Consider the following 144,179-nt stretch of genomic DNA (forward strand, 5'->3'; position numbering starts at 1 on the left):
GACCCCTGTCTACTCGCCATCTGGCCACAGGCTTGTAGCAAATGTGTGGATATGAGTGTGTGAGGGCATGTCTCTGGCACATGCCCCGTTTGAGTTGATAGCTTTTGACCTGTCTGTTGAGGGGATGTGTTTGGCTCATACTCAGACATACAAACATTTGAGTTTGTAGCCGACGGCCAGTTTGGCCCTAGCAGCCGTGTTTAATGGGATAACACTGGCTGAATTAAAGCACCCGATGTTGTCAATCTGTCTCCGAGCCAGTTAACAGCCACTGTCCTTTGACATTCTGTTTCTGCTGCTTTTCACTTTTCACCAAAGACATCAAAAGATTGTCCAGAGTGGAAAAAACTGGCAAGAGCAAGATAGGAGGTTTATATCTGTGTTATGTTGTAGAGATGAGGGGTAACTCCCTTTCTTTGTGGACAACTCAACACACCTGGCAGCGGCACACCTGAGACATCAGACAGCAGCTATTGGTGGGTGGCCACCTGCTTAGAGAAAGAATCCCAGAGCGTGAACTCTATTTCGGCCCTACGATGCACAGGGATACGCTTTCCCCCTCACTTCTGAACTGAAACCAGACAACAGCATATACAGCTGGACAAGTTCAGAGCCTGGCTGGAGGGAACACCACACAGCCACGTCCTTGCTATTGGCTCCTTAGTGGAATTCATCTGGAAGTTTGACTGAGAGGTGTGAGTAATCCAAAACCTGCCTAGACAGACAGTTCGTCCCCAACCCTAGATCCGTACACAGCCGGGACTGAATTGTCACAGGGCAGATGTTTAGGCCTATCTTTAAACGTCATCCTCACCTGCAGAAGTTTCACCAGGTCAGTGTTAATATTAGGTTGTGTTACTCAATGGCTGTTCCACAGCGCTTACAAATGGCCAGAATTTTGTCTTTCTTTCTTTCCTTCCTATAAAATTATATTCTTTACAAACACGTTAAAGATGTTATATTTGATGGTGCACTGTAAATCGTTTCTGCGTGTTGTTGCTTTTAACTTCACTGCATATCATTGTTAGCCTGGATGCCAGACGAACTGAGCCTCACCCACAACATTTGAAGTCGGGAAGTTCGGTCTGGAGTCGCTCCGTTGGGGAGAAATTATGCCCGAACAGAAACTGCTCGGACCAATCAGATTGTCAGGGCGGGCTTTATATGATGATGGACAGATGATCAACAGTAACATAATCAACCACATCATCAAAGTGCGCTTGGGTTGAATTTCGTTTTCAACAAACATTCCTTCCGCTGGAGAGCTGAGATGTGTAGATGCTGCCATTGAGTCTGTTCTAGAAGACATCTACAGCGCATTCATTTTGAAAGAGGAACAGAGAACGCGGAGGCGACGAAAAAAATAAAAGTTTTACCTCATAAAATCCACCACCTGAGAGATGATAGATAATGTAATTGGCAGGGCCGGCCCTAGCAAATTTGGCGCTCTAGGCAAGCTTCACTCCTGGCGCCCCCCCCCCCCCCCCCCCCAAAGTAACTTCGAGTAACTTCGAAGTTACTTTGGGGGGGGGGGACACTGCTAGCATGTTCTGACAACACCAAGGAGGTACGTACCTCGATTAATGCCTCATTAGAATACAGCATGAATGCAGCAGCAATAACAACACGGAGCCTTCAGTTCCTCATCCAGACTGCATCTTATTCAAATTAAACACAATTTCAAGTACAAGTATTTCTCTGAGTGAAACTGCATTTTAAGTGCATAAAACATACATTCAATTATTATGGTGTCTATTTCCTCCAAACATCTTAATATACATTATCACTCATAAAGAAATATAAACATTTACAATATAGACCTATTGAACATAAGCTTATAACTGGGCTTTATAAGGCACAATAACAATACATGACTTAATTACAGAGTCTGTGTGTGTCGGAGCTGAACGACACACTGTTAAGTAAACAATATACTATCGCGACGCGCCTGCAAGACGACGCACAGGTAAAATAAACACCTATACAGGCGAATGTAGCCCCGCCCACCTAGTGCGCGAGTGTCTCCCCTCACTGTCCAGCGGAGCTTCTAAGTTATTACCAGTCTAAGTAGAAAATCAAAACAACATCAACACGTCTCAATTACACCCGTGGTGATCAACCGAAGCTTTGGGAGCTAACGTAGGTGACTCTCACCCACTACTAACCTGTAGAATACAGGATGGAAGCAGCAGCAGTAAAGAGATGGAGCATTCAGTTCCTCATCCAGACTGCACCTGACAGTGGTGCCAAACGTTCCACTTGAGTGCTGCGGTCATTCACTGATTTGATTTCTCTAATGAAACTACTTAAATTACTTGGGCCATACCCCATATAGAAGGGGGCGCAAAAAACTCTGCCCAGCAAAAAAAAAATATATATATTTTGTCTTGTTTTATTTTTTATTTTTTTGCTCGGCGCAGTTTTTGGCGCCCCCCTCTGAGTGGCGCCCTAGGCAATCGCCTATGTCGCCTGTAGGAAAGACCAGCCCTGGTAATTGGAAACAGAGAGGGGAATCTGGTAATGCAGGTAACAAACTTGAATGGGCACCAGTTCAGAGAGCCAGAGAGATATGGATGCAGAGTTGGCATGTACTCCTACCTGGTTCAGATCTTTTGGCACTCCTCCAGTCAGTGGGCCACCCCGGCTGCCATCTCTCCTCCCAGTCATCCCAACCAGGCTCAATGCCCCATTTACACCAACACTGGGGACACAACCAGAAAAGCACCAGAAAGAGGAGGACCAGTCACTAATCAGGTCGTCACCACGTCAAACAAAGGAGAAGTTATTGTTGTCAGCTAAAGCTAGGTGCTGATAATGAACAGTTACACAATACATTTCCAACATCGGTGAAAATAATGCAATTTTAGGAACAATTCCTTGAATTTGGGTTGAATCTCATCCAAGCAAGAGATCTAAGCTGAATGTTATCACACCCTGAATGAGCCAATTTCCTCAGAACGAGGTGTTATCTCTGTGGTTTATGGCAAAGTAAACCAGCTTGCACGGCGAATGTTGGTGAAGGTTCTTTGTAGGTTTGCTATCAAAAAGAGAAAAGAGGAGGATAGGAACCTTACTCTGCCAGATGCTAACAACATCTAGCATCAAACGTTACACTTTATTTAACTTGTGTTTGAACTATTGAGTTAAACAGACTCAATTCACTTGAGCTTTACTTTACCATCACTTATTGAAACAAGGTTACTCTTGTAGGCACAGTGACTTTGGCGGATACAGGCTTGATTGGGCCATGACGAATCTAAGGCCTTGCCCAGTGATAGCTTGCTGTTCCTTATAAGGTGTACTTTCTAAAACAAATACAGTAAAACCCTCAGTTGTATTACACAAATAGTAACTTTTTTATTATTATTTGAAATATGACAATGTGTAAAGTGAACAGTATATAGTGTGAACATTCACCTGATTCCAATTTTAGTATTTTCCAACATAAGATATGTTGATATTATACAGGCTTATACAGCATCCTTTGAACATGTATACAACACATACTGAGAGTCTCATCTCGGTTGATTGTACACAATTCAACTGGACACAGAAGCATTTTAAAAGATGAGGTAGAGATACATGTCTAAAACAAAATCTCCTCATTTCTAGACAGAAGGAGAGACATGTCTATTGAAAGACAAAGATATCAGGGGGTTTGTGAATATACACAAATATTACAACATTTTCAATAAATTGTTCAAAGGTAAAATAGGGGACCGCTTTGTTTGCGCAGTTAAACAAGTCCGCCACTGGTGATAGTAAATATAATCATGTAATAAAGTTATAAAAGCTTAGCTATATGATATAAATCATTGAGGCCTTCTACGATAATCAGAGTACGCATGGCTGAATGTAAATGGGAATATTAATGGGATATTCAATTTTATTATCCATGTAAACAGCTTATTAGGAAAATTAGCTACATGGAATAAAGAGAAACATTTAAATATTTTGTACATTTAAATCTAGTGACTGTGACTAAAGCTTTGTAGAAACACTGACATTCTAAAATAAATGTAACAATCAAATCAAAACGCATGTTTATGTTTGCGCATATGCACATGTAAAAGATAATAAGAAGGATTGCAGAAAAGATTAAATACAATACAATTTAATACTCTAATAATATTCCTTTACTTTAGAATTAACCCTTTTTTTTATGCACAAACAAGCTGGGATCCACCTTTCACATTCTTCAGACACAATAACCTTAAAATCTGGTTGAGATCCAAAAGTTCCCATACGTGATATTAAATATCAAACAATGTGGCAGGAGGAGGAGCGACGAATTCCCAAAACTAATCTAGTATAATCAGGGCACTGCCCCAGTGTCCTGAGCCCATATACACTAAGTAACACACACACACACACACACACACATCAGCATGCTCCTGCCTACCCATAACCCCCAGTGTGTGGGTGGTGGTGTTCCCTTGACCCACTTAACACATCTGGGTCAGCTGTATTCAACCACCACACATATGCACACAAACACACACACAGACAAAGAGAGAGAGAGAGAGAGAGAGAGAGAGAGAGATAGAGAGAGAGAGAGAGAGAGAGAGAGATTTGAACACACACACACAATTGAACAATGAGATAAAGCAGATGGGTTTGAATTTCTTTTTTTACTACTTATGTTAGTTGTATTGGAAATATGAAAAAAAAAATGTTATTGCTGATCCACTTCTCATTACTAAAATGCACATCCGTAAATGTTAGTTATATATTATAATTTTCCCTGAAATTAATAGAAACCTAAAGTAATCGACAGTCACTGTTCTCTATTGAGTATTTAACAGGATAAACATAAAAGGTTGCTTTCGGTTTTTCGATGCAAGATATTATTTTGAATGACACAAATGGACAAATATATAAAATATATGAATAACCCTTGACCTAAAATTTTCTTCCACGTCCTTGGAGGCACTCAGCAGTCCACCTCAAAGCGGTCCCGTTTTTTAGTCTCATCCAGTCTGTGCTGAGTTTAAATCTTTAAGGTCCTCATCCTGCTGGAGGAGCCGAGACATGTGACTGAGACAAAGCTCTCTGACACTGAACCGTATGTTTCACTACTAGATATATCAACATCTCTGATGTCATTTGATTTCATTTGATTTCATTTGATTCCAGGCTTCCTGTGCCAGAGAGGTGGCTCCTCCATGGGAAGGGTGATCTTTTTTTGGAAGCCCCTAAGTTGTTAATTTGTCTAAAGGACGGAAGCACATTTGCTTCTCAAAATTCCTCTCAACAAACTCCAGTCAGTTTTTTTTTTCTCCTCCAAAAGTGGGGTCTTCCTCAGTCGTCTTCCATGGATCCGTCTTTCTGTCAAATAGGGACGAATGGCTTCATTGGAAACTGTTGCACTTTGATCTCAGAGGTCAACTTCTATCGCTTGAGGTTTGCCTTGGTTCTGATTCCACCAGTCAAATTTCCTTCTGTTCAATCTCTGGTCAATTTTCCTCCTGTGGCCACATTCATGGAGGTTGGCCATGGTCCTGCAGACCTTAAACCTCTCAAGGATTATAACAGCTGTGTTCAAAGGAAATTCAAGCTGCTCGGAGATGGTCTTGTAGCCTTTACATTAAATACACTTGGCAAATATTTCCTATTTCCTATTTAAAATAACCCGTTATATGAATGAAGATAGTCTGCTTGATATATCACAACACTCCACCTGTGTATCACCACTTCTATGGAGAACCAATCATTATGTGGAATAAGCAATAATCCAGCTCTTTTTGTGGCTTCCTTTTTTTATTCTAAGGCAAATCCAAGGTCAGTGGGTACCCATGACAAAAAAGCATCTAATCTTGACACACTGCAGGAGGAATGGAGCATGGTTTCAATGGGGTTAAAGGCTTACAACTATTTTTGCCATGTCTTAACATTTTCTTATGTGCTATCTATATCTCCCAATCCAGAGTTCACCAGTTATTGTTTTTTAACCCAGTCAAAATACTAACAGACTCCTCTAAAGGCACAGCTTCAGCTGGGGCGGACGCCAAATGCACGGCCCCACTTCACTGTATATAAAGAGCACTGTAAGGCAAACAGATCGGAGAGCCACAAGGTTGTCTCGCTAAGGCACGGTGTTGCCTTTTTGCAGAGGCAGGAAGTGAGTAAAGGGCATATGAAGAGAGCGGTTAGGCTCTTTAAACGAAGGGGTAGTACTGCCGCTTCCAAAAATAAAAATAAAGAAATGAAAGAAAAAAACTTTTTAAGTGTGTTTGTGTTTGAGGCGAAGGAGCAAAGGTGTGCTTTTGCGTTTGAGGCAAAGGCAGGAGTATCTTCTGTGTGTGTGTGTGTGTGTGTGTGTGTGTGTGTGTGTGTGTGTGTGTTTGTGTGTGTGAGGGTTTGTGTGTGTGAGTATGGAAGTCCCTCTTGCCAGTTTTAAAAAACAACCGTAGCCCAGGTAAATGGCATGCTGTCCTCTGCACATGCCCGGTGGCTTTCGCTTTCTCTTCACAGGGAAGAGTTCAGAGGGCCAGTTAGCACCATTCACAGCAGACCCCGAGGCCTTACTGAAACACACACACTCCCGCACACACACTTGCACACACACATGCACACACTCACACGCGCACAAAGATTTCTGTAAGTGCACCAGGCCACAAACACATTCACACATGATCAGCGGCTCTCATAAATTCATGCAGCAGCAGTTGTACACACATACTCACATGTGCACACTCACACACACACTTGGCCCATGGCTACAGTGTTCAAACGGCCGTGATATTGAAATCCAGCAGTAGGGAGAACAGTGGGTTTTGCTGAGGTCCAAAGCAGGTTATTGATCAAGGTTAGTTTACTGTGAAAACTCTGCCTGTGGCCAAAGGCCATTCACACCAGAGGAGAATGTGTGTGTGTGTGTGTGTGTGTGTTTGTGTGTGTGTGTGTGTGTGTGTGTGTGTGTGTGTGTGTGAGTAAGTAGCTAAATGTATTGAAACTGTATGCAACACTGCTGCTGTGCTGCACTAATGTGTTTGAGCTCTGCTTTTCTCAGCTAACAGAGCTGGTTTCGTACAGAAGCTGTTTTTCCTCTTATGTGAGCTTGTCAATACAGGATTATCAAACTTTGATTATATGTAGATACTCAGAGATAATTCACTATTTATGTGGAGCAAATTTAATAGCTACACTTAAATATTTTACAGATGCAAACCTGTCCGCGAGGCGACATCCGTGTCTGCCCATGGTCCCTTCTCCTCTTTCAGCACTGGAGAAAAAGTCACATTGATGGTGATCTGTGTTTGTCCAACGATTGCTTTCCTTTTTAGACTGTAATCAGTCTTATGAACACAGAGCTCCTTTTTTATCTGGAGCATCAGAACCTTTTCTTAGACACTTCCCAGTTTTTTTTTTCTGGTCTACCAGCAGCCTTCTCTGCTGCAGCTGCTTATGTCTTCAGCTATTGCAAATTTGCTGGTTCACATAAAAGGCAATGCTACCGGTTCCATTGTGGGAAGGTTGCCACAGAGAACAGAGTGAAACGTAATACAGAGATCTACAGGTTCTAATCAGCATTTCGTGAATGGCTATAATTTAGTAGATGTTCATTTAATTGTAAAAGTCCCACGCCCCTGTTCTGAAACTTTAGGTAAAATTGTGATGAATTCCAGATGTTTTCTGTTGATAATCAATCTCTTTCTGTACTACCACATACGTAGATAATTAATAACATTATAATAGCTGAAAATTGAAAAATTGTTCATCTGCAGTAGCCCGACTCCAAAAACACAACAACAATGACTATTCAGGCCTCAGATTAGTGGTGTCCTGGGTTTTTTTAAGTCATTTAAAGGTCAGAGGAGTTGAGTGTAGAGAGAGTAAGGAAGTCAGATGTGCATTCCCCTCTCCTAACACATTAGCTGCTGCCAAGATGCCCTCTAGCAAGGCATTTAACCACCAATTGTTCAGTATGAATCAGAAGACAGCTATTCTTCTACAGGGGCAGCTGCCTTTTATTAGCAGGTCAACTGCAATACAATGTTGTGAGTTTAGCAAAACTTGAAGGGGATCTGTTTAAAGACAGTGGGCATGGAGATGCTATTGATGAAGTGTGTTTGTCATGAAAAAGTGGTCTGACACATTTGGACCCATCTAGTTTGTGTTGGTAGGATGCTAAAACATGCAACATGTAATCTAATCTACCAATTCTAATCCTAACAAACAATATTTATTTGCAAAATATGTCACTTTTCTGTTTATATTTACACAACGTAATATCAATGCTCTTTCTCTTGCATTTTCGGCTTTTACCATCGAAATATTGTTTTCCTTAAATAGGGCGGATTTTTTTGTTTTAAAATCCAAATAGATAATGTTTTGTTCATACTGTATATAAAACCTCCTACATGGCGTAGTTGAGTATGCCTCTTTACATAATGTAAGATACAGACACAGTTTAGTCTTTTGTGAAAAAGGCTCTTTAACATAATATAGGTAGGTGATATATATACAGATAAACATCTTTGAGTTACTAAATAAAACCATAAAGAATGGTAGACCTCAGTGTGATTGTTTGCCTCATGATGATAACCTGCTGCAAGTCACTGTGTCTTTCAGTTAATTTGCCACAACACAGTTTCCATATCACAAATGACAAAAGCCCCAATGTGGAAGAAAAGCTTAATGAAACTAAAGTAAAGAAAAACTCAACAATTATCAGATTTTATGTTATGACCAGTCTCAGTGAAGCCTTAGTGAAGCTCTGAGATGACTCCAGCCTTTAGATACGGGGTTCACAAGCAGAGAGGCTGTGGTGGTGTGGGACTACTCAGGAATTGCTTTAATATTCTGCAAAAAACTTCAAAACTTGGCGGCCACTCAGCTAATCACGCTTACATATCGCAAACACATATGCAGACACGAAATGCACACACACGGGTCCACTTTTCTCTTTAGCACTAAGAAAGGTAAGTGTGTGTAATATGTCTGTTACTGTATTTAGGGCCTCAGAGGCCTGGCGTCAAAAACACCTAATCTTGGAAATTCAACACAGTTGAAAACAGTGTAAAATCTCACACATGCTCTCACAATGTTCATACACATTCGCATGCATCACTTTCATATAAGAGCATGTTTGTATGGAGGGTATTTTTCATGCATCTGTGGCTGTTACAGCCAGTTGCCAGTGGCACTGGTATGTCCATCCATTCGTCACCTTCTGGTGAATATCTAAAGAACTCCTGGAGGGAATTTCTTCAAATTTGGTGCAAATGTTCAGTTGGACCCAATTACCAGCAAATTTAGCTTATTTTGATGCTAAAAGGTGAAAGATCAAGGTCGTTGTACCCTCACAAAAATATTTGTTTTGCCTTGTTAACATGATATCTACAAGAACACTTCCAGGTAGTCCTTTTAAATTTGGTACAGTGATTCACTTGGACTCATGGATGAATTAATTCGAATTCAGTGGTCAAGTGTAAAGGGGCCTCACAAAACTCATGAACACATTATTAATTGAATGCCGCTAGATAATCCCTTCAATATGGCAGAAATGTTCACTTAGATTGACTGATTCGTTTTTGGTGGTCAAAGGTCAAGGTCACAGTGGCCTCATAAACCATGTCTTTCGCCTCTCGAACACGATGTCTGACGTCACTTGGACTCATGGTTTAACTGATTGAATTTGAGTGGTTTATGGTAAAGGTCATATCGACTTATTAATTATTAGTTATTCTGAATGCAATATGTCAGGTACACCTGGAGGAACGATTGGGCTGATGGACGCTGACAGTCGTCATGAAGTTGAGCCAACATTGTGATGCCCTGCCCCCCATTCAACACTAACAGAGGGGTGCAGCCTGCCACGCACCAATTATAATTGTAGTGTCTACTACAACATAGAAAAAAAATACTTTTACTTATTTGCCGGGCTTGATGCTCCGCCGATCGAAGATAACTAGCGGCAGAGGTAGAGCCATCAAATCTGTTTTACGCCTGTGGAGAAGCACACATGCAAGGAATGGACAACGCTGCAATTAAACTCAACACTGATGATTATTTTTAATTATACAGGTGTAAGTAATTTAAAATATATAAAAATAAAAAAAAACAGTTCAACCTCCGTTTACTAAATGGGCAACCTAGTTATGTCAGGAGACTCTAGCTTGGTTCTACTCTGTGTTGTGTTCAGGTTTTTTGACAGCATTTGAGAGAGCACCAAAAACAAGAAGATTATGGGTTGAATATGTTACACAACAGCCTTCAAGGTGTTATGCATTTCAAGAGGGGAAAGAGAGAACAAAATGTTTTACAGCAAAATATGCCAGAGGAAAAAAATCAATAAAAATCAATATGATATAGGATTGATGAGCTGTTGTAATCGAGTACGTCAACCTATACACATTTTCATCCAAAGTCTACCGTTATTGGACCAATTCCCTAAAACCTTAGTGAATTTCTTTAACAGTGAAACCACAACTCAACCGCCACACTATAGCAAAAACATTCTCCCTCTGAAGGTCTAACATTCAAAGTAGCTCTCCTGACTCCCAACCCACACGTATTCACGCGCACACACACGCACACACGCACACACACACACACACACACACACACACACACACACACACACCCTGTCTTTCCACTCTCTTCTGTCCGGTCAATGTAATGGATGGTGAATCTGTTGCTTACTCATGCATATAGCTGACAAATTGTCCCTCAGTGATCACAGTCCTGCCGCTGTGTGATTTGTGAAAGATGGGACCCGACAGGATGAGTCGGCAGCTCAGATTGAAAAAGGACATTGAGGATACCCGCAAGCGAGTCCGAAAAGGTACATTTGAAGAAAATTACATATCTGGGGGGCTTACAGGCCTAGAGTGTATAGTGTATATCTGAGTAAAAGTAGATATGTGAGACAATGACCTTGCTGCGTAGTATATGTATATATATATATTTATATATATATGGAGGTATGATTTTGCACAAAAACATTCACCACCAAAGCAGGAAAGGTGTCTGGTACGCTGAGCATGAATATTTTGGACTGGATTTAACTGAGAGATAGTCCACCCAATGTGCAGCAGACCCCATTTAAAGTGTGAATAATAACCCACATAGAGTCCAGCAGTCCCTGGACCTATTATTATAATGTAACCCATATTCTCAATAGCAAATTCCACTTTTACCAGTTACAAGGAGACTTGCATTTACACTGGTAATAAGTGAAGTGAAAGTGAAATGAAAATATCCCTTTAAAAAGACGACAGTGAAATCTGTACGAGGATAAAACACTGAGTTATTCAGTCACCAAATCTCTATAAACAGATTCTGCATGCCATGTGGTTTCCAATTTTGTGGGCAGGTTTTGGTTGCTCGCAGGTAAACAGTCCATGTGAAGAGCAAGAGGTGGAACACATTGACTGAAATGCATCGGCTATCAGCTTTTTGTTTTATCTGCATTCATAGATTAGCCAAAATGTTGTCGCCTACAAAAGTATCGCTGTTTGTGGTTTGTATGGAGAAACATTCTGCCTGTGTGGACTGGTTGGACTGTTTATGGTATACGGCTAACGTAAGATGGACTCTTGGTCTGGATATCCACTATCTTTACCCAAAATATTGTCAGTTGCACCCAGAGTCCAATTCTTCGTCAGACAATAGCATATGAGAGCAACCTATCCCTAAATTTCCACTATAGGCTGGTAAAGAAACCATGCTGTAGGTCATCAACAGATCCACAAACAGTGCTAAAGTGTTCTGTCCATATGTTGAGGCTTGATTTACCTGATTCTCTAACTCTAGGTGTGTTAGTGTCTTCATTGTAAAAGGTTTAAAATGAGTTTCCTCAGAGATCCCAACTGGGGGAGTTCTCTCTATTCTTGTTCCCTATTTGGAGGAAGGGTCAAAGGTCAGTGTTGGCCAACGTCAGCTTATAAAGTTCAAAATCAAAATGTGGAGGAAGAAAAATGTTACACACTATATAGAGAGTGACCTGCGTATTTGCAACAACAAATCCATTAGAAAGTTAGTCAAAGCTTGATATTCTATTTGATCCCTTGGTTTTATTTGAGGGTTCAATAGCAGATGATCACAGTCCTCATGTAGGTACAAAGTCATGGCTCTAGCAGTGCAGTCCATCCATCTAAAAAAGTCAATATAGCAACCACACTTCGCAGACAGTTGAAGGTTTGAAGTATTGAGAATTTAATCAAAAACAGAGCAGCTTCACGTAAATGACAGGGCATGAAAAAAACAATGATCAGGTGGTTTTATTGTTTTAGTGTCTTTGCATCTTAAGAAATTAGGATACAGAAAGTAGGGCAGCACAACACTGACTGAAGCTGTAGAAATAATCACAAACACATAATCTCTCTCTCTCTCTTTCTCTCTTTCACACACACACACACACACACACACACACATGCACTTTTTGAATACCCAGAAACAAGCACATGCGCCTAATGTGATCCTTAAAATCACAGGCCAGCTTTCATAAATTAACCTACTTTATGACAAGCCATTAGCTATTATGAGGAAGTAAAAGGAAACGGAAAAAAAGTATATCAAAGATGAAAAGGGAAGGTACAGAGGGGTGGCTGTGGGGAGGGAAAGAGACCCTTACTATTTCAGAACACTAGACAGAGCATTGTGCCAAGTCTCTCTCCTCTCAACCCCCCAACTTCCTCCCACCCACCCCCCAAACCCTTTGTCTTACATAGGACCAAAGGGAGGCTGCATCTCTCTAGTCATAAACATCTAGTGGGTAGGTTTGCACTGGGCCTGTGCCATGTTACATACTTGCTTATTTGAAAGGGGGGTAAAAAAAAAAAGAGGGCAGTTCTGGCAAAACATCTTCTCTCCCTCCCTCATTCTGTGTCTCATCGTTCCTCGAGGCCAGAGTTGAGGCTGTGATAGAGATTAGGACAGCAGCGTTACTGACAAGCCAGCTAAATCTATGCCGGCTGACAAACCTGGCAGTAGCTGTGTTTGGGGAAGGACTGTTAAAAAAGAAACAGAGAGGGGCTTTGACTAATAACGAGGAGAGAGACGCAGACTGGGGTCAGGAAATGGAGCATTTTGAACGGGGCCAAAATGGTTGATTGGGGAGATTAAAGGCAGATGTGGAGGCAGTATGTGTGTGTGTGTTGGTGTGTGTCTCTGGGTGAGAATATATGTGCGTCCAGAACAGACTATCTGCATATGCATGTATGGCTGTTTAAGGCTGACTACACAATCTGTATACATAAGATGGTGTCAGTGGTGTGCATGCGGCCCTTGGGGACGGTCATCCCTGGCAAAATGCTGAATTCACAACACTTCAAGAGGGACCAGTTTACCACTGCGAAACCACATGATACCAGTCGCCAGTGTCAGACACAAGATGGTGCCCATATGCCTGTGATGGCATCCAGATGAGTCAATTCAAAGGGGAACAACATGGCATGGAGCCATGTTGGGGCTTGTGTGGTTTAAGTCGAGGAGGGATCACTTTAAAGGTAGTCGCACCATTTCTCAAGTCTGGTTTACAACAACAGTCAGGTGCTCATGTGGAAAAACTTTGCTCGCTGCAATTCCTATTAATACTGCCCTTGAGAAAGCCCTTCTTAATGGGCTTCCTTTGTAAGTCACTTGGAAAAAACCACAGACCCCATTCTGTGGCATGTCTGCAGCACTTTATAAGAAGTTAATATGAGGGTTGAGCCGTTCTGATCCGTCATATCGAGTGGTTATGCTTTGGTGGCAATGACTGTATTCAAAGACATGTCAAAAGTATCCTGTGTATGTTGCTGACATAATTTGGACACAGAGTCTGCACAGTAGGAGCAACGGCTTTTAAGGTCCCACTGATACACCTGCTCAGCTGTCAGACATGAAATCTCAGCTCCTTTTTATAGCATCATATAACAATTAAATTTATCAAACAGCTAAATAAAACTAGATTTATCAGAAACATGAACACAGACTCTTATCAGTGTAATAAGAACTAACTCTGGTCCCAATCTTTTTTTTTTACAAACATTTTATTGATTTCACATTTGCAGTAGACAATACAATCAAAGACAGTTTCATTTCCATTTCGTATAACCCCATACCCATCCCACTCATCCCAGAGATCTTCAAACATTTAACAACAGCACAATATACCAGATTGGTTTTAGATAACACGACATACAGAAATAGATAAATAAATAAATAATAAACAATAACAATAATAAAATAATAAGGTAATAAAAAAAAAAAAAAAATAGATAAGGAAGGGGGGTGTTCAGGTCCCAATCTTAAAAGACTTTTGAAAAGCCCTTCGATTGGTCTGCACTAGACGGCTGGAACCTCATTTACCATTTACAACCCTTCACAGCATTATATCTATTTCATAATTTGAGTTAATTTTATTAAATAAATGAAAGCTTGTTTTTGTGTCTGTGGCCCTTCTTTCTGTCACTCATGACAACATTGTATTGAGCAAAATAATACTGAGTCTTGCAAACACATTGTTTCTGTGAACTTGGTTTGTGAGTGGTCAGACAATTAAGCGTTCAGCCAGATAATGTAAACAACATATCTTGAGGTATTTCCAAAATGGGGAAATCCTGCAAACTCAACAAAGAAAGATCCCGGCTATATTACAACTTACACAAGAGGAGCGCAGGAACTGTTTGTTTACATGCCTGTCTTAATCATGGTTTGTTGTACTTTTGATCAAAGTTTCGACCATCAGACCAAAACACACTTGTATCGAAAAGGAATATAAAGGCCTCCATGATTTAATATTAAAATAAAAATGTACTTATGGATCTATGGAATTTCAACCTTAGTGCAGTGCACAATAATAGTTTGACACCTTACTTGAAATTAAAAATAAAAAAAGTTTATAGAAAGAAAATATCTATGTAATGTAATGTCCAAGTGAATAAACAGTTCGTTTAACTTATTTCAGTATTTTAACTTTTTGAGCTTTCAAGTTTAACGTTAAAGTAAACAGAGTTCAGTTTACTGGTTTCATTCAAGGAATTGTACTTTTTTTATTTATTTGAACTGGAAATGATTTACAGAGGAAACCTGCTCAGCATAGTTCAAAAAGCCAGTGACAGTAAATAACCCACAACTAGAGATGAGCAAGATATTTTCCTCAGAAGATGGTAGAGACCAAAAACGGAGCAAATAGAGAGTGAATATTGGAATAACATCCACCAGGGGGCCAGAAACGTGATTACAAAAAGTTAAATTGTTGCCTAGTAGCAATTGTATCTGTAAATATACAACTGTTTGCTAATAAGGTTGCAGAATAAATTTAAAAGGTGATAGTATGTCAATGGTGTGTAGACTTGCTGCCCCCAAGTGGCCTTAACATCAGTTTTGGTAGGTTTTAAATAAATGTGTTATTCCATCATAGGTGCACTTTTGCATTCATGGGATGCTCAACGCTGACAGCATACTTATGCAGAGAGCAAAAAGTGGGGAATCAGCAGCAGGCCTATTTAACATTTTTGTCATTGTGCCCCAAATTCATCTACCCGGCATTACTGCACAGGAGTTATTCAAAGTTGAACAAATGTTGGGCCGTGAAGCGTTCTGAGATCTCAGGACTGAACTTGGGGAAGACAGTGTTAGCATAACTGATAGAAATAAGACACACAATGACCATAAGAGTTCATTCCTGACCTCTGGTAAAGCATTTTGACCAACTTAGAACCATTAATAAGCTTTTTCACCAGTCTTTTGCAGATGAAGATGAACGCCAGCATATGAACTTATTAGCACCAGGGAGTAAAATATTTTTTTACCAATAATGTGGCTTGTGTAAGTGTGGGTCCATGTGTGTTTGTTCTAACCCGAGATTGTGTATTGTAACTGTCTGTCTCTCGTTCTGTCTCTCTGCTTCTCGACACCCACCACCTCATGGTTGCAGATTAGGCCGCTTAGTGCTCACCGCGGGGCGAGCTAATCACCAAGAAAAGCAAGGGGCTGGGGGAGGAGGGGCTATGAGACATGAGAGAGGGAGACAGAAAGAAGGAGAGAGAGAGGAAAGGAAAGGGGAGTGGTACTCAACTGCAACCCCCACCCCGCACCATCCAACCATCCGACCCCCACCAATCCCGCCCCCGTACTGCCCGCGGGGCACCATCATGGTGACAGCAGTATGACAGTAATCTTCCTGTGACACTTTTCGTTTTTTTCTTCTTTTTTTTTCTAATTGGTGTGTGTATCTGTTTTTTTTATTATTTTGGGGAGGGAGGGAGGAGCTGGTGGGTATGAGGGGGGGCACCTGAAGGAACCATGACACTTAGACGATTGCCCCCAGAGAAGGCAACAACACGGCAGCACAATGACGCGCATTGCCTGGCACCGGCACACAGCCAGCCAGCAGCAGCAAGATGCCTTCCCTTTCTCGCCTCTAAAAATACTTGCACACAATGCATCTGATAATAGGTTTATGCAATGATGCACCGGCACACTGGTAATCTATCCACTCCAGCATCACCCACCACCACCTCAGCTGATAATATTACAAATGCACGAAAAACATCTCAACTTATGTCTTAAATATGAGTAATATCCACAATAAGGCTGAAATAAGGATAAAACACATGGTTAGAATTTAAATGGATGAACCTGGTTTTATTCCTGTTGTTTATCTTTTCTATTTTTCTTGTTGTCAGTAAGTCCCTGTGTGGCACTCAACAGCTCAGTAATTTCCTTTACCAACTGAGAACTGTAGTTTATAGTTTTAGGGACTATTTTAAAGTATGGATTCATAAACATTTGCTGCACAGTGACTGACCCAGAATAAACAACATGTCACTGCAATGGCACAATCTAGCTCAGGAGGTTGGTTACAAACACAATGCATGTTAATGGGGTGATTGCATTGTTGGATTTGTTTTTTTTGAATGGCATTTGTCGGCAGTAAGAGAAATCAAGAATATCCCTGCTGTCTGAAGCCGTGAGTACGTGAAGCAAAAAGAGGAAATAAACGAAAGAGGTCACAGGATAGAAGCACAACCTCCAGCCACGCACGGCACGGAATTATGATCACAAAAACCACCTGTTTAGTGTTAAGTTATTCTCTATGCCTATTTGAGCTGGCGCACACGAAAGAATTTTTGTCCTTGTTGAGCACAATGAGGAGCAATGCGTCTACGCATGTGCCCGCAAGCAGAAGGTACTCCAGACAATAGGAAAAGAGCCAGATTTAAGAGGACTGTCGCTCGGTGTGCAGCGCGCATCTTCATAAATCCTAATACACGGTCTTTCCCCGTGGAACACGGCATGAGAAGAAAAAAAAGGCAAAGAAAGGGAGAGAATGAATGCATTTTCTTCTTATCTATCTGTCTTTCACTCTCTTTCCCCACTGAGAGAGACAGAAGGGAATAAATGGCTCCCCTCTCCTCTCCTCGCTCCTTGGTGTGGGCTGACAGCGCGGCAGATGGTGGTTTAAGCAGTGAATTTATGAGTGCCACAGTCTTAATGTTGCAGAAAGAAAAAGAAAAGGACTCGCATCAAACGCCACTGACAAATGCACTTGCTAATATTAATGCACTCCTCATTCATCCAATATGCTGCCTAATTGCTTTTCTGTACACAGTAATATGGCACCTGCTGCTCAAGTCCGGCACTCGCATCAGGAGCGGGGAGATTGGGGAGGTGGGGGGAGGCAGAGGGAGGGAGTGTGTGTGTGTGTGGGGGGGGGGGGGGGGGCATCAGAAAAGGTAAAGATGTGAAAGTAGAGTGAGAGAGAGAGAAAGAGAGATGAGAAACAAAGTGTCTCTCACCCCCCCCCCCCCCCCCCCAAAAGAAAACACCTCTCTTTCTCTTTTTTTCTTTTGTCTTTTTTTTTTTCTTTGCCTGTGATGGATGCAGGGCTGTGGATCATGCGCCAGACCTGTCAGTGTTCCTAATTAAAATTTTATACTTACAGGCTCAGGGAAAAAAAGGGGTGGAAGCACTCAGTAAACAATCAGTTATGAGGGGAGAGGAACGGAGAGGCCATCATGATCGGGTTCTCTTCACAGCCATCAAGCTTAGAAGATTCCTTGACTTTTTTATGGAGCTGAGCGAGGCCGCAGATCGAGCCTCAAATCCATCCGGGCCTTAAAAAAAAATCAGCTAGGCAACCACCTTTGCTGCAAAATGCTCCTTTTTGGGGGGGTGGCTGTTGTACATGTGCAAAGTGCGATAAATGCACGAAGGCTGTCACACTGTGTCCCCTTCATAGTGTCCGTGACAAAAGTCGTTTCGCAGAAATGTGTGACGGAGCCGCAGAGTTCAAATCTACCCTCAGTGTCTTCTGTTTCTAACACTCACTGAACACTCAGGCTCATCATTAAACATTAAAATTAATATTTTGAATCAAAAGCGCAATTAAAAATAATCAATACTGGATGATTGCACATGTATTATGAATTATTCAGAGCGGATATCTTGCACGTAATCCCAATCAGGTTGTAAAAATGCCATCATCTACATTACCAGCTTGTTTTCTCTTTCCTGGTATCAATTTTCTTTTGTGTTATTATTATTCAAGCTTTTCTCCACTGAAATCTGACGTCTTGGAATCAGACAGCTGAACATCGTTTTAGTGCTTTGCATCATGTTCGGGGGTCCATCTGGGGCCTGCGTTCGCCCCCTATAGCCCCACCATTATCTGCCCTCCAGCTGCTGTTAAATGCACCAAATTGTAAAATAATGAGTTTGTAAATTGCACGCAATTACGGATGCAAATTGAATAAATCCTCCAAACTATAGATTGTCCTTTCTCCTCACATCAACATTTAATTGATGCATGTTTGATGGATATACCTTTGATAGAAGGTATTTCTTTGAGTCGCTGAAAAATGCATTTTGCTGTTTCAGGCGTCTGAGACTGGGAAGAGATGAACTGTGGTTTAATGGAACAGAGTATGGCGGTGGTGAAATGAAAGGAAATTAAACCAACAACGGCAACAGGATCTGAAGCTGCAGCTAAAAACACACACTTGACCAAGAACACACACACACACACACACACACACACACACACACACACACAAAATCATAAGCACTGTTGGTCTGCAGTTACCAACCAAGAGGTCAGGAGTCCCCCAGAGGGTCACTCAGGGGTCACCAAAGGATTACTGGGACATAGAGGAGAATAGACACATTTCTACTATATGAATACGTTTTATTTTTAATGTTCTTTTTTCATACGGGAAACAGGTTTGGAAACAGTGTCTGATATTTATCAACACCAAATAACAGATATAATATTTATATCAACCATCAACTATAAATAAGGCAAAAAACAAATAAACAACAAGATTTACAAAATGTAAGAAATTGATATGAAAAATGATCTGGACAAAAATTTGAATCGTATTACACAACAACAATTTGAAAGGTAAAGCAATAATAATAATTATTATAATAATAATAATTATTATTATTATAGTTCATATAATATAATAACAGTGGTAAATTGTTTACACTGGTCTTTATTAACATTGTACTCAAATGAAAAAACACCAATATTGCAGTTAGGTCCATAGTGTTGAAAGTAATTACCAGAAACAGACAAACAAACAATAAAAGCTTGAAGACCTAATGGTTTCTCTGCACATGCAAATGTTCTCTGCACAAATTATTTTTTGGTTTCTCTTTTATAAATACAGTGTAAATGAAGTGCATTTGTAATTTTAATCACATTTTAAAATTATAACTTCTCTCACAAATCGCTGCAAACAATATAGCCTATTATATGTGGGGTACAAACCTTTATATGAAATACAGTAATAGTATTAGAAGTCTGAGTACTGTATGTATGGCGTCCAACACATTCATAGAACAGTACCATCACTGACTCCAAATCACAAACCTGCTATGAGAGTTTTGTTCTCAAATATGATTATTAACTGTATAAATTCTGATCCGGTGGAAACTGATTGCAGTCTTCTCACATTTCTCTTCTCAGCTAAAGGACGATCAGTTACTCATCTGAAAAACAGCATGTGTGAGTTGTAATAATGAAGCAGAAGCCACTGAAACATCAGACACACAGTCAATCACACAGGAGCCACTTTGAGCATCACACACACACACACACACTCACACATGCATGCCTGCTTTTACGTCTCCATCCCCCAGTGTGTCTGTCTATGTGGGTGGATGTTTTGCATGCATTTACCTTGTCCCTGTGTGTGCACGTACCATATGTGTATGTGTGTGTTTGTGTGTGTGTGTGTGTGTGTGAGCTAAGTCTTTTATGCATGAAATGGAGAACACTGTGCACCTGAAGGCACACATCAACACGTCAGGAGCAGCCATCAGCTCAGGACTTCACATCCAGCTGATTCACACACAAACACATGTACTAGAGCATTCTCGGCTGCACGTGTGCATGAACACAAAAACACATTCGACACATATCAAGTTATAAAAAAACAACATGTTATTTTCACCAATGTACTACAACTAAAACAGTCAGCTGTCATCAGTACAACCAGGTTTCATGAAGCATCTGTAGCCGCTGAAAATTACTGGAGTGGGATCAGAGACAAGAGATTAAACAAAAATGCGATATAGATTTGACTTAACAAATTTCTGTTGTGTGTGCCGTTGTGCCATCGTGAGCCTCAGATCCAGCCACTGTGCTCGCTTATCCACCAGCAGCACTGAGGTCACCAGAGCTTCGGCAGTTTTATAGTGTGTGTGTTTAAGAGACAAGAGTGGAAAGAAAAAAAAAAATGAATCACCGGCAATTTGAGGAAAGACCAGAGCATCGCCATCGTCATCATCGTCTTCGCCGTGAAGATATACTACCCACAATTCCTTTCCACGAGCTGACTAATTAGCCACAGAAGGGTCAAGTAAAGTCAGAGTGTGATTAGAAGACAGTGAGAGAGGAGTGGAGGGAAAGGGAGTGAGTGAGAGCGGAGGGGGGAGGAGGGAGGAGGAAACGAGACAGACGAGGAGAAGAAGAAAGAGAAGAAGCTCACATGTATCTAGTTTTGGACGCATGCCAGAACGTCTCGTTTCCTCTTTTCTTTTCTCTTCCTCAGTTTTACTCCACGCCAACTGAGAGCCTTTTTACGAAACAGTGCCTTATATGTTTGGGATAAAATGTTCCCATAAAATCAGCAGTCATTCAAAAAAGAGACGCTGTAGATCGGACAGAGCGGTCGTAATCGGAGGCCCCCAGAATCAACTGCAGGTCCAGGCAGGTTGTGTTTCAGTGAATATTAGTATATTATGTGTGTGTGTGTTTCATGTTGGTTCATACTCATAATTACTTATATTTTTAGGTCACAGATTACTAACCAATTGATGTGTCACTACATAATGCACTGGGTATAAGTACATGCATTTCTTGTTTGTGTGTTTGTCAGGTACATTGTGGTTCTATGGGTGCGCGGTTCAGTGCTAATCCCACTGAACCTCGTACGGTGGTCTTGCCGCAGGCTTCTCCCCTGGCTCAATGCTGAGTCAAAACATCTTCTGGTAAATAAATTATATATGTGTGTGTGTGTGTGTGTGTGTGTGAAGCGGAAAGACAGTGGCAGAATGCGCTCCCCTGTCACAGCAGCGACGTGTAGGATGACAACGCACTGACACGCCGACGCTGCACCTGCTGTGCACTGCCAACCTCTGGGAATTCAGTGGAGTGAGGGGCCCCGATGTACGCTCTGTGTCACATGATGTACAATATGTGTCACTCTCCAGGCGTTTCCAAAGCAACATATGTTTTGTTACACACGAACACGGAACTCACACACACAGGCGACGGCATGGGAAACTTGCTCTTCTACCTGGTCTGGTCTCATCCCTGAGGGGAGTGGTGTTTTAAGACATTCAAACACACTCAAGTGCGCACAAACACACACACACACACTCACAGACTCATGGTATAAATGGACCCACAGACTAATGGAGTTTAATTACTCCCAGCACATCCATCAGGGGTTCCAGTATGGGGAGTGGAGTATTTTATCACCACTTTTAAGGGTTATTAGTACAAATACACTGTCACCCTGCATTACCGCTGCAACGCTTTAGGGTGCCATGCCCCCCCCACCACATTCATTACAATCTCTATCAGTATCTATCACAACTAAATGCTGCCTCTTTCTCCCGCAACCTTCCTCCTTCCACGTCCTCTCCTCATGCACTTGCTGTCATTAAAAGATGAAGACTAACATCACCCATCACCACCGCCCCTAACGCCACCCCCTCCCTCCTCCTCTTCCTCCTCTCTGTGCCTCCATCTCCCGTCACCTGCTTTGACAAGATCCTTGAAAAGTTTCACTCCATTTTTCTCCCGGTGCTTTTTCTGGTGTGATTAAGATTAAGATTAAGATATGTTTATTCATACCAAACACATGCACAGACATGCACAACACACCCATGCAATGGCAGGCAAATTCAACCTCTGCATTTAACCCATCTGTGTGCAGGACACACAGAGCAGTGAGCGACCATGTACGGCGCTCGGGGAGCAGATGTTGGGGGAGTAAGGTGCCTTGCTCAGGGGCACTAGACAGGGTAGGGAGACTCTTGGATTTTTGGAGAGATCAATCCAGGTTCGTCTTTTGTTGTCTCTCCGTGGAGTTGAACCAGAGACGAACCAGAGACCTTCTCTGCCCATAGTCCAAGTTTCTGCCACTAGACCACTGCCTCGAAATGATGGAATTTGGCAGTTGGCAGGGGAGACTACCAAGACGGTGACCTTAAGAGCCCAGTGGTCAAATGAAAAAAAGCTAAATAAATAAAATAAATGACACTATTACCAAGAATACGAAGGTGGGGATCTTAAGAGAGATTTGCTTCCTTTGGCTGTACTTGAGGAAAAGGACGGCTTTCAGTTTGTGGCCCAGGGAGTTGATCAATCAAGCCGTACCTGACACATGAAGTCCATTACTGACTGCTGAGACTGACATTTTGACTAATTCAAAGGGATGTTATTGTTCGGGGGCTGTATTCATAAAGCTTCACAGAATAAAGAGTTGCACCTGGTGACGAAATTCTAAGAGAAGTCTTAGAATTATGACATTTTCAAAAAAAATTCTCCACACAGTGAAGACTAGATCCTGGTGAAGATAAAAGTCCTTCACAAAGCAGCCCAGCTTTGCCCTGAAGAGAGCTCCTGAGGTGAAACACGGTGAGGAGGAGGAGGGAGGAGGACTTTTCAGAGAAGGGAGAATTTCTTAAGCAGAGGAGAGAAAGTCGTTGTTAACGTTATTTCAGATAACTTTGAAAGCAGTTTCAAAAGTGGTACAGCACTCACCTGTGTGTGAAGGATCCCGTATGTGTGCCGCTGTCTCTCCTTTGCTTTTAGACCGCACCACACACACCACACACAACACACAACGACACCACACACACACACCACAATGGTGCAGCACAACCAGAGGGAATGATTCATCTGAAGCTCTGTATTCTCCCACTCCTGCCTCCTGGTTTGTGCTCTATCACAGGGATTGATTTGTGCTCTTAAACTGATTTTTTTAGCTCGTCAACCAATCAGTGGGTCTAATATTGGTGGACTAAACTACTCTGACTCTTTCCCCTGTTGACTGGTTTACAAGAAGAAAGCTGACTCACTGTTCTCCCTTAATATCAAAAAGATGAATTACCAGTGTGTTGGTAATCAGCGTGTGAGCAGGCCACTGCAAGTATAGGCCTTTGTTTTTATACATGTTGTAGTATATTACAGATATAGTGATATTAATAACTTAAAATAGTATATTCATAATAAGCTCAACGAAATATGTTTTGTTTTCACTCCTGTACGTTTATTGTTTGGTTGTTTGTTAGTTTGTTGGTTGTAGCAGGATACACAACTACTGAATGGATTTCCACAAAACTTGGTGGAAGGACACGTGAGAAATGAGTCTGGGAGATAAAATAATTGTTTTTAAGTAAAACGCCAGATTAGACACATTTTGAAAATTTAAAGAAAGAAGTAAACACTGTACTTGCCGTAGTATCCCATTGCTATAAATAATACGCACACAGGGTTATGTGTGCACTCACTTCATTGTCTCACTCGAAATGAAAAATCTTCTGTATGATAGACTGAGCACTCATGTTTCTTCTCTTGCCCCTCTGGATTTCCTTCGGCACACCAATGGTCTGGGCCATTACAATGATGTCATGACTGACACACGCACACACACACACACACACACACACACACACACACACACACACACACACACAGGCTCACACACAGAGACACAGAGAACTTATTGAAATCACTGGATCCACAGCCCCTGACTGATGTTAGTTTTTAGATGTAGATTATTTTGCTTTGGGACAGCTTTGGATCACAGACAAACTCATGTGCAGGGTTATAAAGGGTCCAAATCTGTCTTCTCTCACCTGTGAGCACAAACACTGCAAGATCTGCTTCTCCCCACGTTCACTGTTTTAAATACAGAGGCCTGACACAGCTATGTGGCAGCTGTTAGCCACAGGTTCCACGGCTAGGGGAAGGTTATTTGGAGGTAAAGCCGCACATCTTGGCTTTAAAAAAATGGCACAATTACCGTTCTTACACAGTGTTAACGTCCATGGCACACACCTGGCACAATTGCCTTGGCGCACATTACCATATAAACCAACGTCTAGAAAATGAATCTAAGGCACCAACACACTTCCTCAGAAAACTAAGAGGAACGATTTGGATTTGAGGTTGATATATAGCAGCTAGCTCCAAAGTATGAGGACAAAACATTTTGATTCCACTGCCGAAAGAGGCTTGAAGCGAGCAGCTAATGAGATTTTGAGCAAAAAATCCAGAGTGTGAGTGCTTTGTCTGCATATGTGTGCATCTGCAGCTACATCCAAGCACATACACAGAGAGACATGTAGATTGTCAACCATCACATGAACTGCGCTGCATCTCATCCCCCGCAAACACATTAGAAACTCTTCGGTCATGTTTATAAAGCTTGTCTTTCAACCACCCACCTGACCAGGCGACTGTTTTACTATCATTGAAACATTTCTTCTTCTTCTCTTTTTTTTTCCAGAATCATGAAATAAAAATCCATAATCGGATTCCTCAAGCTCTTGTTATCCAGTTGCACGTATTTTATAGTGAAATAAAAGGGCGGTGTAATGCACACTGGAATGTGACCCTGTGCTGTTCGGGATGCACAAAGGTCAGAGAAATTAATTTTGCCCACTGTTGCAGTGGAAAGAAGGAGAAAAAGGAGCGAGAAAGGAAGAGGTGCCGAAAGGTTGGGAATGCAATAAGACACCCTGTGCAACTGGAACCTTTTAAACCTGCGTTATTCAACAGCTGATGAGTTAGTTCCATGATTCGAATGTTCTCGTGTCGCTCAGTTATTGCTGTGCATACGTTGTGAAATTTGAACCCGTAGCCTCTGAGATATGGAAGTGTCTTTTCGGTGCTCTCTAAATTTAATCTACCTCTAAAAGTGTGGTTAAGAAGAGTGTGTGTGTGTGTGTGTGTGTGTGTGTGTGTGTGTGTGTGTCTGTGTGTCTGTGTGTCTGTGTGTCTGTGTGTCTGTGTGTGCGTGTGTGTGTGCGCATTTCAGTGTGAGTTTGTGAAGCACCCCGAGCGCTGCTGTCATCCTTTTGAGAACAAAACCACTCAGCGTTACGCGTCAGCCCGAGTCGAGTTTTGCCCTGTTATTTATGGAAAATGAGGAATGTATGGATTAAATAGATGATGCCAAGACGAGCAACAACAACAACAACAAAAAAAAAAAGCTATGATTCACTACCCAAACCATGGAAAAGCGCCAAAGGACAAACAAATCAATGGCAGTTTGGATTATATCTTGCCCCCAGCATTAACAGGCCATGGAGCATTGGCATGAATGTTAATGTGTTGTAAAGTGCTGTTTTTATACATCATATATATATATGTATATATCTTTAAGAGGCAGACCAGAGCCTGCTATTATATATGCTATTTTTTACCTGATAACATTGCTCAGGACATGCACTGAAAGCAGTTGTGGAGGTACTAAAGCTTCCGTCAGCTGCGGTGTGATAAATACATATATTTCCCATCCTTCTGAGCAGAGCGGAATAAGCCGAAGAAGTGATGTTGATTATTTTAAGAGACAACAGTGAGATCCATCAAATTAGAAACCAGCCAAAACAATCAAATAATGCACTGGATAAATGATGTCATACTATAAAATCTATGGCTTATTGTCTGGGCACAGGGCCAATTTACATCGCTACACTGGTTATGCAAAACAGTGCGAAGGCTTTGAACGTGAGCTAGTCATCAATATACAGCAGCAACAGCCTGCTTCTGTTTTAGTTCTTTTCTTTCCGGCGTAAATTTGAATGTGTCTTTTGCGCTTGTGGCAGCCCTGTTAAGAAGTCACATGTGAGGGAGGAGGATGAGGAAGAGGGGAGAAGAGGGGAGAAGAGAGGAGGGAGGCAGCAGAGGAGAAGAGACGAGCCCTGGCTGGCTGCCACTCATCTGGGCACCTTCTCTAAGCAGGGCAGAAAATCAAACACGCCAGGAAAGAATTAAAGGAGAAAAGAGAGGGAGAGCGGGAGAGAATGAGAAAAATGATTTTTCTTATAAATAGCATGGCTTGCCAGAAGGCAGAGGAAATGAGAGCAAGTGAGCGCTGGAAAAGAAGGGCTTGAGCTTGACACGGGGCTTAAAATTGAGAGGGGGCGGAAAGAAGGGACCCACTGCGCGAAAATGTCTCCAACCAAAGCAAGGATTAGTGTTCCAACCTCCTCCACCGCCAAGATCCGCCAGTACAACTAATCACCTTCGCAGCTTCTCTCACTCTCCCTCCCCTGTCCTTTTTTTCACTCTTTTCATTCCCCTCTTTTTTTTTTGCCTCCACTCTCCTCTGCTCTTTAAAGTATCATTTCGCCCCTCTCATCATCATTATGCCTAAAATTAAAGCAGAGTATGTTCTGCCAAGCACGATTAGATGCAGCAGCCTAACCGGGTGCAGTTGGGTGCTAGGGTTTTATTTAGTGTAGTCTGGAGTACAGATGCAAAAGGTACAGGAAAACTCTACAAACTTCAAAAGGCATCTACATATATGATGACAAGGGATGTTGCAGATAAACCCCCCCGCCGCCTGCCGGCATCCTCTTCTTTCTTTTTGTCTGGCAAATCCACTCTGTCACTCTATCCCTCACCCCTTTGACCCCCACCAATAACACACACACACACACACACACACACACACACACCACACCACACCTTCTTCATGTGCCAGTCTATCGTTCCTTCCTTCTCCCCCTTTTTATCCTTCTCTCTCCCACCCTGTCGCTGCCATCCATTTCCTCTCCCCTGAAAAGGCTCCTCAAAAATATGGCAATCGCGAGAAGAACGATGGGGCACAAACGTAAACAAGTCAAATTGACCACGCTGAAGATGAGCCTGGTGTTTTTTCTTTACTGACAGGGTCTGTGGCCATGGTGTCATAGGGGCGGCGGGCAGCAGCAATTAAGTTCCTTTCTCTCCCTTCTTTTCTCTCTTTTTCCTGATCTTGATCTGTCTTTTCGTCTTGAGGTGGCGGAAGTGGCGGCGGGGGGGGGGCAGCAGTTGCAGAACCATCCCAGAGAAAGAGCCACTTCATAAGCAGATGCCTGGCATGCGATTGCAGCCGGGGGAGCGTGTGAATTCATTCTCCTCCACTATAAATACACGCCGTGTCTCTGTATAGGTGCAAGCGCAAAATGCAATTAGACGGCGAGGCAGAGAAGCAAGCTGCCTTTCTCTATGTTTGCATATTTTGTCCACAAATAATGTACTACAAAGGCAAAGAGAGGCGAAATCTCTCTTGAATATTCATTTACAAAATAACGGTTTGCTGATGAGGCCAAGGCATGTGATAATCAATTAGCTAAATGTTCTACAAAAACCTGGCAAGAAGGGGGGGTAATAAAAAAAGGCAAAAATAATAAATATGCAAACACGCAGTGTATGGTGGTGAAGCGAAATGACAACGTCAGCAGAAGAGTGAATATCCATACCACATTAGCCTACATAAAACATCACAAAGAGCAAAAAGGGAGCAGGATATGTATTTGTAATGAGTTTGTTTGTTTCAAGTGCTTGTACGATAAGAAAGAGTTTGTTTTACATACAATGTGGGATTAGGAATATTACAGCGGAAGATGCAGATAGTGCAAATAGATTAGAGAGCTGCAGACACAGTGTGTGTGTGTGTGTGTGTGTGTGTGTGTGTGTGTGTGTGTGTTTTTTGGCACACAGGCCAACATGTCAGGACGACACCTGGCATGGTGCTGGGAGTCAATTTTGACGTTTTTTTTGCTCAACAACAAATCAAAATAACACCAAATCACTGAGACAGATAAATGGTAGCAAATCAGCGCTGCACTCCATGGCTCTCACTGACACACACAAACACACACACACACACACACGCACATACAATGAAAATGATCTCTGCAGGGCGGAAGATAACAATTATTTTCATTATTGATTAACAAGACAATTATTTTCTCATTTAAAGAAAAAAACATAAAACTGTAGGAGTATGCAGAGACAAAGATCTTTAGTTTATATTTATATGAAACAGGTCACCATTCTTTTAATCTTCTTTTTTCAGGGAGGTGTCACTGTCTGAACGTCCTGATCACACAACCACACTCTGACCTGGGCACCTCAGTGGTGATATTGAGGGTGAGACAGGCGTCAGTATTCACTCCACTCGCCCAGATATGTCCTCGGCCCTCGGGAGGTGGTTCACTGGGAAATCAAGCCACAGCCACATTTTAAGCGGCTGAAACCAGAAAAAGTTTTTTTTCAATTTGACTTAATCAGTGATCAGAATTCTTATGGATACATTTTCGCAACGTTAAATTGATTCTCTGACTGATAGTTTTACCGTTTGATCTCAGCTCACATGCAGAGATCATTTTCTGCAGAACTCCACAAGTCTTATTGTGCAGGATGTCCAAAGTAATTGAATTGTTCTGCAGGCAGCGCTGCAGTGTTATGCTTTACACTTGCTACCACTACAGTGTTGTTCCATGTGAAACCAATTAGAGTACATGTGATTAGGCCTTGTGCCTATTAGTAACTGGTAACTCATATGAGCTATAGAAAGCTGCTTTTAATCATAACAATAAATGTCACCACCAAGGCTTTTCCTTCCTCCCCTGCAGGCCCCTGTGCCCCTGCGCCCCTGTTCCCATGCAGGACGTGTCGTCCTCTACTGGCCAGAGCGCGATTTAGAGTTGACCCTGCCGCCTGCAGCCGTCCTGGCAGGGAACAAAGAGGCAGCACCGTGCCAAAGAGGCGTAGCACTCCCTCTCTCTCTTCTCTTGGGGGGAGGATAAAGGGGAGTGAGGAATAGGAGGGACGGTTTCTTGCGTGGAGGGGGGAGTATAGGTAGGGTTAAGGGGGCTCTGTTGTGCTCGAGCAATGCAGCTGTGCTCTGTGGTCGACTCCCACCTAGAGCAGCAAACCGTTTCAGTGCGTGTGGGCGGGGTGGGGAGGGGGCGAGGGGGAGTGCTGGCACAGAGGGGTGGGCTGGTAAGACATCTGTCATCCTATCATCAGCGCTGTCACATCATAGAACAAATGGGCTGTGGGATTTTCTTACCGCCCAAAAACAAGGGATGGCAAAAGGTGTCAGCTGGCATGTTATCTCTCACCGCCCGGCCACTGTGCATCACCTCATGAAAGGGCGAGGGAAAAAATGGACGGAAAGCGGTCGGAAGTGATAGAAATCTGACAAATCAACCAAGAGAGAATCCAAATCAACCCAGCGTCATGGGGCTGCTCTGCCCGTGAATATCCTTGGCAGAGGCCCAGTGCCACATTTAGCGGTCTGGAGCCGCCGCGCCTTCGAAGAGAGAGTGGCATATTTAATTTCCCACCATCATGCCCCCATCTCCTCCCCTTTTTGTCATTATGGAGGCAAGGTCCTCCATAATGACACCTTGACTGTGAGGAACTTCATCCACTCACTGCACTATCTCTGGCGCCCGTGTGACAAGACGGCCGGCTTTGTTGCCAGCAGAATAGAAGAGAGCTTTGAGCCGCGGACTGACAGCGTGTCTAGGGGGGGTTGAGAGCGTTCCAGGTGTAAATGTAAATTATTGTTACTTGCACATTTAACCCAGCACCTACAAACCACCCTCCCAATCCTCCACCCGCATTCACCCTACCACTAACATCACCAGCAGCCCTTCTGTACTGGGGACACTGGGCTCCTCTGGAAGGAGGCAGGGGCAGCAGTAGCAGAGGTGGTGAGGGGGGGACAATTCTGACATAATGTTGCCCTCTTCTGGCCGATGTTTGCAACTGCAGCTCACTGTCCCCTCACCGCAGAGACGAAAGCTCGGTCCGTCTGCCTAACAGCAGTAAAGTGATGAGACGCTGATAAAAAATTAGTGCAATGGTGCATTTAACAAGTCTCTCCTCATTATTAGTTTGACACATACGAGTTCAGCTTACCATGTCTGACTACAGGTCAAGGTGGTCGCTCAGATCTCTGTATCTATCACGATGGTACTGAAAGTGTAACGCACAGATTTCAAGCCACCGCTGACAACAGCACAAAAAGTGATTTGTTTCCACCTCGTCTCTGCCAATGGTTTGCCCGCCTTTCATTCATCTCCTTCCTCTCTCTCACACCTCTACGTTATTTGTGTTCAGATGCTTTTCTTTCATTGGGTTGAAGCAGGTAAACGTCTCACAGAGTTAAAAAAAAAACATCTCTTCAAAAGAGAAAGGTAGCATTAGAAAACAGTTAGAGTACAAAGCAACAATGAACAACTGCCACAAGCTCCTCAAGAGGATGACAGATATCCAGTAAAGATCCATGGGTAGGTATGTACGAGAGTCCAAAGCTGATCTAAAATCAGGCATAAAATCATTTTATTTTCTAGAAATCAAAGAGATTTTTTCCTGATCCTCACATAAATAAACCAAAACAAATCTCAAGTGACTTTGTACATTGTTCCAGGTGAAGGAGCTCAAAGGCATTTGTGCATGCAGCTAATTACAGCCTATGGGTTTAAATTGTATTGTTAAGCTTCATCTTTGTGACAGTCATGTGGGACAGATCACCCATTTCTGCACAGGCCTCACATCGACATGTTGACATGGTGACAAAGCCCCTCCACAGGGAGTAAAATAGTAGTAGTATTTTAATTTGACTTATATCATTTTCTTTTTAGCCATGATCATTATTGTTATCATTGTATATTGTTATTGTAACAGGTACTTAAACATAGGAAAAACGTGACCTTTAAAAAAAATATTCAATCCATTATCATGTACATGATTCTTTATTTTCTAAGAGTTTATCTGTGTTTTATTTTCCTTCTGATGTTGGGACATTTTCCCTGATAAGATTGTTTAGGATGGAGGCATTTTTGTTATTTCTGCATGAGTTGGTACATCTATGAACATACATGGTCTCATTGCTGTGGCACATTACGGACAGTTTTGTCAAATCTACAGAATCTTGAAAACTGGGAGGAGATATTTCATTCAGATCATATTCATCGGATAAAGATAAAATGTAGGGATCCTCCATTTTAGATTTATTGTGATATATATTTTGTTGTGTATTTCATTGTCGAATGAACCTAGAGGTTGCATCCAATCACCAAGTCTAATCTTAGCATCAGAGGGCTTTGTTGTGTTTACTTACATGGACTGTAAGTATGACTGTGGATTGAGACTTGTTTTCTGCTGCTGATCTTATTTTGCCACTCAGAGCGCAGAGCTGAGCACACTCGCAGCGGCTGTCGCCAGGCAAAGCTCCAAGCCATTTCCCTTAGCTGCATCTCCACTGAATCAATAGCTCTCTCGCAGCATATCATTAGACATAAGTATTATAATTACTTGTGTTATTAATTTTGCCTTAATACCAGGGATAATATGATATGTAATTCCACCCTGTTGAGGTAAAGGGAAATTAGATAATCACAAATGCATTTCTTATGAAAATCAATATTGAAATGGATATTCCAATAATGCCGAACCACTGCCCCCCTGTTTTTTTATTCCTCATGCATATCAACCAATCATTTTCTGCATTCATCTGGAAAAATATATATAAATATGTCCGACATATTTCACACAGGCGCCCCTGTACGAGGCAAAACAATATGGATTTGTGTTGCCTTGCAAACAATTTTAATAAAAAGCTATTGATCTGGGATCGAGTGGTTAGCCAGTGGGCGCAGAGCATCAGACCCCAGTGGGTCCAGATCGTTAATGTCCTTAACTGCTGGCTTCACTGGTGCAAATTTGTTCAATAAGGGTCTGGCACTCATGCTTCAGGCTTTGATTTTGATACAGCACGTCAAGCTGTTTGTGGCTGTTTCACAGGCCACATTTATGAGACACATTTGTTTAAAGCACATGTTTTTTATTCTTTGTGACTATTACAATAAATTTAAATCTCAAAGAACAAAAGAACAGTGTCAGTGCATGTGCTTTCACATTACTGAATTTCCGCACGTATTATTACTTTTACTCTGACTGAGCACTCCTGGCAAACATCACCTGGAGACCAAGCAGGTCTCGTCAGAGGAATGTGCATAGTAATAAAGGCAATACACACACACACAAACACACACACACACACACACAAACACACTGTAAGACATGTCATCAACAGACATCCTCCTCACAGAAAAAAGTGCAAAACACATTCTCCCATCCTCCGTCAAACCTGACTGAAAATTTGTGCAGCCACAGTATCTCCATCCCGGCAAAAACACACTTGCGTATACTTTCTTGAGCAGGTATCAAAGCCTCGGTGCAGCGCTACAGTTTTAATTACCAGGTACTTTCCTTGTGCTTATGATTTCAATTTCTCCCCGCAAAGCTGGTAATGATATTCAAAATGCCTGCTGGCAACTGCGACTGCTTACTCTCCCCTGTCTTTCCTTTCCCACCACAATGTGAATTCCTGAGTTTATAGGCTTATTTGTCCTCCAGTCACTTTGTAAAATCTTTATTCTGCCGAACATATCTTTTTTTTTTTTTTATGTGAGCCTCGCTGGAAGGAATGGCAATAAAGATGTTGAGGGAGGTGGGGGGATCAATGCAGAATGTATTAGCCTGCACTACTGAGACCGACTTCAATAATAAAAGAATTGATCCTTTAAAGTGAAGCTTATTCTGGGCATGGTAAAGGAGGATGGTCCATTCCAATACTGCCCAGGCCAGATGGAGAATCACAGCAGGCTACCCCCCAACAACACACACACACACACACACACACACACACACACACACACACACACACACACACACACTCAAGTTCACATTAGATTCAGTCACACAATTATTGAGGGAGTCTTGTTGGACTGCATGCATTATGGAGGAGCATGTCCAATAATAACACAGCATATGGCATAACATGTTCAATTGGCACATCTTAAGCTTTTTTCAAGCACTAAAGGAGGTGAGAAAAAGAGAAAGGAAAGATGTGAAGAGAAGAGAATGAGGTTTAATGAGAGCACATTTTTAGATGTGTATTGTATCTGGTATTACTAGAGGGCATGTTGGTTTACAGCTATTTACTTTATTTAGGTAATTCTGAGAATCAGTGTGTGCCACCAAAGATTCCCTGGGCCGCCGTTGCATTTGATTTTCATCCAATCTGCTTTTAAACTTTGTGTTTTCATAACAGGAGGTGCAAACATTTCCCAGCTTCCATTAGTCATCATCGGACACATCAGATCCCGGCACCGTCTCCTCACACAGCCGTCGGTATAGCAAAGCGCCCCGCAGTAATCAAGCGCCAGGGTTGTGAGATATAACAAGCACACTTCACAGTGTGCCTAACAAGCATACTTCACACACTAATCAGCTTGAGTGGACAAGTATTGCATCCACATCCCTGTGTTTAGTTTGTGCCTCGTGGATATGAGCCCTGGCTTAGAAATTATCTTGATAGTATCAATAGATCAGGTTATCAGAGACTCAGCCAAAAGGGATGAGTATATTGAGATATAGTGGGGAGGGATGAGTCCTGTGGTGCCTATTGATAACATAAAGTGCTGAATGCATAGTGAGGTACTGAAGTGATCACAGTGGAAGCACGAACACACACACACACACACACACACACACACACACACACACACACACACACACACACACACACACACACACACACACACACACACACACACACACACACTTCTTTGTCAGCAAGTCCAATGCTAAATGCAATGATATCCCATAGGCCTCTGAGGCCTTATCTTTCCCTCAAAAGGTGTTGCCATTTCATAAATAGAGTTTTGTCAAAATACAGACTGGGAAATAAACTTTATTATAAAATGTCACATACTCTTTTTTTTTCAACTGATGTACACAGTCAGAAACCGTCAAATTTGCTCAAAAAGTTGCATTAAATATCAGTTATTTAATCTGTAACAGCATCAGACTGCTGTGGTCTAATACTGGCACACACACACACTCACACACAATGATCCCTTCAGTTCCACCTACGGGCTGCAGGACGGACACCCTCCTAAAACTCCCATAATCTCATGTCAGACATGCTGGATACGAGCCAGTGAGGTCTCTAATCCACAGCTAAGACTTCACACCCCACACTCCCACTTATCTGGACACACACACACACACACACACACACACACATACTGTGGAGGTAAACACACTCTTAACCACACTTGGATAAAATAAAGAATAGACAGTCTGTGGCTGCTGTTATCAATTTGTGAGGTGATATAATGTTGATAAAGGGGACATAGTAATAAACATGAAAACACTGTTAAGTCAATGTATGGGCTGAATAAAACGCTGCTGTGTTTAAACTGACGCCGAATGCAGTCTGCTCATGAATTGATGCGTTAAAATGTTTTCAAAAGGAGGTGAAATAGATCCTTAAAATACAAACTTACAATAACAAAGAAAAAAAGAAAAAAGAAAGAAAGAAAAATCATAAAACATTGACAGAGTGTCAATACATTTACTTTAGAGATAACATGCAAAATCTATGAGTTTGAATGCATTTCAAGGTTTTTTCCAATAATAAATAAATATAAGATGCAAAAACACAAAATTCTGACAGAAATTGGTTGGGCTAAAAACAACTGATGAAAAGCTAAGAACCCTCTCACAGTAGCTAGAAATCATGCAGTGTTTTTAACTAAATAAAAAGAAAAAAAAGACATGTTCAAAATGGTGCTCAGAGAGGACAAAAGATAATCTAGACCTGGACATGCACAAACTACTGAATGTCTGCCACAAATTTTGCTGTCAAGACATTCAATCAATCTCCAGTCCAGGAAACAATACATCCCATTATCATTCAGATACATGCAAAACACCATGTTAAAAAAAATAAGAAGAGAACAAGAGAGACATAAAAAGGCACATCGGATGAGATGAGGTACCCCTCAGAGAAAGAAGTAGAGAGAGAGAGAGAGAGAGAGAGAGAGAGAGAGAGAGAGAGAGAGAGAGAGAGAGAGAGAGAGAGAGAGAGAGAGAGAGAGAGAGAGAGAGAGAGGCAGGGTGCAGGACCCACACGGTGTAGTTCCAGCCAATTGCATTCCAGAGAAGTGACCATGGCCAGCGATAATCAAAGCAACATAGATCATTCCTCCCTCAAACGGAGACGAGCACTGGAGGCAGCGGAAGGGAGGACGGTCAGACAGAGAGAGAGAGAGAGAGAGAGAGAGAGGGAGGGAGAGAAGCAGACAGAGACAGAAGACGAGCAGAAGAGAATAGAAGAGCTCACCACCTGCATGCATCTGCCCCTCTGCCATCCTCTGGTGCAACATTTTGATGCCCCTTTCTGCAACTGGAGTGCCGTCAGCCGGCCACAGAGCACGCCTGCAGATTTACTCTCTGTGAACACGAGAGTGAGCCAAAGAGAAAGACAGAAAAAGGAGGAGGAGGGCTGCAGCTGCTGCTTTCTCCCACTTCCACAGTGCAGACGCATTGTATAGAAAATAAAACACACCAAGATATCCTTCAATTGTTCCCATTCTCGTAAGAGCACAATAGAAGGGCATTCAGCACTTACCTGCTCCCAGACACAAGAGTCAGATTCAGTGTTCATTTGAGCCCAGTGTGCCTCACAACAGAAACTCAGATATTCCTCCAGAACAGACGTGCAAAGAGGAGCAGTGAGGTTCTCCCTCTTTTGTTTGTGAATCTGCCTGGCTAGGTTTTTTCTCTATTTGCATCAGCCGGCTTTTTATGGCTTTGAAGCAGGTGGATGAAAAAAAACATCAATCTCTCCAGGCACACTGTGTGGCATGCATGCTTTGACACACTCCCCTCAGCGGCTCCGTACAGTATAATCACACATTCCTATTCTCTCTCTCTCTAGCGCGCAGCTCCGCGAATGAATACGGGCTCAGGAGGAAACTGGAAGACAAGTGGCTATTGTTGGAGTGCCCTTCTGTATAATCATGTTGTGATTGGATTAAAATAGGAATTTGCTACATCTCCACAATTCCATTTGCTATATGCCGAGGCAATTTTATGCTGGGAATTGGCTGAGATTTAAGTTTGCAACGGACAATAATAACCATGAGCCAGAGTCAAAAGCCCCTCCTGTTCAAACCACCTTGTAAGATTAATGAACAAGAACATACAGCATGAGCTTATACTAAGTAGCTATGTGATCTAAACACATGTGACCAAACTGGGGTCGAGTCAAGACAGAGAAGAGCATTTAGTAGCTAAAAGAGTTGGTGGAGACCAAAGCAGAGATGGGAAGTAAATGAATGCTGATCTTAAATGTAGTAGCTTGTCCGAAACATGTCTCTGCAGATAATATTGCTCCATAACGGCTGGAAGTGTAAACAGGCAACAGTTTGCTAAAATTGTAGCTATATATTTACATTATATTGTCAAGGTTTCAGCTTGTTCTGCTGCCCCCAGGTGGCCACAAACTATCACTTAATGCAGCTTTAACATATTAAGACATTGTGTAGCTGCTTCTGTAGGAGCTGAAAAAAGATTACATCTGTAGGACACGCTTTTCATGTTAGCTTTTATAAAAGTGCAGCTTAGGTTTTAACATAAAGTAACCACAGAAACAATGCAGAAGCAAACAATGCATGCATTCATTTTACTGTGATTTCCTTGAATAATGTCTTTACCACCAAAACACTGACCTAGGTTATTTATCCATTCATTTCATTGAGAGTCTGTGGTGACTGTCAGATTTAGAAAACTGTCAAATGAGATCTGATCAGAGAGAAAAACTCAATTTAAAGTCTAAACAATCAGGAAAATTTGATGGAATTCGAATGAATCATACCTTTGCAAAATTATTATTGATTTTTATTTATTAATTAAAAATCAACACACTTCACAAATTATCATGAGTTTTTTATTTTGAACCTTCCAGTTGAGTTGAAGCATGATCCTCAAGCATCGGACCTCTCGGCACCATTATCTCTTTGACTAACGTCAGGTAAATGAATCCTGGGATATGTCTGACCAGGACTGGTCTACCCGTTGGAGAATTTGTTTCTAGGGCATGGGGATTCAAATGATGCCTCCGAAGGACGCCTACAAGAACACATCTTCTCTGTTAATTCATGACATTAAATATACATATGGTCTACAAGGAATTATTCTCCACATTTGACTTTATATTTATATAAACTTAATATGGCATTTTAAGCAACTCAACATTATGCAACATTTGTAATTTGCACAAATAAATAAATATCCATTTGTTATTATTACCTCAATTATATTGGAACTTTGTAGCTTTAGGCCACAAGTTGAACACAATGCATTTTATGGCTTATTTTATCAGAATTATTTGTTCTATTCATTTGTCACATAAATTCATCTTTCGATCAAGAACAACAGGAGATAAGCACCTGAGCAGGATAAATAATAAAAGTTATTTCAAAGCTATTTCTGTGTTATTGCTTATGCAAATTTCTAATGAGTCATGCAAGTAAAAGAAAACAGGAGTTCTACGGCAGAAACTGTGATAAATAACTTTAGATACAGATGGTGATTTAACTTTCCTTTTAATTAATGCGACAAACAGTAAACAACTATACTTTAATAAAGTGACCTTTAAACGTCTCGCCAACGTGTGTCTCGGAATTCCGATGTTTTTACTAGGTAGTGAAGGCATCTGCGTGACGTCGCTGTTTATGTTTCATGGAGGGAATGTGTAGTTTTCATTCACTATGCTAATGCTAACGCTGATGCTAGCTTAAAACCTGCTTAAAACCAAGATACATCTGTGCAGCCGGTGTTTTATCTGCATTAGTTGAAATATGTGAACGTACGTGTTGGCTCCGTGTTGCTGAGTCACTTCAAATTCACCGGTGAACTGTGAGGCTGCTGAACTTCAGCTGAGGAGAGACTGTGGCTGGAGGTTGAACGATGGAGTCACTGGTGAAAGACAACCCAATACTTCTGCCCCTCAACTCTGACAGAACTATCTATGACGGATTCATCACCGTCCAGGTAACTTCGGCTTACTCCTGCTAACTTCAGTTAACTCGAGCCAACTTTAACCCACTTTAGTTAATGCTCTGCGAAGAAAGCCTCTCCACTCTGCACTGAGAAATGGATGCATTTAAAGAAATTTAGATGTTCTTGTGTAGTTAATTCGGCCACGGCACTCAAACTTTGGATTTATATTTGAGCAAGTCACCACTAAAAGTAAGGCAGTGCTAGTAGAAGCAAGTTATAGAAAGGACAGAGAGAAAGGGGCTCTAGTTTATTTAGAATGAGAATATTAACTACTTGCTTTTGCTGAATCAAACAGTTGATATCATTGATTCAGACTTGAATAAAAGTGAAGTTCCATATTATAGACTTGTCCTGCTGTACATAGATGAACTTCATATTTTCCAATTTCCCAACAGAGTTCTGTGCTGCCTTCATGAGTCAGTTTTGTTTTTAAGCATTTCTAATGTATGTAGTTAGTTTTTTTGAATGTTGAGCTCTCTGTTTGTATAATACCAGTCTGCTTGTCATTTGTTGTTTTGTAGGAACGAGATTTCAGACTGAGAATAGTGCTGCCACCAGATCACAAGCTCAAACGGGCCAAGTGAGAATTATCATCTATCTTCTTTGATGTTTTATGTTCACATTGTGAAAGATGGTTTAATATTAGTGTGTTGAGCAATACGTCTCATTGTAAATCCCTACTAATTTACAGAATATTGTCTGTTTTTGTGTTGTTTGTAACTGTTCATAACTCTGTATTGTAGGTTGCACTGCAGCTGGCAGTTAAAATACCTGTTGCATGGATATGAGCCCATAGTGAAGCAGGTAAACTCTACACACACACAAACACACACTGAGCATCTTTCTTGTTGCATCGTAACATTTCAGTTGTGTTGTGTCAGTCAGCTTTGATTGTCCTGTGCTTCCTGTATTTATTTATTTATCTGTGTATTTGTCATGTCCTTTTCTTCCGGCTCCTTTGTGTTCGCCAGGCGTCGTTCCTGCGCTCTCTGTCACCCGTAAGGCTTGCCTCAATCAGAAGTAGAGAAAAATATTTTTCACTGTTTAATTAACATCGCCTGGAAAATGTCCCTATTTGTTATGTGGCCCCTCAGGGTTATTTGGATGAGATTGATATTTCACCCCGGGCTGCAAAGTTCATTATTTTCACAGCCTTTAAGCTATCATTAATTATTAAAGCTGGTGGCAGCCCCCATTAATCACAAACGCTGTGTTTGATTTGAATGGCTGGCTAGAGGAAAAAAGTAGACACTGTCACTTCATTATCCTCACATGCAAGGATGCCTTTTTCTGTTTTCTTCCACTTCTCACAGAGGCTGCAGCAGTCGGCCGATCTTGTCACTTTCTTACTGGAGCTGAAGACTGTCTTGGTGAGGAGGAGAGGGACACGCTGTGTTAACACGTTCACCATGACATTGTTGCCATAAGACTAGGTGGTACATGAGAACCTTGAGGCACTATCAATAACCTTGATGGCGAGGCACACATGTACATACTGTATATGTTTTTGATAAATTATTGAAAAGTGTGACAGCCTGTATGTTTGCCGCCAAACAGAGGCATTTGACCTATTGACACTGATTTCATTTTTGTATTCATCTTATCTGCTTTTAGCAGAAACGATGGTGCATGGTTGTTAAGTTGTGCAGTGATCTGCATAGTAATCTGGGCTTAAAATAAGAGGCGCTCTTCTGTGTTGTTGCAGGAAGTGGGTCTGAAGAGCCGACCTGAGTGCAGCTCCATCCCACCGCCTCAGTATTACTCGCAGCTCATCTCTGAGATGGAGACCCTTGGGTGGAACAAGTAAGTGGGCCTCGGTGAGCAATAACACTGCTTCTAAACGGGCATCAGAAACTAAATTGATTAACTGTTGGGAAAGTTGAGACCCCCTTGTCTGCAAAACTTTACATTTGACTTTGAGAGGTGGCTTACCTGTGTCATCTGGGGCTTGCTGGTTCACAGTGGCATCAACCAACTATGAGTGGATCAAATCTTAAAATCATCATGCTGTGGTTATCTGCTAGTAAATTCCTAAAGATGTATTTTTTGATCTACAGTACAAACATAAGTAAGAAAGGCTCATTTCTGGAAATCTTTAATTATTTGTCTGTACATTTAATAATTATAAACTTTGAGTAAACAGGTGACCAGTGCTCTGTAGCTGCATCGATGTAAGTGACATTGTTCAGCATGTTCACCACAAGAGGCGCGTTCACAACTATGAAAAAGACAACTGATTCTCTCCAGTTCAGGGTCAGCTCTTTGTGCAGCACTGATGGCTTCAGGGTTCTGTGGACTGTGCTCAGCAGCAGATCTTCACTTTTCTCCGTTTTCAGTGGGAATGCTTAAAATCTCAGTTTTTAGGGTCTCTCCTTTGCTGGAAGTTAACTGAATTTAAATACACACTTGAAGCATGTTTACTTGCCCTGATTGCAGTCCTGGCAAGTGCTTGTACGATTGTGCTTGTAAGCTTGTATTTTTATCTGCACCGTATTTATTTCTCCTAAACGTATCAGAATAAGCGTCCACTGATAATCCATCTGGTTTTCAAAGTGGTCCTTAAACATAAAAATGTAACTATTATCAGTACGACAACAATAAACTACCTCTGCAGTGCTATTGAATGAATTGCCTCTAAATGCAAACAGTTGTTTAAATTGCCTCACAGCGAGAATCAAGCGATAATGAAATTAAGTTCCCTGTTCCCCTTCCCCACTTACATGGTGCTAGGATTCACTGAAAGTGATTTGCCTCCAGACAAACTTGCAGATGGCGCTTGTTTCATGTTTCATGTTTTTTCCTTTTCTCTGTTCAAGGGAATTCAGCTTCTGCAACCTTGAATATAATGTGGCATTATAAGAACTCTTAAGCCAGAATCAAGGAAATGATTGAAACTGTACCTTACTGATATTATTTCTTTTGCACAAATGTAGGCGTCTATATACTGACAAAACGCCACTGTTTTAATGGTAGTCTGTACATTTATAGCTATTTTCTAGTCTTGTTGAACACTCAAAGCCGTTTACAGCACAGCTTTGCCATCCACCCATTCACACACACACAATCAGCAGCACTTTCTCTATCTTAAATCAATCATACACTGCTAAAAAAGCTGTCAGGAGCAATTTGGGGTTCACTATCTGGCCCAGAATTTTCACCTCACTCTTGTTTATGGTGAACTCCACTGTCTGTATGTCAATATGTATGTAAGTTTACAGTAATGACATTAAGGACACTTTGGCACACAGAATGGGGGAGACTGGGATCTTACTGCCGACCTTTTGGTTTAAGGATGACCTGCTCTACCTTCTAGCGGTGACTTTTTTCTTGCCTGCACTCTAAACTGATTAAGTAGGCGGCAACACAACCACAACAACAGCTCATTGCCCATTTACAAATAACTCTTAGTGACTTTCCTTATTTTTAGTTATTGTGTTATAGTTAAATCAAGGTTACATTTAATGACTCCCAGGCCATGAGCGGTGACAGGCTCAGCTAACGCCGTCGTCTCCACTCATCGGGAGAGGGAGGCGGGGTTGGTGATTGCTATGGAGGAGATACGTGTTCTCCCCCAGTTTGGATTAAGCCTTGACTACTACACTCATTTTCCACTTTCCTATTAATGACCATGGCTACAATTATGATATTAGCGAATGCAAATGGCTCTAATTGAAGAGTCTCAGGTTTTAATAGGAGAAGGGGAGGTGAAGGTATGCTTTATGCTGGAGATGAGATGAACATCATTTTCAGTGTCATGTTGCGGTTACGAGACATTATACACAGTGAACCTCAATCTCCAAGGCCCTCCAGTTTCGTTTGCGTCTTAATTTGTATGGGCCGTGCTAATAGCCGCCAGGGGTTTTCAGCAGTTATGCTTCCTGCTTATTGGGCAAGGTAAGTGAGTCACTCCCTCTCTCTTTCGGCCTCCATTACTGCATTTTAGAGCATGGTCATCTTAATTGGCTGGAGATGGCATACTGTGTATTAATTAAATACAAAAATTAGGTCAAGTAGTTCAGCCGCCATCACTTGGTGACCCCAAACATGGCCCAGGATCTGTCTGGGCTCATTATGGACTGGCACTCTTAGTGCATGTACACAACATGGTCTCCTATTATCACAGTGCTATGTGATGGAAATCTGAAAATAGGAGAGGCTGTAAACAACAAAGTCATCTACGTGTATTTAATAAGGGGCTTTCTGCAGAAAGGATCAACCCACCGAGAGTCCTAAGGATCTCAGAGTGAAGATGGAGAGCAGTCAAATGCAAAGTCCTTATATAGGATGACAAGGCTGTTGGCCTGAGCCAGTTCAGACTGGTTCTGTAGTCATAGTTTTAAGACTGGAACTAAGGCACAGGAATAAATGATTTGCTACATTTCCATTGGGTTCTTTGGACTGTCAATAACTAATGGAAAGGTCAAACAGGTATATAGAAAGGTCATACAGGTTTCAGGTCATAAACAGTTCAGGTCATGTAGTCTTAGACAGGTATGCAAAAAGTTACTCTTCAACTATGAAATAGGTTTCAACCACACTTAGCTATTTTCCACTACACTTAGTTATTTTTCCACTACAGTTATCATCTGGCAATCAATTTATTTAAAGTTTTTATATAATAAATCAATGGTATTACAAACATGACATTTAAATAAGCTTTGGTAAGGTGATGGAGTGGCATTATTGACATGATAGTTTCTAATGATGTGAATGAAGGCAGCCAAAGGCTCTGAAGCTAACTGATTTGTAATTAACTGAAGGAATGAGAGGAGAACCACGATGAGAAAAGTTGAGTATTACTACTTTCTGATGCACTTGTTTCCTAAAAGGTGTGTGAATGTTTTATCTGGTCTGAATCCAGGCTTTATAGTTAAAAGAAAAACCTTAAAATTCTGAAGATTGGACAGAATCAGCTGTAACAAGATGAAATTCCAGCTCGAGCATTCTGAAGGGGCTGAAGACATACTATAGGATGACTAGAGAAAAAGGAATTACAATAATTAAGTCTGGAAGATATGAATAAAAGCATTTTGTTTCCAGCATCACAATGATAGAACAAGACCAATTGTAGCTATATAACAATGCTCTACAGTCTTAATAATCCTCTTGACAAAAGACTGGAATTTCTGAGAGGAATCAAAAGTCACTCCAATGTCTTTGATAGGTGAGCTCTCAAAGCATTCAAATTCTTAAAGAATAACCCCTATTGGCTGGTCCAACAAATAATATATTTGATTTATCAATATTTTACTGCAGAAAATCCATGCTTATCAATATGTTTCATTTTGGATAGACATTTTTTAATTAAGGCGTTTGGAAAGATCAATGAGCTTTACAGGTACAATATAGTCATGTCAGTAAAACAGTGAAAAGTTTCATCATGTTTCCAAACAATGTCTTCAAGGGAAGGAGGGAGATAGCAAAAAGCACAGGCCCCTTGTGTGCAAATTTAAGGATTATATTATTGTAATTTGCAAACTGATATTAAGATCTATGGCAGGCTATGTTGGGCCAAGCAGGCCTTGGCTGAGGGAGTGAAAGGTTTTCAGTTATTAAATTCTTGTTTTTTATATTATTTCAGTCCAAACACAAATGGTATTGGGAGTTAAACAGCTGTACAGGTACACCCAGTAAGTAATTATAATGTCCCAATCAGAAAAGTTTATGCTGTAAACCTGGTCGATGAATAAAGTTATATATGTCTTGTGCATGTCATCACACTCAACTATCTGCTATTGGCAAAACAATACGAATTCCTCATATTTAGTTATTGGGTTATAGTTACAGATCTATTGATATCGGTGGTCATGAATCATTTTTCAACACACACACACACAAATGCAAAGACATGCACACGCGTGCAAGCACAAATGAGCGTGGTGTGCACTGTGTGGAAGCAGATCACTTGGCTGTGGAGTTGTAAATGGGATGCTCTCATCAGTCTTCCCAGCAGGACATCTGACTGTCATGCTGTTTCCATCATGGCCAACTATGGGCGTGAGCTAGTCCCTGATATCCTGGCATAAGACCCCGGAAGAGAGGAAGGATGGAAATGTGTGTATTAGTTATGCACCAATGACTTGTTCACTGTCAATACAGTTGTACAGACCTAAAACTTAAAAGTTGGTTGATACTGAGTACTGGTCTGGGTTGTTTTCAATAATCTCAATAGTTTAAATTTAGATATACAACGTTATACACATTGTCACATGGCTTGTTGACATGGCCCCTAAATAATGGGAAATTTTAAGGCAACATCACAATATATTTATATATTAAAAAATATTTTCAAGTTTCCTCTTAAGCACTTCATAAATGCTTGATGCAACCAATTGACTACAATCACATCAGTGGGATGAATGTAGTAGACAGTATGCGTCTGCTTTAAAGCTTTCTTGTTTAGATTCATAAGTTGTTTCTATTGGATATATTTTGAACTTACAAAATTGGGGGAGACCACAATAAAGTCAATACATTTATTGAAGGTTTGGGGTTGATGTTAGCGACATTTTTAACAAATCAAATATGATTCATTGCATTACATTAAACGTGAGTTTCTGGAAGTCTGAATGCAGCCAAAGTTTTTTGATTGAGTCTCACAGCAACTGTGAGCAAAATGCAGTGTCTTTGTAAGTCAACAAGAACAACAGTAACTCTTCTCTAAAACGGAAAATTGTATTAAGTAAGCTGATTTAATCATTATTGGATTAAATGAAGGGCTGTCTAACTCAAATTTGTTGATACTTAAATGTATACATTGTATAGCATGCCTGTTTTTGGCCTGATAAGCACTGAGATCAGTATCGACACACCCTAACATTTGGGAAGGGTGTCTGTGTGTGGGGCCCACACCCTAGAGATACAGGGTGATGGAGGTGAAACTGAGAGAAATTCTATCTATAAGTTCAAGTTCCAGGAAAACTACACTTTGTCGAATTGGCATGAAGATGATGTCATGTGTATGTAAGTGTAGATGTAAGTGTGCGTATGACACTTCAACTGTCGCCCTTCACAGGCATTTGATTGCAAGCGTATGAACGAGTAGACATTTTTATGAGTTGGGCAAATCTGACACCGTTTCCCATCATTCCATCACTTCCCTAAGTGTGTGCGTGTGTGTGTGTGAGTGTAATTCGTGAGCAAGCCGCTCACATCACACTCCTCTACATCACTCCATAAATCCTCAGCTGATATACAGCGATGTCAGCTTCAACACAGAGCGCCAATCATATTGTACTGTAAATCTGGAGGAGTTCTGTTCAAACCCTTTGTTAAAGATTAGTGTGTTGTCTTCAAGTCTTAGTCGACCAGAGATAGACTTAAGCAGCAGTAAATCTGACAGCAGCGTTGATGCATGCTTAGGCCACATCAGTGTTTTGTCCTTAGCCAGTCGAAACGTTTTTTTCTAATTAGCTTATAATATATAGGGGGGGGGGGGGGCTGATTTACCAGCTGACTCTTGCTTGAAATTGACATCCTACCTGAAGGCCATTTTAAGATTTACATTCACGGGAGCTGGAATATGAATCTTCTTGCTGCTAAAATCCTTGTAGTGTCACTTATTTTAACTTGGTTGCAAATGGATGTTGGACAGGTTTCTTCCTGTTGACAGTCGATTGTCCAGTCCTTTCCTGTCAAGATGTCTATTACCATTTATTTCTCATCTAATTTCTGCCTGCATTATGATTGGATTTTAAGATGGAAATCATATAGCTGGAGCTGGCCGATTTGGAATAATGGGAGGACGTGGCAATGCTTCGTCCATCTTTATTTTGAGTCTAGGGTGTCCACCAACTCCTGAGAAAACATCTAGCTATTGATATGCTAAATGCTTCTGTCTGCTGTTTGGTTCTGGCCAGATAGTCTATGGGAGGTTACCCAAGCCTTTCACTGAAATCATCTGCCTGCTTCTACAAATATCTGGTGCTAATGAGAGTGTGAAGACTGAACGTTAAACTTGCTTGAAACACAGAGTCCAGCAAAAACTGCCTTTTTGGGACTGCTGCCACCAATTTAAAGGAGTTACTCCAACATCAATTTGTTGGTGATACACATGATATATTTATGTGTATTTATATTAAATGTAGCATAAAGTATCTTTTGTCTTTGTTTAAAATGTACATATTTACATATTTTTTACAATTTCAGAAATAAACCAAACTATATTTCCACATTATGTTCTATAAGGAAAAAAATGCAGATATAAGCCAATATCAATTTATCTGTGACTGGGATAGGCCAATATTAGCCAATGAAATTAACCCAAAGATATATCAGGCGTACCATTACCCACAGTAAAGAAATTATAGTAGAGTAAGCCGATGGATTAGTTGAATGGATTCATATTCAGTTAGTTTTAAATAGGCATGTGAGTTGCATGAGGAATATTTCCAATCAAATATGTTTCTGTTCTTCACAATTATTCTAAATTAATCGATGTAGAATAGTGTACAGTTGCATCTTCATCGTATCCTTCCATGAAAGCTGTATTAGAACAATGTATTAGGAAATTGGCTGAAGTGACCTGTGATGACATTTTATTATTGTATTAACATAGTGTTCATACAATCAGTGTGTTTCCACCAGTTTTGTTTGAACGAATTAAATCAACTGTGTTCCTAGTGACTCTGCATGAAATGCTCTCACCCTCAACATGATTTGGTTTGTTATATTCCACATTAAAGCATTAAAAAAGCTCTCGCTGGAGAAGAGTGCTAATCAGAATTTTAGAGGAAAACATCCTGTCGTTAATGTTTTGCTGGATTTGGGTGTGATTGGATGTAACCTGATGTCTCCACTTTTGTACCCAAAGTAATAAATCTGAAGGCAGAGTTGATATCTCAATATGGCTCTCTGCTGCTGTGATTAATGATGGATAATGGCTGTTGTCACTACACAGTGTTGTCGGCACCTTTCTCTGATTTATCGTGTATGAATTGTGTGTGTTTGTGTGTGTGTCCATCTTCAGGCTGCTTTTCATAGACACAGAGTTCCGAACACTGAGACTGAAGGCGCAAGACTCTTCTGGGAGGCAGCACATTCTCACTATCAAACTCAAGTCGAAGGTAGGAGACACATTTGGACACAGATACAGTTTTCTTGGGTTTAATTTGTTTCACAATTATTCATCATCAAAAGGAACACTCCACAGCTTGACTGTCCATAACAATCCAACCAGGTTAACTTTACCAAACATATTTCGGATGTTCAGTTTACCGACAGAAAATGAGTGATTTACATCTGCAAACATAAATCTAGGTCAAACTGGAGATGAGGAGGAAAGATATGATAACTCACCGTGACTGTGATGTAGCACAGAACATCTAAACTCTGTGGACAACATCGTATGGTCAGGTTTCCTAATGTGCCCGGAAGCAGGAGATCAAATGGAAGAAAATATGCAATGAAACGTATTGAGGTTAAAGAATGAATTACATTTTTACTATACAATAAAATATATGATTTTCACTCCTGGCACTTTGGAACTTTCTCAAAATCTGAGTCAGAATCGAACGTCTAGCAGCTGGCAGAATTGTTAGTATCGCACATCGCTGTTGCAAAGTCTAGGGAAAAGTGGGTGGGAGGCATGGTGAGGTGATGCTTTCCAAAGCCTGGATGACATGCACTGGGGACATGGAAGGGTAGCGGGACCCCACTCTGTGCCCACCTGCCCACCTGGCCCTCCTCACCCCTCTGGCACCAGGTAAAAATAGCTTGGAGAGCTCCCCACGTTCCAGCTGCTTCCATCAGATCCAGCACCAGGTCATCCCTCACTAGGCACAGCTAGGGGAGGAGGCAGCACTGGCACGGACACATAGAGGCTGGGCTGGCAGGGGGAGTGAGGGAAGAAGAGCGTGGGGAGAGGACGAGGAGTAGTATGCTGTTGAAGGTGAAAGGAGGGAGGAAATCTGGATCCTAATGTTGTAAACAAGTGTCTTCTTGATGACTTTTAATGAAGTTTTGGCTGAACAGCAATGACAGATCACATTCAAATGGCTGAGTGACAACTAATAACTCCCAGAAAATGAAGAACAGTTGCTGTCACTAGCTATTAAAGCACAGTTCGAATGGCCCTTTGCTTTAATAGCTGGTCAGTTCATAATGGAAAATTCCATGGCATCTACACTTCTACATTAAAAGCCTCCAAGGATCAGTACTGATTAAGGGAAGTGTTGACGCAAACATTTTAAAATGATTGGGATGATTGGAATATTTATTGAACGAATATTTATTGAACGAAAACACTGTTTCTGATGAAATAAGGGACCTCAGAGAAAAAGGTGACAGTTTGTTGCCCACCTAGTCCTCCCTCCTTAAACTTGACCCATACTAGGTGCGTGAGTAGCATGTGACATCTACACTTCGCTGTCACTGATCTGCTGTTTCTCGAGGGCCTCTGCTGTTCATACAGGGAGTGTGTCTGCTGCGGGGCTGATATTTCAGGGTTATGCTATGAGTACTGTATTTCCTGTAGGCCTTTGTACTTTAGTAAATGCCAGAACTCTATGCTATGAAGCCATGCATCTTAGGTCCTATAAAAGCAGTAAATACTTTGTTAAAACAAATTAATGGATTCAGTCAACAGAAATGATTTTACTTTGAGTTTTCCTTTTACTTAAGCAGGTACAGAAAGTGCTGCAAATTCTTAAGTTTCAGATATAGACATGAAGCTGTGGGGAAACGGTCATTTCCACTGTCTATTTTGCTGTGAACCATGTGTTACATTGAGAAAGACAGTGTGGCAGCTCTAACCTTATAATGTACTCCAGAAGGAAAAGTAAGATGTTCTGCAACACACATGTCACTCACACGTCCAGTGTGGTCTGAGCGTAAGACTCACAGAAACAAAAACAAAAACTGATAACTGTCCCATCCTTTGCACCCTACAGCACCCTGCAGAGGGCCCTGAATGCTCTGCTGACCTGCCCCTCCCCCTGGCCATAACATGGACACCACAGGTATGTAAAAAAAGGGTTGTCTCGGGCAAGATACTGAACCACAAATTAACATATGAATATGTGTGTGAATTTAAAACTGTACTATAAAGCAGTCTGAGTGGTCATCACGACTATAAGCTCTATATAAATACAGACAATACTTTTCAACAAATTGTTATCTGTAAAAACACAATATTTGGGACTTTTTAATATATGTCTGAATGTATACTGCTTCTCTTATTTGAAATAACAGAAACTCTCTGAAACAAAAGCAACAAACATTGTATTTACCACCAGGAGTTAGATTATGATAGTATTATGCTGAGGTCAAAAATCGTAGATAATGCTAGATTCAATTTAAACTTTTACAGAACTGACATTGTTCAGAACGCTTGTAAAATCCAACAGTCATCGGACCCAACTAAAAAGTTAAAGTGTAAACCAAAAAATCTCCCCTCACAATGATATATTATCAATTGACATGTTTCTGATAATTTTGGTTTAAATTGTTTGAGTTTTTATAAAACAGGGGGGAATTGACAGCTTGAGACTGACTTGAGACCCGTGAAGTTCATGTATTGGTGGGAGCTTGATATTGCGGCTCTACTCCAAGACCACTACTGCCCAGAGTCTGGATCCAAAAGCCTACCATGGTGACCATCGCAGTTCTCGATGTGAAAACTCTGTTGGCTCTGTATTCACATGTATAGTTAGGGTGGAGCATTATTGCCATCTACGTGGGTTATCTCTTACACTATGCAGAAACGCTTTCTACACTACAACAGATCCACCTAGTGTGTCTACACAAGAGGTGTCTCAGCTGAATTCTTAAGTCGTCAATCTCACACGTATGAAGGAACAGACAGTTGCTGCTCCCTACATCCTTCAGCTACAACCGCATCATTGAGTTTGCTGATGACACAATGGCATCAGACCTCATCAGCAACAATGAAACTGCTCAAAGGGATGAAGTGGGCCTACTAACAGGGTGGTGAACGACCAACAACCTTTCCCTAAACTTATTTGGAATTGTTTGTTTGCTTCCCGTTGTATTTTTACTTTGTTAGTAAGTTGCATAAGAGCAAGTGATTCTATGAATGTTGCCATCACGGAGCTCATTACCCATCCTTTTCATAGAGTGAAATAAAAAATAATGAAATTATCAAAATCATCTAGCAGGCCAGGCCTGTCGACCGCTGCTGTAGTTTATCTGAGGACTGTGGAAAAGTAAATGTTTGACTGGGTTTGCACATTGACAGTTAAGGCACACTGTCCCGCCCCCACTAATTGCAAAGTGCTGGTTGCCTGTTTGTTAATACTTTATTAATATTGAACGTATCCTTTTTTTATTCTATGAGGGGCAATTCAGGGTTCAGCATCTTGTCCAAGGACACTTTGTCATGTAGATGGGGAAGACTGGGATTGAACTGCCGACCTTCTGGTTGGAGGACGGCCGCTCTTCCACTCAGCCACAGCCGAGTGCAACACTGCACTTCTTTAGCCCCTTAATAGTACCAAGTACCTAAATTATCTTAATAATGCAGAGTGTGAAATTGATCAAATGAAAGATTTTTTCAGACAGGAATTATTAGAGCAACTGATGAATTGTTATTTTGCTGAGATCTTGATGAACAAAATATTAAACTTGACGATCAATGGAAACCAAAATCATCAACCTATTTAGGGCTTGATTCAAAACCACACTGAAAAATCCAAGTAAAAGAAAGAAATCACAGACTGATACAACTTGCTGAGGCAACTCATAATGTGACTCAGTTCTGTGGATGGCCTCCACGTGCCTGTATGATCCCGACCACGTCTGGGCATGCTCCTGATGAATCTGGGGATGTGTCCTGGGGATCTCCTTCGAGACCTGGATCAGGTTTTGCTTGCTTTTGCCTGCATTGCACCTGTTGTCACTTTCAATTGCACCAAGCAAGGGAAATGGATTCACAATCACTTGTGCTTCCTAAATGGACAGATTGATTCTCCTCAAGTTTAACTGACTTGGTGTTAAGTCTTCCCTTCATTATTTTGAGCAGTGTATATAATACAGAGTGTGTGTTTTATTATATTAGATTGTTTTTTGTGAATCGTCAGAGCCTCACACGTGGACAGTGTGAGGCTCTGACGATTCAGTTCTGTATTTTGTAGTGAGACCTTCTGTGGCCGTTTGAGACTCAAACTGTGATTAAACTGTGATTAAGCACAACACAGATACACTTGAGTCATCCTCTGCAACCTATTGCACCTGCTGTATTAAGACAGTATTATCTCCCGGCCCCTACAGCCCACTTTAACCGGCAATAAATATATAACATGCTCTGCCGCATGTTATATATTCTTTCCCCTCCTTGTTATTGTTGTTTGCCGTCTTGCTTCTTTCACTCCAGCTCTGCTTTTCATCTCTGCCACTGCCTCCAAGTCTGTGTGTCACTAGCTTACTGTCTCACACACACACACACACACACACACACACACACACACACAGATGTCTTGTGATTTTTCACAGTCGCAGTCGCTTTGTCAATCATAAAAACTACTGCTCCATATCTGAGCTTTGCATTTCTGTTTCAATAAATTGTGTGTGTATGTGCATGTACACGTGTGTGTGTGTGTGTGTGTGTGTGTGTGTGTGTGTGTGTGTGTGTGTGTGTGTGTGTGTGTGTGTGTGTGTGTGTGTGTGTGTGTGTGTGTGTGTGTGTGTGTGTGTGTGTGTGTGTGTGTGTGTGTGTGTGTGTGTGTGTGTGTGTGTGTGTGTTGCTGAGCTGATACATGGCAGGCGTACAGTGAGGACCAGCTTAGAACAGCGCTACCGTATGGAGCCTGTCTGCCTGCTGTGCTGTTGATGGATCTCTCCCACACTGCGACATGAAGTGTGTGTGTGTGTGTGTGTGTGTGTGTGTGTGTGTGTGTGTGTGTGTGTGTGTGTGTGTGTGTGTGTGTGTGTGTGTGTGTGTGTGTGTGTGTGTGTGTGTGTGTGTGTGTGTGTGTGTGTGTGTGTGTGTGTGTGTGTGTGTGTGTGTGTGTATTCATATTCATATTCATTTGTGCCTATGCCAAGTGTGTTTTTTTGTCTGAAGTGTGAAGGGTGTGTATGTGTGTGGCAGGGGGGGAGGGCTTGTCTGTCGTCAGTCCTGACATGTTCATTTGAATGAGTAATTATTGCTTGCTCTGTTGCAGGGCCAAGACGTGCCACTCTGTGCATTTGTGTGGAACTAGAATAGGAAGAAAAATAAACCTGTGTGTGAGTTTGTGTCCTTTGTGGCTGCAGACTATACAAAGGCGATTTTTAAACAACCAAAGACTGTATTTATTAAGATGGTGAGGAGGTTTGAGTGTGAACAAAAGTGGGAATGTGTGTAAAGAGTCGTACATCTAAAATAATAACTGTCAGTATAAATGCAGTGGAATCTTCTCAGTATCTCTAAAATTCCATATGCATAGTTTAAGCTGTGACTCTATATCCAAGTAAAGCTGACTCATGACCCCTCAACACATGCTGATGGCATGTCCATTTGACAAAAGATTGTTAATCCCTTTTTTATTTTTAAAGTTTTTGATACTTGAGGAGGTAAAGTAAGTGTTTAACTAGAAACACTCAGCAGCGCGCAGACGTCCACCAAGGCACAACAGTCCCCTTAAATTTAAGGGGCCTATTGAATTTATTCAAACCAGCCACCTCAACTTGTGCATTCTATTAGATATCATTCCCCCAACCATGCTCTGATTTTTTATTTCATCAATAACCATGAATTATTCCCTGGGAAATAGGTGAAAATGTCATAAAAATGTTAAAGAAATTGGAAAAATATCCTGGATATTGTTTGAATCTGTGCCAAGATTTAATGGGTTCTTTTTTGGCCCATGTCCCATCCTTCAACTGAGCTTTGTGGAAGTCAGCTGGGTAATCCTGCTGACAAACAAACAGGGGCAACGGTCATTAGAATCGTGCAATTAGAATAATAAAATAAATTAAAAAGAAAATGATATTTGTTGTTAAATAAATAAACTTGTGGCTGTGTGTGTGATCCTGGATACACATACTGAAGCAGTACTTAGGCAGAAATTAAAAAAGGCATCCCATGAGTACAAAATACTTAATTATGTAACAAGTACAGATAGGTCCACATGTTGACAGCATTGTTGGGTTATATTTCTTTTTATTAAATTGATTTTAAAGGTTGGCCATAGACAGTTTTTCCAGTAATATACTCTGAATATGTAAGTTTAAAAATGGAGAAATGGTTGAGCAATCTGACAATACCATATGACAGTAGAATCTCCTCTATGGTCACATCATCTATACCAGGGGTCTCCAACCTTTTTTCAACTGAGAGCTACTTAGAAAAAAATTAAGTGGCCAAGAGCTACTTGCATCACATCACACATATTTATTAATCAACTGACTTAAGCTTTTCTTTGTACACGTGTGACATTGCAATACACAATGCTTATCAAAAATAACTCTAGTACAATAACTTAATAACTCAACATCAAATGTCCAAGAAAACATTAGTACACTCACTCTTTTTAAAACTTAGTGAGATGACTGGCACTGCATGGAGTCCTTCTGTTTGTACACGTTTGAAATTGCAATACACAATGCTTATCAAAAGTAACTCAAATCAATAACAATAACTCAATAACTCAACATCAAAGGTCCAAGAAAACATTAGTACACTCACTCTTTTTAAAACTTAGTGAGATGACTGGCACTGCATGGAGTCCACCAAAGAGGTGTATGCTGGAGTGTATGCACTCAGGTTCACTCTAATACAGTCATTTAAATGTTCATCTGTCAGTCTTGTTCTGAATTTAGATTTGATGACATTCATGTCAGAAAAAGCAGCTTCACAAAGGTATGTCGAACCAAATAAAGCAGAAATTTGAAGTGCTGCTTGGTGAATGTTCTTGTAGTTTTCTGGGTCTAAAAGGCTCCAGAAATGATGTGAGTGTTGCTGAGACTTAAGCTGAACATGATTCTGGAGATTTATAACCTCCATCTCCATCTCCACAGGATTGACAGTGAACAGTTCAGCCATCTTTACTGAAATCTCTGTGATGTCTACCTCCATGAATGGGTTGGCAATGAATGCCACACATGGCTCCAGCTTATCAAAATCATTGAACCTATCCTCAAACTCCTGGCCTAGCTTTGACATGAGGTCACAATATTTATTGACATCCAAAACAAAGTCAGCCCCGCATGGCTATCTAACATCTTAACTACTGTTGGGAAGTGTTGCAGTCTTTTGTTTTTCAGTTGCTGGAGGTAGAATGACAGTTTTGCTTTAAAAGCCTTAACAGCACTGATCATGTCAGAAATTGTTCTGTCTTTACCTTGTAACTGGGTGTTGAGCTGATTGGGTTTCTCTGTCATGTCTGTCAGGAACTCAAGATCAAGCAGCCACTCAGCATCAGACAAAAGTGTAGTGTCCTCCTCTCTTGACTCCATGAAAGCCTTGATTTCGTTCAGCAATGAGCAGAAGCGATGCAGTATTTTTCCTCGGCTCAGCCACCTCACCTCAGTGTGGAGAAGGAGATCACTGTGTTCAGCAGACAGTTCCTGGAGGAGCAGTTTGAAGCTTCTGTGCTGCTTGGCCTTTGCGCGAATGGAGTTGATGATCTTAATGACAGGTGTCATCACATGATCACATCTCATGACTTTGGCGCATATAGCCTGCTGGTGAATGATGCAGTGATAGTTCACAATTTTAGGAAAGTCCGGGTCGGCCTTGCACAGTGCAATAAATCCTGAGTGGCGTCCTGTCATAGGTGGTGCGCCGTCTGTTGTAATAGACACCAGCTTTTCAATAGGCACGTTATTTTCAACGAAGTACTTTTTCACAACGTTGTAAATATCGACTCCTCTGGTTGTGGTTTTTAGTGGAAGCAACGTCAAAAACTCCTCTCTAGTGGAAGCGTCTTCGAAAACCATCCGGACAAACACAGCCATCTGAGCGGTATCAGCCGCATCCACCGACTCGTCACATTGAATTGAAAACCATTTGCATTTAATCATGTCCCGCTCCAACTGACCCACTGCATCGGCAGAGAGCGCAGACACTCGCCGTGCCACTGTGTTTGCGCCAAGCTGTACATCAGCGATAGCGGACATGATTTCAGTCTTACTTTTATGGTCCTTGAATAATGTGTCGGCCACCGCTGTCATTGCTTCCTTCACCATCCCGCCATCGGTGCATGGCTTCTTGTGCTTTGTCAAAATGTGCGCCACTTTAAATGATGCCTCCGTGGCCGCGTTGGCTTTCTTCGTCGGTCCGAGGAATAAACATTGGTGTTTTTTAAGGTTTGCTTTCAGCTGGTTCACTTTCTCAGTCCGTAGAGTGCTGCCTGCAGGAAAATCCCGTGCAAAGTTACCGTGGACTTGAGTGTGGTGGCGCTCCACGTTACCTCTTTTGCTGACCGAAACACTGCTCCCGCATATGAGGCACACACACTTGTCCTTCACGCTAGTAAAGAAGAACTCGCATTCCCACTCCAAATGGAAATTGTATGTTTTCTGCTTTTTCTTGATTTGGCCACCTTGGTTTTCCATCTTTGTTGTTTGTGTAAAGTTCTGCTAATACCACCAAACTCCTCACTTTAGCTTAGCGAGCGTACAACGTCACTCAACGTCACAACGTCACTTTGGCTACATTTACACCGGACACCAATGTGACATATATGTGAATGTAAGTGAGATGAGGTGCATTTACTGTCGTCGGAATATAATTTTTTTAAATTTTTTTTATTATTATTATTATTTTTTTTTATTTATTTTTTTTCGGTCAACCTATCAGGCGAGCTACTGAAAACCTGCCCGCGAGCTACCGGTAGCTCGCGATCGACGTGTTGGAGACCCCTGATCTATACTGAAGCTTCACTCCCTCTCATATTTAGAATTTTATAATGCCATTGTGGCCCAAATAATAAGTAATTTAGCACGCCTATTACACCATGTTATATCTGTGTGATGTAGCACCTTTATCTGTCCAATATTTAGCAGGTCATCAAAAAGTTGACATGTCAAATGTTAGCCATGATTTTTTTTTCATGAACAGTGTCTCAACAGGTTTTTTATCGATCAAGATGTTTGTGTTTGTAACAGATGTTTAGTCATGTCTCCAGATGTGGACCAGTTAAGTTGGTTTAGGTGAGCTTCTACCTGAGCTTTTCGATTGTTCCACACAGCCTTCTTCAGCAAATTGTCTCTCCACTGCTACCAATACAATTCCACATCACATGCAATTCGACAAAAGATGCTGAATTCCTGTGTAAAGGAGAGGCTGCTCAGTGAGAAAAGGATTTACTGAAAATAGGTTAAAAAGAGTGAAGTCTAATATCGTCCATGTAAAGAGGAGTGGATTCTTCAGCCCAGCTGCTTTTAAGAGCTAAATTGAGGTCAGTCTTAGATATCATGAATAGATAAAAAGAGCTGATTGAGACAGCCAAGGAGCCAATCTCAGCTCAGAGTCTGTGTCTTTCATACTTTCTTACAGCCTCCCACCCTCACCCATGTTCCTCTCTCAGATACAGCAGGAATTCAATTACCAGCTCTTCTTCAGTTTTTTTCTCTTTCTTTCTGAGCGGGGCCGAGCGTACTTATCCTTAGCAGTAACTGTAATCATGCCACTGGCATTAATTGGGCTGTAATTGCTGAGGCTCTCGGCACCTGGACGATGCTTAATTGTGTGCACTGTGCTGGCACAATGACCCATAATTTTTGGTTCATTTTTTTCACCCCCCTAATTTTTTTCCTTCTCATTCCATCTGTATTGCTCTCCCACACCTCCATCAGCCTGCCTTTCTCTAGGTGTGTGCGCATTTGTGCACTTTAAGTTGTTTCACTTTTAACCAACTGGTCACGCTGCACTTTCAGTTCATTCACTTTCACTCGCCTCAGATTAGACAGCAGAAGCCCTCTACATTATCAAGAAATAAACTCCCTTCTCTTTTGTAATCACAAAGTGATAGTAAAGTGAAACAACTCTGGTAAGTGCACACTCTCGAACATAAACCTAATTACAATTTACTGTTTTATTCACCCTTAAATGCAGGGCTGTGCTCAACAGTTATTTTAATTATCCGTCCATCTAATGATTATTTTTGTATTAATAAATTAATTGCGGAGTCCTTAAAATGTCAGATTTTCTTAGTGCACAGGTTGATCTATTTAAATTACACAGTGCCATTCAATTACATTTATTTTGTAATCAAGACAAAGAAAAGCAGTAACTCGTCACATTTTAGAGGCTGGAAAAAGAACACGTTTGCTTGATAAGTGATTTCAACAGTTAATCTGTCATAAGAGTAGAAGTAATTTTCTATAAATCAACAAATTGAGTTTTCATTTTCGCTGTGGGTTCAATGTTAAGTAGCTTTTTGATTCACATTTCGACCTGGGTAATTATTTTTCTTCTTTTCTGACAGTTTGTTTTGATAGAACTTTGCTTATATCAAACATGTACTGTATCTATTACAGACTGACTGACATGGATTGTGGGGGGACTAAACCGAATGTACAAAATGTTATTTGTATTTATTATTTGCAATAATTCCATAAGACATTCCTTTTCAGACCCTTATGAAAGAGAAATGTGTTTGAGGCTGACATTTTACAGTTAAATTGGGAACTATAATTTTATACAAATAAAAGTAAGACATAAACAACCAAATATTTTAAACTTGAATTCCGAAAAACATTTTCGATATATAATTGTATCATCAATTTACATCTTGTTCTGTAAACGTACATTTTTTATATCAGCTGATAGTGATATGTCTGTGAAAGGCTCACATCGGCCAACTGATCACTCATCCGTCAGGTTCTAGTGAGCACAGGTTTTATTTCGGGTCGTTTCTGCAGGTGTAAATAACCTAGCTGTGATAGTTTGCTAAAACATAGTTGCAGCAGTATCTGTCATTGAGTACAAATGTGTTTGTGTGCAGATTGATCTTACATTATACGAGGCGTTAATTCATGAACTTGGAAGGTGTTGGTCGAAATATTAGTAAACCTTGGTGAGAGCCAGGGAGCCAGAGAAGCTGGAAATGACAGTAACAGGACATAGCAGTCTTCAGTCAAACTGAACAAGAAGGATATTATTACAGACGCCTCACTGCTGTTGGTCTAGTGTTGTACCTCACCTCTCTTTTCCTTCTTTCGCTTGTTTGATAGACTACTCTGGAACAGCTCCACAACCAGTTCCTGCTGGTTTTGGAGTCCCTGACAGAGTTCTGGGATGACCTGGACGAGATCGACAGCAGCACCTGGATTCTGGAGCCGGAAAAACCCAGCAGGTCCGACACCATGAGGCGGATCGCCATTGGTACTGTGAACTTCCTGTCGTTCGGTCACTTGATATATAATAATATATTACCCTACTACATAGTGTCTTACTAGATTTTACAGCTTAATGTAAATTATGCAACTGATCAACAGGAGCGATTACACACACAGTAAAACGAATGTATGATGAACATTTGAATTGTCATTGATTTGGGTACATTCATGTCTGTGTTTGCAGGAAACAATGTCTCCATTAAAGTGGAGGTAGATCCCAGACACTCCAAGATGCTGCCAGAGTGCTGCCTGCTGGGAGCTGAACACGGTGCGTAGGGCCCCAAAGACATGGCAGGGCTTCAAAGTGTGTTCTCAGGCGGTGCGAGAGCATAAGAAACAAATCTGCTCCATTACACACCCTAAACTGACATGCTGTATTAAAGCATGGAAATCCTTTTCTTAATATTATACGCTCATCAGGTGTTCACGTAATTTGTGTGTTGTTTTATTTCTATTGACTTGACTGATGGATAGACATTGAAATGCCTGCTCACACCAGTGAGTATCCACAGTAGATGGCTTTGTGCATTATGGTCATTCAGTACACTGAACATTGTAGCTTCCATCATTGTGACCTCTGGATTTAGCTTCATAAGGAGCGCTGATTATGTTAGCAGGTTATGTTGTCTGTTTTAGCAGGATCACGTAAAAACTTTGGGCACGAGAGGAGATCTTCAAATGGCTGTCTTTATTCAAATAAATCTCCCAAAAATATGTGTGTATGCTGTTGGGAAAAAAGTGATGTTTTCTGAGTTTGTTGATTAGTTAAACAATTCATCTAAATATTTAATCCTTAATTTATTGCTGATCAACTAACCGACTACTTGTGTTCACATTAATGGGAACGATTGTATACCGTGCCTCTTCATATGGCCTGTGCCACTGGTATCTGACTTAATCCAGCTGAGGATCAACTCAGGTAATAAAGTACAAATCCAGTCTGAGCTGTTGTTTTTCAGATCAGGTCAGTGAGAAGCCATCAGGTAGGCAGGACAAGGAATAGTGATTCTGTCGGCCATCATGTCACAGGACTTTCAGCTTTCAGAACGAGAAACATTTTAATTCTCACCGCGCCGACACGGAGCCAGAGAGCTTCACGTTTCTATTTAAGTCCCCGTCAATTGTCGCCATTGTTTCTGTAAACTCAGAGTCATGCAGTTCGTAGCCTGTTGCGTAGCAATGTAACTTAAAACATATTAAACAAGTACACACTTCAGCCAAGATGGGAAGCAGGCGGCAACCCTCAAATACGAGGGGTCACGCAGAAATATTGCTCCTGCATGTAGGAATAACAAGTAACGAAGGTGATGAGAAGTGCACAGAGACAAAGTTCCCTGAGGAACACTGATGGTTCATATGGGACAGTGGTGACGCCACAGTCTGCGATGAACTGCAAAACAGCGTTTGAGGGCATGTAGAGGATGTTTTTCTGAGCAATATACTGTGTTGTGTACAATAGTGTATTTGGAACTGTTAGTAGAAAAAAAAGGCATATTCAATTTACATCTTATAACTTCATATACTGTTGTTTTTTGTGTTGCTGCAGTGGTGACTCCTCTGAGGAATAAACTGAACTCCAACATGCACCTATGGTAAGGTCCTTTGCATCAACCAAAGTTTAATAGTAACTAAACAGGTTAATAAAGTTGATTCCAAGTGATGTGTTTTACTCTTGTGTAATCGATATTTACTTCAGTTTATTTTATGTGATTTTTCAGGACCAAAGACCAAAACCAACAATGTATTTGTCAGTCTTCTTACAGAGTCGGACCTCTTAGGGTTACTCAGCTCCAAAGCTATCGGCTCCTGTTAAAGATGTATTATTTATAACCTGGACTTAGAAGTATGTTTATATTGATAATGAGCCAGATCAAATCAAGTGTTTGTGTGTCCTGACAGACCCTCATAAACACTCCTTTGTCATCTTTCAACTCATTGAAGGTTTATGGGCCTGTTGATTTACTTTTGGGGTTCAGTTTTCCAGCAAGGCAGCGGATTCAGTTTAAAAATATGAACACACAACATACGGCTGTCATTGAAACACCTTGGTTATTTTAGACCCTGTCTTTTCTCATCATTTTGTTAATTTGTTGATGTGCTCTGCTACGCCTAACATCTAACGCACTTCTGTCAGTCCTGGGTGAGTGATCCATCACTTGCAAGTGATCCCTTCCTGTTGGTATTTTCTCTTCACTCTAGTCAAGGGTTAAGGGCAGAGGATGTTTCCTCTTGTTAAAGCCTATGAGGCAAATTGTGATTTGTCAATATGGATTATACAAATACTTTTTGATTGATTGATTGATTGATTGACACTCGCTCTGCCCCAAACAGCAGATAAACAGAGTTAGAAGACTTCAGGTGAACATACAGGGACAATCAGATTTTGTGATGGTGGAGAACAAAAACTGAGCCAATAGCAGGTCAATCTTCAACGCTTATTCCTCGGGTGGTGCACAAACTCCAAATAGATGCTAATGATGCTCTGTGTCTGTTGGATGTGTAAATATGTTTTCTTCATCGCTAGCCAATTTTCTAACCTGTGAGTGATGTTGAGTTTTAATGCCCAAGTAGCCAAGAACCCGGAATAATGCTGCTTTAAACACATGACACAAATATGTTAGTTTCATGAAAAAATTCCCAGTAATTTAAAAACATCTGGCCTCTGTGGTTTCCAGCAAATGTCACTAAAACAGGAGGTCAAGGTACATTTGCTGCTGCTTTTCAGCTGCCTGGTGCTGTAAATAATCACTAGCAAATTTGTTGAGTTGGTGAATATTTAGCAGGATGGTTTAGTGATACTAAAAATAAAATAAACTGTGTGGGAACACGACACCCAGTGCAATAGTGTGGCTTGATAGCAGTTGTACACACTATACTTGTTAATAGGATACATTAATTGTTGGTTTTGGTCTTCACCTGGGTTTTCATGAATATATCTTTCAGCTCGACAAGCAGGGGCTTTATCACAGACAAAGTCACAACCTGTACACCAGGTCCCCGACTTTCCAAGCATAGAAGCATCTGATTATCAGTCAGTGATTTAACATGTAATTAGGCTTCAAATTCACAGGATTTAAAATCTGTACTGTATTACAAAATGAGGAGTGATTATGTGTTTTACCTCCCTGCATGACAAATCTGAGGAGAATCTTCCACCCCCACTGTTCAGTTTGAAGCAGCAGATCTTTTTTTCAAATACCATTGGTAAAAGCCTCCTAATCATCCCCCAGTGTTTTTGCAGGCTTATTTGCATGTGGTTAATTAGTGTGTGAAGGAGCTGTCTGTGGTCTGCTGGCAGGAACCCGGACTCCAGCGTCTTGCGCAACCTCCGGGATGTTTTGGAGATTGAATTCCCGTCACCTGCCACCCACGAAAAATCTGTATGTCACACAGTTGCCCCCACCCTCCACAATTACCTTAAGGAGATGTGCGTATGTGTGTGTGTTTGTGTGCATGTTGGCGGTGTATTAACATCTATGAATGTATACTCTCTGTCTGTGTGTCTGTTGGAGCTTTATAAGAGCTTTAAGTTATAAGGGGGCGGATGTATTTTTCTGACCATTTCCATATTTCACATTGTTTTGTTCTTCGAAGAGATGGGCTCACACATACTCCTTTAATTGGGTTGTTAAGAGATAATATCATTAGAATAACAAAGATGGCAGGATTCTCTTTAATTATGCAAAACCATTTATCTCTCTTTTTTTAAACGCATATTCTTTCCCCCTCCCCTCTCTGCGGATGGGTTGAAAGGGCGTAGTGTTTATCCGCTGTCACCGCAGTGATTAATGCCTCAGCTTCATTAACATTCAGAAGAGTGCAAAAAAGTTGAGTTGACCAGATGTTGATTTTTTTTTTTTAAACCTGCCATCGTCTGTCTTAATGGATAACTCCACAAAAACAGGAGCTACTCATTACGCTAAAATGCAAACAAGAGCAGAAAGTGTGTGCATGTGTGAGAGAGTGTGTGCGTGTGCGTGTGTGTGTTAGAAGGTGATGTCAGAACTAGATTTAACTAGATCATTATTTGTTGCTAACTGGTTTCAGAGGTCCAGCACAAAGCTACAGCATCTGTAGCTGTAGTTTATGTGAACAAGTGTACTGAGTATATCCCTTTCCTTGCTTTCATTGTGTGTGTGTGTGTGTGTGTGTGTGTGTGTGTGTGTGTGTGTGTGTGTGTGTGTGTGTGTGTGTGTGTGTGTGTGTGTGTGTGTGTGTGTGTGTGTGTGTGTGTGTGTGTAGGATTTCAGCACTGAGTGTGGGATTTGTTATTCCTATCGTCTTGAAGCTGCGATCCCCGATCAGGTGTGTAACGACCCTCGCTGTGGCCAGCCCTTCCACCAGGCCTGTCTGTATGAGGTATGGATCACACACACACGGTTGCATTCTACATGAAGATGGATGATGTGTTTGGACAATATCGGCGCTGCCATCTTACACTTTTGACGTCAATTGAAACCAGTCTGCGCAGTAGTGATCGTGGTGTGGAAGCCAATAACCTGGTCAGAAACCTGATCACTTCAACATGCGTCAGTGAGATGAGAATTCCCTAAAATGATAAAAAAATCTATCATTGGAAAACTTTTTTGACGTGTAGTTTGACTCTTTAGTTTGGTACATGTCCCATCTGCTAACATGGAGGTGAAGGGGTATATAACCAATACTGCCGCATTCCACCAGGTGGCAATTGAGAGCCAGTATATCATCCATTTACTTGTAGTATAGTTGTTCTTCACATAATATAAATGTATTTCTTCTATTCAAATAATTCCTCCTTTTTTAACGGATCTATCCGAAGCAACAGTGTATACAAGGTCAAACTGGAATTAATTCAATACATATGACCTGACATGTCGACAAAATGTTTTTGAAAATTACATTAAAAACCAGAACATACCTGAAGCTACAACATGTTCTAAGTGTCCAAATGATGTCTGTTGAGCAAGTGAAAAGGAAAAGTTTCCACTTATTCCAAACTACTTTAAGTACTTCAACAGTAACTCAGGGACACACTTCATACACACCTCTTTATTAATGCACAGGTAAATAAAACAAACTCACACTTACATTTACATTTAATAAACCACCCGACCTCCCTGAAGTGCACTGACTGTGTTTACATTGTGAGATGCTTTAGATTGAAGTGGCTCAACAGATTCAGAGGAACAGATTTACATGTGTTTCTCTGTTCACTCAGACATTTTGAAGTTTTAATGCTGCACATCACTAATTTAAAACTGGTGGTCACTTGCACTGTGACTAAAGTGCATCATTCAAAAAGCCAGTGAATCCCAAGTCAAAGCTCTGGTTGATTCCACATATTTAGGCATGTCTACGTGCGTTACAAATTCCAGAAAGCATCATCAAGCAGTTTAACAGTTCTATGGTTAGGAAGAAAAAACACAGATTTAAAAATACTATGGTATTGATCAAATTATTAGAGAGATACATGAAGAATTAACACACAGACATAGGTTTAAAATTGGGAACTTGTATTTTTTCTTTAATGTCACTGTCACAAGAGAGTAAGTCCTGTGATGTTGAAGATGTCTCAGTAAAATGGCAGTTTTGAATGTAACAGTATCTAAAACGCAGCCGTGTGGATGTGGCCTGAGATCAGATACTGACATCTGATCTCTGGCTGAGTCAGAGCACACACACACACACACACACACAGACACGTACAAGGCCTTTGGCTTCACACTCAGAGGTAAAGAGATTGATGATGCTTGTAGTCAGCTTGTTCCCTTCCTCCATCCATCTGCCTGAGCAGCGATTTGCTTTGCTTGTATATGCTTATTTATGATGTATTCAATGATCTCTTGTTAAAAGCTGAGAAAACGTGACAGGCGGACATTGCAAGGTTCCACCTGAAAGCCCTTAAAGTTCTTCAGAGTGGCAGACAATCTTGAACGTGTACATTGAAAGTAGGGATATTATCACATGACACCGACACATGCGATTCAAGGTGGTGATGTTTTGTTTTTTTTTTCTCTCCTGCCTTAGTGGCTTCGAGCGCTGCCCTCCAGCAGGCAGAGCTTCAGCACCATTTTTGGAGAGTGTCCTTACTGCAGCAAGGTACGTGTGCATAATAAAGGTCTTCACTCCACACTCAATACATATTCAGCATACTCAATTAGCGGCGCTCTATACAACACGTAGCCTTCTCCGCTCTGAAAGGAGACGAGTGTGTTGACAACAATCCGCTACATTCAGTCACTCCTACCGCAGCTACTTCTGTGATAAAGGAGCGAGCCAAGTATGTGATACTGAATGCAGCATATCATTGATTCAAAGTCAAAGACAGTTTTATCTGTGCAGATGATTGGGAGGCTTTGGCTGCTCTTCATCTACAGTCCAATCACATTCAAGGGCCCATCTTCTTTTTTCATTTTATATAAAGTCATCCTTCATAGTACTCATGGCTACAAAGGCTGTCTAATAAACAGAATACTATAAACTGAAGTTTCTCCTTCCATGCAGCCTATTACTGTGAAAATGTCGGCTCTGTCGTCCTGAGGAGAGGTCAGCTCCGCCTCCAGTCTGAGGAGAGGACGGACGCAAAGACCCCTCGTGCTCTTCATCAAAAGGGGTTAAGTGCACTTTGGCAAACCGCAAAAACAAACGCACCCAAGAAAAAGGAGATGCCCATAAAGACAAACCAGCAGGGGCCTATCATCTGGTTTGGACCAGCTGCCCATCCTGCGCCTGTGAGAGTGGACGTTCCCCAGTCACCACACCCGTCAGTGTGTTCAGAGCAGGGATCACTGTCCCACCGCTGCTGACGGCTGCGTCCTGCAGGGTGGCTGTGCAGCCTTTCATCCCACCCTCCCCTGCAGGCATTGTGTGTTTGGCTCTTACTGTCACAGCCAGGGAATATGGGTTGTTTCATTTTGGAGTGGACTCCTCGCTCCAGTCTCACCGAGGTCACAGTTGGGCTGTCTCCTTTCCTGGAGGTCTTTTTGAGTTCAGTGTTCTGTTAGAGAGGATGAGTCAGTGTTTGCTCTTTGAGAACTGACAGGATCTGTTCTACTGTGTTATGTGAATATGTTTAAATAAAGTTGTGAAAGAAATACTGTTGTATGCTTTTATTTCTTTCCTGAGAACAACAGAAAGCCTTAATGCTTTAGAGATATATACAGTAAAATATTTTGTAATATTCTTCGCACAGATTCAAACAAAACAGTGTTAATACATTTTAAAAATCAAATCAAAACAGCCTGGCTGCTCCTCCACGTTAGCCTCACACCTTTTTAGACTGAGTTCTGGGGCCTATGGGAGGGCCTCGGAGATAGCATGCAGGAATAGGTCTGAGTCTGGAAACTTCTTCATCCTCCTTCTCCTCTTCATCCTCATCTTCACTATCATCTTTATAAGTGTTTACAGGTTCAGTCCTTGGCCTCTGTGATCTTCTGACAGCAGGCAAAACCTCATCCTTCTGTGGACAAGCAGCAAAAGAGTTTATCTTCATTAATTTATCATTTTTTAACAGTATTATTCAAGTTTTGTGCAGTTATATGAAAGCATCCTTTAATTGGAGATTAATTAAAAGACTTTCTTTTAAATGTCAAGTAAATACAATTGTTATAACTGGTATTCTGATTTAACAATTGTGTCCCGTAAGCCCCAACATATCTGCACAGAAGGTGCAGCCTGACATGCATTTTCTCCACCTTGCCCCCTAGTATAAATTTAGCAGAACGTCTTTATAATATGTGTGCTAACAGCAGGAGACCCCCCCCCCCCTGCCAGATTCGGTGTGAGCTGGGGGGGGGGGGGGTGATGCTTCTGACACAGACAGATGCATAAATGAAAACATTGCTGCATGAAAAAGAGAGGCCATACACGTAGAAGTCACTGACAAAGATGTTGAGCGAGTTTTTTCTGATAAGAGCTGAGCTGGTATCATGTGATCATCTTATTACTTTACTTCCTACCCCTGCCTGCTACACCCCCCTCAGCTGAGTCCTGCAGAGGATTTGCTGTTTTTTTAAAAGCGCCTCAGCAGAGAATCTCTCACTGTGCTTGTGTGAAAGGAAAATTCAAGAGTACTTATGTGCCACAGACACAGCCGGGAGTTGGCAGTACTGCTGATGGTCAGTCTGACTGTCACAGAGATCAGATGTGTCATGTAAAACATTTCTTATCTTTATGAAACTGTGGCAGGAGAAATTATACTATGGCATTGCCAGAGTCTGGGCAATAAATGGGAAACACTGACATGTCAAAAAATGATACCATGTGTAGTTCAAAGGAACATTTTCCAGGTATGCATCCTAAAGGACTATGAATCACCCGTCTGATGCTTTTCAGTACTTGGCGGTTTCAGTTCTGACCTGTGATTGAGTTTTAGAGACGACTGGTCCTCTTCTTGATTGAGCCGGCACTTGTTTGGACTTCATTCCCTCCTGTTCCTCTTCATCCATCCCTGTAACCACAGGCTTGGCTTTGGAGGCTCTGGCTCGTCCTGCTTTCTGCTGATGAATACATGTGGAATGATTTATAGCTGAGGGGTGTTTAAAAAGAAAAAGAAAAAAGTCTGTCTGTATTGGTCTTTATGTGCGACCACATTATTAAAATGTCTTGTCATGGGATATCTTCCAAATAAGTGAGATATTTAATAACTTTGTTTATTTATTAACTATGTTTTTTCTTTTATACTGTCTTAGACCAATTTCTCTTGAACAAAACTCTTAATGGTCATCATCAAGTCTGAAATAATATATTCCTACGACTCTAGCTGCAAATGATTCAGTGAACATGCCCACTGAACGGCCTCTATCTCGGCTGACATTTACTCTGCTCACTAAACTGCCTGAAAATGGCCACTTCTGTTTAACTAGGGATCAAACTGGCCAGCACTTTAGGAGGGAAATTAAATGACACAAGGAGAGGAGAGGAAAACAGGAGCGTAATTGGAGACATCGTGTCCTGTGTAAAGTGTGTGTCATCAACTGCTTCAAATTGGGCCATTGAGAGGGCGCTCTCTGAGCCTGAGGGGTCAAGAAGTGATCCTGGTGAATTTCAGGAGAATCGCGGTGCTCCTCCAGCTTCAGACCTGACAACCTGTGGTTGACATTCTGAGTGGAGGTGGGGGGCGTGGGGTGGAAGAGGTCAACACTCCACCTCCACTGCTGGCCCACTCCCCCAATCTGGGGTTAAGAGACTCAATAAAGGAAACATGAATATTTGTGACCAGCACTGAAGTTTTTGATTGTTCACAGTGAGCAAAAAATAACTTATGTAAAATACTCTTCATGATAAACACCAGAGATCAAATGGCTCAAACCTTAAATTTTACTTTCTGTAGCAAAAGTACACACACACATATACACACACAGTAAAATACAGACGTGAACAGATTCTCCCTGTACTCTGCATTACACACAATTACATTTCCAAATGGAAGTCAGTGTAAAAACTACTGTGGATGTAATTTATACTTATCAGTTAAAATCAACCACTCCTACATTCAAAAATATTTAAAGTAAATAGTCAGGTCATGTTTTTTTTTTTATCTGCAGGTAGCAGAAATATCATTTTGATTCGAACACAGTCTATAGTTTAATAGCCCTTGTTTATTGGGAATTACCCATTTGCCAGGCACTGATCTGTCTCTTCTTTGAACCAGTCTACAAACACTGGGAAGTTAGTCTCTGTAAAGAGTGCATTCAAATGAGAAGTCTGTTAAGCTGTCAGTGTTTTCTTTTGTTTTCCACAGCTATCTGCTGTAAGGGCTGATGTGCACATAATCATCCCTGGCTTCTAGCTGAGGTTGAACATGACTGTTTCCTGGGACACACACAGGGGTATCAGGGTGAGAACTAGGGGTCTTTCAAATGACTGCAAGATGGCAGATGGCAAACCAAGTGGACTGTCATATTCCTTACTCAAAGAGACCTCTGTCTCTCTACCAAAAAAGCCTGATTGATGGGTAGCTGGTCGACCTTCCAGTAAATTCTTCCATCTCAGCACAGATCTTCTGACGCTCTGTTAAAGGAAACACTGGGTTCTTGGTCACCTCCTTGGTCAACGACCTTCAGATGATAAATGAACCACCAGATTCCACTTGGAAGTGGATGCATCTTGCAAAGGATATTGTTTTCTTCCGTGCATGAGTTCACCAAATGAACAGTGCTAACAAGGCACACTAGGCTCCATTTAACAGAATGATACCTTTTAGCTGTAAAAGCCCCTAAGAGGATCGTTCTGAAGAATATTCCAGGCCTACAGGAATCACAGAACAGTGATTGCTGTTGAACAGACTGAGATCACATAAATCGGTTCCTCTCACCTTTTCCCTGGTGCCAGGATCTACGACCCTTGTGGATGATGCCATTGCTGGACCTTCAGGGATGGAGAAGTCAAGGTGTCCCCTGACAGCACTGGCCAATAGGTCTTTGGCATGCTGGTAGTCTGGTTTATCCTGGTAGCCCAGAGTTTTAACATAAAGGAGGAATGCAGCCACCTCATCTAAGGAGAGGAACAGAGTGGTGTCAGACAACAAGACCAAGATTTACAGCACATCAAATATTACACTTATGTACTTTGGGAACCATTCCAAATTCTTTGTGGTCCATTCCTCGTGCAACATAGTTTGATTTTACGAACTGCATGGTACTTTTCTAGACTACACTTGAATCCTCAGTGGGAAATGATTTCTGGGAGTCTTGAGTCATGCAGTAGCAAAGGCAAGATGAGCCTGAAAATATCAGGCATGCACACAGCTATGGATATATGCATTGTGTCCACGTGTGGAAGTCTCATACGCTGTCAGCGCCAATACATCACACACTGTCCAGACGACGCCTATGACACACACTGCAGTGGAACTTATATCTCTCTCCAACATACACACACACAGTTGATGCATAAACTGTGTCTTATCTGTGGCGGGCAGCAAGCACCTGTCACAAAGCATACATCACACAACCCTCACGCAGGTGTGACCTCTCCTCGTAAAGAGCAGATTACACACAACAAACTTTGAAAGGCATGCTGATGGGACGGCTGTTTAATTGGTGTAAAGTTTTTTCCGGAGCCTTTGGGAACTGAAGGAGTGAGCGTTTTATTCTTATTGCTGCTTCTGCGACTTTTGACCGGATGAGAATTATTTTGTCCCATCACTGTATATAATCTTTTTTTAAAAAGGTCCTCTTCACGTCATACATGCTTAGGCTATTTTCAGGGATCACCAAGGGTCAAATACCCGGAAATCAATCCTGGTATCTGTCTGGAATCCTCAATCCTCAGAGTTTGCTAATGTGCAGATATGTGTTCATACAGATAAAGAATGTCATATCAGTGCTGAAACAAAGATACCTTCCAGGAAAAAAAGTTTCGCAAATTGCTTCAAATGATTGACTGATTTTCTGTCCCCATTAGAGGCATTAATAACCTCAGATAAACCCAGTGAAGACACATGCTCTTGTAAAATAACAAGTGAACCCAAAAAGCTAAAACTGAAAAACCTAGCTTGTAAGGCTTCTATAAGAATAGCATTGTTTTGTTTTTTTTAAACAAGATTGTAGCTTGATTGGGAAGAGTACAAGTACTAAACAATACTCTTATCTAATTAATATAATAAGATAACATCAGGAACTAGCAGTTGCTGAGTAGCACTTTAACATTTCCAGCTTTTGTTTAAACGTAGTAAGTTGTTTCTGAAAATACGGTATCTGTGGCCCTCGCATGGACTGTAATAAACAAAGCCAATCATTTCAATCAATCCAAATGTGAGCAGGTCTCAGAAAATGTGGCTTCCAGCAGTTTTCAGGCAGTGAACGATTATTTGTTTTGGGGGGCAATATGAGGGGCTGGGGTGTATCAGTTGCATCACCAACCGTAGCTTTAAGAAACCAACAGTCTGCCTAAATAATGAAACAAAAATGGAATGTTCATTTAAATCTGAAGTCCAGACTTGAGTTTTTTTCCATTCAAACAGCAGGAAAGGTTGTGGTCATAATATAACTTTTAAAAACAGTGACCCAGTTTGCATTAAAGCTCTACACTTTGGGGCAGAGATACCAATAAAATCTATTTGATTTGAATTGTACCTTGTCCTCTATATGTTAATCTCAGTGGTCAATAAATACGCTCATGCTAAGAAAAGGACCCTGCCCTGCCTTACCTGTGCTGGCTCTGCTCACTGACAGCTGCTGGACTGAGTGTGGCAGATTATCCATCAGTCTGAGGGCGAGCAAACAAAGATAAAGCATTGAAGAATGGGGGACACACTTTATATAATTATGAATTTAGGGCAGATAGAAGATAGTATAATTTGAAACTAAGCCAAAGCAAACTGTCCTAGAGGGTGTTAATACTGAAAATCAGTACTTTATTTATAATTATTAGTGTTAAAGGTTCAGTGTGTAGATTTAGTGGTGAATTTGCATGTTGCAGTTGAAAGCCTCCTCACCTCACCCTCCCCCTCCAAACATGAGAGAGAAGCTTTCATTTGTCATAAAAAAATCAAAAAGGTGTTTAGTTTGTCCAGTCTGACCGAGCTACTCTAAAAAACACGGTGGCCTCCGTATAGAGGACCTGCTCCTGATCTAAATATAAAGTATTTAAATATAAATACAATTGGCTGATCCACCAAACAGCCAATCCCAGATGTTGCCAATTTTGACTTTTCTCATCATAAGTAACTTGTGTTGAAGGGTTCAGGTTAAGACTTAATTAATGGTCAGATTCTGTGTCGATGACATTGCAACGCTGTGGCATGTGTTGAGTATCAACTGTAAAAGCATTTTGTTTAGCTTCTTAAGGCCAAGTCTAGTTTATACATTTTCACCCTGCCTTTTATTTCAAAAAAATGTTTTGCTTGTGTAATATTTGGACATGGCTAGAAGAGAGCCTGTGACCCAAGCATTTCATTGTCAGCGACTGCTTAATGCACATGGCAGTAAAGTCTTGAATCAAGGCGGCTTTAGACAGGTTTTCTGTTGCCGTTTGCAATTTGATGTGATGTGGATCTTTCATGAGAGGGCAGTTGGATTTGAAGAATGTGATCACGTTGTACTCAGTTGAATGCAACATAACCGCTGCTTTATACAGGAATATAGTATATGGGTGTGGTGCTCAGGAGAGAAAAAAAGATTTAGAATGGAAAAACAAACAAAAAAGCGTATACTTACATCCCTAACCTAAATAACACACACGGTTTCTGCTGCTCCTAAAACCTCTGTTCTAGAAACAGTACAAGAGATGACCTACCTGGTCTTAGCCTCCTGGACCTGAGCTGCGTTCTTGAGAAAGCTGTCCCAGGGCAGAGACCCACACAACCAGTGAAGAAGACAAAAACCCAAAATCTGGAGGTCGCCTCGTCTAGATGGGGCTATAGGGAGAGAATTTGAGGTGTTCAAAAGAACACTGAAGTTTTGCCTTCTTTCTTTCATCCATAGATTATTAGAGTAGAACTATTCTGATCACATAATGTTTTAAACAACAGATATTTATCAGTTGGACCCAAGTTAAATTTTACAGCATGGTCAAGTTAAACACATTTTTAAATTTAAACTGCAACTAAGTTCATAGTGTCACCAGTCAATTATGAGTCAGTCTATAATAAAAGTTGAGTTTGCGTTACCAACATGAATCTAGATGGTCCTTCATGAGCTTCTGTTATTTCTTCTTTCTGAACTTTTTTTATTAATCAAGACACTTTCAACATGATCAATAAATAACAAATACTCCTCACCCTCCTTTGTAGACACTGACTGAATATAAAGGACAGAAAGTGTGAGACCATAGCACTACATGTTACAAAAGACAACAATAGCCAGCTGTTGACCTCTCTCCTGCTTGTGTCTTAGAGTGATATACACTGGTAGTCTGTGCTAACACTCACAGCCTCACTCCATTTTATGTCTAACTCTGAAGAATGGGCAAGCGATTAGGAAAAATATGGGGCTAGAAGTTCTTATCACCAATGTTCAAGTCACTTCAGGTCCTTAACAGGGACATAAATGTCTGGACCAAATTTAATGGCAATCTGTCCAGAAATGCGAACCAGAAATGTTAACGGAAAAGGAAAAGTCAGGGGTAGGGGCAGTTTGACAATAGAATCATAAAAGAGGGATTACTCCTGTCAAATGGATCTAGTTGTAGAATGAAAAGCCTGATATAAACCAGATAACTGTGCTTTGAAAGATTCAAAAAGCCACAAGCATTTATTATCACCTACGCAAGAAGCTTGTGAGACCAAAAAAAGCCACAAAAGTAAAGCACAGAGCTTAATTGAAAAAAAACCTACTCTGGACAGATAGGGCAGTCGAGCACGCCTAAAACATGATGCCTTCAGCTACAGTTGTTTCCTGTGTGGATACATTAAATGGTCTATAAAGCATTTGTAAGTCCAGAGGAAGCTGTATGAAATCAGATCAACTGCCTCAAGCAATGTCACTCGAGATGAAAGGTAGGTTGTGGCTGATTTTAACAGATCTACAATAGCTGCAACTGGCAGAAAACTCCAATATGTCTGACCAAACTGTTACTGATCTAGTTGCATTGTGGGTAACATAGGCAGGAGAGTAGAACTCTTTCGATCTTTTTTGTCGTTGCGTATCACTCTGATTTCGTCGTTTTTTCTCACCATTAGCGATAATCAATGGTATACATGCTTCCTTGGCACTTTTGAGAAAAAGTGGAAAACGCAACAAGGTCTTTAATGGTCAATAACAATGTAATCAGTGTGTATCTGCAAGGTGATCAAGGTACAACAGCTTTCCACTTTTCATGACCAAAGACACTTTTTTACTTCAGGGATTTGATCCAGAGGGCAGGTACAATAACAGTTTGATATTATGGAATTCAATATTTCGAAGACATGGAAAATTGTATGTAGGATACTTGTGTGATTTTGAATCAAGACTTGCTTAAGAACAAGTCGAGAGTGTGTTGTGTTTTGCTGTGAGTGTGTCTGTGATTGCAGGGGTCTACATTAATGTGTGAACCCTATCAATACATGTGAACCAAATCCAACCAGAGGGGTCGAGCCCGGTGAGTTTTAGCAGCTCAATACTGTAACAGCCGCCACACGTCTCCGGAGAAATTACCTATTGACTGGCTCCATCAGAGGGGAGAAATCTCCTCCCTGAGCCACAGCCAGCATTGATCCTCCCCAGTCAACAGTCTGGACGGAGGAGGGAGCGTGGTCACTGGCCCACAGGACCAGATTGGAGTGTGAAGGTAGTAATGGGATTATACATTAACATGCATGCCCTGCTCATACTTTCCATTATCTATATATTTAGAGTTACTCAGACTCAGTTTATTGACTTCCTGACCCCTATGGCCCTGTTCAGACCAGGTATTAACATCCGTCCTAAAAGATCCGATCACAAGTGGACCGCGTTAAGAACATCTGTTCACACTTAGCAATAATCAGAACTAAAGACATTTCCCAATAGTAAATACATATAAATAAATATATAAAATAAAATAAAAATATAACAATAACTGCAGAGAATAAATTGCTGCTGATGATTCTGTCTATTCTCTAAGTCTAATACATACATCCCTGTCTTCTCTTGAAGTGTGTGTGTGTGTGTGGGGGGGGGGGGGGGGGGGGTATGGTCCTCCTCTGATGCTTTTCCTAAGTTTTATAAATAATTATTGACCTTCCTTTATATTTATTGTGTTTTTCTTGTGTGTAATTGCAGCAAACAAAATAGCCTTCCTGTACAACATGTTATCCTGTGTTGTGTCAATGTAGAAGAAAACCAAAACCTCCCTCTAGTATGACAATTTTTCAATTACAGCATAGAACACGCTTCTGTGCACATCTTCAGATATCCCTCCATCTATTATCTATTCCGTTATCCTTAAGGGTCACAGTGCTGGAGCCAATCCCAGCTGACATTGGGTGAGAGGCTGGGTATAACCTGGACAGGTCGCCACTTTGTCATTTGGCTGACACACAGACAAAAAAAACATTCACACTCAGACAATTTAGAGTCGCTACTCGACCTAACCTACATGTCTTTTGGACTGTGGGAGGAAACCAGGGAATGGAGAAAACATGCAAACACCACAAGGAAAATGTCATAGCTCTTACCAACAACTTTATTGATGGCAGAGGTGAAAGAGAATAGATATCATTATATTTGCATTAACCGTCAGTGGTTAAAGAAGTACTCAGTGAAGGTATATAAAATAAAAGTACCTGAAGGACTGTACTCATAAATACTTATATTAACCATCACAAGCACAACTTCAGCATTCCAAATCCTATGTGAGTAATATTATTAAAATAGGCCTACACGACTCATATATTATATCAAATAATGAGATTGCTGATGCATCACTATAAACAGCAAATCACTGTATTATTCAAATTCTTTAACTTTGACAATCAGAGAAGTTTAAAGATTCCAATGAGGAAGCAATGAAGTGACAGCATTATAAGACACCAGTCAAACCTCACATGTAGAAAACATCTTGGAAATATAACATCCCTCATATATTAAAACATTGGGTGAGGAAAAATAAAAAGCTTTCCACAACCCTGCAATGAAAACAAGGAACTGCACATGCCCCTTCAAACATGAAACAGTCATTGTCTGTCCTACTTAATCACCATGACTCTGATGACAAGAGTTAGGTCTGTTTGCCATTGTAGTTGTAATGTATGCATTAAGTCAGCATTACACTGCGGCTTCCAATTGTTGTAAATAATTACACAGTACTTCATTGCTACCAAGAGCCTATTGAAGGAGAATAAAGATGACAAATACTGACACTGGAAAAAGTATAGCAACTCCCTGAGCGCCATAATAGATTAACAATTAAAAAGATCAACAACTACATTAAGCGTAGCTGCCCTCTGTGCGTGCTCTCGGCACATTATCACAGCTCATAATAGTGTTTTGTGCGTCTGCTCTTCCTTATTTAACTTGTGTTGCCCTCACATGATGAATGGCACAGGACAGCGTAGAGATATGCATGTGCGCACACTTACATATAAACCCTTCTCAAAGGGAGCTTGGACATGCTTGAAAAACACACACATAAACACACACTCTTTCTCTACATGCTCTCGACAAGGAGGTGAGTCAGCAATGATGTTGTTAATTATCTCCTATTGTTATTCAGAGTCCCTAAAGCGCGCTGCAGTGTCACACTCTTAACCATTTTGCTACACAGTCTTGTTGTCGGGAGACGGTCTTCTGTTCGCTGGACGCCCACCGAATGGCAATAATTACACCGTTTAGCTCTGTGTTCAAAGGCCTGCCACTCGCGAGCCGTGTTTGCCAAAGCTCACCATGGCAACCTGTCAACCTGTCAACATCTTTGTGGGTATTGGTGCAATCGGGTCAGAAAGAGGCCGACAAGGGTCTGGTCCTCGGTCATAATCTCCATGAACCAATAGAAATACCCTAACACAAAATATGATTGCTTTCTTCCTAAAGCTAGAGGTTCCTTCAGTTCATTGAAGCTCTAGTATAATAAAACCGTTAACTAACATTTAAATTGCTTCATGTATACAGACCTCTGCCTTTTAAAATCATATTAACACTAACATGCGTTCCATTTGATAATTGCTGACAGGACATTTCTGCCGCTCTTTTGTTTATCGATTCAAATTGATAGAAGCAGTGCCATGGCAATTAGGCAAGCAGAGCCACACTAACATCTACTATCGAACTGGTGGAGTCGGGGAGTCGGACAACGTGGGGCTCACAGAGGTTATCTGTGGCTCGAGCCTCGCTCTAACCAAACACCAAAGCCCTTAATTAATGGGAGATGAATACACAGTGCAGGTTATGACTTCAACTAATTAGGGAGCTGTTAAATAGAGACAAGACGGTGCTGGGGAATTCAGCAGGGGCCGCAGATGGAGAATCGATGGTCAATGAGGAGAGGGAGCATGTAGGCAATTTGCCAGTTAATGTGTTCCCAATATCAGCTGAGGAAGGCAGAGGGTGGCAGGGCGTGGAGACTATTTTACATGTATTGACAAACACAGACTGCAAACTCTAAGGACAAAGCTTAGAGTGGGGTTATTATTAATGCAGTGCTATTGTGAATACCTGTCGGTCTCCCTGCACTTACTAAGAAGTCAGATTAGCAGACAAAGACAAATCAAGAGGGTTTCCCTGTTAGTTCTGTGTAGGATTACTGCCAGGGATTCGTCACAGTAACGCACCTACCTGGGTCTGCTATCAAGTCAAAAAGTAATAGTGTCTAGTTTATACTATGGGAAGAGGAACATTTAGATAAAAAGTTGAAATCTGTTATATTACCCACTTTACAGACATCTTTAAGTTTCAGGTTTGAAAACTTTTTTACACAACATTATGCAGTAAAATATGTTGGGTGTGATTTAATAAATGTGTAGTCATTGGTGTTCCTCCTTTATTTTCTGTGCAGTATATATTGTATTTGTAATCCCTGGAGAGGTGAACAAAACAATAAGAAACCTCCACAACAATTGGACCAGCAACCAATACCAACCTATGAGGTGGGGAACCTTTTTCATACCAAGGCCCTTTTCTTTTTAAAACATCCTTTATGAGCCATTGAAAAGATTTTGTCAAGGTCAAGTGTCGCTACGATTTCAAGGTTCCTCACAGAAAGGCCATGTACTGACGGTTGTGTTAAATAGGCAACAATAAATTTAAGCATATACGTATAAATGAAACACAGTTATCTAGTCAACACACTTGGTTTCTGGAGAGCCTTTGCCTGTCACTGAAATGGTGGAAGCCTCTTGTCTCCGTCTGGTACCCCTCATTGATTTTGTAGAAACTGATGGACAATAAAACAGTTTCTTTCAAATCAGTTTTTAAAATGTTCGCGCTGCTTTAGTTCAACTTTTATTATAAATCCAGTCAGACGTCGCAGTGAGGTCAAACACTTACTTAATAAATGATCAACGTGAGGTTATTTTTTTGTTCCAGCTTCTTCAATGAAAACTTATCCTGTTAAACGTTTTTTTTGTGTAGTTTTTCCTGACTCTTGTTTAAGGTTTAGGACAGAGGATATCACACCTTGTTAAAGCCCTATGAGATAAATTGTGATTTGTGAATATGGGCTATACTAATACAATTTGATTGATTGATTGATTAGTTCATACTAGCCACCTCCCATTAAGCACATGAGAGAAAAAACAAACCATTTGTCACCATTTGTTGCACTGACACCGCTTACCTAAAACTGACTAAACACTATTGTCCCTCTGGTAAGTAGAGTCTGGTTAGGCCAATAATAATTATAAACAGGACTTAAAGTGAAGATTTGAAAAGCAGTGAAACACTTAAGTGCGTTGATGTGTGGAAATGACTAAGGATTCAATTTGCACAGGGCTACAGCAATTTCATTTAACTGAGACCTCAACAAGAGGCAAAAGACCACTTTTCTTTGAATGTACAACACTAGGTACTTACATTAACTATGTAAGGACTGTGTTACATAGCCTCTTCTTAGAAAACGTATTGATCTGAATGGAGAAGAGGGGTATGACATATTTCTATTTTTACTGCTCTCTCAAGCCCTTCTCGCCAATAGATGCAACACAAACAACAAGTAACTGAGTTTAGTTGAATAACCTTACTATAATCTGGCAGATTATTGCAAATATATTTACATCTAGATGTTTTAGGAACAACAGCAGAGCCTACTCTTTGAAGAAGAGCTTCGGCCTGTATAATGACCCGCCTCATGGCCAAGAGGGAAGCATGACCTGACAGAGGTCAAATTAAATGTAACCAAACTTCAGGGCTTTTTCTCCAGGGTTTCTCTTCTAGGGATGCCACAATGTGGACATTTTCCCACCGGGTTGTGACCGTGTTATCGATTTCATCGAACATTTAACAAGAAAGGTGTGTTTGCTCAGTGTCTGTACAGCATTAACATTAGATTTCACTGCAGACAGCCTCAATCTCCTGCTGCACTTGAAGTTGTGTGCAGTGTTTAACTACCCATACTGTGAGGGTCCACTTCTCATTATACCATAAAAGATCTTTAGTTAAAAGTTTTGAGATGTTGCTTCATTGTGTATTGTACAGCACTCAGCACCTCTCTCTCTCTCTCTCTCTTTCTTCCTCTCAAATGGTAGACTCTCAAAAACATCCAATGTGTTAATAATCTTTTTACACAGAATCCTCATCATTTTTGTAGGACCATTACTGTGATGTGACTCTGATGTAGAGCATTACTACTCAACCCGAACCAGAGGGGATGTGATGGGATGGGATGGCCCAGGACGAGACAAAAAATCAAATCACTTATCGGCCTCGGTTCAGGCTCAGTCACTACTTGGTCAAGCAGGGATCGGGTCAGACAAAAAATGCGGCCCAAGTCATATACACGAATATTAAGCAAACAGGTCTTATGTCTCTAAAAATGAAACATAATTGGTATGTGACTGAACACCGTGTAACAAACGTGTTAAACCTGTAACACTGACTACTGCAGAAAGGACAATTCTCTGCTACTGAAATTAAAGGCCTACCAGTCCCCTTGTGGGCATCAAGGCTTGTGTACTCAATGGTTCCATTGTGGCCTTTCTTCGGGTTTTCCTTGTATTCTTTGTGGACTCCTTCAGGAGAGTATCTGCAGGACAGCCCATAGTCTGCAAGGTAGATCTACAGAGCACAACAGAAGGCCCACACCTTCAACAAAAACACAAACGTATCCTATCTTTTTAGAGATGCATTCTTTGTTAAAATGGCTGACAGCGGACATTTGCATTGTTTTTGCTCTAAAGTGCACAAACCTTATCAGGGTCTCTGAAACTCTGCATGAGATTGGCAGCTTTAATATCTGCATGGACATACTCGTTCTCATGGATATACTCCAGTACATCCACCTGACACAGGGGACAAAGACACAAAGACATCGTTAAAGTGTCTTTCACAGTGAATTTCCTCCATCCGATCTGCTGGAGCTCCATCTGTATCCAGCTTCCTTAAGCAACAATCAATAGAGCATTGTAATTAACTCACCAGTCCTCGACCAAGCTGGAGCACGGTAGTCTTTTTCAGTCGACCTGCATTGTGATCGCAGACTTTCTGGAGGTCAGTGCCCAGTCGGTCCATGGCCATGAAGCGGTACCTGAGTGAAAGAGGTTGGGATCCTGGTTGTGAATAACACTCCATCTTCCAATTCCTGATATGTCTCAAGCATTTGTGAGAGTCCCAAGTCTAAAAAGATCATTAACTTCAGATTTTAAACAATTTTACAATAACTGCTAAGGTGGAGTTTCATCATATACTATTCACGTGTAGTATGGAATGATGAGTCACAATGACTTTAAAATAATATGTCTCAGACGGGGATTTATTTACCAAGACTGGGGTAATTAAATAGAATAGGGGGAAGCTGCTTTTTAACATAATTTTCACAAGCAAAAGCCATTAAATGTCTAACCTAATCAGCATAATTATAGACTGCTAAAGGAGTTTAGCATTATGTAAGCTGCAGTGCAAACAAAATGATCATATCACCATAAAACCATATCTTTATACTGGATCTTAATACTGATATTTGAAACCATGCATAGGCTCAAGGAAACAAAAGCTTATATAAATCAATGGATAAGAAAGATCCGTTGTGGACCCATAGAGGTGCAGTTTTGACCGTGAAATTCTTTTGGATGAGGGGTTCTCGAAAAACATAAAAAGATAACTATTATTAGACGAACGGTAAAGGCTAAGGTAAGTGACGTTGTCAATTACAACATCACAAAGATAGCTTTGCCTGGGAAAATCATGGATTTCTGGAAAACTAACAGCAGCTGCAAAACCTTGTGCAGGAACATCTAAAGTCCGGGAGTATTTTCGACAGAGACCCAAGCTCTGCAAATTGGAATTGACTTATTACAGCAGAGCAACACCTGAGTACAGTTGCTTGAAGAGAAAGTTGGATTAAGACTAAATAATTTTGCCCAAAATTATTTACTTCATCCCCACATAAGCAGTATCTATATAACATTAGAAAAAGTAATTTATTTGTGTGGCTGTAAAGGTATAATTTCACCATGGGTCATTTAACATAGTTACAATGCAGTTTTTTATTTTCTGTATAAAAAATGAGAACTGACTGACTAAATGAAGAAATGACGTCTAACATTACAGACTGTTGGTTGTTTCCTTGCTGGTGAGGGATTTTCTCGACCAAATACTCTATTACTAAAGAGACGAAAGGAACCCATGTCAAACCCATTTTAGGTCAGGTTCTTCAGTAAAAATTACTCTAGCCTCACTTGTCAATTTATGAAGTCCACCCAGATCTAACTAATGCAGTATGAATGTAGTAGTAAACAATAGAAAATGCCTGCAGTAAATCCTCCTACATAAACTGCAGTATTTAGTGAACATGTTTAATGTGGAGGATGTTGATATATATATTAATGATCAATTTGAAAGGGCACTGAAGTAGTTGGTTTAATATCTCACTAGTCATAGGTACACTACGGACCTTGACGTTATGTGCAGCATTTAATTACCTCTACTGTGATGGCGCACTTCTTACAAGTTTTACGTCTATATTTAATGAAACTGAGGGTGTGGCTAGTGCGCAGGTTGCATAAAGTCTTTATAATATGTGCTCTCCGGCCCATAATTTACTCACACTGCAACACAACACACATAAATACGGATGCCCTCCGGTTCAAGTATAGAACATACAAAAGCCCACTTGGCCTTGTAGTAAAAGCCCAACAGGTAATTCACTTTGCGATCCAAATACTGGTTTGTATGTGGAAAGTACCTTTTATTTTGAAGTTCCGCCCATTAAGTGTTAAAGAATTAAAGAAACTGGAATTCTTATTTGCTGCTAACATTTTATCTCACATATGACAAAAGTATAGTAAATATATAAAATGCTCAGGTAAAAATTTAATTATCCATTTAAACTTGATCTCAGATTATGGTACAACATGGAATTAAACATCAGGTTAGATTTTAGCAAAACTGCAGTAATATTGTGATATGCAGAGCAAATGCTGATATTGTTTCTACACCCATAAAAGGAAGCCGTATACATTACATAATAATAAATACAACATGTTTGCCCCACATGTTGGCTGTGTAAATACCTGAGGTTATTATGTTCAGCCAGTCCTGATCCCCAGTAGGTCGGGATACCCAGGAAGTCCAACTTCCTGCTGCGCATCCATTTTTCCACTGGAACATAATTAGAGCAGGAATAATTAAGTAAATGTGTGTACAAACCTGAGGCTGTAATATTGAGTGTCTGAAAAGACTGAGTCAAACTACCAACTAAATTATAAATAAAAACAACTTTAGCTACATTAAGAGAGTAGAAACTCTGGTGCCCTGGACTTGTAAATTAACTAATGTATTTGGGGTTAGGTTTAGCAGCTGGAAAAACTTTTTAGGTTTCGTATTCCAACTTTTTCAGATTCTTATGACTTCGCAGCCTTGAGCAAAGCCCCAGTGTAACAGCTTTTCACAGGAGCCGGAACAAGCCCTTAAACTCTATGTAAATTAGGAAAATGTGTCCTTGTAAGTGTAATAATGAATGTATGTGAATATCAATCTTACAGTGTTGAATATACAACTGCAAACGCACGTGCACATAGAGGCGCAAGACAAAGCAGTGGGTCTGGCTCAGGACTTGATGGCTACTGGCCTGACTGGCGCTGAACCAGGCAAGCAGGTGGTCAGGGGCTCAGTGGAGGCCCGGGCATCATTACGTGTGAGTGGCTCACTGTCTCTTGCTCCTCTCCTTGCGAAGGCACTGGAGAGCCCAGACAAGCTCAGAGAGGGGGGCTGACTACCACTGAGGTGCATGTTTGCTTTGGCTTATTATTAATTACTGTGTGGCACGCAGCAAAGCCTCTGTCTGCGGCCACTTCATCAGTCAAACACACTCGTGCACCAGCGAGCTGCTGGGACGCCAGACAGGTGGTGCTACTCACTGCTCTCTGCTTTGGCTGCCCTTTGGTAGAACTTGAGCTCCAAGAACAGGGGACCATTCTCCTGGTGCTCCTGCACATACAAGACACAGTATGTTAGTTAAAGCGGCATTAGGCTGACTGAGCACTGTCCCAACTAATGAGCATCATCCAAAGCAATGAGCATCATCCCACAATGAAATCTGCCTGTGCATTGATTCGGTTCCTTGTTAAAATGTTCTTTCTGTTCCCTATACCTTTTTTACATAAGGAGCCATTTCTATGTCAATTACAACAAAGTGAGGAACCTCTGGCTTCTTTAAATATGTTGTTTTATTTTTCACCCTGTAATCAGTACTATAAACTACAAGTAAAGTTCATTCTTCACTATAGTTCTCACCTGTTTCTGGCCCTTAAATATATTTTTAATCTACAGCCAGAAGCCACTTGACCATAACACACTTATAATATATTGTTTAATCTGTGTAAGTGTAAAAAAATGTTTTTACATGATCATAGTCATGTGATGTAATAACTTCCTAAAATCTGGCAGACCCAGTGAGGTTGACGTTGAACTGGTGGATACTGCAGGAGGTTACTGCAAGTGGTGAGGACAAAGACCATGTAAAACCAAACCATATAATTTGTTCAATGGTTTGCGTTTGGATTCGATTCGATTCGAAAAATCTGAACCTTTCATTTATATTGTACACCACTAAATCCTTTCTCAAGCTTTCAAAGCATCATTGTATGAAACAAAAACAAAAAATCTTAAAGGTTAGGAACAAAGAGATGTGGTCTGTGGTCTGACTCAGTTAAGAGATAAACAAAGGAGATGCTGTGTTCCTTCTCTTGTCCAATCACTTGAACAAAAAGGTGAATGTCAAGGGAGAACAAGCCAGTTTGACAATGAACACAGTCCAAGGTGTGAACTAAATCCTGTCTCTGCAGTCTTAATCTATCCACCAAGCCAAAATGTGCCTATTAGCATGAGATGTTCACATCCTGAAGCTATTCCAAACCATGCAATCCAACAGTGACTCTGTAATAGATTTGCACCACCTTAGGATGGAATGCTAACCCTAAATAATAATTTGATAGTAGTCCATGTGCAAGATAAACAACCATCACAAAGACTAACATTTTGCTTCATTGTCAGATACTGTATATTTGGTCATCATTGATTATTCTTATCACATGCTTACCAGTGGCTTCAAACTATATTACACAATTAGAAAAAAAAAAAAAAAAGTTATTGTTCAAAATCATGGTTATGGCTACTTTCATCTTCCAGTTTATGATGTATCTGTATACTAAAATATGAGAACAAAATTGGCACCTGAAGATGAACAGGCTGTCTGCATGTAGCATTAATGTACTCACCAGTTTTATGACAAAGTCAGTGTTTGCTGCGGCAGGTCTGTCCACATCCCGAGAGGCTTGAAGACAAGAGGAGACATAGAGGAGAGAAATGAAGGCTACAAAGTTATTATACATTACGTTAAGTCTTAACTCGTGGTGTGAATCAAACACTTTGGAGTTTTTAAATGTATTTAAGAACAGAGGAGAAATTTACAAAGAGCTTTATTGTGCAGCTGAGCAGAAAACATAGGTATTCATAGATTAGAGGAGTTGAGAACTGACTGATTTGTTCATAACAACCTCAACAAAAACAAAAGGAAAAAATTGAACCACCAAAGTGTCTCCCTCAAACCATGTTTGTATCTGGCAGAGTAAGACTTCCATTCTGGATTTCTGCAGAAGTTAATTTAAGACTTTAAGACCAAAAGTACCAAAAGTGAATCACAATTAAGACCTATGTTAAATACAACAGATGAATCGATAATGGATTCTCAAAATTACTTACACTTCCCCATAAATAAAGATAAGCCCAGCCTAGCAGAGAATAACCCTCAATATGCCACATTATCACTCAAACTACTGGCAGACAGTTCGTATCCATTGTCTTTCCAACAGCCGAACATACTGCAATATATTTTGACTGGGTGATTGATGACCAATATCAGTTCCAAGTTGGTCTTGTTTGTAGTTTTATTTTAGTTTGCTAATATCGTTATTGGTTAGCGAGAACTACAACAGTGACATTACAAACTATGGATGGCTCCAAAGCAACTCACTTACACAATAAAACTGAATCATGGCAGAAATACTATGAACTGAAATTGAACATAATTAGATAAATGTATTCAAGACTATGTATGTGTTGTTTATACATTTGAGACTTTTTAGGACTTTTTAAAACCCAGGACAAACCCTGTCTATTCTATAAATCCTAGTTCACATGCACATGTGAGCATGTACAGGGTGTTTATGTGTGGAGAGTGGTTGTCAGACAGAGTTTGCTCTTTACAGTACCAAGATAAATCAGTCCAAAGCCGCCCTGACCGATGATCTTCCCCAGCCTCCATTTCCTTTTCTCAGTGTCTATCAGTATGAATCCCTCTGGGAGAGGCTTAGGAAGCACGTTCTTTTGAGGTGGCGCCATGGAACCTGGAGAGTTAGAGAAAACCTTTCAAATAACAAATTCAAGAAACAATCACATCACATATTTGGACATCATGTTTCTCATTGTAGTTGTGACATTAGTCTTCTGGGACAACACTTAAATTGATAAAATAATTTAACTATAGGTGTGTAGACTATTAACTCTTACACAAGTCTCATATGAAAACAAAAATGAAACATGAGAATGAAACCAGCCCTGGTCCTATAGACCTTCTCTCTTGTAAAAGTTAACAACAACCTACACATTTGCCATCCTTGAGATTCTTATATAACATGTCATACAATACACAGCAGCTGGTGGGTTACATCTTCAGATTAGGTACAGTTGAAGGACAGTGGTATATTTTAGCATCTACAAAGCTACAGCACAGATGTAATGGTGTAAATGTAATAATACAAATATAGCTGAACTGTTGAAAGCAGCGGTTAACCATCTTAAGACCTTTAAACACAAGGGTTAAAGTTACAGCTTTAGAAGAAGCACATAACTAGCAGCTAACTTCGGTAATAGTGAGGCTTTTAATATGAATGTATGAGTATTAACCTACAGACCTCTGAGTGAACCGGAACCAGACGTCGTCAGATGTGTTCTCTGAGCAGCAACATGTCGGACTGTCGCGATGATATACGAAAATATACGTCTTTCTGTAATGTTTAGTCCATTACGTGTCCCTGTGTCCCGGTGCGAAACCAAAACAAATCCTTATTATTTCCTGGAAGTTGTCCCACCCGCTCCGCCTAAAAGCCAATAGCGTGCAAGGAAAAGTTTATCAACAACCAATAGCCAATAGAGAGGCGGGAGTACGCAGTGACAGGCAGTCACACGGACGAATCCACTTCCTATACATTGTGTCTATCATCTGCGGAATGAAAGGCTGACCATGTTGTTATTATATATTTATTTATCTTCGAAGATTGTTTGAACTTGTAAAAATGCCAGTTATAAATGTAGAGTGATTTCCCGAAAATGTTCAAATATTATTAAAGGGCAACTTTCTCTTTAAAAAATGTTTCATCACAAGATATATAAAAGGCTCTGTCTGTAAAGCAGCTGATGACAGCAGAGATAATACAATTTTATGGGAGTTATAATACTTTTATAGTTCATTTTAAGTGAAACTAACTTCAGTCTACACTGAGTCTTTCAAATGTAGCTGGAGATAAATTTGAGTTCACTATGCTTACATCACTGACGGTGTCTGAATGTGTGTTAGAAAAGACAACAGACTGAAGTGTGATGATTACTCTGTATGACCTTTATTCATATTATGTGAGTTTGAAGTAGTGTATTGTTACGTATTCTGTTGTATCCTCAACTATCTATTAACAATAATGTGTGTGTGTGTGTGTGTGTGTGTGTGTGTGTGTGTGTGTGTGTGTGTGTGCGTGTGTGTGTGTGTGTGTGTCTCTTTTAAGGGTGAAATTCTAAATGGTTTAGTGTTTTAGCATAACAAAGTTTAAGGTAACTCCGGTTAAAAAAATATACCCCGTCATCCGGTGTATCAGCTTGTCAGCCTCTAGGGTAGCTGATACTCACGGTGCATACAAATTCATAAATGCCAGTTTCACTCAGATCCCTTATACTTAAAGTGGACTCAAACTACAATATAAATAACTGCTCCACAGAGTAAATAATGGCAGCCAGTGTAACATGCAGTGAAATAAAACCAGAGGCAGTGCAGGACGCTGCCATTGGAGTCAGCCTTCATAGTAGCCTATTGCACGCTGTTTATTCAACTTACTTACACAATCAATAACAGTTTGTTTTCAGGATCCCAGTTTGATTTCCATTTGCCGTACAACATGGTCAATACTGGCTAATGAACACAGACTGCAGGAACAAATGTAACAGGTGGTGGACACAAACTTGAGCATGTCTCCCCAATCATCGCTCACGCTCCTGCCTTATTTCAAGAAAAAAAGAGGGAACGTTTCTCCTCTTTTTGCTCCTGTCAGTGTGAACCTTCACATCGATCTGTAGGCATCATTCAGGGTCTAACTGAAGACTTGAGGATTTTGCCATGAAAATAAAGAACAGAAAACTGCATTTGCTTTGGATTGAAGAAGTCCTCGTCTTCATTGATGTTTGCTTGGACTGTGTAAAATTGATGTCGCTTTTGTTGCATGACATGAAGCACCTTGTTTGTTCTTTTGCTGAATGACACAATATATACGAGTGAAAATACATGTAATTGCTGTTCCAGCTGTGCTCATTAGGTGAGTGAGGTGTACACTGGGGGAAAAAAATAGATTTCCTGGGCATAAAGACATAATGAGTAAAATTTGGAAAAAAGTGGAGAGAAAAAGATTCCCTCTTAACAGGAGGAAACCTCCAGCAGAAACAGGTTCAATTAAGGCTGCCATCGGCCTCGATCGGTTGGGGTGAGAGGAGAAAACTTGGGTAGATAGGAGAAGTGGGTTTAAAAGAGGGGAGACAGGAGAGGAGGAGGCCCATTACAAAAGAAAAAAAAATTAAAAAGATCTGAGATAATCAATCATCAATCAATGTTATTTGTATAGTTCACAATCACAAATCACATCCTCTGCCCTTAACCCTCAACAAGAGTAAGGAAAAACTACCAACAGGGTAAAAATAACGTAGGAACCTCAGAAAGAGCCACATGTGAGGGATCCATCTTCCAGGATGGACAGAAGTGCAATAGATACCACGTGTAATGGAGAACATCAGAAAGATACAAGTATCTACAGCATTGATTAGAATGAACAGTTTGTAGCATAATGGAAGGTAAATTGATTAATGAAATATTGTCAGTAATGATCGAGTATCTGAGTAGACATATTGTTCATCAAGCAGTCTTTTCATAATTACAGTCCATGGTTGACAGCCACCACGACCAGGATCCAAATGCAGTCAGCGCTTAAGCAGAGCTCAAGTCAAAATCAAGTCAGTAATTGTACTTGAATCAGAGTTCTTCACTTGAGATCTGGGACACATCACACAGTTTGGTATCATTTTAATCATGATATACGGAAGATGAACAGAATGATAAACTATTAATCCTGATGAAGAAGTGATAGCATGCAACTCATTATATTTTACATGAACTAGCATGGTGGATGTATTTTTAAAACTTTTATAGGGAGCCAGTCTGGCTTTGTCATACAAAGCGGCTGTTGCCAGTCTGGCTTGCCAATGTCTGGCTTTGTCATACAAAGCCAGACATTGTAAACATTGTCATACATTGTCATACATTGTAAACGTTGAACTATTCCTTTAACTACATTTCAACAGAGAGAGACTCTATAGCTCAGTGGGACCAACAGAGGTTAAATGCGTTTAATAAAGTCTTTGTCCTTGTCCAGTAGGATACAGCTGTACATCCTTGCACCCAATCGATCCAACAGCCCTCGGTGTTGACTTCATTGACACTGTAACCTCTCACTGAGGCCCAGATTTTTAACCCTCGCCCTTTTGCATCTCTCCACCGCTCCCCCTCTGTTGTCTCCTCTCTTTTCACTTTCCCTCCACCTCTCTCGCTCTCTTCTCTTCCTTCCCCACCTCTGACTTCGCCAGCTCTCATCCGGGGGTAATTGCTCTGAGAGTTCTGTGGGCTGCCTGCTGAATCGCAGTCGCGGTTTCCTCTCCCTGCCTCTCGGAGTTTGGGCTCGGTGACACCAATCTCGCTGAGGGCGCGACACCGTTTTTTTGTGTGACCGGCCCTCGTGATGGAGATGGTATGATTGTCCTAATTAGAGGGGCGAGGATCGGGCGGCTGCGGCTCTGACCCACCTCGTTCTGAGTCCATATGGTGGGAGGCTGATAATGAGCCAGTCAATATGCTGTGTCCGTTAGTAACAGCTACTCAGTATGGACACTGTGCCAAATAGATAGAGGTTTTACTCTCTTAGCCCTCTTTTCCACCCACCCACCTCCACTCATACGCACATAAATTTACATTTAGCCTCTGATAAAAAAAATTGTCACTCAAAAAACTGATGTATTTATGAGCTTAATTACCTACAGTAGTCATACTTGTCAGCACATTAGTGGGCGTTACAATTTGTCAGTAATTATGGACGTCCTGCCCCCGTATCATAAACGACATTTTCAAACTGTTTCATTTTATGAATCATTTGTTCCTGGCCCTGTCTCTCAGCTCCCATCATGCAGCTGTGCCACTATTTCATGTTGTGACTTTGTTTCCCTTATGAATATGAAATTAAGCCAGTTCAAATGAAAGTAATACAAATCTAATGGCCAGTAATGAGATGCTGTTTCACCATTATTGGATGTGCACTGGGTCTATGCCTGTGTGTATGTGTGTGTGTGTGTGTGTGTATGTGCATTCTCAATGCTGTGTATGATGTGATGCTAATAAAACCATACTTTCTGCTCCAGGGAGCAAGCACTGACCAGGATTCAGATTAGGCCTTAATGGCTTCAAGGCCTGGGGCTAAAGTGAAATGCAAAACCCCAAACCAAACATCACTTAGTCTTTACATTTCCTGATGTGGCCCGGCAAGTGGAAAATGGAGACATGAAGCTGTTTAACTGCAGTGTGCCTTGTTTCACACAAACATTGCATGGAAGACGGTGCTCTACATGACCAAAGATGTGTATGGATTTGCATTGTGATGCTGTGCCAACTGTTAGGTCCTGTTGCTTTGTGTCCACTCAGCAGCTTCATCCCAATCAACTGAATGACTTCAGCACTGAAGTAATCAGAGTCTTTTTTCCTCTCGTCTGCATCAGCAAGAAAAACACATCAATGTTTGAACAATAAAGAAGGCGGTGGCCTAGTGGCAGAAACTTGGACTATGGGCAGAGAAGGTCTCTGGTTCGACTCCACGGAGAGACAACAAAAAGACGAACCTGGATTGATCTGTCCAAAAATCCAAGAGTCTCCCTACCCTGTCTAGTGCCCCCGAGCAAGGCACCTTACTCCCCCAAAATCTGCTCCCCGAGCACCGTACATGGTCGCTCACTGCTCTGTGTGTCCTGCACCAGATGGGTTAGAAGCAGAGATTAAATTGCCCTACCTGCATGAGTGTGCCTTTACATGTCTGTGCATGTGTTTGGGACTAATAAATGCATCTTAATGTTAGAATACTGTTTGCACAGAACCTGCCATATTGGTATTTTGTAGATTTGTATTTTGTTTCCTTTGTCATCTGTTATTTTCCTTTTTATTAGTAATAGATGTGATAATATAAAGACAAATTAAGATATTGCATTGCAGTCAAATTAGCTCAAGGCAGCTCATCTTCATACTAATTTCCAGAAATGTCTGTCCGTTCGTAAGTGGAACGAATGAAAAACATTGACCATAAAACCCTTATTGCAGATAGACTAGGTATGATGAACACTCTACTTTTAACTTCATTCTGCAACATAGACTTATGATACATAATAATGGAGTGTCTGTGGCTATGGGGTAGAGTGGTTGTCCTCAACTTGGTGGTTCAATCCCTCAGTCCTCCCCTGTGAATGCCGAGGTGTCCTTGGCCAAGATACTGAGCCCCTAAATGGCCCCTCATAGATGTTGAATACACTAATTGTAAGTCGCTTTGAATAAAAGTGTCTTCCAAATCCAAGTAGTGTAAAGCAGCCTAGGAGCATTAACACAAGACAAGAGAACAGTCCATTCCAAACAGACATGTTTAGAATGGTCATTGCACTAGAAAAATAATGACAATCATTCACACCACAATCATTATGACAGGTCAGACTGGACCAGCTATCACTAGCAACTATCACAACTGATAGATCAATACACTGGTCAATAGATCCGAGTTCAGTCTGTATCTGAGTATCTGACCACCTGTGGTGCTATGGAATACTCATTTTCTTAACTGGTCTCTGTTCATAAACAGTCTGAATAACTTTTCTCTCGATGGGCATGGTGGCCAAATTTATAAGTGGTGTGATACACACTATAACAACAAAGAGAGTTAGCCTTCAAAATTAGCAGTGTGGATGCTGTGGGAGAGCAACGTGGCCTGGGATGACATTCAATTCTCAGTTTAAATCACTATTTCAGTCCACTCCTGATCGACACTGAGATCATTTTTCTTTATAGCCTCGCTGTTTTTGTTCAAGGTCTCCCTAACTGTATAGCCACAGCCTCCAACAGCCAAACTCCAGGTATCAATTATCTCTTTGAACAATGGTTGATACATTACCACTGGAAGCTCTTCTGTGAGACGCTTCTCATCAATCTACAGGGGCGATGTTTCCCTGCGTCCTCAGAGAAAAAGTGTAAAAGAAAGTTGAATTAAATCAATTGTCTTATCAGGTTGTTGGAGGGTTGGGGCATTTGCCCGACTGCCTTTGTACTGTGTCATAAACAGCAGCATGTCCTTTGCAGAATGCTCAAGCACTTGACGCATTCACAGCTTGATGCATTCACTTGGATGACCTTGGCCAGGGAAAATACAAGTCCAGTGCTGGTGAGAAAGGAAGAAAGACCAAAAGAAAGAAAGACAGAAAGAAAGACAGAAAGAAAAAAAGAAAGAAAGAAATGGCGCAAGGAATTTTTAAATACCTTATCGGACTTTACCCCGACTGTCCTTGAGCCACACTGATCGGATATTGTTTGGAACTATGGCATTTTTGCCCTCCTTTGACTCTTCCCTGTGCCTTTGAAAAGACTTGCAGTCCATGTACTGGACACACCACTGCATTTTATTCAGCAAAGGAATCACACATCACATCAGTGCTTGCTTTGTACGTGCAGTCTTAGTTGAGAGTTATTGGTCAAAAGAAAATTCCTGTTTTCTATGACCAATCTCTAGTATTTCATGTAGTCGGGCATCTGAAAGAGAGATAGTCTTGATTGTAGACATAACTGGACACATACTTATTTTTTTTCATCATGACTGGCCAAAGATTTTCTGTTATTCGCACACCTACAAATCTGAGACCGTAAAAGATTTCAAAGGATTCTCAGGGTGAATGTTTTTTAGGCGTTTTTTGAATTTAAGAAGTAGTTAAAAAACATTTTTTACTTTACTTAACAAAAGAACATCATGACTGTATAAGCTGGCACTGACTTGGAATCAGGTTGAGGCATCCGATTTTATCCTGTACTATGAAGTTATTTCAATTGATTTGTACCAAGCAGTTACTTAAGTGGTTCTAATTATTCTGTTTTACAGCATTAAAGAGGTGAGGATTTTTAATTCAGCCAACAGTAGATAGCGTCAATAGCATAAAGCAGGGTTCGAATTATCTTTTTGTCTCTAAGGGGGTCTCTATGTCATAAAAAAGTTGGCACACCACGCACATAGCCTACCAAGGCTAAACAATGAAATAGCCTAGGCGCGAGCAGCGCTTTTGCGCACGGTAGGCTTAGGCTGTATATAACTTGACACACGCACACAACAGACAGACAAATTTTTGTACAGAAATTGATTTATTTTAATTAATTTCAATATATTATTGATTGTAATAGTCCATATATATGTAGCCCTATAGTCAATTCCCTGTTAAGACTCAGCTTTTACCTGAGTTCACTTTAAACCACCTGAATAATGTCTACTAATGGAAATGAGTGGAGTCCATAACACATTGTCAACTATTTACAAATAATTTATTTAACCAAAGCAGGCATGTAGTTGAAATAATAATGATTCGCTACCAGAAATAAGATGTAGTTATGTTTAGGCTATTTAAACTATATTTAGTCCCTGTATAACAAACTCAATGGATATGGGCACTAGGCAAATAATGACAACAGCAATCTCCCTTATCATTAACTGCATAAAACAGCACTTCACATTTAAAACTGAGTTATCAATATGGGAGCTAATAATAGGCCACACAGAATAGTAACTCTCACAAAACTATCCCTAGTATAACATAAACTTTGTGTTCACATGAAATTAGAGTCATCTGTTACAAACAGGAACATCATACAGGTATAAAAGAAAATACAAAAGCCGGCACTGGAAAGGCACAAATAAAACGATCAGTTGCAGGCCTGTTAACTGGGTTCTTTGGCGCCCAATAAGGGCTACTCACGACCACCTGGTTTGTGGCGCGTGCACCGATAATATTGCCTTCAGTAGGTCCGCTAGCATCCACACGTAGCTAACCGGCAATCGTTCCTGGCCAACTGGTCGTCCCACGTAGCTGAATGGAACCGCTAGCGTTCCCGGTAGCTAGCGGCGCGATTCAGTGGCGTAGCTCCCACGTAGGCTGCCTCAAAGGAACCGCTAGCGTCCGGGTTGCTCGGGTGCTACCTGAGCAGCACGTTATCTTGCTAGATGACGGCGGTACACCTCCGCTAAATCAGCTAGCACTGTACACGTGCACAATACTGAGCCAGCTAGATAACTCCAAAACGGAACATAGAATACTGTGCCCTTTCGCGAGCTGAATGAAAACAAAAAACTCTTAGGTACAAAACTGAAAGTGGCGTCACCTTCTTAATACTGCTCTAGCATCCTTATTAATTTCCCTCTTTTACTTCACTGTTAGTTCAACAAAGTCGGTCTCATTTCTCATCTCTTTTTCTCTCTGTGCTCTCCCGTGTTTGTTTAGATCCCGCCTCTCAACCAATAGGGAGTCACTATTCTTGAGTGAAGTTCAACTGCTGACCATTTTTGTTTACAATATGATGTCGATGTAAAATATGCAATTTTGTTGATGTTCTCAGCTACATGCAGTATCTATTGCACGTCTGTCCGTCCTGGGAGAGGAAATCCCTCACATGTGGCTCTATCTGAGGTTTCTACATTGTTTTTTGTTAAAAGTTTTTTTTTTTTGGTTTGTTCCTTTTTCTTGTTGAGGGGTAAGAACAGAGGAGGTTGCACCTTGTTAAGCCTTATGGGACAAATTATGATTTGTGAAGATGGGCTATACAAATACTATTTGATCGATTTATTGATGATTGACTTAACATTTCTTTTTGGATTTTACTACACAGAAAAAACATTAAGGGCAAATGTAAACTTTAAAGATTAAAAGATTAAGTGAAACAGGGAAAAGGCAATTGAATCAGTGAAATATTCAAGGGCATAAAGCAGACAAAGTTTCATTGCAGGCTATGAGAAAACAGGACTAAAGCCTCGATCGATGTACGCTTACATCCGCAGACTTATCCTGATTATATAAACCATGTCAGCAACTTCCTAAAAGCAACAAGAAGAATTATTTTTGTGTTGTATTTGGCTGAACGACATATCATTCCACTATGTTTACAACCTATTATTTGAGGGTTTCCTGTTCTTAGAGTTGTCCATTTGTGATTGGACCGCTCAGGAAGGATGTTTATACCAGTCCTGGATGGGTTTGGGAAGTTGATAAGTTGATCATGTTTTATGGTGCACATGAATGGAATATGTCCAGGAAACCTGATTGAAGAATGAAAACAAAGCCACACGCAATTTGCCTGATCTCTGAAGCTGCCTCTCAAACATGAGAAAGGCTGCAGGCCCGTGAGCCATTCTCTCTAACAAAGCTCACCTATTTTAGTCTCCTTACAACAGCACTAAGTGTCCAACATAATCCTTTAGAGAGACAAAAAACACCAACAACAAAGGAACACTGCTGAGAGGAATTTATTGATTAATTTCTATGCTAAGTAGATTTTGTAGTTGCACAAACAAACAGCACTTTGCTTTTCTTTTGTTTCATCCAAAGTCCTGCCCCTAAATCATTCTGACCCCAATAAACAATATACTATTGAAAATACAAAAGAATCTCTGATGTTGATCCCAAAGATTCTATCCAATTTATGCAGGTGTGTGTATGTGTGCAGATACGGGTACGCTCAGATCTGGCCCCACTGTTCACTCACCTGGGTATCCTAACTAGCTCAGAGTCATACAGCTCGCAGGTACTGTAGGGCAATTACACAACTATCATTTGCTGGAGACTACCTTTGATGTTGTTCCTCAAACAACAATGCCTTCCCTCCCTTCATCCCTCACTGGTACTCACAGAGTGTTAATTACCAAGGCAATTACCATCTGCATCGAAACCACTGTTTCCCAAATGGTGGGCCAGAATTCTGATGAGGGTTGCATAGAGTTATGAAGAGGAATTTAAGTTAAAGAAAAGTGGATTGTCATGTTTGATTATATACTGCATTCTACTGATGGTTACATTATTTAATTTTAAATACAAAAGATGTTGTAAGGGATGCAGTTAGGTGAGCAGAAATATGATATGCAAAGTTACGATTAGTGGTCATGCCTTTGACTCCTTGGATTTGGGGTTAGTTTTTTGCAGATAGATTGCTCTAATGGTCTCTATGGGGGTATTGCCAGTCATCCCATTTGCAGAGGGCGCAGATTTCTGCTAACTGGCAGAGGTGGGACCAAGTCATTTTTTTGCAAGTCCCAAGTAAGTCTCAAGTCTTTGCCCTCAAGTCCCGAGTCAAGTCCCAAGTCAAGACAGGCAAGTCCCGAGTCATGTCCAAAGTCAAGACTGACAAGTCTCAAGTCAAGTCCAAGTCCTGCAGTTTGAGTTTCGAGTCTTTTCGAGTCCTTTTGATCACTGAGTAATAATATATTTACACAGATCATGTATGCTTTTAAAATCAGTATTTATTTATTTATTAAAACAAGTGCAATTGAAATTACAGAAAAAAATTGTGCCAACATTGCACTTCCCTATTGCACTATTAACCAGTCATTTTTAACATTTAACTCATATTTTGCAAGAATATTCTACATTTTAAACCACTCCTACAGAATGAACACATTTGAAAAAACAAGTGCAACTGTTATTATTTGTACAAAAGTGCTAACATTGTATTTTGCATTTTAACTAGTTCCACAGCAGTTTCTGTCCTGTCCTGTGTTTATCTCATCTCATTTACCTCACCTCATATTGTCTGTGTGTGTGTGTACATGTGAGAAACATAACAAATACATGAACATGAACATTTCTGTCCTGTCCTGTGTTTATCTCATCTCATTTATCTTACCTCATATTGTCTGTGTGTGTGTGTACATGTGAGAAACATAACAAATACTTGAACATAACAATGAACAGGGTTGTGCTTTTTATATGTCAGGGCCCTATGCTGAATTGCATTTGCAAAAGACCAAATTGGCCAAAAGTCTGTCAGTCATTCGTGCACGATGTGGACGTAGTATGATTCCACCCAGTGCCGCTGCGAGCCATTTTGGTGCCCTAAGCATAACTCCTCTATGATTACATTAAATAATCATCAATAAGTACAAACAAGAATAGTCAATCTTCTTTAACTTTTTTTGAGCAATTTAATATATCTCTTGTTCTGCCTTTTTTGTGATATACATGGCTAAAAGGTACCTAATATTTCTATACTGAAATAATATCGGCATTATAATTGTAAGCTAATTTATTTAATGACGTTATGGTTGAGGGTTGATTTGTATTTCCGGTTTTAAGTGGGTTGTTGGTAGTGACTCTTATTTTGAAAGGGGGTTTTAAAGGAAGTGGGTGCTGTGATGAGTGAAGTTGTAAAATGAACGGAGAATAAACGGGTGTGCTGTCCCGAGCGCAGGACCTGCTCTCGTGTCCTTTGTCGGCTGAAGCCGGACTTATGATACAACCAAACGCTCGGCTACATAATTATAATAACAATGCTAATTTTTCAGTTGCTTTTTTTTGGTGCCCCCTCAGGACTTGGTGCCCGACGCTCAGCGCGTAGTGCGCGTTTTGGAGCGGCGGCGCTGCACACACACACAGACGCACACAAACACGATGACAGATACAGAGCGCTCCTTAATAACATACTTTTTAATCTTTGTGTTTTGGGGAAAGGAGCAAGTCTTATCAAGTCAAACGGCTCAAGTCCAAGTGAAGTCACGAGTCATTGATTTTGAAGTCCAAGTCGAGTTGCAAGTCTCTTTACATTTTGTCAAGTCGAGTCTAAAGTCATCAAATTCATGACTCGAGTCTGACTCGAGTCCAAGTCATGTGACTCGAGTCCACACCTCTGCTAACTGGTACCAGGAAGAGAGACAACATCTCACTTGACTTGCATCACTGCATTGCCTCTCGGGATTAAAAACAGGATTGAGTATAAGATTCTTTAAAAAGTTCAAAAATCAAAAAAAAATGTCTACATACCTCTCACTCCCAGATCTCTCAGATCATTTAATTTTAGATAGCCTTCATCCTGACTACGTCCTAGGTAACTAGGCTTGTAATATGAAATATCAAACATTATGAAATGCAACAGCCCAGAGGTCAATGAAATTGTTATTTTTTTAAGTCTGTGTTGTATGAAACCCTGAATGTCTAAATCTTAACTGTCACTACAAGTCCATGCGGGAAACCCAACATATTAACGTATTATTTTGCTTGCATCATGTATGATATAAAAAATACCACATAGTAGTAATGCACACAATAGTAAGGTTATTGAGTCTATTGTCCTTGGAACGGGTCTTTAAAGTGAAACGTGCTATTGTCAAACTACCACAGTGGCCACAAGCAGCAAAATAACACACTGATTTTCTCATCATTGGCAGAGACAGGTCTTTTTCACAGTGGACATTTTTGCTTGTCACTGTGGAAAAAGTTCAGGTTTTTCAAGTGAGCCGTGACAGAGTGACACTTAAAAGGAATCAGCTCAAAGAAATTCGACCATTCTTTATTTTAGTATTTACACCTGTCCCTTTCCCAATGGGACATGTCAGAATGTCTCCTGAGTGTGTTGCTTTACAGAGATCCTCACTCAGTTACCTGTCTGTAAAAGAAAGACATGAGACAGGAAACATCAACTATAGCTATGGTACACCTATGTTCTATTTTTTTATTTATGTGATAAAGTAATTGAAATGTTTATTGTACCTTGCTGAAACACAAAGTGACATTAATAGCAAGTACAGAGGAGCCATTTGGTCCGTTATGTAGAAATATTTAAGGTTGGCTAACATCAGCCACTATAAGCTATTAGTCATCAGATCAAGACAGGCTGTAGCAGCAAAAACACTGAGACTGTTCAGAATCAGAATCAGAATTATTTTTATTGCCATGTATATTTGCAAATACAGGAAATTGCATTGATGTGGTTGGTGCACTGTACAAACAACAATAGAAAAACAACAATAGAACAACATTATATACATTAAGAGAGTTATGGGCACGTGCGGTTCTAAGGTGCAGAGATTGGTGATAGTGCCAATAATATATAGTTACTAGGATTCATCGTTCCAATTGTAAAAGGTATAACCTTTCAGAGACTTGAGATATAACGGTCTACAGTTACAGAGCAGCACTTTCCCTGTTCCTCAATGCTAATGAGTTAATCCATTGTTCACAATTTCTGAAAATCTTCAAAACATTAAATGGTTTTAATGCGAAAATCTGACTCTTGATTTCCACTGGAATTGTTATCTTATGTATCAGAACAGTTATGATGAAATATAATTCCTAATCTGATTCTGATTTCTGATCTGCGCTTCCTGCCGTAATAACAACAACACTGACCAGACTGGAAACACTGGAAACAGGCTCATGTCCTGAAACTAAGTAAACCTCCACAGCCACAACTTGCAGAAAAAAGAAAAGGATTTATAGGAAGAACACTCCACCTTTTATGATTATAGAACCACCCAGTTTGTGATGACAGCTCATTTCATCAGGTTCATCACCCTCGTTCATACCAGAATATTGCTTGCTGTTATTCATGGTCATTTCATTCACACCAAAATACATTTAACCAAAAGAACACATACTTCTTACTAGAGTTTGTAAGAAGCTGTATTATGGGAAGTGTACGATCCAGAGACCTCAGACCTTGACCTTCAAGATGTTGCTTTGATTTATTTTTTCTTTTTATTTATAATTTTTCACTTTTGAGACCCTTAATTTTATGGAAGAGCAGTACTAAAAAGTTTCTTGACCTCATTGAGCTAAACATTTTTAAAACTCTTGGATGTCTCCATCATAAACCCTTTTCATAGTGGTGAAACTAATTTCTCAGGGTTTTTGTTCTGGAGTAATATTTAGCTATTTGCACCTACAATTTTATACACAAGGAAATAGTGATACTAGGGTAAATTAAATGACTGTTAAGACGACAGACCAACTCTATGAACATAAAACTGATAATATTTTCATAAAGTTTCAGTTTCAGAAAATTGGTTTTCATATAAGAAAGGTGATTTTTTTAATCTTAGTAAACTCAGTTACACTTGGTTTACCCTCCATTATACAATAAACACACACACTCTCATTCACACGTTACTTTTTGTCACCTCGATGCCAGAAACAGATATGCCCAAGTTTTTAAGTCTTTTTAATAGGCTGAGCACATCGTCAGCACAGTGGGAATGCATTATTCAAATAGATCTTTGTTACTCAGCCAAGATGATTGTAGCACAATCAGCCATGAAATAAGTTTGCTGTTTTAAAAGTGTTATTCTCCCTCCAGGTCTCTCAGGTGTATCTTTGTATTCAGGTCGGCTTGCCGGCGCCAAAAATCAATCTCAATCAAAGGTGGCAAGGAGTTTATCATAAATTATCATGAAAAGGGTTCCTACTCAGTAGATGCTTAATTACAATCTCATTTGAATATGTTTGCATATTAATGAGTTTGGAATGAAAATGGTTTGTGGGGTTTGTAATGGGGGGCTGCGGGGTAACCCACGGCGATAATGGCGGCCCTTAAAAATGATTTCAATATTATTGCTGGTGGAGACCTGCACACTCATCTCCCTCACGCAAACAAACACACACACATACACATATATATATACACATATATGTATGCACATATGCAAGCACATCTAGTAACACACAGGTAAAACAGTCAAAGACACTTGCAAAGAGACACACATTCACACATCCAAGATCGAACGCACATTAGTGCGAGCACACACACTCTCAGGGGCGTTATAATATGATTAATGGCGGAGTGTCTCTGACATTAATAAACTATAACTAAATTAAAGACTTCATTAGTCTCAACTTGTGCTCAGTGTTTGGTCACACGGTGAATCAGCTCTGTATGATATTTGCCTTGCATGACTTTCCCTTTTTCTACTTCCCAAGCCACCAAAGTTTACTTTGAAGTTCTGCTGTCAGATTCTGCCCCGCCCGTCTCCCTTTCTGTCTGTCTGCTGTGGAAGTTTTGTTCTGGAGCCACTAGACCAGGGGTGGGCAAACTTTTTGACTCGCAGGCCACACTGGGTTCTTAAATTTGACAGAGGGGCCGGGCCAGGACCAGATCGATGATGTTTTTGTGAACTAATATAAATGACATGGAAAAATAATTACATGTTAGGATTTGACCTTTAACAAGTAGCAAAGCATTTATTTGCAAGGCAATTTAACAAATCCCGCCTTCGGAGAAAGGCTTGCTAGCCTTTGCTATTTCGAATGCCACCAAAAAACTTGCCTTGGCAGTTGACTCTTGAATCGCAGTTGATCGGTGAAAAACATGTTGCTGAGTCTGTAAATAAGCCGCCAACCTCTGAGCCGTAGCCGCCCATTCCTACGTTGACTGCTTGCTAGCCTAGTTAGCATGTTGAGTAGCAAAGTGACAGCTGATGGTGTACTCCTTGAAAACTCGGCATGTCAAGCATCAGGCATAAAGCCTTCGATTGGACTTCAGTGAAAAAGTATTTTGTTGTCCACTCCGTTTTAAACAGTCGGCACTCATTGTCCACTTTTCGTTTCCTTGATCCGCTCATTTTTTAGAAGGGCTTACAGAGCAAAGCAAAAAAGTGAAGGGAGATGTGCCCTTTACTCCCAGTCAAATTTAATTTAGCTGACCCTTCTATCCAAAGCAACTTACAATGTGCATTCAACACCGAGGCTACAAACCCAGATCAACAAGAATTAAGAAAGTAAAATTTCCTCAAAAATTAAGTAAAACTACAATGTGCGTTAAGTAAGTGCCATTTAAGTGCTACTAAGTTGTTAGTTTCAAAACAATTTAAGTTTTTTTTTAATATTTGAAGAAGTTCGGCGGGCCGGACAAAAAGCCCTCACGAACTTTGCCCATGTCTGTATTAGACAATAACACCTGTGAAAATACTATATTAAAGTAATGCATGTACTTGTGGGATGGTGATATTCATCTCCTGGTTCAGTCTGATCTTACTGGCTCTTCTCATGTGATAGGTCAACAGAGGGTTTTCTTAATCAGGACATTTTACCATCTAATGAGAACTTATAGGACAGTGGTATATCATCAAAGCAATTAAAAATGATAATTAAAAAAGCTACATTTTGTTGGCTATTCTTTTCTGCTTCATAATAAGACTGCACATTTTCATTCATGGAAAAGAGTCCATTAGGAATTGGCATATTCCTAACAAATAGCGTTTTTTTAATTAAAGAAAGGAAATAAAACACGTGTGGAGATGCATGATTTATTATAATTATCTCATTTGTTTTTTATAAAAAAGTAACGTCCGAGAAATTCTATATTATATTTTATATTAAATGACTGACCTTTGTTTCCTTTCTAGAGAGTAGCAGAGAGTATTATAGAGTTAGACTTCTCTCATGAGATGTTCAATTGCTAAAAACCCTATAGTGGATGCAAGTCATGCTCATGCTAATAATAATACATTTTATTTATTCAGCAACTTTCATACATAAAATGCAGCTCCAAGTGCTTTACAATAAAATCAAAGACATGAAATAAGGCAGATCAATAAGAACATGATAGCAATAAAACAAAGACTTAGGATAAAAAAACTAGCCATGAACCCATAAAATTAGCTAAATGTAGAAAAAAAGAAAAAAAAGAGTAAAGACAATGGTGTTAAAAAAGGAGATACAATTAATTAAAACCAATCATAGAGATGGGTTTTGAGTTGTCTTACAACTATCAACAGAAGTAGCTTGTCTGATGTGTGGTGGGAGTTTGATTCAAACCTTTGGTGCATAGCAACAGAAAGCTGCTTCCCCAAACTCTTTGTTTCTCATTTTTGGGATATTGAACAAAAGACCTAAGGGTCTTCTAGCGAGTCAAAAGTCTGTGCACTTCACTTCACCTTTAAACCCTTAAACCTGCAGATGCAGGTGATCCAAACTTCTGTCTATATCTGTGATGTTCATTCCACACAGTAATCGGGGTGAAATGAATGGCCTCTCGTGTCTGTGAAATCCAAAGGCTGCAAGTTGAGCAGGAAGACTACGCCATCTGCATGACAGGCACCAGCTTCACAGAGGGAGACGATATTAACCCATCTTTCCCCGGGGTATAGAAAAATAACATGACTTCTTTTACTACAGTATTTTGGAATATTATTTCCGTCAAACCTATATAGAGAGACTGCTAATTTACAATGACCCATTTATCCACAACTATGAGGAGAAAAACAGGATCAATCATCATCAAACAAATACTGTTGATGAATTTGATCTCAGAATTCATCAAAAACATCTGTGTAAATCGGACACTCCTCCTCAGATTAATTCACACTCATATACACAAAGTGGGATTCCTTAAATCTACCTGTATGTCGATCAGTCAGTGAGGATGACAGCGGCGACGCTGAACAAATAACTGGTGAACAGGTTTAACGCTGCCTGGAAAGGTGTTCTCAACTCCTCCAAATAGCAACGTATAAAACAATGAAATAATTCATTAGTAGATTAATCCCAGGGCTTTTAGCTATATATTGTGGCTTTCATTATCACATTGAGTTTACTCAGTTATTAAGGAAAGTGACATCTCTTTAACTGATTACATACTCGATTAATTAATAAATACATAATTAGTGCAAATTGTAAATAACCACTTTAATTCTTCATATTTATAAATTGTAAATGCTGTTCGTTCATTTCTGAAACTAGTAAAATATTTCCTTTATATTTTACAGATAGTGTTAGGAAACATTTGTTAACTGTTGACATGGGGCTCATAAATGTATTTTCAGAAAAGTGGTAGTGTGATGATGCTCAGGTTCCAACAATTGTATCAACTATTTCTATGTCTGCTTATAAGTGAAAATAAGAATAACACAAAATAATGATCGAGCAAAAGGTTATTTTATCCTGCACTTCTAAGACCCAACATGACATAATGAACTCAATGTAAATATTATGTAACACCCTATACCGGACAATGCTTCTTCCACCCTTGTTCTCCATAGGAGCCATTGGTTAGTGGAGCTCACATTGTGCTTTTTTCCTCTGTAGTGAAACAACACAGTTGTAAGCGGGGGGCTACAGCGGAGTCCCGTGTGCAGTCAACACAGGAATCCAACGCTGCCTGGGAGACCTTGGGCTTTCAAGCAAGAGACCGGCAGCAGGAGAGGGATAGAGCGCAGCCGGGCGACCAAGAGCATCCTTCATCTTTGATGCAAGAGCAGAGACTAGTGGCGACACACGGCAAAGGCCTCTCCTCTGTTTTTCAGCCCTTTTTCGTGCTCATCATCTTTGTTTACCCCTCCTCTCATTTCTCAATCATTCTCCTGTTGTTTCTTTTTTTCTCTCTCCCCCTCATACCCCTCCCCACTCCTCCCATATTAACCTGCCAGACTTGACCTTTTACTCTGTTTGCTAGATTATTACTGCTACAATTATTACAGATTACGTCAAGGGAAGAGAGGACTGTGTGGAGAGTGTGTGTTCTTGCACATAAACACACACACATACACACACACACACACACACACACACAAAGCAGGTTTTTATTAGATCTGTAGCGCCTATTGACTTCTCACATTACCTAAAGGGCAGCACCCATGAAATAGGGGAATTATATTTCTTTCTTTTTTTTATTGAGTATGAATGTTAGGGATTGTTTCCCCCTCTTTCAGCTGCTGTTGTTAATTTATAGTCATACATTTATACACATATAGCTGATTGGAAAAATGTATTCAAATTTATTTACACGTTTGTTTCCTACACTGACAAGTGTTTGACCTTTAGCCACTAAACACGGATAATTCCAGGAATGAAATATTAAAGAAAATGAAACTTGCTCCTGGTCTTGTTTCTTTTATCAGTCTTTGAATATCATGTCACACAGAAACATAAATCATCATATTAGTGTGTGCGTTTCGCAGCGTGTTGAGCAGAAGCCAAAAGGACGGGAGGTGGAGAGTGTTCAGCTGTGTGGAAGAATCTGAGCTTAATCAGAGCTGAGGGCCAGCAGATTAATTACACCAGCACTTACACACACACACACACATGCACACACACAAATGTACAGTAAAGGGCCATACGTGCACACATGGACACACACGAGCAGAAGTAGGCACCGGTGGCCCTGGCTTATAAAGACGGCAGGCTAATGGGTATGTGTAGCCCCTGTAAAAAAGAAAAAATAAGAAGAAAGGAAAAAAAGAAATAGCGACAAAGAAAACAGGCCATGGAGCCAATAATTCATAAAGTCATATTGATCGTTGAGTGGAGACGTTAAGTCTCCATTAAAGGCAACAAAAGGAAAGCATCATGCTTCATCAACAGGAGAAGCTAAGGGGTGAAATGTGAGATCACAGACAGATTGTTATTAAAGACGTCATGTGACATCCTCGCAGATGCACATGCTCGTCATGTTTGCACTCATGCACAGGCCGTCACAATGACAGCAACACACACACACGCTCACGCACGTACATAAAAGCGGATGCATGGCGCCCTCACACATAAACACAGAGGGAGAGGAGGGTGGGAAGGAGGGAGGAAAAGACAATAATGAAAGATTAAGAGGAAGAGAATGGGAACAAGAAGGGAGAGCTGCTTTAATAAATCAGAAAAAGAAAAGAAAGCACTCACACACAAACACACGGCTGCCATTTGTTTGGTGATGGACTCAGGCTGAGCTTTTATGTGTGTGCAGGGATCCTGCAGCACGCTTCATGAATACTAAATCTTGACTGTTAAATAGCCGTGCTCAACATTGTCACCAAATGAGAATGTGAGCACATTGCACACTGCAAATGTTGTCTACACGGTGTCAGTGCAAGATGAAGCTCATCAAAATTACAACAAAAGAAGAAGAAAAAAGTAGTCTACCTTCAGTTGTAGCCTGGTACAAAGTTTTGACTTCATTTGTTTGAATTGAGTTGTTTGTGATATATCTCTGCCTCCACCCAAATTTGTATAACTGATGTGTGTGATATTCTTAAATTCTGGAAATTTGTCTTTACAGTACATTGTTGAATAGTGGTGCAGTGACGGTAAAAGCTCTATAAATGTGTGCTTCAAACTTTTCAATATTTTTCTAAGAAAGATGGATAAAGTTATTCAATCAATCAGATTCGATATGTGTAGCCCAGATTTTCAAATCAAATGTGCTTCATAGGGCTTAAGGTGTGACATAATCTGTCCTTAACCCTAGAATAGAGTGAGGAAAAATTTAAAAAATGATATGTTAACCGATGTTTGATTGTAAGACTTTGTGGTGTAATAGTTTTTGGGTAGCTTACTCAGAGACAGCTCAATGTACAATCTAAATTAAGATACTAGTAAACTAAGAAAATAACCATTTAATTGACATCACATGAAAATAAACACAACACAACCAAAAATCTAAATGTGTTGAAACAAACCTGAGACACGATCGTCGGGAAGTTTTCCTTGGCCCAAAGTGCTACAGCAGCTGCAGAATAGAACATTGTGTGACACACAACCAAAAATGACCACTAACTACAAAAAGATAAAGTTAGTGACTAGCTTGGTGAACTGAGTTGATAATTTAGCTGGTGGGGACAGAAATAGAGCAATATTAACAAATAAAATTAGTTTGACAACGCAGTTACAAATTATGATATTTTAATGCTTAAAATATCATGCTACTTTCTTTGTCAGACATGGACCTCTTCTCAACAAAGTGCCTGAGCTCACTCAGGCAGCTCAACACATAGAGCTCAGAGGGAAAATATGCTCAAAGTATCTCGTTACTCATCCAAATGATTACAGTTTCTGTGTTGTAGTAATTGCTGAGCTCACTTGACAAAGGATAATTAAAGTAGCTGGGCAAGAAAGCCAGAACTGCAGGCATTCTGTTCTTATCTCATTTGGTCATTCAATACATGGTTTATTTTACCATATTGCAATTGTAATGAGGACAGAATGTCTGGTTCTCTGAGGTACAGGTTCTAAGTGATAAAATGCTAATACTGATGAGAAACCATTGCACTCTCAAAGCATTATGTGTGTACATTGCTCAGAGTACTTGCTGTTAAAAGATTCAGTGATATTGAATAAGTGAAAATCTATTACTTGATGAATCAATGCTCCCTCCATGTATATGATTGTGAGCTCAAAGCAGAGGCAGAGGGTGCATTCACACGACACTAGTTCTCCCCCTAACACATGTATGCACACACAAATGCAAACACACAATCGTTGTCTTGTATTGTGGTGCATCCGAGTGATTGAGATTGCCCTTGCAGAGGTCCTAACCTTGTTTTGGGATTAGCCCATGCTGAGAGGAGAGCAGAAGCAGAGAGCGATATACTTCATCCTGGCTCTCATTAGACAACTCGGGGGACACGTCAGACTGCAATTTATTTCCCTTGCATCCAATAAACAGCTCATTCACTGGTCAATCAGTCACCTCAGCGGCTAGTCAGATTAAACCCAGCAGTGGTTGACAGAAAGATGAGAAAACCAGAGGGGAAAGAGGTTTAGAGGAGACGCGGGGATAGGACGGCCCAGACAAAGAAACAGTGAAAAATAGCACACGTGAAATATCTGCATTGTCTTCTCACATGAATACACATCACCCGCTCAGTGATTTCCTCTATGACCACAGCAGCGTTTGGAGATTGGGCCCGTTTACTGGATAAGTGATGAGAACACCACCTGGTGGATCACACAATGTAATGTTTCATACGAGCTCACAATACAGCCGTGATGTGTGTAATGACAGCGAGTCAGGCAGCGTGATCTGAAATGAGAACATTTCTAGCGGCTTTAGAAGCAGAAAGATTTGCATGATATCGCTGTGGATGTGTCAGACTTCTAAAGAGTCTGGGACAATGTGTAAGTGAAAAGCAATAGTTGAGAGAGGCTTGATAGAAATCACTGTGCGATTTTTATTTAGCTGAAATTGTTCCAGAAATCCACTGGATAAGTTCCTGTATATTTAGAAGGACCTGAGGGTCAGGGTCAATGACTCTTACTACCCGACAATATGGTGCAAGAAGTAAGCAATTTGTAAGGGGATTTGGTCTTGATGCCACCCTCTTTAAACCAAAATGACCAAAGAACCAGCCCCCTTAAATAAGCTGCCAATTCTACTATCCCCTCTCAGTTATCCCCCCTACCCCCGGGAGAGACAGTGCAGCATGTGAGGATTTTTGAATATTGTAACTGAACATCATAGTAAAGAAGTAGGAGATCAACCTTTGCCTCGCTCTCCTTCTCTCTCCCAAACAAACACACTGAGCATCTGTCACTGTCAGATTGACCATCAGCAGCAGTGGGACAAATACTACCCATGTGGTTGGTTGTTAAAAGATTCATAAACGTTTTACCATTTTCGAGTGGCAAGCAGGATTTAGCATAAACTCAAGTTTGCAATAATCTACTGGAGGGGTGTCACCAGACCTCGACCCCACCCGATCAGTTCAAAAAGCTAACCTTCTTGATATACACTCAAAATTACTGACTACTCCACAATCACACCAATATGATTGACATTTTTTTACTCATGGTGTGGCCATAATGGTAACTTCAGCTTTAACTCTGTTTTCAACCCTATGAAGCTGGATACGTCTTACTTGATTAAATCACCATGGTAATTTATTTTTGAACTACTAATATGCTCAGGTTAAATCAGAGATGTCAGATCAAAATCTGTCAACAGCCCATGTTCTGACCGATCAGATCACTGAAAATCTTTCTCAGTCCATTGATTTTAAAACAGAGAGTTTATCATACTTAATAAATAAATGTAGGCTAATGAATACTATACTTTTTTAATGCAACATGCAACAGAGATTACTTGATTGAACCTAACATCAGCCGTTAAAGATAACCTATATAAGGCTGGTTATCAACTGGCTCCGCAGTTGTTCAGAGAGGTACATCCGACAAACAAGCTCTTCCTCCTACTGTCACCAGATGTGTGCAAGACCATTGCATTAATAACACTTATGCACAACATCCTAATGTACGTGGCAACTGTGAATGAGCCTTTAACGTGAACGGTATTTGAGAATGAAGGGTGTTTAGATGGTGAGAGTGGAACATACAGCTAAGAGTGAACAGTATGTGCCATGTAGTAGGTGCATGTATCAATGTGTGTCTGTGCGTGTGTGTGTCAAGGAGGAAAAGTATATTAATGTGTGTGTGAGTGCATGTGTGTCTACTTGGGAGTGTATCTCCAAATGATTTACTTTTGGAGCTGATCGGTCAAAGGTCATGGCAAGAAAAATATTTAAATCTACATTTTTTTTTAATTGATGTTTGTTTGCATGTTCATATGTATCATTTTATTCTACTCTGTTGTGTTAGTGTTTATGTGTGTATGTGTGTGTGAGCGCACATGTATATGTGTGTGTATGTGTGCGCATGTATGTGTGTGTCACTGCATGTGTGTTTGAGACGGCTTTTGTCCTTGTCAGAACACCTGCTGTCTCCTCCCCTCCTCTCTCTGTCGTCCTTTCTTTCTTCAAACACTTCATCAATTCATACACACACACCCCCCCACACACACACACACTTACTACAAAAACATCTTATACACACATAGATATACAGACAGACGCATCCATACATTGTCATATTCAAGACAGCCGCACAGTGACACTGAAGAAACACATACACATACACACGTACACACACACACACATACATACACAGAGCTTCTCCCATTTCTCTTCATTTTCTATTCCTGTGCCAACTTCTTTCAGTGCTCTGCCTTTCTCCCACTCCCCCTCCATCTCTCTCTTTTTCCTCCTCCAGTCCTCCATGCATCCTTTCATCTCTCCCTCCCTCTCTCATTACGTTAATTAGATCCAGCAGATGAACATCGTCAAGTCTGTTGGGGAGGAGGCTAGGCCTCGGTGATGCAATAAGGCTCATTTGCATCGGCAAAGTTAATTGCGGGAGCGGAGCAGGTGTATGGCAATAATGATCATCACACATGACACTCACCTGTGACCAGCGGCGCACGAGACACACACAAACTGACGTGCCCGCATGCAGCAACGTGCATTTAAGGTTTAAACATGCTCACCCATCAGAAATTGCAAAAAACATCTTGACAAAATACAATATACACACTCAAACACACACACAAGCAAACACATGCACACAGACACACACAAATGCAATCATCTCTTGTCACCAAGTTTTTATTTCCTAACTAATCCCCAAATTCCTACTGGTAATATCTATTGGACTGTGGCCACAAACATTCATATTACAATGATACTCAGAAGGCAAGTGAAATGTCACTAAAATCTGAGGAGCACATTTATATGCAATGAAAAACATTGAATAAAAAGTCTGCTGTGTGTGTGTGTGTGTGTGTGTGCGCGCGTGTGCGCACCATTGCGTTTGTCAGCAGGGACATAAACAAGGTGGTCATGAACAGAGATCAAAACCATGAAAACGAAATGTGGATAAGAACTAAATGCTGTGTTTTTGTGCCGTAAATCCCCGAGATTTGCTCAGATAAATGTGAGATAAAGTTAAATAAAAGTGTTGCTGATATGTTCTGATTTAACAGTTCAACAGCAAGCAAAATTGTGCTATTCTTTCACAGCAGCAACATTAATGATCAATGGAAAATCATGCAGCTGCACAAGGAAACACATGTTTCAATTTTATTAAATTGAAAATGTCATCAATGTGTCTGCTTGGAAGAAGCTGGATACTTCTTACTTGCTTAAATCACCATGGTAATTTATGTTGGACCACTAACCTGCTCAGGTTAAATCGGAGATGTCAGATCAAAATCTGTCAACAGCCCATGTACTGACCAATCAGATCACTAGAAATCCAGAGTCATCGATAGAAGAGTTTGAGATACAGTAAAGTGAGAAGAGCTGTAGATATTTTACTGTTCCAGACTTTCTGTGTCCATTGATTTTAAAACAGAGAGTTTATCATACTAAATTAATAAATGTAGGCTAATGAATGCTATCACATTTTAATGCAACAGAGATTACTTGATTGAACCTAACATCAGCCGTTCAAGATAAGCTATATGAGGCTGGTTATCAACTGGCTCCGCAGTTGTTCAGAGAGGTACATCCGACAAACAAGCTCTTCTTCTTACTGTCACCAGATGTGTCCATGACCATTGTCCAATTTAATTAAATTGAAAATGTCATCAATGTGTCTGCTTTGAATAGATGCTACACTTGCCTACACTACTAAAAATTTTGGTTTACACAATTTCCACTTTACAAAATATCTTCTTCCAGACAAGAACACAAAAACAGACAAAAACACAAAAAAAACTATAAACATTTAATAAATAACTAAAATAACTTCAGCAAGCATGCTGGGCCAAGTGGGTGGAGATAAAGTCTACAGAGAACACTATGATCAAAATATCAGACTACAGGCTAACAGACTGCCTGCTTAATTTAGCAGCAAACTTGTAATTAGACCTATCAATGCTAACTAAACAGAGAAATTGTGGGGGGCTGCTATGAAAAACTCCATTTGAGTGACACAGAGGAAAAAGCAAATATTTATACATATATATTTATATTTTAATGCATGTATAGGGAACTGACCTTTGGAATATTAACTGTAAGTTAACATAGATTCCTACAGATTTAGTTTACAGTTAATCCTGATACCTTCTCATATGTACAGTAATCTTTGAGGTTACTACATAAAGTGCTATATTTACACCGTACATGCTGTAGAGCTGTTAGTGATTGTGTTTGTTCATAAAGCAGATGAACTTAAACCATTTGAAGGCAAAGTTACTCATAAATACAAGTACAGACGATTCACCTTTCTTGCACTCTGTATGCTATATCATGTAACTAAGTTATTATGATTGATACATTAATGATAGTAAATAAAACATTCCCGAATTAAAGTATCTTGTCTAAATATTTAGTGGTACAGTAGAGTAAATCTTCCTAGTTATAGTTACATTCCTGTGCTGCAGTTTACCCCACAGATAATGGTGAAGTGTGGGAGAGTGCACTGATAGAGAAACCATCATACTGTAAATGATTGGGATTTGGTGCTATACAAATAAAAAATTATTGAATTAATTAAAACTGAATTTAACTGAATTTAACTGAACTAATTTGAATTGATTTAAAAATAATTTAAATGAATAATGTTTACAGTCAAAATAAAATAAAATAGAGTCCAGAAAAGTGTCCGGTGGAGAGGATTGACTTGTTTCTGACATGATCCTCACCATTCACAGGGAAAACTTATTTCTGGAACCTGTCACATGTTTCATGGGGCCTCATTTCCTCACTTTACTTTTACAGGTGATCACCATAAGCTGTTAGGCTGAGCTATAATTAGATGAAATGAACGCTCATGGCTGCAGAGTTCCAGTCCGTTGCTGTCAGGAAAAATTAATTTGTTGGGTTCATCATCACCGTCTGACCTGAATAATTTACAGAGCATAAGGTGAGGATCACACCTCTGTGTTGCCATGTTGACGGCTTGGTGATGTGCCTGACACATGTGTGTTGCCAGGTTGAGGTGGACAGGATGGTGGTGGTGATGGTTGCAGTGATTTCACAGTGAATATTTAGCACATTCTGTTAAATCATTGGATGAATGTCCTTGTGTATTTCCATTCAATCAAAATAAATTCTGTCCTGAATATCATTTTAAAACAATTCCTTGTCGATAGGAGGACATTGGGGCTGTTTTTGAAGCACGTGGTGCATTAGGACGTGTCCAAATCCACTTGTCAGTTTAACGGTGGAAATAATGGTCCACCGCACCAGAAGCAAAAAAGTTTTACTTTCTCTCGTAATCATGGGTGTTAATTAATAATATCTCTCATTCTACTTGCACCCTTGGAGGGATTACAAGAGCAGATATTTATACATGTTGTGCACCTTCAAATGTAGGATCCTTAATCTTGATGATGTTTTCCTACACGTGGCATCTATTGCACTTCTGTCCATCCTGGGAGAGGGATCCCTCACATGTGGCTCTCTGAGGTTTCTATGTATTTTTACACTGTAATAGGGTTTAATAAGTAGTTTTTCCTTACTCTTGCTGAGGGACGAATTGTAATTTGTGAATATGGGCTATACAAATAAAATAATATTGATTGATTGATTGATTTATATCTTGAAAATGAGCTTTAAAATTATAGTGAAATACTGCACCATTGACTTCAGACCAGGTTTGTGCTGGTCAATGGCTTTCAACTTAAAAATAGCAAAGGGCCAACGGTGTGCCTGACCACAGTCATTAATTTGTAGACTAACACACCTCAGACAGGTGCTAGTGTGGGAATGTAAATGGGGGAAACAATGACAATTGGGTCTGTTAACTCCACCTTAATGTTAACCATGAGGTATTAAAAACATGTATCCGCCATGATGTTCAACATAATTTCAATGCATTAAATTAGTTCATGGGTCCACTTAACTAAAACAGGTGCAGTCTTATCCTAGAGCCTGTAGATAGTTTTACATTCATGAAGGGAAATAATGTTCAGGTTTTGTTTTGGCTTTTATTCAAGTGAATCATACGGAGAATGTAGTTTGTCTTGTATGAGGTATGACTTCATTGCCTAGTTCTTTATAGCATAATGAAAAAGACGACCTTGGAACTAGAAGTTCAGTGGGAACAAATCAAAGTGTACTGCCCTTTCATTAAAAAAATGTTTTTAAAAAAAGGCTGGACATGCCTGGGAGGGTCATGAAGGAAGAAGAGACGGGCGAGAAAAGAGAGCCACAGACGTCAGCTGTTGAGGTGCATCAGTCAGCCAAATATTACTGTCCAATGGGAGTGTAGCTACAAAAGTACCATGAGCTAAGAAGAACCATTTCACGACTGGCTTGATAGACAGATGTAAAAAACCTTGAGTGGGGATAGCATCTCGAATGGATGGTCACATTCTGAGGACAGAACATGCAGATACTAATCGTAACAGCTCTCTGCATCTAGATATACTCAGGGATCGCATGGAAGTGTATGACAGCATTTATTGAGAAATAGCTACAGAGAGACTTTTGAAGATTAGACCATTTATGTGACACATCATAATTAATGTCTAGACGCCGGTGGAGGTGGAGAGGAGCCGGCAGGTGGCTGATGGGAACCTTTGAACGCGTGAGCCTCGACCTCATGGAGGTCAAGGTGGTGATGGTGAGGAGGAGGGTTGGCCTGTGCACTACTAGGTCTCAAATACAGACAGACTCTACTGCAATGATATTTAAAGGGCTGCTTTCTGAGAATGATTGTATAGTGGAGCGCATGCGGAAATTTAATACTTTATAATAACCAATGATATGGAGTAGTATGTATAAACCAGTGAAGGAGGGAGGTAGTCTCTCTACATTAATAAGTCTAATAACCAAACAGACAAGTAAACAATACAATCCTATAACAATCCCAATACTTATCATATAAAAACATTTCAAATGAAACACATCTTTTGGCTGTAATTAGACTACACATGTTTAGTCTTTAGAAAATTTCAAGGACAACCCTAATTTTTGTATTTATTTTATTACCGCTGTTTTTGTCTTCCCTGAACGTGTGTCTACTGGGGTGTGTATCTCCAGATGACTAACTTTGGAACTGATTGGTCAAAGGTCAAGATCAATGAAATTCTAAATTCTAAAATAGATAAAAGAGATTCTAGAGAATCTAAAGCTTAGAGTAAGATGCCATAAAAAATTAACATTGAAATCAGAAAAATATGTTCAAAAATGCATTTTAAAGAAATATCTACAGCCCATAGGATTATCGTCTGTACTTTGAAATTGCGTTGTTACAATATAAGAAAATTTAGCAGTGTCTGATTTGGATATATACAGGACAAACACACACAAACATTTTGAAATGGTTAAGACACAGCAGCAAGCCTTAGTTGTGTTGCAGATGATACAATATGGAGGAGAGAGAACGCAGCGTGGAGCTGCTTCAGCCTGGTGGCACTGTATAGGAGTGAGCATTTGAGAATTGTCAAAGTGAAAATTTGACGCTTATGCCAGATGGAGAGTTTTCCATGTGACTTCAAAGTGGCAGGTATTATGCTTTGTAGGCATTCTGCCGACTGCTTCTCTTTTCATGTGCAGGTCACGGTGGGTCAGCAATGCTCTGTCTGAGCCTCTTCATTAGACTATCATTCCACTCATCATAGACGTGGTTATTTTTTTCCAGGTACTGTACATATATTGTATTTCTGGCAGAGCTGTGTTCTGCTTTGCGTCAGCCCTCTGCTCAGAAACAAAATGGTGCAATTTATTTGAAAAAGTCTTTGCAGGACCAAGGACTTTTCTCACTAGTTGGTGCAGTAAACAAACTGAGAATGTGTTCACTTTCTTTGTGAATGAACAATTGACAGCTTGTTGATCATTACACTGACGGTACAAAGTTATTGTGGAGACATTTCTCTCCATTTCTGGACTCTTAGTTATATCAAACACACAAATGGTTTGCGAAAAGAAGAGGAGACAACTTCATGGTCGTCTGGCATGGTTAGTTTGACAGTCCTGCCTCTGGATCTGCCTCCCTAAATGCACCACTGCATATGTGAAATACACTTGAGTCCCTGCAAGATATTTATTTCAATTTTTGTTAAGCACACACACAAACGCACACACACTAACCCAAAAAATGAAAAGACCACAAAAGTAAGAAGAAAAATGAAAGGAGATTGGAAATGAAGTCTTCTCCTCGCCTTATGTTGACCCATCAGTCAAACAGAGGAAAATAATTTGCCTGAGAAGAACGAACCTCAAGTAAACAAGCTCTTCCTCCTTTTAATGCATTATTTATGGCAAAACAGGACAGGGAGAAGGATGGGGAGGGGGAGGAGGAGGAGGGCAGCGGAGTTGTGTGTGCAGTGCTAAGCAGTCTATGATATCCTTTGTGTATTATTCATGACTGCTACAGCGTCCCTGTCTGGTTAACATACTGGAGGCTCTGTGCAGATGAGACTCACTCAGTTCTGTTGGTCAGTGTCCGGCTGGTGAGATTATACTTGAGGAATCCAGCGCAAGCCTTCACACTGACCCTGTGGATCAATCACTATTATATTTATTCATCACTACTCAGAAGGAGCATGTGCTGGTTGGACAACTTCTGATTTTTGATACTTAATATTTCTAACCAGATTTTCTGTAACACACACAGACCCCCACATTTAAATTACTGCAAGTACAGTAAGGGTGCTTAAGTATCAATGTTTTGAGTTGAACATAAAATCTGCCATTAGTAAGACAGAGTGGTCACCAGGGACAATATACAAGCTCATGCACAATATTTGCACAATATTAAAGGTTATAGAAAAATGAGAATACATATATTATTAAAGGGGGGAGGGTTGGAGTGGTTGCCGTTTATTTTACTCTGACCGAACCGACAGAAAAGAGAAGTCGCCTTGTAGAAATATCAATTCTGCTTACATTTTATATTTACTCCATAGAAATTAAGGAATCAAGGTATAATAACAAATGATATTAGTAATAATACAGTAAGGTGTCGGGTGAGGATCAATCCATTGTTCCATACGGAAAATTCACCACAGAGAGAAAGATTATCCCTCCACGGAATTAAGTTATTTTACGATACCTATCCACTTTTCAACCATCCACTTTTTAGGACTTACTTTTTGTTCCCCAACTAAAAAAAATGGTATTTTATGACTGGTATTTTATCAATCAATCACTTAAATTTTATTTGTAAAGCCCATATTCACAAATTATAATTCGTCTCATAGCTATTTTAGCTACATATATTGTACAAAACTGATTCATTACATCTCACAGCAAGAGGGTCAGCTGGGATTGGCTCCAGCCCCTCACGACCCTCAAAGGATAAGCGCGATATCTAATGGATGGACTTTTTTTTCCATTAGCTATATCGCTGGACAGTTCGAAAGCATTTAAAAGTTATCAACCATTGTTTTATTATTGGTCTCCAAAAATGTCCACATTCTGCCAATAGATTAAAACCTAATCCCATCCCTATCCAATATCACAAGTGGTGGAATGTATTTTGCATATGTCAAATCATATACATATATCTATAAAATGAAAAATCACTGTTTTAATTGTTTAGGTTCAATGTATCTATTGAACAACAGTGAACCCAATTAGTTCCTAAGTTGATGAGGCAGCACTGCAGCAAAGAGGTCAGTGAAAAAGGTGTCCTGTGGAATTGTTTCCTGATGGTTCTTGAGATATCCATGTGGGAATGTTATGGTCCAGGATTAGGACTGTATGTCTCCAGCTCTCATTGTGTTTCAACCCGTGCAACTTAAGTAATGATTACTGATTACTCATCCCCCCTGAACCTTCCTGGCCCAACCTTACCAAGCATTTTATTAGGAACACCTCTTTTTGCTCTAAAACAGCCATAGTTCTTTATTTAATTGATTTTACAAGCTACTGAAAACGTTCCTCTTAGATTCTGGTCCATGACTGCATCATCATCATTTCTGCTGATTTATCAGCTGCACATTCGTGCTGCCAATCTCTTGTTCTACCACCTAACAAAGGTTCTACTGGATTCCTGAACTCACTGTCATGTTCATTAAACCAGATTGAGACTTACTTTGTGACAAGGAGCATTATCCTGCTGAAAGTAGCCATTAAAACATAGTAAACTGTGACCATAAAGAAATGAACATGGTCAGCAACAATACTGAGAGAAACTCAAGAAATCTTTTCCAAACCATTACACCCCCAGCAGAAGATTACACTAGACAGTGTGGTCCATGAATCCAAGCTGCCCATTGAATTCCCATTGAAATGCCTCAGTGTTTTGGCCAGAACTTAAGGAACATTTTTGGAAGTGTGTATTTGTTTGCTTTTATGAGCTTTGAGGTAAAATCACAGGGGTTACGTGCTATGATTAGCAGCATTGCAGGCTGAGAGGCAGAAACAGCAGCTTTAGCATTAGCTGTGTTTGCACGGATGTAAAAGTAACTCTACCTCATCCCTCTGCTAATTTATTTGTCAGTCAATTGGATAAACTTGAACTGTGGCATGCCTCCTTATTCGCTTTTGCTAATAGCATCGTTTTATTTCTCCTCATTATCATTGCTAAATTTAAAGTTGCACGGACCACAGAGGCGGTGGTCTAGTGGTAGAAACTTGGACTATGGGCAGAGAAGGTCTCTGGTTCGTCTCGGGTTTGACTCCACGGAGAGACAACAAAAGACGAACCTGGATTGATCTGTCCAAAAATCCAAGAGTCTCCCTACCCTGTCTAGTGCCCCTGAGCAAGGCACCTTACTCCCCCAACATCTGCTCCCCAAGCGCCGTACATGGTCGCTCACTGCTCTGTGTGTCCTGCACACAGATGGGTTAAATGCAGAGGTTAAATTTACCTACCAATGCATGAGGGTGTAGTGCATGTCTGTGCATGTGTTTGGTATAAATAAACATATCTTATCTTATCTATCTTACATATACCAACCTGTCAACCTTTCTAACACACAGCAGACAGGCAAAGGTACTCATCACTATAGTGAGCATAGGGAGACATACAAGTACTTGTTATGAGTACAAGTACATGTTTTTAAGTGAATAACTGAATTAAATTTGTCAGGTGGCCATAAATTCAACATGAAACCAATGCAAATATTGCTCTCTGTAAGGTGGATGAGTGAATATGCAGTTGCTTGCTTATTCATTTGTTGTAACAGCTTGTTGTTAAAGTCTATAAGTCTATTGTTGCAGTTTTAGAAGCGATAAACACCGTGACTGCATTTTTGATTACCACTACTGCCCCTGCTTTTCTCTCAGATGTTTTTGTCCAGTTGGCCATTACTGCATCTACTCTGGAAAAAGGGAAATTGCTCCTGTTTCAGTAATCACTTTGAAATATGATCTTGATCAATTTGTACTGTAAGAAAAAAGGTAATTGCTTTAATGTACACATTCAGTACTTTTCAATACTTCTAGGAAACCTTTGTACAAGTTAGCTGGGGAAATACTACACTTCCTGTAATGTTATTGGCCCAAGATTGCCAATTGTAGTCTCTCTTACTTTTTAATATTTAATGGTTCAAGTAATCAGGAAACCAAACAAAACAGGTTGCCCACTTTTACGTTATTCTTCTCATTTCTTCAAGCACACTGTATAATCCAAGGAGGAGCACACCACTATGCAGTCCACAGAATGACTCATTAATGTGGAGCTTACACTTCCAACCAGAGAAATTAATCTTGTGTCATATGTAGATTCACTCACTGTGAGAGGAAGACAACTTATCACCAGCCACTGTAAGATATGGGTTTAGATGTGAAAATATTCCTTCTTTCTTTTACCAGTTATTGACATTTTAATTGTATATCACTGAGAAATTATTACAGTAATATATTGTTGGAGTATCAGCTCTGATACCCTACTGTATGGCTCTATTGCATGGATCTAAGAGGAAATACCCCTTATTTATCGGCTTTTTCTTCTGCTTTAATGCTAATGTATTTGACATGTAAGTTGGCTTTCTACACAGTCTGACAACGTCTGTTTTAGTTAATCTGGCTCTGTACCGACGCAATAATGAGAGATTGGGACATCGACATCTAGTTCAGGCTGTGCTATGACTCATAGAGAAAAATGGCCCATCATAAGAATCATTATTGCTCTCATTTCACCTTTGAGCCAGAGAGTTTAGTTTTTCTCATTTAATGAATGAACATCACCATATAACCCTGTTCAGAGGTGTTGTAAAATCTTATATTTCCCAAAGCTGCTGAAATAAAAAAAAAAACTTGCTGTCACATTTTAGTCCACTTCAATTCAAACTGTAACCATGAGGGTGACATAGCCATCTTGGATGCGCAGGATTAAAAATTGGGGGGGGTGAAGTAGGGTGTGTGTGATAGAAACAGATTGGGGTGCTAATGTTAATTTCCTTGTGTTCTTCCCCGTTGATGGAGGGATAAACAGGAAGCATTCTGGTAAAATCTGCCTGAAGAGTGTGATAACTGACAGGCCTGACCCCTGTGCTCTCGCCATGTTTTCCCATAACTCACAATTAACGCAGACATTAGAGCATCCCGAGAGGGCCGGCTGGCTTTATTTCCCTCCCCGCCAGAAGCCGGGCAGCGGCAGCGAGGCCCCTGGACCCCAGCCAGGTTTTATGATTTAGCTGGAGAGAGAGAGCGACAGTGAGAGGAGAGGATGGAGGGAGGTGGTGGTAGATGGTTACCCTGAGCACACTTTAATACTTTAGGGCTTTAGGGTTGTTATGGATATGGCCGTGGTAATTACACAGCGCTTGTTATTGCCCACGTTGCCACACCTGCGCCCGGCAAAATGCCGGTACATCGCCGGGAGGCGTCCAACAACATTTGAAGATTGTCAAGGATGACAGCAAGCTGGATTAGCCTGAGTGTAGTCAAAGATATAAACATTAGCGCTCCTGAAGAAAACAACGTTTTTTATGAGGTTTTTTTGTAATCACACCAACCGTACTAGCTGAAGCCTTTACATTGTTCTGTGTTGTGTTGGACAGGCGAGTTTTGGCGCAGTCATTTTATTTGGGAAAATAAACGAGCACCTGTTCTTCGTCGTGTCAAACTCAATCTCACGGCTCGTTAGCGGGGGCCCCTGCCCAATAACCCAGCTTTAGCGCCGCTTTGGCTCCTAATTCCCATCTCTGGGCTGTCACACAGTGTCATCGCCACAGTCATTCATGTTTTTATTCATTTCACATTTCATCATTTATTTAGCGACTAGCCAGGCTGGCACGCCAACACCAGGACCTCAAACAGGAGGCATGGGGAGGCTGACAGAAGACAACATTATTTCTCTGGAAAACCCAATGACCACTGACAGTGAAAAAGGCCACCTAGCTGGTTCCTAGGATTTCTTATTATAATAAGTAGCCTCCCATAACATAAGACCATTCTGAGGTGAGTGTATGAGAATTAATGTAAAGCTGCACTGTCAGTGCCCTCGGTCTGATTTCACTCCATGCATGCAGGTAGTGATATGATAGACATTTTAGTTTGATTATTAGTTTTAGATTATTAGAAAGAGTCTACAAGCTTCTGTATATGTGAGACTGATGTGATTATTGTACGAAAACAAAATCCTAATCTGACAAAGGATAATCTGACTTTCACCGTAGGAGCTGTATGTGAGAATGCTATCGTCAGAGTTGGTGGCGGCAGACTTTCTCTTAACTTTCTCCGGAAGGTTGCCTGCAAGCGAGTGTATGTGTTGATTACCTTTCTAACACAGACACAAACACTAAAAACAAAGGGGATACAAAGAACTCAGGATATAAAAGTAGTGCCACACACGTAGAATGCATTGACAATGATGTCAGGAGAGTTTTTGTTGATAAGAGCCGATGACGGTGTTGATGTGCTGTAAACTAATAATTTGAATTTACTACTTGCACCATGATGACTGTCCTTTTGTTATACCATTACAATTACAAGTTGTTTTAAATGTGCCATATAAATAAAATTGACATTGACATTGACATAAACAAAAATACTATCTCCACAGCCGAATAAATATGTTAAATCCGGCCTCTACCTGCTTTGCCACTCAGAAACATCTGAGTGGAGAATCTCCTGCTGTGTTGTTAATGTGTGAAAGGAAAACTCTGGAGATACCCCGGACCCAAATGTACAAAAATCATCAGGTCATGTCTGAGAACAGCTTAAAAGTCTTAAACAATGAATGTTTGTAGACTATGAAGGTTTTTGGAAATTTCTGGCACTCCTCTATACTTTATTATATCCAAGCTCATACCTGCATTAGGTTCTACTAAAGGTGAACTGCTTGGACTTTTAATCTGAGTTTGGGTTTATCTTTTCTGGAATGTTCTTCCTGGGTTTTTTCTCTCAGGTTGCAAACAGTTTGTCCTTTGTTATTGGATGTTGGCGGTTGTTTGTAGTCTGAATAGTTAGCACCTGGACAAAGTGATTCCAGTGTTCCAACTTTTATAGCCATTTACACTCCACTTCCTACTTCGCAGAGGTACAGAATAAAATCAAAAGCCATTTAAAATCATTCTTAACTTCTAATTACCCATATTTTTCAACATAGTTTCAAGAATGCAGTAAATGCATGTAAACATAGTTTAGGGCAAATGGTGGGTGGCGTGGATTATATTAGGTGTCTGAGTGTTGGGAGCAGATGCCCTTTACTCCATACATCCTCCTCCCCTCCCACGTCCCACCTCCCACACACGTAACAGAGCTGTCACCCTGGCCTTAACCAGATCTGAAAGAATTAACACCCTAACCCTGCGTGTTCTCTCCCAGGAGATCTGGGCCACGGACGATAGCAGCGTCGCCAGTCTAACTGCCAGCCCTGGCACATGGCGACCGGCTCTGTGGGGCCACGTGGCACGGCTCGGTGCAGGTTTGCATGCATTGGCAGCCGTGTCCAAAGTCACTCGGCAGGCCCTGGCGTGGAGCCAGTCAGTTGAGCCAAGGCCAAAAATAAAAGACAGCCAGGGAGGAGGGGAGGGAACAAGGGACAGATGAAGAGGGAGAAAAGTCGAGCAGCATTTCCTCTGTTATTTAGCCCTCCAACTGTTTCCTCCCTCTTCTTCTAATTGACAGAATAAATGCACCTGCCACTGTGGGGCAACTCAGAAATCCGTTCTGGTGCCCACAGAGACCGCAGAGGGGAACGTTGGCTGGAGAAGTGCAAACTGGGGGTCAGGTGCATCCCATTTTTACTTTATTTGACAAACTCAACAACCACAACACAGTAGATTTACTAAGGAGCAAGTGACACTGAGCTTTGTTTATGTGGTCGTATTTCTGATCTCTCACTGAAAGGGCTTCTTCCTGAAACTGATCCATGACCTTGTGTGTGGGTTCCAAAAATATCCAAACCCTCCAATTTGGTGTTTTTTTACATCGTATTATGGTATACTGTAATTTTAATTATATAATACAGAGGGGGCTGCAAATTGATTGTATAGCTAATTAGCTGCACAACTGTCTATAATGTCAAACAAAATTGTTATTCAATGTTAATTCGTTTTTAATTTGAGTATGCATCTAACGTAAAGCAGAGCGACAGACAATCACATGAATTTGGAATATATGAGCATTTAAGAATCATTTATAAGAAAAATGCACAGTGATTTTGAAACACTGAATTTAAACTCTAACTAAGAGATTATTTTTGTTTATCCAGTCATTAGGAAAAAATAACATTTAAAATGAAAATTTGGATATGTGCTGTCATTTATGGACAGATATTGGACCACAAAATCATGGGGGTAAAATTTTTGCTTGAAGTTTATTTCTTAAGTGACAGTAAAATACCTTATTGGTTACAATGCTGTTATTTTTCTGCTAAACTTGTAATTCTGCTAAATAGAAGATAAATTCACAATTGAGATCAGGTCACCTCAACACCTTATTTGGAAATGCAGTCACATTTGTGACATATATATCTATATATATAGATATATATATATATATCTATATATACACTGGAGTAACGTTTTTAATAACGTGATAGCAAACAGTTGCTTATATTTCCAACTTCAGCAGAAACATATCAGTCCACTGTCTTTTTAGCTCTGTTATGGTCTCCACTATCTGCCCTATATCAGGTGCAGCTGCTAAATGTTTCACTATCTGTCTTTGATGGGCTGTGAGTTTGTCTTTAGAGAGACTGAAGCAAAACTAAAACTGAGAGATTTTCAGGAAAATTCCTCCAGAAAACTGCTGTTGGAGTTTCTCAAATGTGTCAGTTTAACCACAAAAGTTTTAAACTGCACCTTCTTTAACCTTTTTTTGTTCTGCGCCTATACTAGCGAGCACAATCTGGCACATTTTACTAAATGAGTTGTCACTCGTGTCACTTTCCTCAGCTCCTTTCTTTACATGAAAGTATTAACTCTTTGAATGATAAGATTCTTCTTAGTTGTGGCCTGAGACGGAATTTCAGAGACAAGCTAAGTCGAAAAAAGAAAGAAGGGTGTGATTATGCATGCATGTATGCAAGTGTGTGTACTGTATGCTTTAATCCATGCAGTTGTGTGCATGTGTGCGCTGAGTTGCCTGTGTGTTTGTGGGAGGGAGGAGGGGAGGGTGCGGGTGGACTGGACAGATTCCGACGCATAATTTAAATTTAATTGGACTGGGCCTGACTGGCTCGGGTCAAAATGAAGAGAAAATCAGTCGCATTAATCAAGATAAAATTATCAGCTGATTAATCAGTGTTCTAATTATGGTTCCAGCGCTTCTCTTCTTTGCTCTGTTTAAATTAGTCTGCGTCATTGTCTTTTCCATATGGCCAGCATGAACCCTGCACACACACACACACACACACACACACACACACACACACACACACACCATCACATCAACATCATCACTAATGTCAAAAATAATTAGTGCATGTACACTGCTCTGTTAGGCCTCTTCTTTCATCCTGTGCTGCACATCTATGTTTGGCTGAAACTTAGCTTTTTGTCTTGAAAAGGGACCTACATTTTACAAGTACAATCTTTACCTCGCTACTGCTTGCTACACATTAAATGATAATCGTTAGACAGCATTTGTTTTAGTCGTACACATTTCCACAGTCATTTTTCAAGATCTTCATTTTGATTTATGGAGTCTTAGTGGAAATGACAGTAAACATAACTAAGTGCATCTGTAAGGAGTAAGGCGGTTTAGAAACACGAACACAGGACGGCTGCAGTGGATGATAAATGCACAGTTAATAGCCACAAATACCTGATTGCAGGACAGATGTTGCAAGGATCTGAAGTTTTTTTTTTAAGTAGAAGGTAACATGTTATTTTCCAAAACAACAAGTAGCTCCCTGTGATGAATAATGTATCAAAGAAAGGAATGAATTAAAGAATGAATGAATGAAGGACTGAATGAACTACAAGGTCACTCTGTGAGAGCATCCCTCCAGTAAGGCTGACTCGCCACTTTATCACCATATTGGATATGTATTGAGATCAGATTTTTTTACCATGTATACATACATGATGAACAGGCTTAAACTGCATGGAGGGAGTGCTCAAACGACTCTGAAACGTCTTTGACAGACATGCAAGAGGAAATAGATCAAACCTGTTGGTCTGATTGACACAACGTGAGGTTGTATTTATGACTAAACGTGCCACAAAGACTTTAAGTCATCTGATCACAGTTATTTTCTGCACGTGCAGATCAACACAATGAAAGCAGTGCTATCTTGTCCTCCTGTGCCTATGATCACCAGGGATTGTTTTTAATCGTTCACTTGAGATCATCATAAATCCACACAAAGATATATTCTATCATTTGCATTCATATCATATGCAAGGTGAATGTGTTTTTATATTCAGTCTTGTTTTTTTTAATTTGTTTGATAATTTAAAAAGCCTGGGAGCTCATTTTGCTGGAAACAATTAGGCCGTGGGATGAGAATTAAGTGAACAGCCTTTATCTCATTTTTTTGTTTATTTATTTATGTTTTCTCAACATAACACGATATTTGTTTAGTTGTGTTCCTCTCTTGTTTAGAAAAAACAAACATCTGGCATGTTTCTCATCATTTTTCTGTTTGTGTATTTTGATATAAAGCCATATGTCAACTCAAACATTTCCTCGCTAAAACAGCTCATCGAGGTTTGAACAGCTTTAGGTGGACTGATTAGTATTTTGTATACGTTTTTTGACCATAAACATTTGATGCATTCATATTTTTAAAAAGTTTTAAGATTGATTTATTTTGCATAAAGTTATAACACTGGATGGATGTATATAGCACATTGTTATTCTGAGGCTGCTGCAGCACACTGGCTTTGTATCTGTGATATGTCTAACCTCAAATGCAAAAACATAGTTTGTGATTGTGAAACATTTAACTGACCCCAATTAGTCCTTTTCTAACCTTTGTAAACTCCTGTTTCCCCTGGAGGACCCATTACATGAGGGTATGGACATCTGATTGTGCTTATCCAGATTACCATTCATTCTTCCTATCATAACCTGCCTGTAAAATGTGATGATGTAAATATTTTCCTTATTACCCTTTGTCCTGCAGGCTTTAGTTCGCTGACTCTCTCACCTCTTCTCTCTCTATCTGCTCTCCCTTATAAAAAGAAAGCAGAAATGTGGGAATGCATCATATACTTGTGCATCAGTCTTTGTTATGGAGAAGTATCAATACTTCTCCCAATTCTTATACAAACAATAATGTGATTTTAACACAAACAACTTTATTTCTGGCTGATGGACGTCATCTCTCTTGCTCCTGTTCTTCTGGACGTGTTGCAGGTTCATAGTGTAATTGTAAAGCTGTGGATCATCAAACAGTTTTCTCCTCTCCTTTATTTAGATATATACAACCTTAGACAATATATCTCAAGAAAAACCCCAACCTTGCTGCATGTGGAGAATTCATCACAGTCACTGCTGCTTTTTATGTTGTTGAACTGATTTGACTGTTGTGGGACATATCAGTTTGAAACAGGGATCATTTGTCAGACAGTAACACGCAGTGATGCATTCAGAAACATTCTGACATCCAAGAATTACTCGACAGTCACTCAATAATGTTCACAAAATGGAATTGTGATGATGGTGAGACATCATTGATGAACCCATTTTCAATTGAAATGCCTTTTAACCATTGTGCTTTATTTACTAAATTCTTACAGCAAATTTATATTCTGTAAGTCACAGTAAGTGATGTATGCTGTGAAATGTGCAAAGGCTGCATATATAGAGCAGGAAGTCATCCAAAAATAATTCTAAATTATGAATACAAGAATAAAGTCTTCAAAACTATACCTGGCCTTTTTTCAGGAGTCAGCAAGATTAAACTTCCCATTTCATTTTCTTGTATTATCTCCTGTTGAAGTATACTGGGTTTCATTTGAGATTCCCTTTGGAAGGTGCCATCAATATAGGTTGAGGGAAAGGGTGCTATAATGACATTTACATTTTTGTTACAGTACTCCAAAACACTGAGACTCTAAAACTGCATTCAGGAAGGGTTTCTGTAAATGGATGGTTAAATGCTTTCCTCTGACAAATAACTTATCAGAGATGTAAATCTGTACAGCTGCAGTGTAATGTCTGCACTGGAACATTTAATGTGACGTTAAACTAGGTTTGAGATGTGACAAGCTAAAGAACTGTTGGCAGTATTATGTCAGCCATTTGTGTGACTGGGTAAATGTCCACAAGGGCGAGGGATTAGTGGAACATAGGTTGTGTTCATACTGAGCATTAACATGTGTCTCTGGTGATCTTATCCCAAGTGGACAGCTTTAAGTGTGTCATTTCACACCTGGCATTAGAATGTGTCTCCAGTGACCACTGCGATCAGATCACGTCCCTGCTCTATATGCAAATGCACATGTACATAATTTGTGTTTGCAAGGTATGTTGTTGTTTGCCGACAGAGGCCTCCGTTGTCAGAATAAGATTTGATTTGTTTCAAATTGGTGAAAATCAAGACAGAAAGGAAATCAATGTTTATTGTGGTGGTGGGAGGAAATCAAACCACAAATAACCCAATGTATGTGCAACACTGAGAAGTTTAAAAATTATTTTGGTCCATTATGAAGACGTCAGCTGATCAGGCGGCACAGGACACATTCACACTGTGCACAGTGAAAGAAATGTGACAACCCAAACCATGCACCTTCCGCTGTTTTCCGAGTGATCAGATCTCAAACATGTTGGATGCAATCACATCTGAACACTTCAGATGTCACCAGAAGAGACTCTTTCATATCTCAACAGTTAGTATGCCCTTCCTCATAGAGTGAAACACACACAAAAACACACACACACAAACACACCAGAGACATATTGTATGACTTAATCAAATTGGATTAATCTGAACAAGTTACGAGATACATATGATTTCAAAATTGATTCACCTGAAAAAAAATATTTACAACAAGCTTAATGCAAAAAAGGTTTATCTTTTAATTGTACAATTACATTAAATTCCAGATTAAGCTGAATATATATATGAATATAATCAATATTCACATTAAAAGCATTATGTTGCACAATGATTGTCGATAATGTGAGGTTTAAGTTAACATGGGTAAAATTGGTAAAAATATAATTGATCTGAAAATAATTAGAAAAGATAAATACACTCTACTTAATACATATCTGGATTTAAGTCCGCTTATGAGTCAGGTGAGTGGGATTTTGTTTGCATTGAGGGTTTGAAAAACCTTCAGTGACAGCTCAGGGTATTTTATAAGATTCTTCATTTATCTAAAATTTAGGATCAGTTATTGTTTAAATATATCAATTGCAATATATTAAATAGTCAATAGCCCCAAAGGTGCCCTTAATGTTTCATTAGCATTGCCTGCTTAATTTTATTTGCATTTGACTCCAATCAGTTAGTGGAGCTTGATGCTTTGTGTAGTGTCTGCCTCTAGGTGCTGGGGAGCTTTTTTACTTTGTGCATGTAGGTCAAGGGTCCATTTATCTAAGATCTCTTGTGCCTAATGTTTAGCTCTTGGCTTGTTAAACTGTTCCTGCAGTGGTACTAGTGCTATCCTGCGCTAACTGCTAGCTATCTGTGAGTGCGGACAGGGACAGAAAGAGTGAATAAAACATGTTCTGTTGCTAGAGGGGCTCCACATTAGGCAGGGCAAAGTGGTGATTATTAGACCCATCAGAATGAGCACAGTAATTCCCATCACTCCTCCACCGTTCATGTATCACTCCCTCTTTTTTTTATTCTCGGCCTCTCTTCTCATTTCAAATTCTGCCTTTGTTTTCTCTATGTGATTCTCCATTTAACACTGATCCTCTGAACTGTGTGAAAATGTTCTTCATGCTGCTGAATCTGAAACTCAGCTTTGAGTCCAATGTGACTTTGTGGCTTTTGGTTCACATTTTGAATATATTCATTTGAAATTGAAAAATTCTGTGGATATGAAAGAAAAGAAAGAAATTGTACTTTAGAATTGCGTTACATCATCAATGGGTCTATCATTTTCCTTAAAAAAGCTCAATAGCTTTATTCATGGCTTTTTTCTAGAATTCTACATAACAACAATTATGTTTCTCCTTCCCCCCAACAGTACATTGAGTTATTGATTCAGTCACACAAGCAATCAAAGAGTGAGAGCATAAATCATCGCAAAGGGGGAAGTGAATCTCTCAGAATCGTTATTGTCAAGATCAAGCAAACTCCAGAGGTTAAAAAGCTTCCATGATAGTGTGGATTTTAGGCATTTGCCAGTGACACACTTCAGTCCCTGTATCTCCAAGCTGCTGGATCCATATATTTCATGAGGATGTGTGGATGATCTTTTCTTTCACTTATTCACTCTCATGTTTATAATGGTCTAGGATGTCCAACATCAGTTCGGGTGTTTATACCAGAAACCCATCGTATTCCTCTTGTGCGAGGATTGTAGCAGTTTATCACCTACGAGTCAGCATTCTTTTTACAGCAAAAATTTAAATAATAAATGACAAAGGACAAAGAAAAATAACAAACCTCATAAAAGGAGTAATTTGAAATCAGGGCATTCAGGTAATAAAAAAATGTCTACACACTAAATGCTATGCTAGCATGTTACACTTTTATAAACTCATTAAAATATATATCTTTTAAGTCTGTGGGATTGATTTGGATTGAAACATTGCAGCTGTTTTTTTATTGAGTTGTCAGTGTGTCGGAGTTGAATCAGACCACTCACACCAGCCCCGCCGACCGAACCTCTCTGAATATGTAATTAGCTGTAGCTGCATGAGTGTTTCATGAATATTCATGGGCTTTTTAATTAGGTGGGTCTCTTCACAGCTAGCCGCCACAAAAAGTTACCTCGTCGCAACACACACACACATACACACTGTGTATGTGTGTGTGTCTGTGTGTGACAGTATTTCTCTCTCTCTGTACATGTCTTCTCAGTCAAGTGCTCATATGGGGGAAGGGTCTGGTAAAGGAAGAAAATTGTCAAAAAGAGGAGAAATATGAAAGCAAGGAAAAATAAGAGGACCCTCTATCTATTTATCCATCTATCTATCTCTCTATAGATATATAATCTTGGATGAAGGTCAATTAGGTGGAGTGTCCTCAGAACAGTGGATATAGCCTGCATGTGAAGAAGCGCTGTACATTAAAGTCAGACTAAAAGCGATGCACGGTGGCATTAGTTTTTTTTAAATGCAGGCAGTGGAGTAGTGCAGGGTATACGCAGTTACACATATATCATATCATATACACTTATTTTATATTCAGCATAGCAGATTGACACTTCTCAATTGCGTGTGCCTCATTCAGATGTCTTCTGTTTTCCTAGAAAAGCGAAAGCATCATCTGACTTTGCCTGTGATCGGTTAGTACTTGTTGCCCTCGATGGATGGGTTGGTAAGTTTAGGTAAGAGAAGTGGTGATTGGTCAGATGGATAAGAACATCATGGTATGGAAATCATAGGCAAAAGCCTTCTTTACCAGACCGCCTGATCAGCCAAACATATTTACCAAATCGCAACATACTTCAGCCTCTAATGAAATTAGCGTGAAAGGGAACTACCCAAACAAAAATGACTTTGTGCTTCTACCTCAGTGCTGTTGGCCAACAGCTCAGTTAGTTCAGCACCCCCATCAGAGAGGTTGCGGATGGTGACTTAGATTATTTCTTTTGTATAACAATTTAAAGGGAAGACGTCAAACACAGTGAGCACTTTTAATAGCAGAACTTTGTAATTATGTAAATAACATGCAGTGGAGCTCTTGATATAGTAAAATTTTTAATATTTAAAAACTTTAATAGTGATACGTTAATATTTGCAAACCATCCCAAGACATTTTATAATGGTGGCACACTCTGGCCTACACTGATCAACTGATGGACCACAGACGTCTGAGTTGACTCAAAATGGTCATCATGTTGTTGTCTATCCCTAAAGACTGTGGGCCAGTATTAAGGTATTAGTTGGCAAGTGCAAATACTATTGGCACATTTTTGGGTGAACTAAACTTACTAGCGTTATCTTAGATGTCACGGTTAGTAACACACAACATGCATCCCTTGCTGGATGTGTTGCTTTTAAAAAAGAAACTTAAGAGTATACCCATTTCTCCAATCACCACTAGACCACAGATTCCAGGTGATGCAGGTCTGACCAGTACTGCAACAATAGATGTGCATGAGGATGTAGATGAGGGTGGATTCTGATTGCAGATCGGAGCGACTTGCCAAAAACGTACAACAAAGTTCAGTGTTCACTTTCTGAGAACGTCTGTGGGGGAGAAGATCTTTGCTGCTGCTGCTGAAAGTCCTCATTTGTATGTGTCTTGGCTGTAGGATTTACATATTGCTGCTCAGCACAAAGTCACAGGAATTTTTGAGAAATGTCATAGGTTGTGTTTTTACATGTTTTCACGCAGGCGTGAGCAGTCGCAGACGCGATCATGTGCAATATTATTTGCTTCTTGTGGATCTTCATCACATTGTTTGAACTAATGTGATGTTGCCTGGCAACCAGGTTGGAGGTTACCTTTGACACACCCAATGTCTACTTTAGCTACATACCACATGGTATCTCATTGGTTTTATTTGTACAGAATTGTGGAAATTAGAAAAATAAGAATTTATCTCCAGCTCTGGAGATGGTTACCAGAAAGATATTGGTATTCATGTTGGTACCACACCAACACTAGCATTTATTTTAGTGATCATCTTTACCTGATCTTCCCCACTTTGTGCTCTCAGTGCCGTACGAATGCTTAAGTGTTGCATGTACTCCTAATGTCTTACTTTTCATTTGGGCACCCATGCTATCAGATAAGAGCAGCCACACTGTCTGTGTGAACCGTGTGTCTCAGGCATCTCTTGCAAAAGAGACAAATATAAATATTTTCAACACTTCCTGTACCTGTTTCAAAGTAAAAGCATTTTAGCATTTCTGTTCACTCAATCCATTAATTTGTTTTATCGCAGGATTGGCGGATCCTCTGCTACATTCCGTGGCATGTCCTGGCATTAAGTTGAATACATATGTTTTATTTTTTCCAAGGAAATACAGTGATCATATCAGAAACCCACGTAACAGCTCCACATCAGACATGCTGCAAGTGTTCAGGGCTCAAGGAAAAATGTCCAACATAATGCATTAAGAGAGGATTTTCCTTCACTCAAATAAAGGAGGTCACCCTCTTTTCATTATCTATGTAACTGTTATGGTTAGCTTATTTACTAAAATGGATGGTTGGGAAGATGGATTCTATATCTAGCATGGCTGACCCTCGCTTGCTTTAACAGCAGCCAAGCCATCATCACATTAAACGTCCCGTGTTGGACATGTTTATTATGACACATGTGAGAACTGCTGTGACATATTAACATTCAATCTCATAAGTGACCCATAGAGGTAGGAGTGCTATCAGCATCGTCTTTGGAAGTGACTTTTTATAGGTGGCGTTCACCGGTGTAGAGTGACACCTCTGCCCACAGAGCCGTGGAGGTTTATTAAGAATTGGTTGTCTCTACATCAAAACAAAGCAGCCAGATTTAGTGAGCCTTAAATTATTCTAACGTTTACCTGAGTAGACTTTTATATGAGACTCAGCTCCATCGTTTCACTTGCATCTGGATATCAAGATTCTTGTTCATATCAGATTTGATGGTTTCAGAATATGTGCTATAGAAGATGTATTTATATCTCCTGATTAACTGCTTAGTGATCATCATAAACATTGTCTTCTTTGAATTGGCTGCTTTCATTTCCTCTACAATGATGATTAGAGGAATTCAAGTCTTATTTTGATGGTTTTCTTTTGGCTTGTGGAGCTGGATCAGACATTGTCCTCTGGGACTCAGGTTCTACATTTAAAAACTGACTCCACCCGCATAAGGGGACATTTATGTAGTTCTTAGTGGTCGCTCTCTCTTAGAACTCTACAATTGAAACATGAAGAGGCCCAAATACATAGTGGCCTGCCTCATTCTGTCAGCATGTAAATTGCCAGAGATGCAGCCCAAATGCAGGACAAGAGCGATCTCTTCTGGACATTCAGTGTAAATACAGCCAACTGGAGAGGGGGATGTGGACCACAAGAAGGATGTCAAATATTTAAGCGATAGCACGGCTGATTAGAACTGCACTGAATGTCTCTTGCATAATTTCAAATGTGATTCATTAACAAGGAATTTATTTTTATTTTAAGTTTTGGGGGGAATCAAATCAGACAGAATGAGTCACGTTGTGTTATGGCCACGTGATCCATTATTATGAAAAGTGTAGACTTGGAAAGATGTGGCAAAAACCTAAATTATCAGGGATTTTTTAAATAGACAGGAATGGAGAGTGAGATTTTTTTATTGATATCAATTGTAGCTAACAAACAAAATGAGACTGTAATTTCGACAGAGCTTACCATTTCTTTCTTAATCATTTAGTGTTTTTTCCTTACTGCAAGTAAATAGCTGGCCAAAGCTTAAAGGTGGGATTGGTAAATGGTACTGAAACACTTCTTATCTGTTGATATCCTCCATGTCCTGATAAGCATCAATCAAGTCGTCTTGGTAAAAAAGAATGAAAAAAAAGGCTGTGATTGGTGAACGAATAAATTCATATTGTGGTGTACCTCGTCTATCACTAACCTACCTGCCTGTGTGTACACTTGCTGCCTGAGCTCTCACTGCACATGACCGCAGAGACATACACCGCTGAAGCTGAGACGATATCCAGATGTGAGCAAGCGGGTTGTGAATGTGTGTTCGTGATTTTAAAGGGTGTAGCTTGTAGGGGGAAGATGAGAGGGGTTGCAAAGTATTGTCAGAGTGAGGCCTGCTCTTGCTTACTTTACCAGGCTTACCCACCAAGCTTTAACTTAAGCAAGGTGGCAGATCGAAGGGAAACATCAGTCAGGTCAACAGAGGCAGCAATGCTGGTTAAAATCTGACCCTTTGTCATCAGCAATACATTTTGACTTGGAAAGACTTGATATCTACCTCAAATTTTTGGAGCTACATAATCAGAGAGATGTGCACGTAGGCAGGGGACAGGGAGTCACCAAAAAGGAGAGTGTGTGACGAGATCAATGTGAAAGGTTGTTTTTGTGCCAAAAATAATTAATTACAATTAGTAGGGAGTGGCTTTTATTCTTTTGGCCAAATTAGCAACTAGTGATATGGATTTTGAAGGTAGTGATTGATTTGTTGTTTGGTGTTAATTTTCTGAAACTGCAGGAATAAACACCAGTTAAAATGCAATGCAAGGATGTGTTTTGGAAATGAATTCACCTGGAAACAATAATTTCACGGTGTCTAGTCAACTGCTTTATTCCCAAATAGTGAAAATATCTTAAACTAAGCTATAATGACTGTGAACGTGTGTTTTGTATCTCAGGGCTGAGCATGAAGCCTTGATTCTTTGTTATTTATTAAATAATATAAGCAAATTAACTCGTCATTGTCATTATTTGTGACGTTTTTTTAATAGTGCTGCGCAAAAACGGATAAACATCTTTGTAGGCAGATAAGAAAAGGTTACGAAAAAAAAACCAATAGGAAAGTAGGAGACAAATGGAGAAAATTTACACTGATATAACAACCTGGCAGCAGCCAACCACACTGCGTCAAGAAAGAAAAGTTTCTTAAGTCGTGCAGAAAAAAAGGTGATAACTTAAATCATCCCATTCATAAAAAATAAAAATAAAACAGCAACAAACAAGGCAAACAACTCTCATATCATGAATGATGGTAATTATATCACAAGAAAAGTTAGTAAAGTTTCAAAAGGAGGATTCGGCAGATGATGGTGTCAGAAGTGTCTGTGCACCTCTTATTATTTTTCCCTATGAAGTTTCCTGTCATTCATCTGGAAAGCATTTGATGTATAGTGGATTGTGGATCCTGATCGTGGTGGCACCTGATCATGGATTGAGATTACAACAGGACTGCTTGACATTTTTATATAAATAAATACTTAAAACATTAACACACCTCTCCATAAAGCTAAAAACTGTTTCTTATAATCATGGTAAATGGTAAATGTTTTTTTATTTATATAGCGCTTTTCTAGTCTTGATGACCACTCAAAGCGCTTTACAGTACAGTTTTACATTCACCCATTCACACACAAATTCATACAGTGCATCTAATCGCAGCATTTTGTTATTCTATGGGGGGCCAGTCATGGCTCAGCCACTTGCCCAAGGACACTTGGGCATGCAGATGGGTCAGACTGGGAAACTTCTGTCCGTCCTGAGTTTTTTTTGTTGGTTTTTCCATACTCTTGTTCAAAGGTTAGGAACAGAGGATGTCACACCTTGTTAAGCCCTCTGAGACTAATTGTGATTGGTGAATATGGGCAACATTTGATTGATTCAGCTGTACCTTTCTGGAAGACAAACAGAGGAAACTTTGCACAAGGCATAACGTTTATAAAGAGTTCTGTATTTCTGTTGATGTACTACACTTACTTAAAAAGAGAGCAAAACATACTGAGTAAAAAATGTATGACACAAATCTTACTTACCTTTCAGGGCCTTGGAACAAGTCGACCTTGTAACCTACAGTATAGTCAAACTTGTATCCAAAAAGTTTTCATCAGTAATATACAGCATGTGGCAGCATTTAAAGTTAACGCGGTTAGTGTAACACTCGTGGGGTGTAAGCATTAGGCCCCTGATGATTGCCTGCATTACATGTGAAACATCATGGTTTTCATTTCAGCAATCAAGTGTGATTAGATTTAAGATTATTTTGCTGTGTTAGGTTTTACCACCAGTAGTGCTACATCAGTAAAATCACACTCAGGTTACTTGCCCCATCCCCTCCCTCCCCTCCCTCAAGGCTGTCTAATCATCTGGCCTCATTAGGCCCCGGCTCCTCCATTAGGGGCCTGTGGCTTGGCACAAAATGGCCGCCTGCAGGCCCTCCCGCTGCCTGGGGAGGAGCTGCAGCAGCAGAGAAACTGCTTTGTGATGTCTCCACCACCCCGACAGATCTATCCATCAACTTACCGTTTATCACACTCATCGGCTGGCACACCTATCCATCAGAGCCTAAAGTGTCAGGGCCCGCTGGAGAACTCCAGCAGCTCCCCAGCAGCTCCCGTGGCAAATAAAGAAGAAACGCAGCAGGATCGTAGAGGAGGAGGGAGGGAGGAGATGGTGGATAGGAGAGAACAAGAGAAAAGGAAAAAGAGCAAGGTATGGGAGAAAAGAGGGAGACCTAACAGGAGACAGACACTTACGCAGGATGGAGGAAGGTGAGAGGCATATAAGACAAATTAGAAAGAGATGGCTTTCAAGTGAGAGAGAGATCAGTAGGATATGAGGAGAGAGGGGAAATTAAAAACGAGGAGCCACAGGGGGGAAAACTATTATCAGCAGAAATATAATAGCATCAGTTGTTTGTTCGGAATGAAGACACAATTACAAAATCAAATTATGGTTAGCCAATACACTTTTATGTAAAGATGCATACAAAATATCAGCATTCATAAAAAATAGACAATAGAAAGCAACAATTCTGTCTTCGGTCATGAGTTTGAGACAGAGCGTGCAAGAGAAACATAAAAACACGGCTATTTGTATTAAATAAAGAGTCTCATGTAAAATATAGAAGTTTTGAGTCAGACTTTGAGATTGACAGTCAAGGCTGTGAGCTTTTCTAATTCTTCTCTTTATTTTGTCCACTCTCTTTTTCTGACTATAACCAATACTGTGGTTACTTTTTGATCATTATAGTTTTTTTTTTCCTTCTGGTTTATTCTGTACTCCTCTATGAATTTGCATAGACCTGTATTGTAGGCTATAGCACAGATGGGTTGTCAGGGACTTTCTGGTCCTGACACAACTCAAGGTCGTGTGTGTGTGTGTTTGTGTGTGTGTGTGTGTGTGTGTGTGTGTATGTGTGTGTGTGTGTGTGTGGTAGTGTGTCTATGTGTTTATGCAAGTTTTGTTGTGTCTCAAGATAGGCTATTGTTTACACTCATAAACAATAGTTTGACTCACACATAGAGTGCGTTTGAGTAGTCCATTTTACATTCTTGAAATGACCTGTGGCCTCCATAAGAAGAGCTGTTCTGTATTCTTTAAAGGAAAAGGAAAGGAGCTTTTCTTGGAATCCTGTTTTTGCATTAAGTTCCTTACCTTGTGTTTTGCCTAGACTAGGACTTTCAGTTTTTTTAACTGAATTTGGAGCCTCCTGCTCTCCTTTTCTGACATTGGAAATCAAACTTTATTATAACTGTACTAAATACAGTCTGTGTATGTTTTCTGTTATAAATAAATTTGGTTTAAAAAAACACTGACTGTAAGTGGAGACAGATTGTCTCGGCACTGTGGTTCTCTTTTCCTAACGCCTCATGGCTTCTCCTTCAAATCTTTCCTTGACCTTGTGACGTTTTCCATCTGGGTCAAAGAATAGGGGTTAGGACATTTTGGGACTATTTGAACGTACCCATAGAATCACACATACTTCCCTTCTTTAAGTCCCATCTCCATCCTGGTGTCCCCTCAGGATCAGAGTTCATTTCCTGCTGACAGGACAGCAACACTGTCCTTTACTAGCGATGAAAGCTGACATCCTTCTGAAATGTCAGGCTGAATGTCAGGGCATGACCTCAGGCCAGGGGTCAACACTACACCCCTAAACCACTGGATTGTGGCTAAATAAAGCTGCTTTTGACATTTGTCAGCCACGATGCCTTTACGCCTTCTTGTCCGTATGCTATATATGTAGCTAGAGCCTGGATGAAATCATCACACACATACCGTCATGTCAAAATATTGCAGAAACAAATAAAGAGTGTGGAAAAATGGGCTGTATCTGTATGGCACTTTTCCGGTTTTATTGAACGCACAAGACTGAACCTGACAGTGTACGGGAACTGTATCCTGAAATGTATTGGACTGTGAGAAGAAAAAAATTACAGTTCAAAAAACTTTAATTGGAAATTGAACAATTGGAATATGAAACATAGGTAGTGCTATGCTTTGATCAACAGATCTCTCTTTTACCGTTTTACCCCTCATTTTTCAGGAAAGGGAGAAATCAATTGATAGACACCCTGGGATGTCAGGAGTTAAAATTGCAATTGTTTCTCTTTTCAGTGGATAATTTCTTAATCTTAATACTAAAAAAAAAAGCATATCAGCAAAACTTAAATATGCTTCTGTTTTTCTTCCTTTTTAACTCCATCTTTTGTTCATCTTTTTTTTTTCCTCTGACAGAGAACAGCTGCTCAAGGTCATCCTCAAGGTCCCTTCAGTATCCCCTGGTGAACCGTCTTCCTGAATAAAGGGAAAGATGGAGTGAAGCAAAGAGAGACAGGAGTAAAAGTCCTTAGTAAGCGTTGCCTGCTGAGAGAAGTTCTTCCCCATCATCAATCCTCCGTCGGTGTCTGGATCCCTTGCCTCGTTAGCTAATTGAATAAATGAAAGATTGCTCTTTACTCCTTGGGCATCGGGTGTCCCTTTGGCTTTGAGTTTTTTTGTTATGGTTTTCTTGTTTTTCATATCCGTCTTCCCCTGTCTAATTTCAGGGTTGAATTCGCATAAAAATAACATTATAGTAATGACACCAGAGGTAATGTGTGTCCATGCTGATGTGTGTAGTCATGTGTGTAGCCCTGAAGGGATGGGTGTTACAAATGACACTTCCAGATGTGCAGATGAAGAGTGGGGAGATGAGGAAAGACAGGACGGCAGGGAGACATTTACTTTAGAGGAGACTTGAGTCACACTTGAAGCTTCCATGTGCACTTTATTAAATCTTTGTATAAACTTCTGTTCAAGGTCCAGCCTGCAGGACTTAGCTTTCTTGAAAAATAAATTAGCGTCAGGTTTCCTATGACCTTCAACAGCTTCAAAATAAGTGGAAGTCACAACGAGGAGGTTGTGAGTTAAAGATACCATGTAAAGAATTTTAACCCAAACATCACTGGATGCATGATAACATGCAGATTCTACCTGAGCATTACTCTTCACTACTCACTTGACACAACACACCCTTCCATTTACCTCTGTCTGTCTTCAGATTGCTGGTGGTTGGTCGAGGAAAAGACACCAGGGTCATAGAGATCAAACACTCCACACTCACTAGAAAACATTGTCACAAACTTTAAATGACATTCCACAGTCCTGCTTAGTTATTTCATCAAAGTGGCTAAACGCTCCTCAGTGTGATCCTCAAATGATCTTGGTTTACTCTGATTAATCCGGCTTATTTAAGCAAAAGATCTGTTTCACGATTCTGGCTTACATTAATTCCTGCTCTGTAGCCATGGTAACATATGCTTCTGATCTAGCATGCTCTTTACCAGTGCTGTGTCCGGAGAGTCAAGATCTTCTCCTTTCCTAACAACTACTCCCTGACCCTGGTGGAATACTTCACAAACCGTGATGCAGAGAAAATAAGACTTTTTTTTAAATAACTATTTTCATAAAGACGATAAGCACAAAATAGTGTACTCTGTGCTGTAGGCTGTGCACTGACACTTACTATAAAGTTTCCTGTCCAAAAAAGAATGGTCCATTTTATTGACAATGTGCCATACTGACAATGCTCCGCAAGCTTGTTACCATCAGTGATAAAGTTTTCTCCTGATTCACCTGGCTGTTGATATCTGCTATCAAACCTGGCTCTCTCACATAAGACATTGGTTTGTCCAATGAAGTGCTAAGCTGAGGCCAAAGAGGAAGGCCGCGCTGAGGTGTGCGGCCTCTCCTAGCATGTTGCCGAGTTAGAAGGGCATCTAGACAGAGTTGTAAGAGACAAGAGCTCACTGACCAATCAAAGTGGAAGACACTCATCGCAATCTTATGGATCAGGAACAAGTCAATGCTAAGGTGGTGGAGCAGTGTGAGCAGCTGTCAAGGAAGCTAGATCGAAAGAAGCAACAGCTGAAAAAAAAGTGCAAGACTTGAAGGAGAGACTGGCTGAGGTGTGCGGCCTTTCCGAGCATGTTGCCGAGTTTGAAGGGCAGCTAGACAGAGCTCACAGAGACAAAAGCTCACTGACATCAGACATTACTGATTTCAGGTTTGGATCTATGAAGCTGATGATGAGATTTTCAAAAGAGTTATCCACCTTGAGGGTTGATAGATTTAAAGATTGCTGTAACCCCTCCAACTCTGCCTATGCTTCGAGGAATATGAGTTCAATAAGGAGAGACTTGATTTCCAATTTACCTATATTTATTTATTTACAAACACACAAAATAATGTGTATGTTTTACAGTCTTAGGATTTTAGACCCCTGTGAGATGTCATCAGGTTTAGAAGGGGGTGGAGCAGAACATCGAACAGGAATACCCCCGGGGTCTAGACACTGGTGGTGGTTTTATCTGTTGAACGTATGCTTGCAAGGCACATCTTATGCTCCTTTGTCCTATTGGACTCACTGAGTGGGACATCCTCTGCCCTCAACCCTCACAAGGGTAAGGAAAAACTACAAAAACCTTGACAGGAGGTAGACCCACGCCGAAGAGACTCCCCAACGCGAGCATCCCAGGGGTCCTATTCACACCGGCGCAACTTGGAGTGGGTGTGACAAATACCTCTGCAAGGGCTGTTCGCTTTTCTATTGCCCTTCGTGCACATGCTGATGTGTGGTGGGCTGTGCGTGTGCACGTGTAAGCGTGCGTCTGTGTGATTGAAGCAGGGTATCGCAACAAGCGTTTGTCAAATTGCTACCCAAACACTCACAGCCAACAGCATAGGGAAGCAGGGACAACACGAGGGTTAAGGTAAAGAAAACTGCATAATGTTGCTTTAACAACAGATGAGAAACAACTCTCCCTGGTCTCAAGCCCCTTTTCCACTGGTTAGACTGGTTTTTAAAACCCACCAACATAATAACAACAGCAGTGAAACAATGTCCTCATGTCGGTAAAAGCTAATTTACAGCAGACAATAAGAACGACTGATTTATTGGATGATAAGAATCATCAGATCAGCTGTTCAGTTACATGTTGCATCAGAGCTTATTTGCTGATCCACACAGAAGAAAAACATTTATTTTAAAGAATAAGCAGAACATATTCATTCATGTTCTATATATTTGGGTGCATTTGTGTTTTATTTTCATCTATGTATGACAAAGTTTCTGGTTAAATGCCCCAATTACATTTCTTTCTCATCAGGGTTTGATGAGATTATTGCAAAAGATAATTCATAGATCAAACCACAGACTGTATATGGAACATAACCACAGACTGTATATGGAACATAACACACAGAAAGACAATGTCCTTTCTGACATCGTCCTTTATTGAGTCCTTGGTGAATAATAACAAAGACATATATATACGTACGAATGGAAAAGATCACAGGTTGTATTCCAACTTTTTTTGCATGGCTGCGGCAAAAATATACAGAATAAGCTTTTTTTAGGGGCCAATTAACATACCAATATCAAGGAGCAAAAAACTATCACTTATATATAAAAACAAAATTTCATAAAGAAATAAAGATAAATTGAAAGAAAACACAAATACGACAGAATATATAGAACTTGAATTAAGACCAAAAAAAACTTTCAATGTCAAATATAATAATAATGCACATTGTTTATCCTATAAAATTAACCTTTTCATATATCAGAGCATATCTTAAAAGGCCCATATCAGCCAACTGAAATATTGAACGTAAACACAAAGCAAATATCACAGCATTTCTTTTTCATTTATACTGAAATTCAATCCAGATCAAGTCGTTCTTTCAAATGAGCTGTTACAAAACTGGTGAGTCTAATATGTGAAGGTGTTTCAGGATGAATGTTGATTTTCATGTTCTTGTTTTCTGGAGGATGCACCATTCATAGTCGTCCTGAAAAAAAGTGACAATAACTATAAATTTCTAAAGTACACACTTGATACTTCAACCCGACAACATGATCAAGGCCGTTCATAGTTTTACACAAAGGATTTGAAATTTGAGACACCAATTGAACTGCATACTTATCGTACAAGAACTATTTAATAATGATATGATGGAGTTTCAGTTGAGGTTTATTTCAAATGCACATGAGCCAGTAGCTGAACAGCCAGTTGTTAATATTTGTACCTGAAGCTGAATGTGGATTTTCATTAACTTAGTCAGACGTCTCCTCTGGATCACCTCGGGTTCCTGTGAAGATCAGACAGAAAACGACTTGAGAAGGTGGAGAACCACTGTTTTATTCATCTAGTTGATCTCGTGGCAATCTTATATCTCTATCACAGTGATTCTCAAATGGGGGTACGCGTACCCCTGGGGGTACTTGAAGGTACTCCAGGGGGTACTTGGGATTTTTTTTTTTTATATTTAAAATTTGCATCCATTCAAAAACCCTTGAAAAATTGTTACTTAACAAATATTCAATATAATATAAGTGTAAGTTTATGAACTAAATTTGTATATTCAGTAGGCTTTTCAATTTAATTATCCTAAAAAAACAGAATCTCCCCCATACCGATGGTTTGACCCAACCTGGCACACGCCACCTGTCATCGCCTCTCATCACCTGCCTTGAAAACTTCAACAATGGAGTCGAGTTGAAGTGCAGCAGCAATACTGCTGAAACACGGAGGGACAAGTACAAAAGAAGTCGAAACCAGACAGAGAGCCTTCCCTAAACAACACCGTGAGAGCTTTTGCCTTTTCGAAGGGGCGCTAATACGTAAAAGTTTTTCGTTGTGAAGTTAATGATTCATAACAAGAAGTCCGCGTCTCTACCTGTACCCTTTCAAAATAAAAGCCTGTAATACAAAAGCGGAAATGAAATTGTATGAACTTAAAGCGAACAAATATTTCACAATAAAATAACAGAAAGACACTTCACCAATATTAACGTTAACATAGATTGGGTTATTTACACTTTATGTTTTTTCTGTGGGGAGAGATTAGCCAGCAGTGGCATTAAGCCACCACATCTTCAGCGGTATCTCCAGACAAAACATGAAAGTCATGTTGCTAAGCCACCTGAGTTTTTTTAGAGGAAACTTTCTGAATTCAGGTCATCTCAAGACACGATGCAAAAAGCCTCAGAAGCAAGCGGAAACAAGCTACCTGTCAGTAATCTTTTCGATCCTTAAAGAAGATATGTTAAGATGATAAATATAAAAAAACAATTTTTTGAGCTAATCTTTTATTTAAAACTAAGTTAATGATTAATTTTTTGGGAAGAAGTGTTTAGCTATAATTAAGTTCATGAGTTCAGTTTGAGAACATATCTTTATTATGATCCCAAAAGAGATCACTTTAAGTTGATAATTATTTTGATGTGCACAAATCTTTATTTATATTGAGATAATAATAAAAGTCTTTAGTTATTTTTACATCTTTGTATTTCCAAATAGTTCAAGAGAGACCACTACAAATGAGCAATGTCATGGAAATTGATGAAGTTTTAAATTTTAATGTGTCTATTTACAAGGATTAATAAATCACATTACATCTTTCTTTCAACCAAAAATGCTTTGCGCTGGTCAGGGGGTACGCGGCAGAATTTTTTCTTCAAAGGGGGTACGTCACTGAAAAAAGGTTGAGAACCACTGCTCTATCACAACCAGCATCACCAGCTGCAGGTGCTCCACTTGTGTTCCAATGCAAATGAACATCAGCTTGTTGTTCAAACATAATATGGACGCGGCAAAACCGATCCCTGGTTCAGTTTGATCCGGGTCTGACTACATTCTGGTGCATCGGTCTGGAGCTGGGTCTGAGGAACCTTTCCACCTGTAACTCTGCTTCAGACTCAACTGAAAAGTCCAAATTTCTGTCTTTGGACCATGTGACTAAAATGAGATCATGACTTCGTGTTGGACATGTCTGTCCTCATCTGCCCGTCCACCTGAAATCAGAAGGTTTTTCATTTAGGACTTCTCTGCAGGAGACACATTTTATACTGTACCTTCCTCCGTGTTTCCTCTGATTGATTCATAGATGCAGTCGTCACCTACGAGTCAATAAAAAATCAAATCAACATGAAATGTAATTGGAAACTTTGTGACTAGGTTCTTCTGAAAAGCAACAAGTTAGAAATAGCTGTGAAGGCATTCAGTAGGAGAAGGACGGCTGACCGTGGAGAAGAGACGAGTACACTGGCAGCTGGATTTCATCGTAGTGGACAGTTGGGTCTGAGCTCTGATTGGTTCTCAGAGACTGGCTGAGCCTGAAACAGTCAAACAATCAGAAGTGAATGAAAAAGAAAAGTAAAGTATTGATGTTTTGTTGAAGATGAAACAAGAGAGGGTGGAACCAACCTGTCACAACACAGATCTGTGGAAAAGACAATAATGATCACGTTACATGATTTTATTTTTCATCCTCTGCTCCATGACTATCGTGACAATAGTTTGGAATAAGTTTGATTTAAATTACATGAACCAGAGCAGCTCTCACTCTTTGAATTCCTGCAGCAACACAACAGCAGCAGTGAGAGAAGGACAATCAGTGTGAAGCCTCCAACCAACCTAACGACCAGCGGCACAGGAGACGTAGAGGGAGGTGCTGCTGGAGTCACTGATCAGACGAGGAGCATTGAGGAGCAAAGAAAGATCTATGACGTGGAGAAATATAGAACCAATACTTCAGACATTTTGACTTGAAAAAATAAATATATTTTAACATGAGCAAAAAAGGTCTTTAGATGTAGAAATACTTTGAATATGTGTAAAATAAGTTTCCAACTGTAAAATATGGGGGAAAGTTTTATAAGTGTATTGACCAAGTTGTTTAGAAACCGTCTCAGTGAAAATACTGAGTAAAAACGTTTTTACTCTACTTCTCAACCTGGAGACTCCTTTTCTACCTCATATTGATCACACTCACATTTTACTGACATCCAACTCTCCGGTGAGTAGACTCCTGAATGTTCACACTTGTAGAAACCTTCATCTGACTTTGACACAGATGAGATTTCCAGTTTCTTTCTGACATCACTTTGGAGAAGTTCACCATTTTTGTAGAAAGAGATGTTGGAATCTAGTTTTCTTCTTTTAAACCATGAGCAGCTGAGTGTAACGCTCTGTCCCTCAGTCACAGGATGGACAGGGCTGTCCAGGATAACATCACCTTGAACTGTAAACAGTTAAAAAACCACTGTGGACAACCTGATAATTCAGATCGTATATAAACAGCATAAGTCTAAATATTAGATGTTAAAGTGGAGCCAAAGTCATTCACTGCACTTTTTGTCACATTCTGGTCCTCACGTCCATGAGCTGTAC

At 40.2% G+C, this 144,179-nt stretch overlaps 2 protein-coding genes across 7 annotated transcripts; one reads left to right on the forward strand and one right to left on the reverse strand.

Moving 5' to 3' along the window:
• The first annotated feature begins 38,055 nt into the window (after positions 1 to 38,055).
• Positions 38,056 to 65,288, forward strand: fancl (FA complementation group L). 4 transcript variants are annotated; one of them, XM_062401138.1, is made up of 14 exons: positions 38,056 to 38,374; positions 38,905 to 38,963; positions 39,127 to 39,187; positions 39,697 to 39,753; positions 40,089 to 40,186; positions 47,352 to 47,448; positions 49,273 to 49,341; positions 58,502 to 58,652; positions 58,851 to 58,934; positions 60,213 to 60,258; positions 61,965 to 62,046; positions 62,909 to 63,025; positions 64,673 to 64,744; positions 65,150 to 65,288. In XM_062401138.1, exons 1-14 carry the CDS (start codon positions 38,291 to 38,293, stop codon positions 65,183 to 65,185), a joined length of 1,113 nt encoding a protein of 370 aa, XP_062257122.1. In that variant the 5' UTR covers positions 38,056 to 38,290; the 3' UTR covers positions 65,186 to 65,288. The 4 variants fall into 4 exon arrangements, with proteins under 4 accessions (XP_062257122.1, XP_062257124.1, XP_062257121.1 ...); XM_062401140.1 differs by lacking the exon at positions 61,965 to 62,046; XM_062401137.1 differs by lacking the exon at positions 65,150 to 65,288 and having other exon boundaries at positions 64,673 to 64,854.
• On the reverse strand, positions 65,250 to 85,773 carry vrk2 (VRK serine/threonine kinase 2). 3 transcript variants are annotated; one of them, XM_062401135.1, is made up of 14 exons: positions 85,611 to 85,773; positions 84,909 to 85,043; positions 83,916 to 83,971; positions 82,557 to 82,626; positions 81,711 to 81,798; positions 79,618 to 79,726; positions 79,389 to 79,481; positions 79,125 to 79,257; positions 71,885 to 72,005; positions 70,797 to 70,855; positions 68,961 to 69,139; positions 67,003 to 67,140; positions 65,916 to 66,104; positions 65,250 to 65,642 (listed from the first exon to the last, which is right to left on the reverse strand). In XM_062401135.1, the coding sequence occupies exons 2-14, from the start codon at positions 85,036 to 85,038 to the stop codon at positions 65,250 to 65,252; spliced, it is 1,758 nt and encodes a 585-aa protein (XP_062257119.1). In that variant the 5' UTR covers positions 85,039 to 85,043; positions 85,611 to 85,773. The 3 variants fall into 3 exon arrangements, with proteins under 3 accessions (XP_062257119.1, XP_062257117.1, XP_062257120.1); XM_062401133.1 differs by having other exon boundaries at positions 67,003 to 67,143; positions 85,611 to 85,771; XM_062401136.1 differs by lacking the exons at positions 70,797 to 70,855; positions 71,885 to 72,005 and having other exon boundaries at positions 67,003 to 67,143; positions 85,611 to 85,772.
• Between the last annotated feature and the right edge of the window lie 58,406 nt (positions 85,774 to 144,179).

Source organism: Platichthys flesus, chromosome 12, assembly GCF_949316205.1.
Source record: "Platichthys flesus chromosome 12, fPlaFle2.1, whole genome shotgun sequence".
Taxonomy (NCBI): Eukaryota; Metazoa; Chordata; class Actinopteri; order Pleuronectiformes; family Pleuronectidae; genus Platichthys; species Platichthys flesus.

What these genes read in the sequence shown, in the direction of transcription:
- fancl (XM_062401137.1), top strand. Translation starts at nt 38,291, where the DNA reads ATGGAGTCACTGGTGAAAGACAACCCAATACTTCTGCCCCTCAACTCT. An exon ending in CTATCAAACTCAAGTCGAAG is followed by an intron (nt 47,449 to 49,272) that starts GTAGGAGACACA and finishes TGCACCCTACAG; the next exon opens with CACCCTGCAGAGGGCCCTGA. An exon ending in AACTCCAACATGCACCTATG is followed by an intron (nt 60,259 to 61,964) that starts GTAAGGTCCTTT and finishes GTCTGCTGGCAG; the next exon opens with GAACCCGGACTCCAGCGTCT.
- vrk2 (XM_062401133.1), bottom strand. Translation starts at nt 85,038, where the DNA reads ATGGCGCCACCTCAAAAGAACGTGCTTCCTAAGCCTCTCCCAGAGGGA. An exon ending in GCTGAACATAATAACCTCAG is followed by an intron (nt 79,727 to 81,710) that starts GTATTTACACAG and finishes TCTTTCACTCAG; the next exon opens with GTACCGCTTCATGGCCATGG. An exon ending in TGATGCCCACAAGGGGACTG is followed by an intron (nt 72,006 to 79,124) that starts GTAGGCCTTTAA and finishes CTCTCCCTATAG; the next exon opens with CCCCATCTAGACGAGGCGAC.